Source organism: Erigeron canadensis, chromosome 8 (genome assembly GCF_010389155.1).
Source record: "Erigeron canadensis isolate Cc75 chromosome 8, C_canadensis_v1, whole genome shotgun sequence".
NCBI lineage: Eukaryota > Viridiplantae > Streptophyta > Magnoliopsida > Asterales > Asteraceae > Erigeron > Erigeron canadensis.
This window is the reverse complement of record NC_057768.1, coordinates 19656805-19800983: the sequence shown is the minus strand read 5'-3', so window position 1 is coordinate 19800983 and position 144179 is coordinate 19656805. Positions and strand designations below refer to the sequence as shown.

Here is a 144179-nt window from a genome sequence, read left to right as displayed (position 1 = left end):
TGAACAAAATAGAGAGGTTCTTACATCAATTTAACACTTTCGTAGGTCACTACATTACATAACCATTCACTCATAGGTGGTTACACTCTGGTGCCTTAATCCCTATTTTTTTTTACGTCCAACATGACATTACCGGTTACAAATACAATGTTACCCGGTAGGATGCATTAAAAAAACAAAAATAGAAGATACTTACCTCAGATAGCCAGTTTGAAAGGTAACTACACTACATAACCATTGAGTCATAGTTGGTTACACTCCAGTGCCATAATTTCTTATATATATCCTAATAGTATGTTCTATAGTTCTATCTTATAAATATAAAATTAGATAATTAAAAATAAATAAAATTTTATGTAAATATATTAAGATTAAAAAAGAATTATCAAATTAAAATTTAATGTTGATAATGTCGTAAGCTCTCGTGCATCGAACAATGACCTAAAATCTAGTTTCAACACTAAACAAGATAAAACCTATTCACGATTTGAACAATAATGAAGTTGTCTATAGACTTAAATATGATTAACTTATGTTGTAATGTAAAAAATAAAAAATTAAAAAGAAAAAAAATGTTGTAATGTAAATGTAAATCATATTGAAACAAAGATTTTACATATTTAAATTTTGTATAGTCCTTAATATAAGATATTACCAAAGGGTTTTACCTGTTTAAATAGTTTTTGATTAACTTTATTAATCATCTTTGTATAATATTATACAATAATAATATCTATGTATAAAATTTGAAAGTTTGATGGGTTATAATATTTAAATGGGATAAAGGCTATGTAATGTACTTATCTACTCGACTTGCTATCTAGTGTAACCAACAATGTTTTTTTGGGTTATGCAATGTAAGCACCCTGTTAGTCATCAAGTTACTGGTTAACACTTTAATTTTTATTTCTTTTTTATTAAAAAATCTGCCACTTTCATTTTTATTTTCTTTTTGGTTGTTAAGCTATGCAACAGGTATGTGACACCAAATCAACACAAGCAAACAACACCAGCTATCTAAATGTAAACACCAATTATCTAAAACTTGAAAGGTCAAACATTCTCCATTGGTCCACAGTTAACTTGGAAATTCGTGAGCGATTTCCTTTTATTCGTACCCGAACAATAATGATGATATTTAAGAATATCCCGAACAGAGAAAACATAAAACGAAGACAGATTACACCATTGGCATTTTTTCCGGCGAGTGTTGGAATCGAAAACTTTTGGTTAGGGTTTGTATGAGACCAATTTTTGAGTCGATTGGTGGTAGTTTCAATCAAGTCTTAATTCAAAGAAACAACAAAGTTATCGCGATTTTAATTTTTCCGGCAAATCACTATTTTTTCCGGTGAGTGTTGGATTTGAAAACTTTTAGTCAGGGGTTGTGCGGGATCAATTTTTGAATCGATTAGTGATAGTTTTAAGTCTTAATTTGAAGAAACAACAAAGTTATCACGATTTTAATTTTTCCGGAGAGTGTTGAACTAGTAAGGATGATGATGATGATGATGAAAACCGGATGGAAACCTTTTGTAGCAAGTTGCTTATATTGCATAACTCAAAAAATATAGTTGGTTACACTAGATAGCAAGTCGAGTGAATGGGTACATTACATAGTCTTTTGGTCATAGTTGGTTACACTCTCATGCTTTTATCCCTATTTAAATATTTGATGGGTATATAGGGTAATAAAATAAATTTCGTGATGTAACCGTAGATATCTATAATACCTTATAAGGCAAAAGACTCTTTTTCAAAGGTTGGATGATGGGATGTTGATGATGGTGTTGTAGTTTGGATTTAGTTGGTTTTGATTTTGGATTATAATTTGATTTTCATTTTAAAAGAATTTAGTTTTGATGTTAGATACATGTCGATAATGATAAACATCTAGGCAAAAAACTATAATAATAAGAGTTATTTACACTTTTGGGCCTTTGAAAAGGAAATGACCCATATGCCCTTGACGTGCAGGATATGTGACCACATTTTTAACGTCCGTTAGTAGCTTGGATCAAAAGCGTTGACGGAGTTCCAAAGCTAGGGATTAAAAACGTAGTTTCATGAACCCAAGGATGAAACATGAAGTTTGGTAAAAACCACTTGGACGAAAATTATAATTTACCCTTTTACCAAATTTTCACTCAAACCAAAATGAAATTCAATTCGAATTTCAAACTAACACAAATTGAGACACGCATTCCTGACCGCGCACTCAAAACCCAAAACTTTCCCGCGAATAGAAAAACCAAAAATATCCCAGTGCCACGCTGGCAATCCGTGTGAACCTTACTCCACCAATCAAAACCAAACCCCTTTCCCCTATAAATACAAACCCACCCACCCACCAAATTCATTCATTTCTCAAATCAAAACACATCACATTTCTCATCTCCAATTCAGATTAGGGTTAGGTTTCGTTTTTAAATCTTTTTTATTAAAAGAATCAAATAATGGCACCAAAAGCAGCAGCAACAGCAACAGCAGAAGGTGATGCGAAGAAAGGGGGTAGAGGAAAAGCAAAGAACACGAAGTCTGTTTCCAGATCTTCAAAAGCTGGTCTTCAGTTTCCGGTGGGTAGAATCGCTAGGTTTCTTAAGGCCGGAAAGTACGCTCAGCGTGTCGGCGGCGGCGCTCCTGTTTACCTTGCCGCTGTTCTTGAGTATCTTGCCGCTGAGGTATTTTCCATTTTCATTTTCATTATAATATATATATATATATATATATATATATATATATATTATTGTGTTTGAGGTAAAATTATTAAATTAATTGATTGTGTATGTATATATTGATATAGTATGTATGTGTTTCTATTTTCATTATTATATATTGAGATAACTATATACAATAATTGATTTGTTGTATGTATATGTAAATTTGGATTTTGGGGTTTTTGTGTGAAATTGATTGGTAATGGATGAATTTGCAGGTATTGGAGTTGGCTGGAAATGCAGCAAGGGATAACAAAAAGACAAGGATAGTACCAAGGCATATACAGTTGGCAGTAAGGAATGATGAAGAGCTAAGTAAGCTACTGGGGTCAGTGACAATTGCAAATGGAGGTGTTTTGCCAAATATTCATTCCACTTTGTTGCCAAAGAAGGGTGGAAGTGGTAAGGAAAAGGGTGAAATTGGATCTGCTTCTCAAGAGTTTTAAGAAGCACCTCAAGGATAGTTTTTATGGAGATTCTTGTATTATAGAATATGTTTCTTACTTGAAATCAGTTCTCTATGTAGTGGTATTATTGGCTTTATTATCAATGCATATTATCTTATCTTTTGTTTAATTAGATTTCTTCCACCTTTTTTCTTCAAATATGATTAGTTTGCTGTTTTAGTCTAATTTATTTGTTTTTTCACTTTGATAGTTGATTTGATGCGACTGATTAGAAGTGGTTTTAATACTATGGATTATAAGCTTTAGTGCCCAATATTTGGTGTGATGACTCTAGTACCATGTTAAGATCTAAATCGTCTTTTGTTTCACTTAACTCATCAAAACAAGGAGTCTCTATTAGATAGACATTTAGTTTGTTTACTAAGAGATGGATTGATTTGATGTTTGACTTCTAGTTGATGCTACAATGTTCTATGGATTTAATGTATGCATAATGTCCCTGCTGCAATGCATTACACTTTCAGTTTTTGATCAACTGTTTGTTTCATCAACTTTATATCATGGTGCTTAATTTTTGTTTAAATTCTGTTGATTCATGTCGATTGTTTTGGTATATGTTTTAAAGGAGTATATGGTCTCTTAGGATTATCAAGTATGTTTCATCTGTTTTCATAGCAAGGTTGTAGTAACTTAATAGCACAAAATGAATCAATTTTCTAATGAGTTCAAGTACATACAATTGCAATCAAGAGATACAACAAACTGAAAGATTCTTTAAATGTGCTGCGCTGCACTTTGAAACATAACTAAGTCTGTAATCTATATATCCCTGCACTGCAGTGGGATGAATGTTGATGATAAGGAGATTACATTGTGAAATTTCCAAGTAGCTGTGTATGGTTTTTACAGCATCAGATGATGTACAATATGAAACTTACAAGTATGTAAGTTCCAATGACTGACTGCAAAGTGTTCTTGAAGCAAACTAACGGCATGATGCCCAATATTTGAGAAGGTTAGATTTTGTGATCATTTATTGTACTTTCTATCATATCAATACACTTTCCAATCGATCTTCCATCAACCATGGCCTCCACTAATGTTGATCTAGCTTCATCATGACGATTTAATATTAGGAGGGTGTTCAGTACAGCCCATCTCATCAGAGTGTTTGCTTCATCTTCCGTGAAATGCATCCATTTAAGAACTCTGTCCAACTGTTGGATCAAGATGACATGAGCAATCTCATAGGCATATGTTAAGGAAAACACCAAATGAAGCGTCTACCAGGTTTGGGGTTGGGCAACGGGGCAAAGCAGATAAACTTTTAGAAACTGGTCAGGTTTGGTTTAACTGCACATAGTATTTGTCCTAAGTATAACAATCTGATTACAGAACCGATCTTATGGTGATAATAATGTATCTTGATCAAAATGAGTCGTGACATTCTATGCGCCAGTGCTTTTCTAATCTATCCAACCCATTAGGCTTTTTAAAAAAAATTAAATTCAAACTTTTTAAAATAAAATGCAACCCGTATCAACAAGTTGAAATTGACACCTCTAGAAAACAAAGATGAAACATGAAGATTGAAGAACATACTTTTTCAACATCTGCATGATGCCCTTTTGAGTATCCAAAGACCAGATGCTCTGCTACCAAGCCTCCGACAATCACACAGGCGAACTTGCATAAAACCTGTGGAAACCAACCAAATAAGGCAATACAGAAGATAAGTAGTGGATAATCGTGGTGCTTTGTGCTTAATCCATGTATGGTTAGTCTGGCCGGCCGACTGGCCCTCTTTCCCTATCCTCTTTGTTAAATAACTTTAATGTATGATGTAGTTGTACTTGTATTGTTCTTTAAAGTTCTCAATACACAATGGGAAAAGAAGATATTGATGGAAATTAAATATTGCAACCTAAATAAATTCAAGAGAATACGATTACTGACCGTGGAAGATAGCTTGTTCTTATTAGCCTGCATGCATTATGAAACAGAGCATGTTAGACGTGTCTATGATGCTAAAGTCAACTAAAAACGAATTAATATGTTTCTGCTACAGAGAGGAAATCAAGAAGTGATCAAAAGATTAGTTCTGACAACTACGGATGTGGATATTAAAATAGCTGCCATGTGTCTAAAATTTGAAATGTTACTTACCCATACGTTATAATGAATTGTTACAGCCTTTAATGAACTTGGTAACAGTGATTTCATCACTCTACTTGTCCTTATGTCTATTACACCACCAATTTATACGACAAAAGAACTTACCTTGCAAGTTCCCTTGTTTAGGAAGTTCTAGAACGACTCATACAAACTCTCATAGTCTCATGCTTTATAATCGAGCTACTTTCTTGAAACTTCTAATATTTTCCAAAAAGAGGCACACTATAGAAAAGATAGGCAGGTGGCATAATGGGATCAAGTAGGGATGAGGTCAAAACTTGAAACTAATAACGATGTGTCAAAATGGATCGAATCAGGGTTGACCCCCTACAAACTCTATCCTTTTTTTAAACATAAAGATATTAAAAAATGATTATTATAAAATTTATACTACAAACTGATATTCAACTGGTTTGAATACACCTTTCTCTGAGGCTACAAGCATTTGAATAATACCCTGGTCAGCTTCAATCCATTTGACCCGCTTGGCCCATTCCATTTTTAAGCAAGGCTGTTAACCAGTTATAATGAAATCTTGCCCAAATCAACCCATTCCCACGTAAATGGATCAAAACTGCCGCCTCATTGAAAGAAAATCCAGTCTACCCATCCAGAATTAAAGGTATAGCAAGAGCGCAATAGTATAGGAAATAACAGGCTTACCCGATGACCTGGCTTTGCTTCATGTGATTTTTTCTTCAATTGCACTTTATCTTCTAACTGCATAATAAAACATAGCCTTTTTTTTAATAAATGGAGAAGCAGATTTTACATAACCTAATGACATTACGAACAGACTTCATAGGAAGAATGTTCAGATGTAATGACAACAAACTATATCTAGAAAAATGGAGGAAAAACTACAACCAATATATTTTTAACCTATGACCTATCCTGGAGTTGCCCAGCAAGCAGACCATTTAGCTATCATTTTGGAGAAAATAATAGCTAACTTATGAAGAAGTAGATATACAGATCTAACTATTCAATGGAGGCTGTAAATAATGGTCATATATCATATGTGTTGCTTTTAAATGGAGTGAAAAGTAAAGAAGTTCTTGCAATTACCTCTGCCAAAAATTCAAAGCCTATAAATTTTACACTTGCAACAGCAACTTTGTCTTGCTTCACATCTTCCAAGCTGGAAAAGCTGTACTCTTTTGGTAAAATTCCTAGCAAGTAGCCAACTAAAAAGTGACCCGCTTCATGCTGCACAACTTGCCTTCAACTTTCAAAACATATCATTAGAAAACGATACTGATTGTCTTATAAAACAAGGAAAGTAAAGTTGATGCATGTTAGAAGAATGAACTAAATTTGCATAAAAATAGGAGTATGTAACCTCCACAGTCCACAGTGAATGCCTAATAAGTTAGGTTGGACAGTAAACCAAGACAATGTCATATTGTCATGTAACTAACTAACTACTAGTTTTTCAATATTGAGAACTGCTGAACTGTATCTGACTAACTGTATCTGCCATTCTACCAATTGTGCCTCCAAGACTAAATTTTATCAGTTGTTTATAATTTGGTTGACTTAGTTAAAGTTTCATCAATAGTTACAATTGACTTGTTTCCCAACAATTTGGCCGACCTCTAAATTTGGAACCCTTTTGATGGAACTAGATATCAAACTGAGAGCCCTAAGTGGATGACATTAAACTATTAAAGCTCTCAAAAGGGAGAAAGTTGCAAAACAGAAAGTACGAGGGCATGAGCCACAAAGATTGGGGACTCAAATGAAAATTTGAGAAGTCAAAGTTGAGATGCTTACTCAAAAGAGATTTGTAACATCACAAGCTAATAAGCGTAACCTCTTTGCAATAAGCTTACAGAAGCACCCCCTATCAACAACAAAATAGGTCCAACTAATTGGAATTCCTGAATAATTTGTGATGATGGGTTACTAGCTTTATTTTGTGTCTTTACAACACAGATATACAGAGGATCATGTCATTTATGATCTTTTTAAGCATGAGTTGAGAGTCGTCTAAAATTCACACTTGTGTAAAGACAACTGACTTTGAAAACGAAAGATGCATACACATCCAATAAAATATTAAGAGGTATAGTTTGGCACTTTTCAAAATAGAAGAATACCTTACTTGTTGTCAATTATATCATCATCTTCAAGGTACAAGTTACCGTCTTCACCGGTTAGTGTCTGCAGTCCAAACAAAGAGATCTGATGTATAAGAATTTAACAACTCCTTTCCTATTCAATCTAACAAATTACTCAGCTGAACCAATAATTAAGTTAAAATAGACGATAAAAGATGAGGAGCAAGTAGTCAAAACATAGACGACTTAACATAGCGAGCAGTTCTACTAAAACAGAACAACTTCAGGCCCTTAGTTTAAGTGGGGTGACGTAAAAGGGTTCGACTTATATAAGAATCTTGCAGATTCATTAATTAAGATTGGGTCATTTTCTACCTACTCTCATCCGAAGGAAAACAAAATTACCTCATCCAATGGTGAAGATTCAAGGCTACTCTTGATTGAACCGAGAATGGAGTCAAATAATGGTTGCAGAGTAGATGTCTCAGTCATGCTTAGATTTAATTCCTCTACTGATGAGACTCTTTTGGGAACCTATACAGCAGAACCTCTATGTATCAATACTCGATAAATTAATAACCTCGATAAAATTAATAATTTGTCAAGTACCTAACATTCAGAATACATAAATAAAATGAAAAAGAAAAAGAAAGAACATAGGAATAGGAATAGAAAATGTACTTGTTTGGAAGAAGAAGAACAAGAAGAGAAGGCAGAGAGATGCAATTGTTTGAGTAGAGAAAGAGCCATTTTAAAGTTGCCCTTTGATAGCTGTCTGTCCACCATTTTTAATACACCTGCACGCCGTTGACCGTCCCCTTTGACTTTACTTGCCGCTGTTATTTTCTGCCGGGATATCTCTACCCGCCCAATCCCAACGTCAAGGCCAACAGACATTTTATTTTCCTTATCCTCTCTCTTCTTTGTTACTTCAATGTTTGGCTTTAAATGTGGTCTCATACTCCACATCAGCCAGTTAAAATCAAGGACACGATTTTTTTTTTTTTTTTTTGGTTGAACTAGGCTATCATACAGAACAAATTGTAAAACTCAGGAGTTAAATGAGCCAATTAGGTGTTTGTAAAATGGAAAAATAATTAATCCTTTCTAAATACAGTTTTAAAACTATTAAAATATGACACGTGACTTTATTAATTTTCGTTCTTGATTTTATGTTTTTCCACTCATCCACCTCTTCCACACTCACCTACAATAACACATCTTCCACAACTTTTATTTATTTTATTTTTTATATACCTAAAATTAAATAAAACTATTTTTTTAATAAAAAATAAGAGAGCAAGTACCCGCGCTTTGCGGCGGTGAAACGGTGGTGGTGATTCCTAGGTCATAGAGTATGATAGTCAAATGTCTTAACCGTATGGGCTCCGTCATCGGATTTAAAAATTTGTTGAAAGTATATCGAATGACATCTCTAATGAAATAGCATAAAATTTTAAGAACACCCATACAATTTTTATAATTTATCGACGTACGGTTTTTGAGATAAAAGATTTTGAATAAATTGGAGGAATAAATGATTTAGGGATAAGAGAGAAAAAAGATGATTTGTTGAGATTTGAGAAGAGATAAATAGTATTATAGTTATTTTAAGTAATTATAAAATAGATAATAGGGTCATTTTAAGGAAATACTTAAAATCAATATTGAAAATTTCAAGTTTAATGTTGAAAATTTAAGAGAAATCTGCTTTATAATATATCATAGATTATATAAATTTGAAACATTATATGAATTTAAATAAAAAGATATATAAGGTTTAAAGAATAATCCTTTTTATATATACCACTACAAGTTAGGGGCTAAAAAGAAAATATATTAAATATAATGTTTTAGTTGTCAATGTCTTCTTGTTCATTGAAATCCCTACAAACCCAAATATATACATATAAACCAAAAACAAAAAAAAAAACAATAAAGTAAGTAAAGCCTGATCCACCTCTCCTCTCTTTTCTCATCAAACCATGTCGATGGGTCGATGGTGAGCGAAGAATGGAGCCGTCGACAAGGTGCTCACAATAGAGCCATAGTGGACGAGCCCATCGAAGCTCGGTCATGTCTCTATTGTGAGAAGCCTTAGTAGGATATATCATTTCCCTTGTAAAATTAGTAAGTGAGTTTTTGAACGGATTTTTCAAGAGTAGAAATGATCCGGGTTATGACTCATATATTATGCCATTTATAAAAGTCAAATTTTTTATGGGTCGCCCAATACTAAAAATTAGTCCTTAAAAAAACTAGTCTCAGTCTCAGTCAACGCTACATCAGCAAAACACTATCGATAGACTAATCTTGCTATACAAACCCATTACTAAAGAATAGTTTTGGACCCACCTTTTATTTTATTACACTTAAAAATTTTCAAAAAGAAAAAAAAAGATAATAAAACTCGTTCTCATGGAAACGAATAACACAAAGATGAACCAAAGACGAGTCGAACCCAGAGGTATTCGCTCATCCGTAAATGACTGACGATGAAAGGTCAAAGAGAACAAGTCATATTGGGTTGTTTCTTACAACACTATCTAATAAGATTTCAAAGTTTAGGGTACACTCAAACCACTGTCTTCGTTCCTCAACATCCTTCCAATAAAATCTATTACAAGTTGCATCAATCTGTAATTTCCTAAAAAATACCATTTAATCACATTACTTTATTTTCATTTATTAGTTTAAACTTACATATTAACAACCATATGTTATTAAAAAAATAAACAAATGTTCAGGACTTGTAAACTAAATGGAATTGCACACATTGTATATAAGGTTTTGATACCAAAGGAATTCCTACAAAGTATTTACATAAACACTCCCTTTCTTTTTCCTATATCACTTTTTTTTCAACACCTTTTTATATCAAGGGGTTCATTTGAGGATCCTTTAAACTTCTACATAGGCTACATAGACATTTTAGAAATTTTTTTTTTTTAAAGAGTAGTCAAGTGACCCCCCTATCACCACTTAGATGGAGTTGGAAAGACTCTTGCCTCTTATAATATAGACCAAGTATCTATCCTTAACAATGATATAATAAATCATTATATGATATAATTTAATAGTGTATTATATTTGTCATTTAAAATAAAAAATAACCTTCTACCATCAACTATGGCGGTGTGATTTTTTACTCAATTTTGCAACTTGTTTGTAAAAGATAACCCAGTGCAATAAAAAATTCTAATGAACAATAAGGTTAACCGAATTATATATATTACATTTAAAATCTTTAACAATTCTTTACACTTTATAACAATACGGAAAGTATATCTCTGAAAAAATTGTATATGGTTAATCTTAAATATTGATTAACGTATTTACAATTCTCGTCCCTCAAATAGTCCTTCACTTTGCATCTTTTAAGATTGTCTGGACAAAAGTGCCCTCACATTTAGGTATGTGTGTTGAACTCACGGCCAAAAACCAATGTCGTTAGTCACAAGGACGATAACTAGAATGGAGGGTTTGCCAACATTAGGCATTGAAAGTGTCAATGTTAACAACTTGAAGGACAAAAAAATATAACTTTTTCTAACTTGAAAAAATTTAATTTGTATGAAGGGAATACAAGTGGTGGAGAAATGATGGGTTCAGGGCTGAAAAGGAACACAAATATTGCTCCAAATTTCTAATAAATCACAGTTTAAAAATATAGTTAGGTGCTTTTCATCATCGTTAAAGGGTATGAATGGTGGTTTGGTTTTGTCCTCCACCACAGTGCCACAATCACAATGGATGAGTTTCAAGTGGAGATTATTAGGTGGTGGTGGTTCAAATTCAATACCATATAATAGTTGTAGGATTTTTGTAAATCATAATTATGTAAAGTGCCTTTCTTCATCATCATCATCAGAAGCAGAAACAATAATAAATGGTGAATTGCGAAAAGGGTTATTGGAACAAGTAGATAAGGAGCTCAGTAAAGGTGATGACAGAGCTGCACTCTCTCTTGTTAAACAAGATTTACAATCTAATTTAGGTGGTCTCAAATGCTTTGGTACAGCCCAGCAGGTACAGCCACTAACATATAAATCATATAATATATATTTATATTAATTGTCAGGGTATCGTATAGGTATTAAGACCAATACATTAATATTAAGGGATATTTTGTTACAAAATAGCATTAGTAGACTTATTTGTGAGGTGGGTCTAGGTATTTATAAGTTTTTATGTTTTGGGTGATTTTAACTTAATTTTTACCATTTTAGTCTTGTTATTACCAGGATTAACCATTTTAGACTTATTTGGGATGTGGGTCTAGGTAATGGTAAATGTGCGCCAACTATAAATGTGAAATTTGAGAACCATTTGTTCGTACGCATATATGGAGTCGAGTGAATACGAGGGTCAATAAGGTTATATGTTTCTGGCTGATTTCTCATGGCAGTGCAATATTTGGTTATAGAAAGTGATGAATTTTTTAAGTGGGTGAGGGAGGAGGGAATGCTCTATGGTCCCAAAAGACCAAAAGATAACTGTGAGTTTGCTTGTCAAAAAAAGTTAGTATTCAAATTCACACAACAAACTATATAGTATGTTTTTATTTTTTTTGTGATCTGGTTTTAATCATGCGGGTACTTTTTGTACACAAGCAAGTGAAACCTGGTAGGTTGTGGTTATTTGTTAGGTATGTTGCAGATACTTATAACCTTCAATAACAGTACACTTTTCACCGTGTTCAGTTTAAAATTGTCATGACTGAATAAGAGGATTTAATACAGGTACCTCAAAGGCTATACACCTTAAGCGAACTAAAACTGAACGGCATAGAGGCATCGTCACTTCTATCCCCAAAGGACAACACCCTGGGTGCTATAGAAAGAAATTTGTTGATTGCAGCTTTGTTGGGCATTGTTTCTGCCTGGAATGTATTTGATTTTGGCCCTGAAGAGCTCTTATATATTTCATTGCCAGTCTTTTTCCTATGGACATTGGACTTGGTATGTATTCCATATATTTTTTCCTGTATCTGTTGTAATCTGGTATATGATCCACATTTATACCAGCAAGCACTCAAATATCAACCTATTGCTTTGGTGTTTGTGTCTAAGCATACTTGATATTCTTAAGTTTTCAAGATCCACCAATTGAATTTCTTGCAGAGAAAGTGGTCATTTTTGAATTTGAGATCTGCATTTTTCTATCTTGGCCTTGGGCTGTGATTTGATATGATGAGGTTTTCACAATGGTTAGTGATATCGTGTTTCTAAGGTTGAAAGATTATATGATAATCATCTATGAGTGTTGTACAGCTTTCCCTTGAGAGTTTCCATGTCTTGATGAACTTTAGCCTTTACAAAGCAAGAGGTTAACAAAAAAGGTTTTCAACATGTCAATAAGAATAAACCCTGCCCAAAGGTTAAAGGAAACTAGTATCACTCGGCCATGCAAAACCAAAACTGATACAAATAGAGCACTGTTTCTAAATTAAATCTGTCTTCTCATAGAATGAGATTCTATAAGCTGAGATTTGTTGAACACTGTACACATGTAGTTCTGTATGTCTTAATAGCAGACTAATGAAGTTGATTGATCACAGGTCGCTTTTGCTGGAGGACTCAGCAACCTTTTTCTTGATACCATTGGCCATAACATCAGTCAAAAGTATCACAACCGAGTTATTCAAGTTATACATCTCTGTTTCTCAATTAACATTTTTAGTGCCATGTGTTATCTAGAAAAACAGTTGAATATTTTTCTTCCTGCAGCATGAAGCTGGACATTTCTTGATTGCGTATTTGCTGGGAATTCTTCCCAAGGCATATAGTCTGTCAAGTTTGGAAGCTTTTCAGAGGGAAGGATCACTTAATGTTCAAGCAGGGACTGTTTTTGTGGATTTTGAGTTTACTGAACAAGTAAGCCTTTTTCTTTTGTCATTCTTTTCAGAGTTAAATAGTAGATCAGATATTCAAGTTGGAATGGGTAATTTTTTAAATGGGTCAAAATGGCTTAAATTATGTTGAGCTGACCTGCATGTCCCTTTAAATTGTGTCAAAATGGCTCAATCTGGGTTCAGCACCATTACAATTTACAATAGTATTCTGAATTTTTGGATATAAAAATTTAGGAGAGTGTACACTAAAAAACTTCCACTTCACGAGTGCAGGGTCAATATTGTCGTCTCCTCGTTTCTAATTCTACTTCCCAAGTTTAAGTTTGTAAATTTACTTCATCTCCAAATTGTCATTGCTTTTCCTACGAGTTGTAGTGATTCTATAAATTTCCCCACTCAGACCCTTGTAAATTTTGAAGATAATATATTTTAGCATAGGGTTATTTTGAACATAAACCCTATGTTAAAATAAAACTTGTATGAAAATAAATTATTGTGTATTTGTATATTGTTCTAGAACGGGTTCTGCGCAAACTACAGATGAACTTCTAAATATAACAAATTGTGTCATTTTTTCTCTTCAAACTTAAATGATATTATAACATGAAACAATTAGTTTTATTATAATTATTTTAGTTTTTGGGGACAAAATGAAAGGAAATTTATTACATAATCTGGTATATGATCCACATTTATACACACATCTTGGTAAAGTAATCTCTAAAATGAAAGTTGAGAATGAAGATGAATTGATCTAAGTTCTTGTTGGAGTTTGTGTATGTAGACTTTGCCTAAAGTGCGCAAGTTTATTTGCAGATAAGCGCAGGAAGAGTAACAGCCACGGTATGTCTCATCTTTATCTACAAAATCCTTTAAAAACTGTATTTTTCATGAGAAAAGAAATTAATGGTGTGGATTAAGTATACTCCTACTGTTTTACGAGTATAAACTGCAAGTGGTCTTCTAAGTCTGTGAAAGCTATTTTTCAATCTAGTGAGTTGACTTTGGGATGGACTTGTACTAATAATTGGGATACTTCAATACCACTAACCAATATTACCTAAATGCATTGAGAGATGCCCAAAATAAGTTACTAATGAGGGTACATGTTCAGATGTTGAACAAGTTTTCATGTATAGCATTAGCAGGAGTTGCAACCGAATATCTTCTTTATGGTTATGCTGAAGGAGGTCTTTCGGATGTTAACACGGTAAACTTTCTTGCATTTTATTAGACTTCTTTAAACATCATTTTCTGTGGAACGGACCAACACATAATTTGAATTTCAATTCTTTCAGAAGAAGTGAATGTGAAATAGAGAATCTGGGGTTTTATACTGATTATGTCCATTTTAGCATTATACTAAATGGTCCAGTGGTTGGGTATGTGTCTCTAAAAAGGTGAAACTCCTTAGGTTCAAATCTTGGTTTCCTTAAAAAAAGATATCTTAGTGGCCACATAGGTTCACCTGCTCTAAATCCGGGCTTTTAAAGCGAGTCAGCTCTTGGGATTCGCCTGCTGACAAAGCGAGTGAGATACCCAAGGTTAACAAAAAAAAAGCATTAGTTGCATGTATCTGAAATCATATTTGGTAAGAAATATGTCCCAATTGGTTTGTATACTAAATATGTCTAAATTGGTTTTTCTTTTCTAATATGGATCAAATTGATACATGAAATTGTAGTCTCTTATACTTGGGCATAAATCATAATGATGACATAGCAGGCTCTCGTGAATTCAAAAGTTGATGGATCTTTGTAACACGAATAGAAGATAGTCTATATCAAAATTAATACCATCAGTACTTCATAACGATCTAGTCTATTTTAAAAGTAATATCCGTTTTGTGAAATAGTTGGATGGGTTGCTGAAAAGCTTAGGATTCACTCAGAAGAAAGCAGATTCTCAAGTCCGATGGGCTTTACTCAACACTATCCAAATCCTGCGCCGGCATGAAAGAGCGAGGGCTCATCTTGCCAAGGCCATGTCCGAGGGGAAATCTGTGGGATGTTGCATTGATGTTATAGAGAAAAACATTGATGAAACCGATATATAGTGTAGTCGTCCTTCAGATTTTCATATACTCCGAGTTTTGTTCCCTTTCTTTAAAAAAACTGCTGCTGGAGCAAAGCTACTGCTCAATCACACTTGTATAGTTGTACACGTTAACAGCAGACAAAGGTGACAATGTAACGGTGGGAAAACGGTGCATAAAAAAGGGCTGGCCCGTCAAAAGTCCGGTGCCTTCGCGAATGAGGTGACAATGTAACGGGTAATTATACGTAATTAATGTCTCGTGTAATACACGGTGATATTACTCAATGATATATTAATGTTTCATTAGACAAATACACATAATATTAATCTACCTTAGACAGTAACGCCTACATTTTTCTTATAATAATATTATCTGTCCTAACACTTCCAAACAATTTCCAATATTTAAAAATAATATATTACCTCTCTGTACTTATCTTCATCGTTTTTTTCTTCTACCAAACACCTGCAGACCATTTCATATTTTTTAGAGCTAATTGCATTTTGGGTCCCTGTGTTATTACACTTTTCGCACGTTTGGTCCAAACTTTTTATTTGTTGCATTTTTGGTACCAAAAGTATGTATATTTTGCAAGAATGGTCCAATTTAATGATTCCGTCAGTTATCAACCGTTAAATGGATCATGTGCACCTTATGTGAGGAGCAATATCGTTTATTTACAAAATGGAGGACCATTCTTGCAATTTTTATATAAAGTTAATTACATTTTCGTCCCTAAGGTTTGTACCAACATTATTTCTATTTGATTAGACACACACAAACACTCTCTATCTCCCCCTCTTATTCATCTCCTTCCTCCTCCTTTATTCATCTCCTTCTAAAAATCCATAATCAAAAATCAAAGAACTCCAAAACCATATGCATATAAACACACAAACCCAAATAGGTATATCTATATTTCGGTCAGATCCAAAATCATATACATACAAAATTACAAATACATATAAATCTGAACTAGATATACCCGTTTGATCTTGATCTGGCCGGATTTGAACCATCTTACCATTATCCCCGACCACAACCGCGCAACTTCACCATCTAAACGATATTCCATCACCGTCGCCATCACAAAGACCACGATTAATCTCACCAAACAAGAGTCAAAGTGGAGGCCTGGCAGGTGGTACCGGGTGAAGACATCAATTGGGAAAGTAAAATTTTGGTTTCTTTTTGCAACTAATCTTCCAACCTTAAAACACATGTAAAAAGTAAAATTTCATGTGTTCATTTTTTTTTTATTATTTATAATATTATATATATGTATAGATATATGTAAATGATTTGTTATGTGCTAGTGAGGTTATTTTTATTGTTATTGGATATTTGATTTTATAGATTTTTAAAGTTTGGATCAAGGTTGTTTGTTTATTGTATGGCTATAGAGTTGATTATGAATGTCATTAAGATTAATGTTGTAAATATTATTGTTAGAGATTGGTTTAGATTTAAAATTTCATGTTAATTGTTGATGATCTGGTGGTATTATCAATTTTGATCTTAATTTTAATTGGTTATTGGAAACAGAGAAAAAAAAAAGACAAAAATATAGTGTAATTTATTGCAGATAGATTAATGTGATCTAATGGTGTTCCCAGTATTTTACAGATCTGGTGTTGTTGGTGATAAATGACGATGATGTAGAAAAATTGCAAGAATGGTCCCTTTTATGTAAATAGACGATACTGCTCCTCACATGAAGTGCATATGATTCACTTAACGGTTGATAACTGACGGAATCGTTAAATTGAACCATTCTTGCGAAAAATGCACACTTTTGGCACCAAAAATGCAACAAATGAAAAGTTTGAACCAAACATGCGAAAAGTGTGATAACACAGGGACCAAAAATGCAATTAGTTATATTTTTTAACTAGGTTGGATCAGTGGTTGAAGCTCATGCCTCTGGAAACAGAGGTCATGGGTTCGATCCTCATGCCCAGCAAGGCTGGAGGTCATTTTCTACCTATGGTAGAACCTGGAAGCAGCCTCTCTACCTTTGGTAGGGGTAAGGCTGTCTACATATCAACCTCCCCATACACTGTCGAAGACGGTATTGGGACCAAAAACCCGAGGAAGACGGGATTGGAGTTACTTTACACTATCACTTGTATATGTACCGACTCTCTCATCCTTTTTTCTTCTTCTATCTGACCCCTGCAAACAAATCCTAACCAATAACAGAAAATAGTATCCATCTCATTCACTTATAACAACCTCTAACTGAAAGAAAAAAAAAATACAAACATAATCCTTTTCACAAACATACAACACCAAACTTTAACAAACACACTGGCTGTGAAGTAGGCACCTATTTTGACTGCTCTACGCCTCTGCCTGCCGTCGTTGCCAGCAACTCTATCTGTAAATCTTCTCCACAAACCACAGGGACAACCCGTACTCTGTTTTAAAGTTAGATACTCACGAAAACCCAGGTTGACACATACTCTAGATTTTTTGCTATAGTTTGATATATTTCCAACTTTGAATGATAGAAACGGCACGTAATCCATGTACGACCACGTGTCAACCATATTGCTATTTTTGTAAGTTAAATGAGAGATGTTTTTTTTTTTTTTTTATTAATGGTATTTTGGTAGATCATTTCTCTGACTAGGAATTCGACCAAAGTCGTTTCTGTTCAATGCATCCATCCATCTTGTTATGTTTTTTAAGAGCTCCTCATTAATTTTTGTGTCTCAAACAAATCTTATGAAGGTCAAGCTCTTATTACTATTGGATGCAAATATCTTGTTTTTTTTTTTTTCTTTTGACACTTCCTGATTATTAGGCTTTGGGTTGGACCGTTTGTAGTTTGTGACTGAGTTGGTTCATTTGAAGTAGCTTTAAAGTTGTCGAGAAGGAACTGCCACTGCCGTCTTCTATGGGTTTTGGACTTTTGGGCCTTAATACCTCGACGGTGTATGAGGAGATTAAGATGTAAACATGGCTTACCTCTACCTAGGCAGAGAGGCTAATTTCAGGTTGTACCTACGTCCTTTTCATGGGATGAGGATCGAACCTCTAACCTTTGTATCTAGAAGCCAGGATGTTTACCACTGATCCAAGCCATGTTGCTTTAAAGCTGTCGAGGTCGTGTATGACATATATAGGGTCACTTGTCATTGAAGTAACTACATGCCTGCCTTGGATGTTCTTCTTCTGCTTGCCTGATCGAACCTTCTCTTCCACTTCCTTACCTTTTTCCAATCTCCCTCCTTTTAATTTAGCATCAGCCACATCTTTAGTCTTATTCTGATCAACGCCAACATCATGTCTTCGTCTTCCCAAAACATAGATTTTTCATCTTTAGTTGATTATGCTTGTAGCTTAGAATTCCCAATGGAAGAGATAGCATCAGCCACCGACAACTTTGCTGATGAAAATCTCATCTCACAAGATACTTATGCAAAGGCCTACAAAGGACAACTCTTGCATTTTGGAGAGCTGATCAATGTTGTAGTACAAGAATGCCTGCAAGTAAACGGTGCGATCAACGAGCTGCTAATGTCCAAAATACTAAAGCACAAAAATATCGTATCTATTTTTAAGGTTAATGACAGTCCAGATGAAGCATTTCACGTAACCATGTATGAGGCCAATGAAAGTCTAGACAAACATCTAAGTGGGTCAACCCTCACATGGATTCAAAGATTGAAGATATGTGTTGGCGTTGCACATGCGTTGCGTTACATTCATTACGATGCTGATGTCAATCATAGTGTCATACATGGTAATATCAAGAGCTCCAAAATACTTTTAGATCACAACTGGGAACCCAAGTTATGTGGTTTTGGATTCGCTATGAGAGCTAAAAGGCATCAACTTCATCTTACTAGTAAATATAATGGCACATTACATTACATGGACCCAGCATATGAAAAAACCGGAGGTCTGACCACTAAGTCAGATGTGTTCTCCTTTGGAGTTGTTTTATTTGAAGTCCTATTTGGAAGAAAAGCAGCTGATTTTCAAGGCAAAGATAACCGGTATTTTACTCGATTGGCCAGAGCACATTATGAAGACAGAACACTGAATGATATGATTGATCATGATCTATTTAAACAAATGGATTTGGATTCATTAAACATCTTCTCGGAAACAGCATATTGTTGCTTGAAGGAGTTACGAGCACAACGTCCAAGTACGGATCAGATTGTCAAAACACTTGAGAGAGCGTTTGAACTTCAACAAAGACATGATAAAATTCATGTAAGCTTGTCATTCCTTTGATTTTTTTTGTCCACCTTTTATTTAATATATTTATTGTTGTTGAAATTACAATTTAAGGAACATTCCACATCTGCAATGGAAGCTACATCCTACAACCGCTTGAAGGTAATTAACTGATACCTTCAACATTAAAATGATTGTGGTAAATAAAATAATACTCACGAAACATATGTGGTGGTGTAAAGTATGAGTTGAAGGCACGGGTTGCTTAATTTTCGTGTAGTATTCGTCCTTTATTTAGTTTATCCATATTAGAGTTTTATCTTATACAACAAATTAACTCAAATGAATTAAGGAATCGTTTTGACATGTTGTCTCTTAAAACTTTTGGTTTCTGGATGGTATATTTTGTTTTACAAAGGCTCATTTATTTCATTATTGAATACTCATCCTTTACTAGCATGGGTTGCAATACTCTCCTTTCCTTTTGACACAATGTGTTTCAGGGGAAAAACTTGGATCATTTAAAAATACAGTTGAGTGATATAGAGTTTGCAACCAATAAGTTTTCTGCTAAACACTGCATTGGGTCAGGCGGATATGGTATGGTATACAAAGCAAAACTTGACCATTTTGATGGAAACAATTTATCGGCGGTTGAAGAAAAGAATAACAGTGAATTGACTAAGAGAAATAGCATTGTAGCTATTAAACGCATCTCTAGTAGAGTAGACGGGCAAGGAGAACAAGGGTTCTTTGCAGAAATTGAAATGCTTAGTAATTGTAGGCATCGGAATATTGTCTCTCTTCTTGGATTTTGCGTTGAGGGTCCTGAAATGATACTTGTATACGAGTATGTTTCTAATGGAAGCCTTGATGACTATTTTGGGAACCATGATAAGATGACTAATCTTACTTGGGCTGAACGTTTGCAAATATGCCTTGATATTGCGCATGGACTTCATTACCTCCACTCTAGTACAAAGGACAAGGAAATGATAGTACACCGTGATATTAAGAGCGCTAACATTCTATTGGACGATAACTGGGTGGCAAAGATTGGTGATTTTGGGCTCTCCAAGTTACACCATGCAAATCAACAAGGTAGCACCCTCATTACCTCTAATATTGCCGGTACAGAAGTGTATTTGGACCCGGAATATATGAGTACAGGTAAGCTGAAAAAGGAATCAGATATATACTCTTTTGGAGTAGTGTTATTTGAAATCATGTGTGGGAGGTTGGCATATGACAGTATTTACAACGTCAACAATGAGAAAGGGCTTCCATCAATAGCAAGAAGATGCTTCCATGAGGGAACATTAGAGGAAATTATAGATCCTAAATTGAGGGAAGCTGATGAGAACACCTTTAGGCTCAATGGAGGGCTCAATCAAGATTCTTTGGACACATTTTCGAACATTGCGTATCAATGTTTGGCGGAAACTCAAGCAAAGCGTCCAACAATTGAAATCATCCTCAAAGAACTAGAGAAAGCTTTTTATTTTCAAGTAAGTAACTATTTTGAATGTAACTTTTTTTTTTTTTTTATAATGTCCTTCAATCCTTTATCGTTGCTAGCCACTACTACGATATATCATCTATACCATTTTAAAAGAAAATTAGTATTTATGTCCATGCTATTGTAATATGTACAAAAGTAGGATTTGTATGTAAAATTATACGGAGTATATAATAAGTAAGTCATAACTCATACATAGGTTTGTTGAGTTATTGACATATAATAATAAGTATAGAGTTGATGGTATTACAAAAAGTCCGTCTAAAGTAACTTGTTTGAAATTTTACATGTATACGATGTATTAGTGTGTTCCCATATAAAAAATTAATCATGTAATTGGTATTACAAGTCTGGTCCAGTTTGTATATCTATATCCATACTAGTAACTTTTTCTCATATTACAACTTTGAACTACCCAAAATACTCTTCTTTTTATTCATTAATTTAAACATCTTTACCTAATATATCTATAATACCCTTAATGAAATAATTTACAACACAAATCCCTCAATCCTTAAAATAACTACACTACCTCCTTTAACATCAATTACTTTTATATTCACCACCATTGCCGCCCCCATCACCTGTCACAGCCACCTGTTACCGTCGCCGCCACCACCCCGCGCATCTACCATCATTGTCGCCGCATTGTGTGGGAATATGACTCGTAAGTTATAGGTGTGTACAGGCCATTTCAATGTTTAGCTTCTAACGGGGTTCAATAGAATATACTTAGGGATGCTTTTTGCAGCAGGTAGTATGGCTCCATTTCAACCCAAAGCTAAGTTGTGTCGTATTTTTAGTGCAATTGAGTTTTCCAAAAAAATTTGGCATGGATTGAGGACTGGTATTGTTGAAGTAATTGGAGATTCCAATCTAATAAATGTGAAACAAGAACTTAACAGTATTTTGAATTACAAAGTTGTGAGTGTCATAATTTACAGAAAAATAGCAAGGACAACCTCCAAGTTTCACTTGAAGACATAATGTTATCGACACAAAACTTCAGTGCTACCAGGTGCATTGAAGAAGGAAGATATTGGAAGCAATATGAAGGGAAACTTCCAAATGCTAATGGATGTACCGCTATTGTTGCAAAGCGTTTTGATAGCAAGTCTGATAAAGGAAATCATCAATTTGTTGTAGAGCTCAAAGTTCTTTTTGAACATACTAACGAGAATGTTGTTAGTCTCGTAGGCTATTGTAATGAAATGGGTGAAAAAATCATTCTTTACGAGCATGCATCTAATGGAAGACTTGATGAGCATTTAGGCAATACTAATCTTACATGGATGAAACGCCTCAAGATATGCGTTGATATTGCAAGAGGATTGGAATCTCTTCATGGAGGTGGTTTAACAAAAGGGACTCAGATGATACATAGAGACATCAAAAGTTCTAACATTATGCTAGATGGCGATTGGCATGCTAAAATTTCTAATTTGGAGTTGTGTTCAAAATTGTGGGAGCGAGAGGAAATCGATCATGTCAATGATAATGCTTATAGATCATTGTGCTACGTTGACCCAAATTACAAAAAAAATGGTTACTTGGAAGAGGCGTCAGATATATATTCATTAGGGGTGGTTTTGATTGAGATGCTGTGTGGAGTTTTAGCTTGGACTGAGGGTGGTGAGGGTTATGAGTCTTTAGGCCTTTTGGCTACAAAGTGCTATAAAGAAAATAACCTCGATGAGATGGTGTTTGAGGGCATAAAGAAACAAATTGATAGTCAATCACTCTCTATATTCCAAGAAATTGCCTATAGATGCTTACACTACTATCACAAGACAAAAGTGAGTGAGGTGGCAAAACGACTACAGCAGGCACTTGAATTCCAAGTAAGTATTTTTCAAACTAGATTTGGTATCCTTTCATTGCGTATCTACGGAAACTCCTTCGTAAACCAAAAGCTACCACAAGTACGAAGATTTTGTAGAAAATCGTCTGAAATATTAAATCTTGTTTCTTAAGATTTCTGTCTTGTTGTTTTGTTTTCAAAGACATAATAAATTTCTTACATATAAAATGAAACTGACTTTATTAAATGTTGAAATACTTAACAAGATTTCTTTAATTAAAAATAGGAGGATTGTGAGATATGGGAGCCAAAATTGCCAGAAGACTACAAAGAAATAACCCAGATGTCAAAAACTCCAGAGATCTACTTTACTTGGAGGAAAAAGGATATCTACGACGTTCTCACCAAAGGAATCCTCCTTCAAGAAGGCAAACTGGTAATCACCTTGTTTTAATCACTTTTATTTTGTATATTTTGCATGAAATATGTTCGCTTTCCTCTTTTAAAAAGACTAAATTCAAAATCCACTGTTTTAGTTCATCGGTTCATGCCATTTAATTTCACATAATTATTTCTTTTGAATCGTTATTCATTTATGAATAATACGGACTAATCACCTTCTCTAAAATTGAGGTTAGGTTAAATAAATTTACACCAGAACTAGTAAGGTATGCTTGATCTTACAAAGTTAATGTCCCTTAATTTGTGTCAAATTCTCAATTATCTTAATCTTGCACTAAATTAAATCTATTTAAATATAGGTAGTATGAAATCTGATGTTTAAGTGTTTGTGTGATCATTTTCTCAATTATGTTGATCTAAAACTTAAACTTAGGTAGTAATTTTCATATGAATTTATGAATCCTGCCCAAAAGATTTACTAAACCTCATGCATTTACAAATGATAAAGTTGGGTTTTATTTGTTTATTTTACAGTGGTTTTTACTCAGGAGTGATGGAGAAAGAAGTGAAATGATATCTGCAAAGCAATTCGTTTACAAAAACAAACGGGCACATACATGGCGATCTATTCCGCAGTCAAGGTTCTCCTCTTTTTATCGCCCTTCTCTTGCACACACACATCATTGAACGGTATGTTCTGAGTTTGCTTTCTTTTCTGTTTCAAGCATGACATCACTCACCTATCTAAATTTGGACTTGATTCATGCATCGTGCACAACTGCAATAGTTTCATGAACATTTTGAGCTGTAATGGCTCAGGTACTTCTGGATCATATTCTTCTTGATTTGATCTGCACAGAATGGTTATGCACAAATGTTTTCATTATAATCTGTGTTTTTTTGACCCTAAGAATGCTCTTTATGACTCTGATTGACCTATGTAATGCTCGTGCTCTGTGGCTATTAGTAACATGTATGACTTGTTTAAGATATGTGGGTCATCCAACAGAAGCTATACATTGAGTTCATGCCCATTTTTAGTGGCATCATAAATGTGATAAGGATAAATGAGTTCGATCTAGACTGATAAATAGTTTAACATTCTATGAGAAGTGCAGGTTTCAGAAAGTAGCAGAGATGTTGATTATTTCAAATTTGAATATCAAAATCAAGGTAAGGTCTCAGTTTCTAAATCCGGGTGTCAACTATGGAGTTCATTTAGTCTTCAAAATTTGTGGTCCGAGGAAATTTTCGAGTAAATTTATGTATGTGAACCTCACATACAAAATGGGGAGTGAAACCTTCCATGCATATTTTGCAACATGGAGAGATGAAGAGTGGATGACAATTGAATTGTACCGATTTTCGAACATGAAAGATATCAAGTTTGAGACTCTTCTAGAGAGCTTTTCACATTACTATTGTGGAAGCGGTTCCATCTATGTTGAAGGCCTTGAGTTTCGAGTCAGCCACGATGTAAATTTGAAAATACTCTTTACATTCCAATCTATTTAGTGATTTCTAATTGTGGATTATGCATGGATAACAATTACATGTTTTTTACATAACAAATCCTGTAATTTGAACAGGTGAAACATGAAAATTTTGAAACAACAGAGGGTGTTCAACAATCCCTGAAATCAAACTTAAACAAGGATCAGGTACAACAACCTCCAAGCAACTCCGATGAGATGCTTAACAGAGCTGAAGATGATGGCGAGGCTGAAAAGGTCAAATTCGTATTGTAGCTACTTTTTTCTTTCAAAGAATTTAGAATATACCTTGTGGTTTTGGTAACAAATTCTCTGAATCCTTCAATCAACAGTTTTTATCGCTTAACAAAGTGAACAGAAAGAACCATCTTATGCTTTCAGCAAAGGAAGTTTTATACGACTCTTCAAATATGAAGCTTTTTCATTTGAAAGCCTCATCCGACTCCAGGTTTGCTTTTTGTACAAACTTCATTACATCTTCATCATTTTATTTAGAGTTAAATGCAAGAACGGTCCTCGTGGTTTGTCGCTTTTTGCAACGGCCGTCTCTTTCTTGATTTTTTAGCAACGGTGGTCCCTGAAGATAGGTCTCAGTTGCAACGGCAGTCCCTCTCTAACGGATTTGTTAATTAATTCGTTTAAGTTTTCCATGTGAGTAACACTTGAGGGGTATTAATGTCCTTTTACCTACACAAACACAAGGTTTTCAAAAGTATCCATATCCGACCACGTAATATGAAAATCCGATCTGATTTTATCTGAGTTGGATATTCGAACTTCGGATATCCTAAATTTTGTATCCGGATAATGATTTTTGAATCTCGGGCATTCGAAAATATCCAAGAATATTCGAAAAGTTTGGATATTGAAATTCACTATGCAAAATTTCGAATAATTAAAAATCGGATAGCTGAAACTTGGAATCCCACCAAAACTTTGGATAAAGGATTTCAATATCCGAACATATTCAAAATTTTGGATATTTGAAGTTTTCAGATTTCAGAACTATCCGAATTTTTTTTAAAAAAATAACCTAGATATTTGCGTATTCAGACTAAGTTTCAGATATTTTCGTAAAGTTTAGAATATTTTCGGATATTGAAAATAATCTTTTTCGATATTTGTTTTGACATTTTTGGATTTAAGAAAAAAAATATTAAAAGTCTTAAACTTTTTCAAAAGTCATTATCTGAAATTAAGTTTGAAATATAAGGTATCCGACTTTTTGAAGAAAATAAGATCAAATTTTCGGATAACAGGTTCGGATATGCATGGATAATTTTGAACATCCCTACGTTTGTGTAGGTGGAAAGACGTAACTAATACTTATCACGTGCTACTCACATGGGAAATTTAACGACATTATTTAACAGTTCCATTAGAGAGGGACTGCCATTGCAACCGAAACATGTCTTTAGGGACCCTCGTTGCTAAAAATTCAAGAAAAGGATTGCCTTTGCGAAAACTGACAAACCACAGGGACCATTCTTGCATTTAACTCTTTTATTTAATAATATACCTAGGATTCATTAATTAATGGATGTTAAGAGCGATACTTTTTATATATATTCTGCATATTATACATCCAGATTTCAAGAAGTGGTTGAGCTTCAACCGCAACAAGTATTCCGTATCAAATGCAAGATTAAAACTCATATGTTGTCACGAGATACAAACTATTGCTGTTACCTTTTGTTCAAGCTTTCGGAAAAATGTAACGGATTGCATTGTCCAGTGAAAGTAAGAAATCTACTCCACAGAAAAAACAAAGAGGTTAAGAATGTTTATTTTAGATTCCCAAGCCCATGGAATTTGCATGATGTCGATTGTGTTCCAAAGCGAAGGGAAGATGGATGGATGGAGGTTAACTTGTGGAACTTTAGCTCAATGGATGAACTTAAAAATGATTGTATTCCTGTTAATATGAAATTGATATGTTATGAAGGAACTATGTCACATCTTATTGTATGTGGCCTTGAGTTTAGGCCAATGTAAGAATATTTATGTGATAAATTCTCTTGATTTGCAATTGTCAATCCCATAGATTAATCGTCAAGCTATCTCCTCATTTATAAATTTGATCATTTCTAATTTCATGTCCATGGTCTTTGTAGAAGCATTTTGCGTAAGGGTATATCCAAATAACCAGACGTAAAAAGATTTGGGTTAAGTCGAACCATGTAATGTTTTGCATGGTTCGGTATATGGGTTAAACGTATAAAGATTTGGGTGTCCTTAATAACCCAGTTATATGGTGATAGATAAAACTAAGCAGGTTATGTTTTGTGTCTTAGAGACTGTTAATAAAAAAGATAAATTCTTTTGTAGTTTTGTGTATGCTAGTAATAGTAGTGTTGAGAGAAGAGAGTTGTGGAGAGATTTGGAGAAACAAAAGATGTTTGTGAATCAACAGACTTGGGTTGTGTTGGGTGATTTTAATATCATTAAAGATGTGGCTGAACAGTCCTATGGTGGTTCTTGTAGAACTAATGAGATGCAAGAGTTTGCTGATGTAATAAATAAAATTGAAGTGGATGATATAAACAGCAGTGGTTTTAATTACATTTGGACAAAATCCCTGAAAAATAAGCAGTGCACTGTGATAAAGAAGTTAGATAGGATCTTGGTCAATGATGCTTTTTTAAGGAAGTTTAATAGAGCTCATGGGGTGTTTTTACCTTATAATATATCTGATCATAGCCCTGATGTTCTTGCTATCAAAAATGGTGTTGGTAATAAGAATAAATCATTTAGATTCTCTAATTTCATTGCTGAAAAGAGAGAGTTTTTGGATGTGGTCAAGAAAGAGTGGGATAATGAGATTCAGGAGTGCTATATGTACAAACTGGTGAAGAATTTGAAAGGTTTAAAGAAACCTTTAAAAAAGATAAGTTGGGAGAAAGGGAACATTTTTGATAGAGTAGAGGTTGCTAAGGAGGTTTTAAGCAAATATCAAAAAGATATGGATGAGAATCCTCATGATGAGCAAATTAGAAGATTGGTTAGTGAGTCTTTGAATGAATACATGAATAATGATGAGATAAAGCTCTTGCAACAGAAAGTGAATATTCAATGGTTGAAAGAAGGTGACAAAAATAATGCTTCTTTTCATAGTATGTTGAGAGCTAAAAGGAATAAGAATAGGGTTGAGAGTATTAATGATGAGAATGAAAATACTTTTGAAAGAGAAGAGGTAGCTAAGCAGTTTGTCAAGCATTTTGAAAAATTTTTGGGTAAGGTGGATAAGGTTGATAAAGTGATGGATGAGATGTTTAATAGGGTGCTTAGTGATGATGTAGCTGCTGATATGATTAAACCTGTTAGTGATAATGAGATTAAGGAGGTTATTTTTGCTATGGATAATAACAAAGCTCCTGGGCCAGATGGCTTTACTGCAGCTTTTTTCAAGAAAGCTTGGGATTTCTTAGGGCCTAAAGTGTGTTTGGCAGTGAAGGAATTTTTTATTAGTGGCAAGCTGCTTGGTGAAATTAATGCAACACTTATTGCCTTAATTCCTAAGATTAACACACCTAGTAAAGTCTCAGATTTCAGGCCCATAGCTTGTTGTAATGTAATATATAAGTGTATTAGCAAACTTTTGACTGATAGGATCCAAAAGGGGTTAGAGAAAATTGTGAGCATTAATCAAAGTGCATTTGTGCCTGGAAGACATATCCAGGACAATATTTTGATTGCTCGGGAGTTTTTAAGGGGTTATAATAGAAAGAATGGGCCCAAAAGGTGTGCTATGCAAATAGACATCCAAAAAGCTTATGACACTGTGAGCTGGGAGTTCTTAGAAGATGTTTTGAGGAAGTTTGGTTTTCACAGTAGCATGGTTAGCTGGATTATGGCTTGTGTAAAGTCTACTAAATTTTCTATTTGTTTAAATGGAAGGATTCATGGTTATTTCAAGGGAGGTAGAGGACTAAGGCAGGGTGATCCCATCTCTCCTTACCTTTTTACTCTGGTTATGGAGGTTTTCAACCTTATAATGTGCAAAAATATAAGAGAGTCAAGGGATTTTGGGTATCATTTTGGATGTAAAGAGTTGAAGCTATCACATTTATGTTTTGCTGATGATTTGTTGGTGTTCTGCAAAGGAAATGTTGAGTCTCTTAATGTGATTAAATCATCTTTGGAGGAGTTTGCTCATGTTTCTAGTTTGACACCTAATCTGGGGAAAAGTATCATATTTTTTGGAAGTGTGAAGGAGGAAGATAAAAGTGATTTATTGCAAGTATTATCATTTAAATGTGGAAAACTTTCTGTCAGATATTTAGGTGTGCCATTGTTGGCTAAGAAATTGGGAACTGTTGATTGTAAAGTATTAATTGATAGAGTTAAGTCTAAAATTGAGTGTTGGAAAAATAAGATGCTTTCATATGCAGGGAGAATTCAGTTGATTGCATCTGTGTTGTCTTCCATGCAACTTTATTGGGCTTCTGTGTATATGCTACCCAATTCTGTTATTAAGGAGATAAAAAAGCTTCTTGAAGGTTTTTTGTGGAATGGTGGTGGTTCTGCTAAGGGAAGGGCTAGAGTTGCTTGGAAAGTTGTATGTAGGCCTAAAGAACAAGGTGGTCTTGGTGTTAAGGATCTGAAAAGGTGGAATGAGGTTTTACTAATTAGACAGTTTTGGAAGATTTTGTTAAAGGAGAACTCACTTTGGGCTACTTGGGTGAATGTTGTCAAATTAAAAAGACAAATATTTGGAGGTGGTTGAAGATAAATGTGACAGTTGGGGTTGGAAAACCATGCTGCATATCAGGGATTTGATTAAGCAACATGTATGGTATAAGATAGGAGATGGGAAGAATGTATCAATGTGGTATGAAAAATGGTGTTCAGGGGGTCCATTGAGTAATTTCATTAATAAAAGAATACTATATGATGCCAGAATGGATGCTGGTACTAGAGTTTGTGATATGATTAACAATAACAATTGGTTATGGCCTGAAGGATGGGAGGAGAGGTTTAATATTCTTAAGAATATTAAAATCCCTAGTCTGTAGATGGGCAAAAAGGATGAATTAATGTGGGTTACTAGAGATAATTTGCAAGTGAAATTTAATACTAAGCAGGCATGGCAGGATATAAGGAATAATTGGCCAAGAGTTGAGTGGAATGATGCTATTTGGTTTAAACAATTTAACCCAAGACATGCATTTATTTTATGGCTTGCAGTGTAGGGAAGACTGATGACTTTGGATAGAATTGATAAATGGAAACAGAATGGTGTTGTGCAGTGTGGTTTATGCAAGTCTGGAGATGAAACCCATGAGCATTTATTTTTTAAGTGTAATTTCACTGAGCAAATATGGAGGAGTCTTAGGTCCTTCAGTTGGAATTTGAGAAATGTGAATTCTATGCAGGAGATGGTATAGGAGATTGCTAAGAATAAAGGACACAATAATATTGGAAGTATGGTTAATAAACTAATAATTGCAGCTGTAGTGTACTATACTTGGCAAGAGAGGAATAATAGAATCTTTAAAATGAAGAAGAGGAATGAGGAAGCAGTGTGCAACATTATCAAAGAAAGTGTTAGAGTTAAATTGCTTTCTCTGAAAATTAAGAATACTGAGAATGTGAGCAGGATTGGTGAGCAGTGGAGTTTGAGGTGAGATAATTTCTGTTTTGTGGTTGTTTGATGGATTGGGGTTGTTGTTGATACAACTTGAAGTATGTGTGCGAATTGGAATAGTGAGTTGTGAAAGATAAACCACTTGGTCCTTTTCTAGCATGCTTCGAGTTTGTATCTAGTTTGATTTTGGTTTTGGGTTTTTGGTTTGTTTCTGGTCATAATGTGTTGTAAGTGTAGTATTACAGTAGGTTGGATTTTAGTTGTTGCATGTATTTTAGGTAGTTTGGGACTTGGGTATGTCCAAGTGTTTGGGTATGTCCAAGTGTTTGATTGGTTTATTTGTACATATTTTTTGAATATCAATACAATTCACAGGTTTAATTAAAAAAAATAAAAATAACCCAGTTGTACATTATTGATATATTCATATGGAATTGTGTTCTTGTTTATTTAGTGTTGAGCTTACAACTTTTTTATAATAAGTTATTAGTATTATCAAAAGCTTGTAAAATAAAATTCTATCTAAGATGTCAGTTTTCTACATATTTTAAATTATATGCATATAAGTTGAGCTGACAGGCTAAAGTTAAGTTGTAAAAGTAAGGGAATGCTACTGACTTTAACTTTGAAGTTTGACTATAAATTCAAAGAAATGTAATGTAATTCGTCATGAAGTTTGACTACAAAATTTAAAGAAATGTAATGTAATTTGCAGGACTAGCAAGTTAAACATGAGTTTCATGATTTGGCTTACTCACAGAATACGAATCAACTTATCTAGGCCATGTAACACTAGTGGTTTAAGATAATTACCAGGCAGGGAATGATACATCTTGAATGGATACTTATTCGGTGCCATGCGCTACATTTTTTTACGTTACATCTGAATACCCGAAACTTGACCCAACTCGAATGACCCGAATTCTTATTCAGTTTGGGTAACGGGTTAAAGTATAATTCGTAAAACCTATATAACCGGACCTAATTAAATCGAAAACCAATTAACCCAGAGGCTTAAAAAATGATTGTCACAAAGATGCAGGGTATATATACACGAAATGATTCAAGAATACCCATTCCTGTTAGCGACAAACTACCAGTCCAAACCTCCTGACAAACAAAAGAATTCACTTTTAGTTTGATTATTCATATGGTTTTACATTTTCAAGTGTTTCACTCTTTTGGTATATAATGTTAAATATTTACCGGTTTATTCCAGGTTCTTACACGTCGACAACATTTTAATACAACTAGTACTAACTATTAACAATACTTTAAATCAAATATAACTGTAATAAAACAAAAAATAGAAAATACAGATATCATCGACGATAAATAAAATGTACTTTACAATTATATTAGAAAATGATGAGGCCTCAACTTGAACTCAGTCTTATCATAGACCGGGCCTTCACCGGATCAGCTACTGCTTCTTTGAGAGACCCATAAGATTAACCGAGCATTTTGGACAGTAGATCCTAGAGCTATGGTATCTGTCACTTGGTTAAAACTTCATACGGTATGTGACTCCTCGGTGAATGAACACATTTGATTCAAGTGAAACTGTAATCACATAAAAGAATGTCTAGATTTCTTCACTTTAAAAAAACAAAGTAATGTTACACAAATAATTCTTAATGGTACTACTATACATCATGTACACAAGAATTAAAACAGAGAAAACCAAGTATTGCTGCTCGAGCTTAACCACAAGCACCAAGAAACAACACAGTTCAGCTCTCAAATCAATCAGTTAGTTTGCACTTCCATATGAAACAGGTTCCCCATCAAACGCATTATACGACTTTACAAACCTCCTGCAATTACATGACACAGATGCAAGCATCAGATCATTATTGTTTCTATTCAAGCTGGTTAGAAAACAAAACAAGAAGCTACAATCTTGACCAAATTACTTAAGATTAGGCTGATTCAGATTATGGTAGATAAAGATAATCTTTAAACAAGTCAAAAGTTGCCCAAACTGTATTTCTAATCTATATAAACCCCTAAGACTGCAAGTCATCTAAAATTTAATTAGACTGGTATTAAGTTTTGGAATTATCATAATCAAAGCTCTTAGGGGCTAGGGCTAAGGGCTACGTTAACATGTATAAACGTATTGTACAAAAAAATAACCAATCCGTAAAATTAAAGATCAGCCATCATCTACAACACTTTTCCATATGTTAACCATAGCCCTAACAGCATGCTTGGCAAAATTCAAAGATTTATTGTCCTACTAGACACACTATTAGCAATTAGTAATTAGTTAAAGATTTTGGATAACAGATAATTTTCGGATCGGGACAACTCGACTCATCTCGGTCTATTACAAAAAAAAAATGCATCATTGCACCCTGATATGTTGCCTGAACCACCCTTTTGCCACATAGAAAGAAAGAAAGAAACTGCCGAGTGCCGCCTTCCGCGGTGTATGGGGGAGGTTAAGATGTAGGCATACCTTATCTCTACCTAAGTAGAGAGGCTGCTTCCATTTTCTACCTAAATAGTAGAACAGGCCCTCCAACCTTTGCATGGGATGACGATCGAACCCATGACCTCTGTCTCCAGAGGCCAGAGTGTTTACCACTGATCCAACCCTTTTACCACATCTAAACAATAACTATGCATTTTTTTATTTTACTTATAGCATGAATGGGAGAAAATAAGGTCTGATAAACATAAGTTGTAAATCATGTTTCATTTGATTAAAGGACGTTATGAAATACTCACATTCTTCAGAGAACGCGAACACCCCTCCAAGCATATCGTCACTGTCACCATCATCCTCGGACTTGTTCCTCTGATGGCGGCTATTATTACCATCAGCATCAGTCATTTCTCCATGTTTAAAACTTTCCTTCTCAGTTGATGGTTTGCGGTACTCTTCATTAAAATCATGTCCAAACTCTAACATGTCTTTATGCATCTGAACTTCATCAACAATATTCATACTCAAGTCAGAACGATTAGAACCTGGATTTGAAGTGTCGCTAGTCACAACGCTTTCTGAAGATTGAATCCCTCTATCAACAGTTGCACCAGGAGCAATTGCGTTGTCAACAGGGGATGGAGAATTCATGATTTCATCAAGACCAGATGGTAGCACATCATTAACTCCATTAAAAGAACTTAGCCTATTCTCGCCATCATTTTTATTTACAGTTAAAGCAAGAATAGGATAAGATATCTGTCGTTCCATCTGTTCTGAGTTTTGTAACTCTGCATGCGCCGGTGATCCTGATAGATAAGAATGCTACATGAGAAATACATCCACAAAAAGCAACCAGAGGTGGCCATAAATATAGTTTCTCTAATCACTGTTTCAATAATATGCTTTTTCTAATCAAGACTAACATATTTTAAATTGACATAAAATGAACTAATAAGTGATGCAGATCAACACAATCTCAGCAGGCCCGTATAATGTTTTGACTTGTTACACAACTTATTCAACATGTCAATGAACAGCCTCTAAAAGCACTAACTCACATAACCGGAAAATCTTACCACGGGATACACTGGAATCTTGAAAAAACTTTTCGTCACTGCTACCAATGTTGGAAGATGAAGCAGAATATCTACCAGCAGCAAAGACTCTACAAAAAAAATACATAATCTATTAAAGCCTCCGTCAAATAGTAATTAAGATTTAGAAGCGGAGATTATTTAGTAGCCAATGACTGCTATCACAATAGCTAGTAAAAAGGTGCACAGTTATTATCTTATAAGACTAGCAAAAACCAGTAAAAATACATATTAGAAAAAGTAAAAATATTAACCCATGGCTGTTATTCACAAGAGCAAGTATTAACTTCTATCCTGCTACTAAAACCACATTCTTGCTCCAAACGTATATGGCCTTGCAATCGAGAGGCTAATTATGCATGCATCTAAACTTCAAAGGCTAGCTACAAATACAAAGGATAATAATTCTGAAGAGAAAATTAAGCAAAATGAATAGAATAAAGGTTAGGTGAAATTACCGGGCATCACTCCAACCAGGATAAACTGCACCAGAGCTGTCGAAAACGGGAAGCAAGTCTTTCTGCCTTACTTCAACTTCATTCACTGGGATCGTTTCAATATCAACCTCTCCACCATCATTTAGCTTTCCACAAAATTGTGGGTCCATCACATAGAAATATATCTGCATAACATTATATAAGCATAAGCACTTCTGTAAAATGCCAACATAGAATATCTTAGATATTAAAAGTACCTTGGACTTTTGCCAAACGGGCACCCTCACGGACCTCATTTGCACTTCAGCATGAGAAAGATACCAACGGGATCGTTCTTGGCGTTTACTGTCTTCATCATCAGAATTAGTCATGACAGTTTCTAGAGAGTTGTGTCTACCAGGAGTAGCCCCACCAATAAACTCCTCTTTTTCTGGCCAATCACTTCTTCGGCAAACATCCCACCACTGAATGGGTTCAACTTTAACACGCAAGTCTTCATCTTGGGTCTGTACATGTGAGGCTGACCCCATACTCAAAGATGATTCACCTTCCTCTCTCCCTGTAGAAGGCAACAACTCATATTGTATAACATAGCCCGATGGAGTATACACCAAGAGGTGCTCTAAGGTTTCCCCAGTTGAGACAGCAGATTCCGAATTTCGACAAACAGAGCTATGGAACATGGCAGCAATAACGCCAGGTGGCACAGATGTTTTTCCAGATGCAGCACTGCTTACCGTATTAATCCACCCAAGATTAACATTTTTTATTCTGCTAACCACAGACAGAGTGATGGCTGCTGGAGGTGGTTGTGATAGTGATTGATCTTTCATGAAAGATGAAGTCGACCACCAAGGTACTGCTACAAAAGCTGAGAGTGCTTGACCTTTTATTTTGGATTTTTGCAATTGAATACCAGTCTCGCCACCAAAAGGAGATAATAAGAAAATATGGCATGTACCCCTAGATGAAACTATGGCTATCCATTGACTATATTGACTAAAACAAATGTCTTGTATCACCTGTCAAAGAAACAAAAAAAGGTATGATCACAACATAATATAACAAGAATGAATATTAGAAAGAAAGAGAAACGTACAGCAGAAGTCATGCCACGATGGAGCTTGTAAAGATGAACATGAGCAGAATTCCAATTAAAACTTTGGCTGCCTGATTCATTTTGTGTTGAGGTAGGAAGAATACGGAAAACGTTGATATTATTCCCATGTACTGATGCAGTGACCAAAAGAGTCCCACTTGGATCAAAACATAGTGCAGATATGGGACTTGCATGTGCCCTAAATTGTGAAACAACGGCCCGAGATACGAAATCTTTAATCACAACCTGCACAGAAACGATTCAAAAAAGAGCTGTTATTGCATGAAGTATTCTAAACCTGTAGAAGTAATTTAATTAATAGACACAACTATATCTACAGATAATGGCACACACAACCCTAAACCAGATTCAACATGTTTTAAAATGATCAATCCATGCACCCAATAATAAACATATGCTATATTCCTTCTTAACAATATGCTTAAAGCAGCAAAAGGTAATCTCGTGTCCTAAGATTCAAAAGTACTGCTGAGAAATTAATTACAACTCTCATTGCATTGATAGTCAACCACTTAGATACCAGATTTGGAGACCGCTTCAGTACAGGGAACGCGTGTTGGGATCGTGGTTATGAGGTGCCATGAATCCGGTACCAGTGGTTTGTTGGGGGGGGGGGGGGGGGGGGGGGGGCGGGGTTAGGTTCATTTGGGTTCACTCTGGTATAATGAATTGGATAGTTTGGCCGTATAAGTAATAATATAACCTTTGTATATGTATTGTAAAATTCATTCGCTAAAAGATCAAATTAATATTGATAGTCTCGTATATAATAGTCTCACGAAAAAATGATATTAATTGATACTTAATCAGGATTTATTTTTCAGTATGAAAAGATTTGAGTAACTTAAATTAATCGATATTGCAGATTATATCAAAATACTAGTTTAGACTTTAGATTAAAATGAATCTATATGAAACTGGTGATCTTATAATTCGAGAATAGCGGTCTTATACATTCAAACACGTGAACCCGCAATTACTTGGAACATAATAGAAAAAAAATTGAGAACGTCACTTCGCAACACGAATTCGTGATCCCGAACGTTCCCAATATGGTACCATACTGCCATTCGGTACACCTGAACCCGATTCGCGGCTATTGTCACTGATCTGATAACCATGTTTGTAGTTCATCCTAAAGCTAACAGGAAACATGAAAATATCTTGCTTTTTAGTGCATTCAAAATTAAATATATCTTAAATAACTATTATATTACCAAAGCATATACTTATAGAAGTCTTACCATTCCAGCATTGGCATTATCAGTGGAATGAGATACTGCCCTACCAGCTTTCCGGCTGACGTTTAATGAAACTGAAGAGCTGGAACTATCAGGGAGGTATTCATGACAATACTTTGACAAGGTTCGGTAGCTCATGTCTCCCAGATTTATAAGGCCACTAGCCAACTGCTTGCTGGACTCCATGGCATATCGAGCCATTAAACTTCCACTACTAGGTGAGGTTGAAGGACTTACACCTGGAGAAGGGCTCAAATTTTGAGGACTTAAGCGTCCTGTGTTTGACAACAATGGATTATTGGAAGCATAAGCCAACCATCTAGGCCCCACAGCCATTGGCCCAAAGCCAATGTTAATCCCGGATAGTCCTTGTCCTCCCAGTTGTGATATTGGATATGTGAGCACACTAAACTTGTTTTCAAGGGTAAGTGCATCGAAACAATATATCTGCCATGAAAGAAAACAGAAAACAAACACGAGAAATGAATTACAAATTAATATCTTACTCTACATATCTTATAATCATGTAAACACCATTACCAGTTCCATAACAATCCCGATTAAACTTTTTGATCTTATCCATGCATTTCCTAGAGATCTTTAATTTGGTTGTTTCAGGATCAGGATATGTTTAATCTATAAATGGTAAACTAAAAACACACATTAAAGGGAAATGGGTCGAAAGTTGTACGAAGTGGTAATGGTATGATATTGGATATGTGAGCACACTAAACTTGTTTCAAGGGTAAGTGCATCAAAACAATATATCTGCCATGAAATAAAACAGAAAACAAACACGAGAAATGAATTACAAATTAATATCTTACTCTACATATATTATAATCATGTAAACACTATTACCAGTTCCACAATAATCCCGTTCAAATTTTTTGATCTTATCCATGCATTTCCTAGAGATCTTTTATTGGTTGTTTCAGGATCAGGATATGTTTGATCTATAAATGGTAAACTAGAAACATGGATTAAAGGGAAATGGGTCGAAAGTTGTACGAAGTGTGCTATTAATGCATAAAACCTCTTAAATGATTTTAATCAAAACATCATATTACTATTAAGATATTATAACTTTCTTAATTATAGTTGACACACTAAGAATCACTAAAAACCTAAAAAATTGAACAAAAAGTTTTCTGGGTACCCGATCTGGACCAAATAACTACCCTTGTTGACCCATTACCCTCTGCCCATTTTACGACCTCTACTTTATTGCACCAATACAAGCTCATAGTTGAGAAAAAGTAAAGATGAACAATAGCTATACTCAGCACAACTACATTCTCAAACCAATCAAAAACTGAATTAGGCATAAAATGATAGTAAGGTTTTATAGGTGGAATGAAGGAAACAATCATAAACCTAAAAATGAAAAATAAGGAAGACAGATGCTTACTTGGGAAGCAAGACCTACGGCCACTATTCGTGGGCTGCATCTAACCATGTACACAGTTGACCGGAACCGCAAGACGTGAACATAACTGTGTGACCTCATTGAGTAAAACCGAACAGCCCTGGGAGAATACATGGAATCTTCCATCTGAGATTCGTCTCTCTCATTGTGTGATGGACCCGAAAGATTCGTCGTTTCACTAGCCACAACCAATAGCAAAGGGTGTGACATTTTAAATCCCTCAATACCCTCAGTCTCTTCAGGTGTAGGCTGTATTTGTAGAAATGTGACGGGATCGTCACGAGTTGAAACCAGTTCACTAAACTTAGAACCATCGTCAACATCAAGGACTTGAAAACCATTTGTGTACCCAAGTAGGAGTACATTCTTGATAATTGATGGACTAAGCTCTAGTCTATCAAAGCAAGAATACAAAACCTGTTCAAATCAAAATATTCAGTGTTTATAAGCGTGACATAACAGACAAACGGTACTTATTAATGGAAAAAGATTCACCATAAAAACAGTATACAGCACATAGATAAAATTATGTGATTTCTAAAACAGATTCAAAGTTTCTTCTGATATAAGTGTGATCATAAAATACAGTTACAGAAAACGTGCCAAGAAAGAAAAAAATCTAGTCTTTAAAACTAAAACCTGTCATGTAAGAATAAGTTCTCTCCACATATTCTGACAACACAGGGAAAACAGAGTACATGATAGCCAAACAATCCATTTGTATAATATGACCAAAAAAAAACTTAAATTGACAGAAAGCATCCAAACAACTTTGAAGTATCTTGGCAATTAAATAGTTCAGGGAAAAACAGACACATTGAGAAAATTCCCGAACCGACACATTGAGAAAATGTGAAAAACAGAATCCAAGCATATCGAAGTGATTTATTATATGTGTATGTGTTAGTCTATTAGACTCATCAGAAATACCAGTATATTAACAATAATACTTTTGGAAATCAAAAAGCGGTCAAATGTGAAGACTTTTATATAAATTGTGTCAAGAAGACAAAAAGGAAAACCATGAATTGTGGTGTATTAGAAAGTGCAAAGTAATACATAGTATAGCATGTTTATATGGAAAGATATTCTGATATCAGAAGAGAGTAATGCGTCACCGACTAATGAAAAAATCTTTATGCAAATCGTGACGTTCTATATATTTAAAGAGAAACGCTTACAAAATCAACTAACTTCCACCCACACCTCGATTTGCTCTCCAATACCTCTGGTTGTAAATCCAAATTTTAACTCTAAAACTATTAATGCTATATTGACCCCTATCTTCTGTTTTTCGACATACAAGTCCAAAACGTCCCTTAACGTTAATCGTATCCATCGCTAAAAATTCAACCAATGATCAAAGTATCCCCAAAAACCTAAAAAGCTCAAAAATCTCAAATAAAACCCTCCTAACATTACTACGATTTCTTATCCAAATTTCTCATCCACTAGTTTCACTAAATTAAAATTTCACAAAAACAAAAATCTAAAAACATAATTAACAACTTCAAAAAAGCAATCATTATCATTATCATTACAACAGCAGAAACAATTATTACATATAAATAAATAATAAATAATTTAATGAAAAAAAAAACCTGATCTTTGCGAAGTTCATCGGAAGAATCGCCGGCAGACCTGACGTTAGAAGAAACAGTCTTAATATAAGAAGAAATAAATCTAAAAGAATTAGGGATTACGCCGCCATTATTATTACTGCTGATATCATGATGTTTATTATCAATAGGAAGATTGTTATTAGCTTTGTTTTGGTTTCTCCTCATAATAATATTGATGATCAACTAGTTGTACACCGGCGCCGCCGTGCGTCCTAAATGATTGGGCATCCAAGTTCGCCGGAAAACGTGGCCGAGATTTTTTTTTTTTTTTTGAAGTCTCAGATAATTCAAAGTGTTTGTTGGTTGGGTGTTGAGTTTGACTTTCTTCACAGGGACGGTTCCTCTCTTTTATTTTCTTCTCTCTCTCTCTCTCTGTATCTAATCTATCTATATCTATATACATTTTACAAGTTTGTTTCTTGATTGCCCCGTAAGCTCACGTTTCTGTTTTACATATCTAGTCCTTTTACATATCTTGTGGCAACAAAGATTTTAGTCATTTTACCAATAATTTGTTGTCGAAAATGAAACATCGAGACGATTCTGTTTACGTTTCCAATTTACATATATAGTGTCTTTACACATTTTGTTGCGACAAAACTTTTACCAATAATTTGTCGTCGAAAAGGAAACATCAAGGCGATTCTGTTTGTGGGCCATTTAAAAGAGTTTTTATTTTGTGCGTATTTATAGTTCAAATCACTGTATTAAATTACTTACTTTTGTCTTAATGGTAATGTAGGACTGTAGATGTACTATTGTTAGATAATCCTTTACGTGTCTGTTTTTTAACCCCAGCATAGTTTCCATTTGATGATAGTGTTATAGCGGTGTAAAAGATGATAAACGAAATTGGTAATTGAAGGACGCATAGGTTCCAAAAAACGAATTAAGCATCCAATTAATAAATGTTATATTATTTATATATGGTTTTTTATTTATAGATTATTTACACATTGAAACCTATGTGATGCACGAATTGGATATTTGTTTAAAAGAAATGTCTAGAAAGATAATAATCCATAAATCGAGTATGATGATAGAATGGAAAAGAATTCTGAATTGGTCACGAATGAAACGATTAAGTAGGATGTTCACCTGATATAAAACATGTACACCTGGAAAGTGAATAGAGATGGAAAGATGGATTTCCGTATACATATTGAAAATTAAAAAAGTATGAGACAAAGAAACCTAATTATGATGATCCAAGCCATTTAACAGTATTTAATTTAACTATATGTTGGATAAAAACTCTAACTACAAGGATGCATAAGACATAGCAAGCTATATTTAAGGCATATATGATATCCATTTTCGTCTACTACTATGAGAACATCTATAACCATGAAAATTCAATAATGTGTTAACGACATACCACCTAATTAAAAGAAGTTGAGGTATGTCTACCCAGATGGTTAGGAAAAAGAAGTCCTCAATTGTCAACCAAACTAATTAATACTTTATACCTTAAAAACGCAAAAGTACCCCCTCTTTTTATTTATCCTTTTCCCTTACAGATGTTATAAATATTGGTTAAAATTAGAAAAACAATATTGAGTATTAATATATTAACTATTAGAAAAGGGGTGTTGGTGGTGTAGTATACATTCATTCTTAAATCTCCAAAAGTTTGAAACCCATAAGGGATTATAGATGGTGTAAAGTTATCATATTAATGACATGGACGCTACCACTTGCAAAACATAAAAAATATAAATCGACAAGTTCTCTTGATAAAGTAAAATACCTTAATACAATTTAGAAGGATTTGCATACACACTATGGTGTCATGAAACTAAAAAGGTTTGCATGACACTATAAAAAAACAACTTGATCGATACCGTATACACAACAAGGATAAGTAAAAGGATGTTAAATGATGATTGTGGTGGCCGGGTTGAGCAAGTTCATACATATGTATTGATATTGAATTAAAGCTTGGTTAAGCTAGAAATACGATAACTAATATCATGGCCTTGTTTAGTAGCTATATTATGAAATTTGACTTTGAAAGTCAAATTGGTCAAAGTTTTGTTCAGTTAAAAATATGTTATTAGCTCCTTTTTAGGTTGCTATTATGATGTTTGATTAAGTGCCAAGAGTTTGGAAGTGATTGTGTGAAATGTGAATTTATAACCTCTTGCCGCAAAGGTGAATATATAATAACTTAAACAAGTAATTGGATCATATTGGAAACAAATTACATCTGGGTAATAACTTCTATATGATTGTGTTGTTAATGTACTATGACTACTATGTCTCATTGTCTGTGTGTTATGTGTTAAACTTGTTACGTTATCATATGTTGTGCAATTTTGCACTTAACTGTGTAAATATAACATATAAGTATATCATATTATTGTTGATATATATACATCATGATATTTTCATGTATTTTATATGTCGTCTAATATCTTTTATACACCATGGCAATTTGGTGTACAACACCCTTGTGTTTATACATCATGATGTTTTGATGTAGTTTTGCATCTAATGGCCATCATGGTAGTTTTGATGTACATTATAGTCATTTATGTGCTCCATGGTTGGTAAACTACGTATATCTAGTAGTTGGTTGTGTGTTTATTTTCTAGACATTCACTAAGTGTTGTGCGTACCTCATTCGGGAGTGTTGTTTTATACGGTAGGTCCCAGTAAACTTAGGCGAATGTTGAGCATGAGAATGATTATGGGGGTCAAAATGGACTACAATGGATTATATTTGCGAATGGGCTTGCAAGTGTCTCTTTTATAAAATCGTTTACTATTAGACTTGTTAATTGTGCCCAACTTCGTTGTATAAGTTAATTAGTTCATTTTTTTAAAAATGGTTAAACGGATTGATGTGTAGTTCTCATACATGATCATTTTGGAATTGTCGCAAAAGTTGTGGAATGACATCTTTTTTTTTTTTAAAATGGATCTCGAAATTGTATTATGCAAGTGCGTGCAGTAAAGGATTCAAATAAGTCACATACTTCTTGTGAGATAATGTAGCATATATAACGTAAATAAAGTTGAAATTTGACTAAGCAACATATTTTTTCCTAGTTTAGTACCAATGTTCAATGATAATAAAGGTAAGATATAATGTGGTTATATAACTCATACAAACAAAGCTAGTTTCTTCAAAAATAAGAGTAGAAAAATGCTACAAATAGATAACTTACATACATGGGTAAAATATACGTCACTATAATTATGGCATAGTTTTATCCAAGACCTCATAGTTTTTGAACCTACAAGACAATGAACCCCTTAATTAATTCCGGGCTTGTTATGCCATAATAATCAAATCAATAAGTACTTCGAAGTGACATATGTTCTTCACACTCGAGGCATATTATTAAGAGTCTTTGTTGAATTGTACTCTTGAGCATCCATAAGCTCTTCTGAATAAGTTCTTTGAAATGCTTGTTTTTTCTGTTGAGTTGTCGAACCTTTGGGATCATAATCGCGTCTTAATAGCATCACAACCTACATTATAAGAATTGCAATTCGTCTCAACTATGTTCAAGCTCATGTTTTTGAAGTTGCTATAGATAACTCATATTCTTTATAAAAACTGCATCATTGAACTTAGTGTGTGTGAATGACCAACAAAATAACCAAAAATGTGAAATCAACTTAGATCATATATATTAAAATTGTTCCCATTTTCATGGGACAAGGGCATGCATGACATGTTTATTTAGTGACATGACAATAACTTTTTCTTTCTAAATTCAAATAAAAATGAGTGGTAAGATTAATTATGACGCTGCAAAACTTGCCTGACTCATTCGAGGACGGAGAACAGGAGTGAGTTCGATACATAAGGAAGCTGCCAAAATTACACGTTCCATTTCCTCATGGTCATAATCATCGCCAAGAGAAGGATCAACTAGTTCTCTTATTTCATTAGCTTCCATTAATGGTTTGGCCTTCAAGACAACTTGTTTATATAGTTGTACAACATGATATCATCTAAAGCATGTTAACCATAAATGGACATTGTGACTTACCCAAAGTACAAGACTTCTTTGTGAATCATCTAAAGCTTGACGCCCGGTTATAAGTTCCAAAACTAGTACACCGTAAGAAAAGACATCGATTTTCTCGTCTACTATCCCATGCATAAAGTACTCTGGAGCAAAATATCTGTGTTGAATAGATGAGCAAACATGTTAACGTAATGCAAGCTATTCGGAAATAAATGTTTAGTATAATTAAGCAAATAAAATTAAAAAGATAACATATACCCAAATGTGCCTTCAAATTTTGATACATTATGATGACTCCACTCTTTTGGTAGCCATGTAGCAAGACCAAAATCACATATCTAAAGTTTAAGATGCGGAATACGTAGTTACCAAATTTGTAACATACAATTAAAGAATAAATGGATGTATAGACTAAGGCTCTCGTTCAACCCATAAATCACTAAGTAAAAACTGAGTACATAACTAAAATGGTTTACTTCATATCAATCAATAGTCCTAAGTTTAACATAATCTGATGATAATAAAACAAATCAAGTGATTTATAAGAAAGTAATTATAATGTACCAACTCTAGTTGAGTCTTAAGATGTACACAAAATTCGAGCCAGAAAGATACCTGTGGTTCGAAGTTCTCCATAAGAAGAATGTTATCTGCCTTAATATCCCTATGTATAATTCTCCTTTGACAATTCTCATGAAGATATAACAAGCCATTAGCTGTTCCATGTATAATCTTATATCTTGCCCCCCAATTTAGTTTCTCTTTTGCACCTGAAAGAACATATAATGATTATTTGTGTGTGAATCAAAGCACAAAATAACAAAATCAGTTTAGAGCATGTTAGGACGTACCTCGCAATAGAGATCCTAAATTTCCATGGGGAGATAACTCCATAACGAGATGTGTTCCCCCTTCTATTCCATACCCTATCAATGTAGCTGTATTAGGATGGTTTACGTGAGCTATGGTTCCAATCTCCGAAAGAAATCCTATTATTTGCTCTTCTGTGGTCCCTCTATTGAGTCGTTTTACTGCCACCAACCTTCCATCGTCCAAACAACCCTTGTAAACATTAGCAAAACCTCCCCTTCCGATCACTTTCTCTAGAATAAATGAAATAACAACCTCCTCATTCATTTTGTAGAAAATTTAACAGTATTTCGTAAGTCGTACAACTATTGTGAAAAAATGAATGTATAGATATGAAAATGTGAAATGTTGAGAAAGGATTGCAGACCCTCGCTAAAATTGTCTGTTGCATATTTAAGCTCTTCAAGTGTAAAGATTTTCCATGAAGATTCGAGATGACATAAATTTACATCTGGGTGTTGTGTAGAATTCAAGGTTTTTGTTCTTGATGACTTAGGTGCCGCAGGTGGCAAGGATGGTACCCTCTTGGTAAAACTTTTCTTCCATAATTTAAAAAACTTTAACCAACGTGACCGTGGTTGTGAAACCTTTTCATCTCTTGGTTCATCAACGTCACTCGAACTTGAGTCATCCACATTTCGTGAACAGGCTTCTGAAACATCTCTGGGAGAAATAGTATCATGTCTTTCCTTTTCCATCTCAAAGAATCTTAAATCTGGCTAAAATCCATTACTTATTAATACCATTGTCTGTAAAATACAATTGAAATAAATGCTACTACCTATGCGTAATCTTTCTTAGTAATAAATTAATACCTTGGGCAGAAACAGATGACCAGAGTGAACGACCGCCTGTCTTATGTTGTGCCTCAGAAGATTTACCTTCCAAAATTCTTTTTATGACATGAGATAGGTGATGATATTTTTTCCTACATAGTTATGTATAAAGGTAGTGAATCTTCAAAAGTTTAAAGAATATTATTTACACCATAGATGATCAATTTGACATTTTGAAAGTAATTAGAAATGAACTATAAACATAACAACACTTAGGACATGAATTTGATACTAAAGAATGTTAACTAGCATATACCATAATATGAAAAAAACATGTCAAACTTGATGTTGAGAATACAAGATTGTATTATATTAACACAACCATAACGTTACGGTATATCTTTGAAACAAAAATAACATAACATAATCAATCATAAAAGATGAAAGATTCAAACAAAATAGCATCTTTTAAAGCATGATTCAACATGGAATTTAGTGAAAGAAAACACAAAAACAAGCAAAAAAATTTCAAAACTTGGCCTCAAAGAGAATGCAGTCAATGGTTATTTAAATCGTTATCAAATTTAAAGTAAATAACTATCAAGACATGATAAAAAAGTTACATGATGAGCATATATTGACTCTGTAATAAACAACCTTCTAAATCAAATAACATATAATTTTACCGTGACATTGACAAAATCACTTATATATTATCAAGTATAATTGATCAAATATACCAAAACTTGTTATAAAATATATAAATTTATGTAACAAAATCATAAAAACTACATTATCAGACTACATGAAGGAAAAACGTCACATACGGTTCTTGATCGGTAGCCATGAAAAGAAGAAGACAATTTATACGACGGAGTTTCGTCCAATTGTTTTACACATTAACTATATGGGTTCAAAACCTGGCTTCTTTTCATCAATCACAATTGGGGCCGAAAATGTACATGACCTAACAATATTTGGAGGAATATTTTTTCTGAGTTGAGTTGATAATTTTATATTTATATATTCACATATAAGCATGAGTATTTCATATTAAATTCATTTGTTTACGATCTCCAGTTTTGGAAAATTTGTGCAATAACATTATACATTGAATCTATATAATCAATTGATGAAAGTCTTCCATTTGGCAAATTTGATACATTGTTACCGTCAGTAGTTCATTATCTTAAAATTTTATAACTCTCCTACTTTTATTCTTAGCCATAATCACAAGGATGGATACGTTCAATAAACTAGTTTTAATATATATCTATGCGTGGAATGTGTGACTTATATTAATGTATAATGTTTGTTGGATACGTAAATAGAAATTTCTATTTAATTCATTTTTTTATAAGTGTTTTGTATGTAATGTATTTTATACTTCAAAGTTTTAAAATGTAGTTTAGTATATTGACCTTTACATATATCTTTACACAATTATGGAGTTATGGTTCTTTACAGTAGATTGGTGTTCGCGCAATGCAGCGACGGTAACGGCGATGTTGCTGTTGTGGTTATTAACGTAAAAGTAATTTTATTGAGGTCGAAAATGTGATGGATTGTTTGGGATATGAAAGGTGGGAGGAGGGAGAAGAATTTTGAGTTAACGTTTTTGCTATGTGCCTTTGCGTGAGAGAGAGATAGATGTTGAATTTTTTATAAGGGCATTTTAATCACAATTTATAAAATAGAAATAAAGATATATTAAGATGAAGGGTATATGTGTCATTTCTCGTTCTTAAAATATAGGAGGCGGAGAGGGTGTTTGTTTTATAAAGGAGTATAGATATTGAAGAAACTAGTAAAAAGTATTATTGGTTAGTTAACTACATCAAAGTTTGGTGTTGGTGTAGGTAAAAATGGGGCTTTTCAAATCATTTTAAGCCGAGTGAAAGCCATAGATGATTATATTAACGACACTTATGTTCAGCCCTTAAATGAAATGTAAATGTAGTATTATGGAGTTATGGTTTTTCATTATTACTCTACATATTGAAGAAACTAGTAAAAAATAAAATTGGTTAGTTAACTACATCAAAGTTTGGTGTTGGTGTAGATAAACATCGGGCTTTTCAAATCATTTTAAGGCAGATGAAAGCCATAAATGATTATATTAACGACACTTATGTTAAGCCCTTAAATAAAATGTAAATGTAGTATTTTGCGTTGCCTCTCAAGGGCCATATGTTCACCAAAACACATGAATTGAGATAAGGCAGACACACCCGCTTGCAAGCTAAAAAAAGGACTAGGGGATAACGCATGGAACAATAGGACATCGGTCCTATGTCACGTACAACATTGTGTGAACGCCATGTATACTTTAGGTTACATTGTGAAAGATATCCATTTAGATTTTTTTTTTACAATATAGACATTCAAACTTGTCTACTATAGTAATTTTTCTACTAATTTTTTATGCGTTATTATGATAGGAAACGTAGATGACGATAAGTATTAAAACATAAAACAAGAGTTTATAGTAAGAAATGATGTCGTCGGTTTGCTTGTCGGTCTATCGATGTCGTAGGCAGCGCCTCGTCACTTTTCAAAATTGGTTTGCATCGCCGTTTAACCTATGAGCGTTCGACGAGATTATCTCGGTCACTGTTTTTTTTAATAAATATGTATGTTTTGTGTGATATTTGTTATTTGTGTGTATTCTTAGCTAAGGTCGGATCTTAAGGGCGTATCTTGTGGTCACTTAAAAGACGAGGCACTTCCATATGGGGTTTTTCCTTGTTGTGTGGTTGGATCTTTTGGGTTTACTATCTTTATATATGATTCGCCTTTTTATTTGTGTTGTCATTGGATTTATGCACCAAACAAGTTGTCGAATTTCTTTTTAATCAGATTCGTGTTTTTTTTTAAAGATGTGAATTATTTGCTCGGAGAGGGTTGTCTTAACCGGCCCGAGCTAGAGAGTCCCTTCAAGCTCAATACCGAGTAGGAGGAGAAACAACTAAATCGTCTAAAGGCACGACATTTAATTCGGATAAAACTATGGCCCCTTTGTAAGACTCAAACCTACTTCACTCGAGTACTTTATTTGTGAAACTCCTTCACATGTCTTCTCCATGTATCGAACTTGAGACCTTGAGCATGTAAAGCTTAGCAATTGTAATGAGTTAGATCCAATTTCTAGATGGATATCGACTAATCTTACAAATAATACGTACCTTCAGGTAACAAAATAATATAACTTTTGTTAGCTTTTGATAAATTGTAGTCATATGAGGTTATCTAAAAATTGCTTTTTAATTTTTTTTTCTTTACATATATATAACTAAGAGAGGATAGGTTTTTTCTCATATGACACTTCTCTTTTTGTGTCAACTAATCTTTTTGCTTAAGTGTCATTTTTTAATAATTTTAAGGTATTTTTTCATTATATGACATTTAAATTTATATAGATTATATTGATATTGATATTGATACTGATATTGATAAACACATCTAATATTTTATTAAACAATTATATTATCAATGTTAAATTAGATATTTACTTTTTCAATTTTACACATATATTTTTGGTATTTAAATCTATATTTATAACTTATCTTTATATAGTTAAGATTCCATATTTTGATAATATATAAGCGCAAAAATGTTTATATATGCTTTAGACCGCGTCTTTTTATTAATTCAATGATAATTATCTTTTTTTAAATGGGATTGTTATATATCTATACTATATTATAAAGTAAATAAGGTTTCAACTTTTAATTTTCAAATTCAACAATGTACACATGATAATGCATGATGTACCATACATCAATGCATACAACTTTCTCTCTCCTACATAAATCATTTTATTCCTCTAAATCTTTCAAAATCTTTTATCTCAAAAACCGTACATCGATAAATTATAAAACTTATATGGGTGTTCTTAAAATTTTAAGCTCTTTCATCAGAGACGTCATTCCGCATACTTTCGTCGAATTTTTAAATCCGAGGGCGGAGCCCGTACGGCTAAGGCATATCACCTCTTATGATCTATCACTTTCACCATCTCACTGTCGCAATGCGCGGGTACTTGCTCTCGTGTGTGTATATATATATATATAGTGAAAAGTTATTTTGAGAATTTTTTTTTTGCAAGAACCTTTGAGAACTTTTCAAATCAAGCCAAACCGATGATTATTCTTTATATGAAAATTGTTTTTTGATTGTTTTCTGAATAACTTATGTGTAATTTTGAAGTTTATAATTGTGTGAAAGCATGAATTATCATCCGTTATACAATAATGTGGAGATTTGGATTCTTAATTACATGTGGACGAATATTGCTACGATTACATGTGATCGACTTGCATACATGTGATCATAGCAATATTTGTGCACATGTGATCAAGAATCCAAATCTCCACATAATTGTATAACGGATGATAATCCATGCTCCACACAATTATAAACTTTAAAATTACACATAAGTTATTCAGAAAACAATCAAAAAACAATTTTCATGTAAAGAACATAAATCGGTTGGGCTTGATTTGAAAAATTCTCAAAGATTCTCGCAAAAAAAAGTTTCTCAAAATAACTTTACCCTATATATATCTATATATATATATATATAGATAATAGAAAAAGAATATGATTTATAAATATTTACGTTTCATTAGTTATACTTTAACATATTTGAGAGTATATGTTATATATTTGTAAATTTTAATTTTATTATTTGTATCAGTTGTAATGGACTATTTTTGATATTATCATAAACTGCAAATAATAATGTAATTATCGGTTAATTTTAGTTTACATTCTCAGTTAATCCCGCACTATGTGCGAGTTTAACCTACTTTTTTTTATATAAAAAACGCAGTTGTTTTCATATATTTTTGTGTTCAACTTAGGGAAGCTTGAAAATCAGTTAAATGCAATAAGTGAAGTTGATGTTACAAAATTGATAAAAAAAGAAAAGTAATTTGTAAGTTATAAAATGATAGTTAAATATAACCCATGGACTAAATTTGTAAGTTTTCTCACATAGGTGAATCTAGTTTTCTTTTTTAAAAAAAAAAAAAAAACCTTTTTGGCCTGAGTAGAGAAGAGAAGAGGAGTGAGTCAGATAGTGATGGAACCAGAAGATGGTCTGACCGACGAAGAAAGGTTACTTCTTACTACGACCACTGTCGTCTGCAGCAATGATTCATCAGCTTCTCCGGCGACACGTGTCGTTATATTAAGCACTTTGGTGGCAGTTTGTGGATCTTATGTTTTCGGCTCTGCTGTAAGTTGTTTTATTTTAGTATTACTCCATTTTTATTCGAATTGGAATTTTGATACATAAATATTAATAAGAATTTTGAAGTATAAACAAAAATATAATTGGCCATGAGACCTTAGAAATATGTCTAGAAATATTGACACATATATGCAAATACTTCAAACTGATTTTTGACCGAAATATTGACCAAGACGGATTCCGCTCAACTTGCCTCAGTCAGACGGTCACTGATCTCGTGTCAAGTAATCGCCAATCAGTTGGCGTTGTAATCCATATATATGACATTAGTTGTGCTCGACCGATAATAATTATTTGAGTTGCAGCTTGATCCGAGTAATTAATAAATGAGCCGAGCAAATTAAAGTTCCTGCTAGTCCGCTCGGTTCGACTAGTTTACACATTTGATTTTTAAGATAGAAAATGTATATGTTATATTTGTATCAGAAATTAATGCTTCCAAGTTCATGCTTCTAAAAGGATTAGTGCTTGGAAATTCTCAAAAATAGCTAAATACACAAAAAAGACAGCCTAAAACTATCGCCACCAGTGCATTGCGCGGATAACATGCTAGTAATATCATATGGGGACCTATGTTTCATTTACTTATTGGATAAAAGAAATTTGTTTTTTTTTCTCTCATTTTTGAAGTTTCTAATAATTATCAGTAAGTTTTAGTTTACCAATGTGTGTTATTGTTATAAGAGGTTGATGACTTATGGCAAGATTAGGAAATTATGGAAGACCATATAACAGAAGTATATCTGCCTAGTCATCGCAAAGCGTGATTCCCCTGCAATCTTGGTTGATACTAAGTCACCTCATAAAGTCATAAGTAACTTGTGTGGTAGAAGAATACATATTGGAGATAGGCTATATAAGAAATTATTAGACTCTGTGTAACACCCCGAGCTAGGCTCGAAATGCACCGAAAAGTTATAGCGTAAGCATGGGATTATCGTAGAACATGAACTATATGAAATAATGGGGATTCGGTGAATCCAACATCAAATACAAGTACATAATACATAATGCAAAGAAAATACGTGCAAATGAATCCTGGATCCATGTAAGTCCAAGCCCAAACTCTAGCACAACATCAGTCAACCGACACATCTTGGATCCTCTTGAATACCTGAAAAGTGTACTAAACAAAGCCAACACTAGGTTGGTGAGTTCGCAGGAGCAAATGACAAGGATCTAATGCCAAAGCCATTGCCATTCACAATATGAACAAAGATAATGAGCATGGAACACACTTACAGTAAGTCCTTAAAAGGCACAAGTACTCAATTTAGGTTGGCTCGTAGCGCAACCTAGACCCACATGTATCCATTGCACAATTATACCATAGCTAGAACACACATAATGCACAAGAACACAGAATGTCGACATCAACAAATATCCATCAAGTTCTAAAATGTCAAACATGTTCATCAATGTCCCTCAATTGTTCTCATGTCATCCAATTGTCATCAAGTACGTAAAGCACCCGTTTATTGCACATGCACACATTGTCCCTCTATTGTCATCGATATTGTCATCAAGTACATAAGTACCCGTTTAATGTCATCAAGTACATAAGTACCCGTTTAATGTCATCAAGTACATAAGTACCCGTCTAATGTCATCAAGTACATAAGTACCCGTCTAATGTCATCAAGTACATAAGTACCCGTTTAATGTCATCAAGTACATAAGTATCTGTTTAATGTCATCATGTCCATCAACTCGACCATGCACAATGCACATACATTTCATACGACTTTACATTTAAGGAATCTTAGATGTTTGTATACAGGGTCACCCGCAGCCTTCCCGCCACATCTGCAACTTATTAAATGTATCATCGTCTCCCATGTATGTACAACTATCCTAATCATAAATAAATCAATCATACTCAAACAAATCCATAATCAATGTCCATCAATGACCCTCACATATGTACTCACATAATGAACTACGCAAGGTATTTAGAATACGCATAGTAAACAAGAACAAGTAATAATGATATCAATAAGTATCTAACAAGTTCTATAATGCCCAACATGTCTATCAATGTCCCTCAATTGCACTCAATTGCACGTAATGTACCTCATTGTACTCAATTGCACGTAATGTACCTCATTGTACTCAATTGCACGTAATGTACTTCATTGTACTCACTTGCACGTAATGTACTTCATTGTACTCAATTGTACCATGACCATCAATGTCCACCCAGAAACAAACACCATGTGTATATACTTCGTATGATACTACTTTTGAAAGGCCTTTGATGCTTATATATAGGGTCACCCGCAACCTTCCCACCACATCTCCAACCTTTCGAAGGTATTACCTTTATTCATATATACACACCTAACCTAATAATCAACTAAAAATGCACATACAATAATCATATAACAACCACGCATTTACACGTCAACAAATCCATCAATCAAACAATGTCATCACTCAGGACACTCAAACATATGCACAATCAAGTCATGTCATCATCAAGGAAATCAAATGTATGCACAATTGAACTATGTCATCAATCAAGGCAAACACATAATTGCACAAACAAACAAGTTAACACACAAAGGTTGTACACTTTTCAGCCCGAATCTCAAACGAGTAGGGAGCTACGAACTTACCTTGGCTTCCAAGCAAAACGACAAGTTTATATCGAGTTATAAATGTCCAACAATCGCCACGCGTCCACAACCTATCAATATATAACATACCGTCATCAAAGACAACTCAAAACCTAGAACAAGACACTTTGACCCGACGTTCTTAGAAATGTACAAGGTTTCAGACCAAAAGGACTATACCATGAGAAAGTAGACACTCTCACGATTCCAACGATAGGTCATATGACTCGATTGGACTTACGGATCAAAAGTTATGTACGTTTGAAGTTGACATAGAAAACGTTCGGCTGAATGGGTTTCACTGCGCCGCAGTCGGACCTAACCCGCCCCACTACGCCGCAGTCAGCCAAAGACACTTTCCCGTGACTTCCCACTGCGCCGCAGTGGGGTCTAACACCTCCCACTGCGCCGCAGTCATCCAAGAATGCACCCAGCGAGCAGCAGCAACAGATTTCGAGCCAAAACACCCCAAAACCTCATTTTTGACCCAATGATCGATCTAGGAAGGTTCAAGACATGTTTTGAAGCACCAATTAACATCATTTGACATAAACAAACATAACCCACTTCATAAATCCATTTCATTTCATCAATTTCATGTCAAAAATCATTTTTAACCTAAAATGAACCACCAAAACCCTAATTCGCATTTTGACCCAATTTGTGACCCGAATTTACTTGGAATCAACTAGAAAAAAGTTAATAAACATAAAATGATGAATATAGATGAGTTTAGCTTACCAAAATCTTCTCCTAGTTTCCACAGCCAAATTTGACCCGAAAAGGTTAGAAATCTTGCACTTTGAAGCCCAAATTTTTGATATGTTGCTAAGATGAGGTTGATGATGAAAACCCCCAACAAAATCTTGTTTAATCTTCCATTATGAGATAGAAATCTAGAGGGAGAGAGATATATAAGTTTGTGTGTGTGTTTTGTTCTTGCAAGAAGAAAGAAAGAAGAGATAAAGGAAGGAATAAATGGATGGGTGGAAAAATAAGGAAGTTATTTGGGTGATGGGTCATGGGTTTGACCCATGGAGGATCCATTTCATGTTTCTAACTAGATTTAATGTCGTCTAGTACCGTAAAGCCAATTAGATCTAAATGTCATCTCAAGGTTTAGGTTCGATTAGCACCAACAATGATATCGACTAGCACATAAGTCCTAAATTAAACGATAAATTGATCTATTTGGACACATTGCACTTACATGAACTCCAAATTGCACTTGAACTATATTGGCCAACTCAATAATTATTCAAATGGTACGAGTGGTCAAACGGTCAAAGTCACAGCTGTTACACTCTGCCATAAAAGAAAAAAAAGAGCGCGTAGCCCTTATTTTTGCGGATCAAAGAGCGACTTTATTCCCCATTCATCCAAAATAGTATTTTAGTATAAAGAGGCATTTGGGCCGACTACCATGACTACTGATGCATCTAGTGCAGTGACCTAGAAGCAAGCTACCTTGACCATCTTCGAAGTTCTAAATAATCTATTGACCAAAGGCTGTAAGGGCGGGCTGCTCTACATATAGACACATCACAGTGACCCCTGAAGTGATTTCATTTTAGTCGCGGGACAAAATCCGACAGCCAAATGCTGGCTCTGAATAATCAGCTAGCAAGAACCTCAGTTCTTCTATAACATAGCGGGGCAGGGTTGTGCGCGAGCCAAGTGAGGTAGGTTCCCAATATTACTTTTTCATTAGATTTTAGTTTGATAAGAATCAGTAGGATTTCACGAATGTTAAACCACTTGATAAGCAACATGTAATTTGGAGCTACTACTTTGATATGTTAAATTATATATTTATAGTAGACAATTCTGATGGTTCAGAGTAGATCTCCAAGCCTTACTCGTCTTTGGTGTTCTGTTCAAACTTGAACCTTGTTTAAGTAGACCATATAGGTATGAGATATAGAACTCACAATTGTTTTGTACTTGCTGTTAGGAGCAGCAGTCTTTTGGTAGATATTAATAGGTTAACTTTCTCACAAACTCTAGCGTTTTGGTGGAAATACAGGTTGGCTTTTCGTCTCCAGCTCAGACTGGAATCATGAACGACCTTGGTCTGTCATTGGAAGAGGTAATGACAGACATAAATGATATAGTATTATTCTGTGTAAATGAGACTTATGATTATGATTTTCCTTCCTTTGTGCATCTAAGTTGTGCATTTTCGTCTAAAATATTGCATATCAATTTCACATCACATCAAAGACATACAAGTTTGTATAGCATTAAGTTTCTCAAAGATGAGGTCTATATAGCACTGATGCAATTCATTATCTAATATCCTTGTGTACACTTGCATATCTTTTTGTATCTAATCTATCATTCAAGAGACTAACAGAAACTGCATTGAAATAGTGCCTCAACTGTTAAAAAATGAATATCGAAACATTTCATTGTAAACTTTCATGATAAGTTTTGGATTGTAATAAATTTGCTCGATCTTCTTCACACCTGTACTTGCAGTACTCCGTTTTTGGGTCAATAATGACGATTGGAGCAATGGTAGGTGCAATTATGAGTGGGAAAATAGCTGATCATTTTGGGCGGAGAATGGTAAATTCTTCTGTTGCTGTGACTACTACCACTCACCTCAATTCTCTAAGCCAAATCTTGCAAATGGCAGATTTCATTTTCTTGCCATGTAGTTCTCTTACTGTTTAATTTGATTTTAAATGCAGACTATGGGGTTATCTCAAATGTTTTGTCTTTTGGGTTGGCTGTCAATTTTTTATTCAGAGGTAACTATTCTCTGTGCTATTAATTTTCATTTTTATCACATTTATGTTTAATCACTCATGATAATTGCTCTTGGCAACCGCACTATAAGCATCAACTGTAGAATTTATATCTCATTTTGTTCGGATTTTGCATTTTGTTCTTTCAGTTTATATAATATTTCATTCTCTGGCCAGCATTTTTACCAAAGTAATAGTTAGAGTTTTTAGGAAAAAGTTTAGAAAAAGTACTTAGGTTATGTAACTAAACAGAAAGAATCTGAATTATGCAAATTTTATGCCTGAAGATACCAGAAGATACCGAGAATTCCTGCTTTAAGAATTCCTACGTTTGTTATCATTGATGAATTTTAAATGGTGGTAACAGGTTTCTTGGTTGCTCGATGCTGGAAGACTGTCGTTAGGATATGGAATTGGTGTTCTCTCCTATGTGGTAGTTGGTTGACATTTTTCATTCAGTTACATCAATTTCCTTTCTTTTTGCTTTCTAAGAAGGTTTCTGCTTTGAATAAGTGAACAGGTTCCAGTTTATATAGCAGAAATAACACCTCGAAACCTTCGTGGAGCATTTACCACTGCTAACCAGGTAAAAACCAAGCTGTTATACGTTGAAATCAAATGTCGACTAATGGCTGACTGCATAAGCCCCATTTACAGCTGATGATATGTATTGGAATGTCCGTGATGTGGCTTATTGGAATTGTTATTCCCTGGCGCACTCTAGCTCTTATTGGTAAATGTCTAGTGAAGTTTAATGGTTTATCCAAATCTAGAAGACATGTTAATTAGAACAACAGTTTCGTCCTTTCAGGTACCATTCCATGTTTACTACAGATATTAGGCCTGTTCTTCATTCCCGAGTCTCCTAGATGGCTGGTGAGTTGCAAATTTCTTATTCTTCATATTCACCTCCTGATTTACTGATTGCAGACTCTATAAATATGAGAGTTGCTTTCTGTATGATTCCAGTTAACAATGAAAGAAAATTAAGCCAAAATATATCTTCATAATTAGTTTGTTGCAGGCAAAAATTGGTCAGTGGGAAGGCTGTGAGTCTGCTCTACAGCGACTCAGGGGAGAGAATGCAAACACATCCAAAGAATCAGTTGAAATCAGAGTAATGACTTTAGAATGTGATTGTAATGATAACTGAAGCTTTCCTTAAGCTATTATTACTTCATGAATTTTGATTAAAGGGTGATGTTTATTCCATGCTATAGGATTATACAAAATCACTTCATCAGCTGTCTGAAACTAGAGTTCTTGATTTGATCCAATTAAAATATGCCAAATCTCTCACTGTGAGTCTTCCCATTTGTGATATCCTGCAGCATCTCAATTTTTCATGGCCTCGACTCACATAGTGATAAATGTGCTCCAGGTTGGAGTTGGACTTATGATATTGCAACAATTTGGAGGTGTGAACGCCATTGCATTTTATGCTAATTCAATCTTTATATCTTCAGGTAAACATACCACTTTTGGGTAGTTTATACTATGTTGGACCATTTAAAGGTTCTATTTCATTTGTCTCAGTTCTATAGTGTGAGAATACATAGATGTGATTGTTGGCTATAAACTTTTAATTATATGATATGAGAAGAACTCAAGAAAGGAAGACAGGCCATAAATGTGAAATAGAATTAAGTTTTGTAGAGAATGAGACCTTGGATGTTTTAGAATTTTTGTTTTCTGAATTTGATCAGCATGTTTTTAGGTTTGAAGATACAAGTTTGGATAAAAAATTGTCGATGAAACTTTGCTGTTTATGTGCAGGATTTTCAAGTCGAATTGGAACAATAGCATTGGTTGTGGTTCAGGTTATTCTTGTTGCTAAGTAGGTCTACCTTTGTTTTCTGAAACTTTGTATGATCGTTTAGTGGTGTTATGCAGGTTCCACTTACCTTAATAGGTGTACTTTTGATGGACGTGTCAGGTAGACGAGCACTATTAATGGTACAGTATACATCATGTTTTTATGAATTATTTATGGTACTCTCAGATGTTTAAAGTTTTATTTTTCTTGTAGCCTTTAAAGCATTTAGTATTGGCCAGAAAAAGTAAAAGTAGAATGTTGTACTTGTTATTTTGCCATAAGTTTTCTGAACTATTTGATTTATATCGTTGTTTCTCCAAGTGTAAATCTTTCAAGGAAAGTCCTAGTGTAAGCATTGTATCTTAAAAGGCATCATTAACCCTTGCATGAACTAGATATGAAGAGTGCATTTAGGAATGCAGTTTTTGAGGGGGTGTATCTGCAATTTTGTGGAATAGGAGCAGTCACCTAAGGTGTCTTATCTACGGCTTTACCTCGATGGTTTGAAATACCTACTTGGCTACTTCTGATTTCTGAATAGTCCTTTTCTTTTTCTCGAGCCCTTGGAACCGTTGCGATGATTTGGAGTGCATAGAACAACTTTGTATTTTTCAGAAAAAGATAAGGAAACAGATAATACTAGTGTATTTGATGATATTGTTGTTACCATGTTGAAACAAAGGAATTGTAATTGTCAAGTCTTCCTTTCTTGAAGACTAATTCTGAAGAGCTTAGGAATCTGAAGTATTTTCTAGGTTTTGAAGTTACGATGAGGACATGTCCTTTAGGAGTGGAGCTACTTCACCAGTGGTCTATAACTTCGAAAATTTAGAATATGTGAAGAAGTATAGGATATCAGTCGAGATTTAAATTATCTCATATTCACAAGGTCAAATATTGATTTCTCTCCAAGTGGCAAGTGTTATCAGCTACTTCATGTCAGCTCCCGGACTAGTAATTGCAATGCTTAAATTCACATACTGAGATACCTTAGGAGGGCGTTGGGAGTCCAGTAAATTATTGTCTGTAGTTAATAATCAGAATTATAGCAAATAGTGGTGTCATCAGAGCTTTGGCACACATTGTCGTATATTTAGAAGAAAGCCATGTTTGATGTCCTCATTGTAGGCGATGTACTACAAAGTATTGTTTCAGTTGGGTGGATATGGCGTGTCATAGAAATGCAAGAAGCTGGATGTCGTCTCACTTTGGAGCGCCCAAGAGGAACAGTATGCAATGGTTCAAACTTCAAAGTTCAAATTGCTCGCGAACTAACCCGGACGGTGTCTGACACAAATTTGGAAGACTTGCGTTAAGTAGGTAACAGATGTATTGTTAAAACGAGACATCCTTTCATATCTTCAAAAATCATATTGTGCATTAGTGTTATCCTAATGAAAAGGTAGTAGGAACTTCTCGTAAAGCCCAAACTGTCGAGCCAGTGTATGCTCATTTCCTCATTGTGACGATTGATTTGGACATATGATACCATAACCGCTATGAGCAACTACCTTAAACCCTATCCTATCATATCTGCCATTCTTGATTAGGCTTTAATACGTGTTTTCATTGATCTCGACACATGTCCTACATATCTGGTCTCTAAGTGGAATGTTCCTATGTAACTGATCTTTGTCTATTGCATAGTTCTTTACAAGTGTAAAATGTTGACCCTCATGTAAATCCAGAGAAAAAACAAGACTAACGTCCTAACCTTCCCTGCTGTATTTTTTTTAATGTCAGAAAGCTCAGTAAGCCTTTGCTTAAATTTTTCTTTAATAGAGTTGATTCAGACAACCCAAACTTAAAATTGTGTATTTCTATAGATTTCTGCCGCTGGAACGTGCTTAGGTTGTTTCCTCACAGGGATGTCATTCTTGCTACAGGTTTGTTTAATGTGCAAATTGCATTTATGAATACTATAGTCTGGTCATACTTCTGTTTTGGAGAATCTAGTGTTTTTTTTATTTCCTTACAAAAATAGAAAGACAGTATTTTTCTCATTCCAAAAAAGGATTCAGCTTTTGATAAAACGGATTAAACTTTCATAAAATTTATTTATGGGTATCTACTATCTAACCGGATTACCTGCCAAATTTATGGCATGGCAGCTGACGTAGCGGTATCTGCATTTGCTGACCTTCTATGTTGATATGGTGTTGAGATGCACATAAAAACTGCTTAAGCTACAAATACCCTAAATGAAAGGTTTTCTATAGTTTGACTGGTTTTTTGGAGTGAAAAATACAATTTTCTCCTAAATAGAAGTATGATCAAGCTCCTAAATAGAAGTATGATCAAGGTAACTAGCCATATAACTTTTAATGTACCCTGTTTATTTATGTTAACTTTTATCCCACTTAAAAGTCTTATTTAACCGCTGACAAATAATGAGAAACTCATATTTTGCCACTGCAGGGCCTTCAAGAGTATAAGGTTATAAGCCCCATATTGGCACTTGTCGGGGTGATGGTAATCCAATTGTACATTGATCAACTTGTCATCTTCATTTTCTTTCTGATACTAAAAGATTTTGAGAAACCATTTATAGTTTGGCTTTCAACTTCTGTTACAAAAGCATGAGTCATGAATCATGTCCATCTTTCTGAAGATTTAGATTGCTTTTCCCATGAAACGTAGCTTCCACATGCCATTTTCTTACAGATGAACCAAAACTTATAAATTCAAAGTCTGATACATGCCCAACTATGGATCAACAAAGGTCACACCAACCCATTAATTTACATTGCCCAACATTTAATATGTTTATCAAATATTGTAGAGACCTATCTTTAGTATCATCTTGGCATGTTTCAGGACTGTTATAGGCCAATGTTGGTCTTAAAATGGGAGGGTATGAACAGTCCTCCTGGACCTGGCGCAAACTCAGTGAGTAGCTTTTGCAAGGACTCACAGGGGTCCATTTTTTGCATAATAGTAATTCCTTCTAGGTCTAGTCCAATGGTCCTCTTATGATCTCCTAGTTTAATAATATTAAACAACATCTCATTATATTTATTATTTATTTATTTTCTAATTTACAGAAGTGTAAATAATGAGATCCATTCTAAGCAGGTATTTAAGGGATCTTTTTCATTAGGCATGGGAGGGATTCCATGGGTGATTATGTCTGAGGTATGCCTTCATTGAATATAATACATGTTATATTTCTGATTATTGTAATCATAGACTCAAAGATACATGTCGATGGTTGTTGATATGGTTTGATAGTTTTTGCCTTCAGATCTTTCCTATGAATATCAAGAGTTCAGCTGGCAGCCTCGTGACAGTTGTTAACTGGTTCGGTTCTTGCCTAGTTACGTATTTTTTCAATATCCTGATGAAGTACAGCACCGCAGGTGCTCTCTCTCTCTCTCTCTCTCACACACACACACACACACACATTTGCACTAAACTTTTCACAATGTATGTGCTGAACAAAAGTATTTTCTGAAACTTGTAACATCACTCATTTTCCACACTTGTCAAGTGCATAAAAGATGTTTGCTGGCCATAAATAATCTTGTCCTATTAATTTTATGTGTTTGATTATTGAAACTCATTCCGAATAGGTTTGCTCATTACGCCGTGATGGTAACTGATTCAAAATCATTATCCGATATTGGTAATAGTAAAAAATTACCTTGGGGGGTTGCCTATATAAATTGGAGCCGATGTTTTAATATATATATATATTCTCTATTTCTCTCTAGAGAGCCATTGAGACACTCTCCGGCTTCTCTCTAGATCTGAGATTGAGAGTCTTGCTTCTCTTTCGGCTTTGATCCGACTAGCCGTTGAGACTATTTTTTCAAGGGTAATACCCTAGGCCGGAGGTCCTTAGGAAGCAGCCTCTCTACCATTGGGTAGGGGTAAGGCTGTCTACGTCACACCTCCCTCAAACCCCGGCACTTGCCGGGATTGAGTACCGTTGTTGTTGTTGTTGTTGTTGTTCTAGTGTGAAAAAAGAAATACTTTTTGAGTCTATAGTTTCCTGGTAAAGAGTGAAATTCGGTGAGGGGTTATAGATAATTGACTGCTGACACTGAGCTTCTCCATTCTTGTAATCCCACATTCGTAGTGATATTTGTGGTAGTGGATTATATTCGTGTTTGTATGTTGATTTCGTGTTTGTGGTGATCGACCCTGACAAACTGATATCAGAATTGAGGTTCGGGAGGGAGAGAGGAAATTGCACACTCGTGGGAAGTGAATACATGAAAAAAACAAGAAAGTTTGTTTTTTAGGTTTTTTTCCCTTTCTGCACAACAGTAGTAAAAGTGATAGATCTTGTTTTTTAGTCGTCGTGAAACTTGAGCTGTAGGTTAAAGACATTGATCTATGTTCTAACCGTTCAGAATTTGAATTAGAGGTTTCTATAGAGAGATATTGTTTTTAGAAGTTGGCTGCAGAAATCAAGTCGGTTTTTGCGCAGCTATGAGATACCGAGCATCATGGGTTCGTTAGATCATTGTGATTTTAGTTTCTTCTCAATGACATTTACTACCAACTTTATACTTAAGTATGCACGACAACGTTCTTGAAATACTTCATGGGGCATCTCCAATCACTTGTAACATGACAACTCAACACCCAAACCAGCTTATAATAGAAAGTCCATCAGAGCTCCAATAAGAAAAATCCAAGAAAACAGGAAGCTTCAAAATCCACGAACCACGTGCCACTAAAAGTACCACTGTGGTGTTTTGGAGATTGCTACCTTGAGCTGCCTTCTGTAACTTCACTAGCACACCTACATTAGGTTCAGGTAGATTGCCTTGAAGTGCCTAGCGTGTAGGTATGCTTTTTTAAACCAAGGTATCAAGTTAATTAGGGTAGCACTTATGTCATTTCTTATGTTTTTTGCTCTCCTAACTTGCCTTGATCATCCTACATTAAGATTTGTTACCATAATAATATAATAAGATAGCAGGGGTTGAAAGCTATGTTTGTACTCTATAATGCAGGAGATGCATGTCTATTTAGTTGAGTGTAATAGAGAAAAGTTCATCCCACTTTTGATGATTTTTTGTTTAGTTGAAAACTTTTACTCATGTTGTAGAGAGTTACTTTTTAAATGACTCAGTTCTTTTCCACTAAAGCATTACATCAATGTATGATTTAGGGTGAGGATCCTTTCAAGTTAAAATCCATCAAATTGTACCATATCCTACCATTGAACAGATTTTTTTACTGTTAAGTGCACGTTGATTTGCTTACAGACTTACGGACACATATTTCTTTGTCAGGGACATTTTTCTTGTTTTCAAGCATATCCGGCTTAACTATTTTGTTCGTTGCAAAGTTAGTACCAGAGACTAAGGGTCGGACACTAGAAGAAATACAAGCGTCCATGAACCCAATTAAAGAGAATTGATGTAGTTTTCTTTGTCTTACAAGGAAAGTCTACAGTTTGTATTTTGATGCGTCCTCACATTAAGACCAGAGCATAATACATTTCTTGTGTTATACTCAAATTGTCGCGGAACTAGAGATGCAATGTGGCATTTGCTTTATCTAGATATCAAAGAAATTCAAATTGGAAATACACACATTGTTTCTACCTAGCGGTTGATTAACCAATCATCTGATAACGACTTAATGAGTATGTAGCAGGTGGAAAACTTCTATGTTCAACTTGAAAGCCAATTTAACCAAACTCGAATCTAATTATGGTTGCACCTTTCATCATCATATAAATTTATCTTCTCTCCCAAACGAACAAAGAGATTAGGGACTTCAATCCCTAATATAACTAATTAAGTTTCTCTTAGCATGATATTTGCAAGCTTATGAATACTAAACTCACGAAATTTTTGCCCATGTTTCAACTGAATTCCCAGGAATCATTTTCTATAAACATACACATTTATGATAATGCAAGGCATAGTAGTCAAATATAATTTTAATTTATGATATACTCGTATTAAACTTATTGAGATTGTATTGGAATTTGGAAGTAAAATGAGTTCATTATGCTGGAACAATTTGGTGATTATAGTCAATATAATTTTAATTTATAATATAGGAAAATGCTAAAAGAAGCCCTTGTGGCTTCACTTAACGTGCATAAAAAGATAGTACATTTCTATATTAAATGTCGGCCCCTTGAATTTTATGTTAAGTGTACAATTAATTAATGCACCTTAATAAAAGCCCTTAGGGCTTTGTTTAGTAAAACCCTATAATATATTAAATTTATTGAGGTTTTATTGGAAGCAAAATGAGTTCAGTATGCTAGAGCAATTTGATGACTATAGTCAATACGAGTATAATTTTAATTTATAATATATTAAATTTATTGAGGTTTTATTGGAAGTAAAATGAGTTCTGAAACAATTTGGTGACTTAAATATTTACTGGCAGCAGAGGTTAAGTCAAAATGAGTTACGAGTATAAAACAATTTACAATTGAGTAGGTCAGTATGTTTGTGCAAATTGACTAGCATGGTACCCGCACAATGCAACGACGGTTTAGTGGTGTTGATGACAATTGGTGCCGAGTGGTGTAACCATGTAAGTTGATGTAATGGTGATAGTGAAAATATTTTAAAAGAAAAGAACTTAGAGTGTAAATTAGCAAGATAAAGTTCTAAATTGTAAATTAATTCATTAAAGACAAATTTGGTAATCTCAAATAACTCTTTTCATAGAGGGTATTTATTAAAGGTAATTTAATACATTTGCATCTAGCCATTTTTCGAACACTTTCCTAAAATTGGGTCGATGATTATTATAAATTAGTACAGATAACACCATTGAAAATGTCAACCATTTTAGCATTTTTCATGTGCTTATCCAGTCAACAACACAAAGACTGAGAGCGAAACCATTCTTAAATCATGGGGGACGAATCACGTAACTATAATTTAGTTCAAGGTTCAACATGTAAGTTATACCATTAGTAGTTAGTTTCGTTTTTCTTTCTTTCTCTCTTTGGTTGTTTTGTTTGAATTTTCAGATAGTCAGCGTGCCAATTCACAAATACAAAACAAAAAACAAAAACAAAAAATGGAAAGTAAAGATGCAGCGGTTGAAAGTTTATTGGTTAACCGGAGCTATGGGGGGTCAGGTTCACCGGCGACTGGCGTGGTTGTGTTGAGCACTTTGGTGGCTGTTTGTGGATCCTACGTTTATGGTTCTGCTGTAAGCTGTTGGTTTGTTACTACTATAATTATTTAAACTCTATTATCTTAAAAAAAAAAACTTGATTGTTCTACTATAATTGTTTTAAGGGAAAAGTGAGTATGAGGCTGTATGCACCCAACTGAAAAACCCCTCACACTCACATACTGATTGTTTAATATTTTAAATAAATATTGGGACTCCATGTTTTTTTCATGGTTTACAAAATGACATGCGAGGGTTTTTCACACAACTTAGATGCGTAACATCCTCATATTCCTTTTCCCTTGTTTTAAATTCTATGATTATTAAAAAAAAAAATAAAATTATTTGAGTTTTGAGTTTTCTACCCTTCACAATGGTCACAATCATTGGCATAGCCGCATAGGGTGCCGATTTCCCTTTCCTCGAAATGGGGCGGGTTTACTGCTTGCCGATAAAACCCTTCACCCTTAGCTACAAGGTTTTTTGTCTTACTTTAAGCCTGCCGACGGATTAAATTCAAGTTGGACTAAAATTGTAACTGGGTTTTGATTAACATTAGCTTTTAATTATGGATTTATTGTGTGTTTTTATAAAAAAGACTGGGTTTTTAAAGAAATTTTGCGATTTGGAAGCAAAAATCCATTTGGGTTACACTTACATCCATGACACCACCCAACCTGAGAATTTGAGAAAGTGCAGTATGTGAGATAGGAGGCTGCTCAAGGTCCACAAGTGGCCTTAAAATTTTCATATTGTTTGATAGGTGATTGTTATCCTATAATATCTCTTAAACATGGCATGCTCTGCTGTCTCTTAGACGGTGTTTGAAAATTATTGCATTTGAAAAACACACGTAATTAGAAACAAGTGTTTGGCTATAAATGTGATTGTTTGCATTTATATAGTGAGAAAACGCAGTTTTGAACAAGCAGGTAGGGACATGCCTTTTCAAACTGCAGTTTTGAAAATGCATACTTTAATTCGAAAACGCAATCCCCCTTAATGACTCAGAATCCTCCATGTTTGAATATTACGGAGATGTGAAAAACTAAATAACTTTATTTTGTCACTAATTGACCAAACTACCAACAAATTTTCAAGTCAATACAAAGTCTTGTTTCATGTTGGTAAGGGTTATATATCACTTGGATGATAATCAAAGCCATATAACGGCAAGGATGCAAAAACAAGAAACATATTAAAGGAAGTATTTTCCTTTTTAATTATGTGAAATTGTAATTTTCACAATCATCTTCCCGCTGATATCTTCTCGCCACATATAGCGACTAACAAAATGTACTGATGAATGATCTGTTCTAATGATATAGTAGACCACGTAAATATGTTAAATTTTCTGTTAGGATCTAAGCAATTGACGATCAATATAATGCATGAAATAGGTTAACTTCTCATGTAAATTTGTGGTGTATTTGATACACAGGTTGGCTTTTCATCTCCTGCCCAGTGTGGAATGATGGATGACCTTGGCCTATCCTTAGAAGAGGTACTATTTTTGTGCACAAAAAACAATAGCACATTGTTGTTTAAGTGAACCTTCGTATATGTTATAGTTTTTCAAAAGATTGCAATGTTGCATATCTAAGTTGTGCATTCTCATAGGTGAATTCTTTGATTTAAGCTCCAAAGTTGTTATGCAAACATAAAACATTAATAGCAGTAAGCAGTCTTGTTATGTTTAATTCATATGTGACATCTATTTTCATGTGGTCTGTCTTGCTAATCTTCAGTCAAATCAGCATTGAGTACATTATTCATACAGCATTATTGGTTGTGAAGGCTTATAAGCTTGTTTACTGAAAGATAATTTGATTCATGTCATTCTTCTGTACCACTGAATAGGTAAATAGTATGCAGTTCTAGTAATTAAATACTAAAAGTGACTCAAACTCAGAAATATGATTTTTTTCTTTCTTGAGTAATCTATATAAGAGAAATCCCTTTTTATACCCTAGTTTCGTCACATGGCCATCATTCAACTTTAAAAAGCATAATGATTTCTTTATAAAGGTAAGAATTACAAGATGCTACTCATGGATAAACTTTTCTCTGATATCAGTTAAAATACAAAAGTACGTTTGGGAAACTGGATGTTTCTAGGCATGCATTATTATGATTTGTATATCGAAAGGCATTTCTATATCGAATATACTGATGAACATTTGGTTATTTTCCGCTTGACTAGTAAATCAAAAGAAAAACTTAACACAGATTGATATAGAATAAGGATGCTCTCTAATATCTCCATCTTCTTTTCACTATTACTTACAGTACTCAGTTTTTGGATCAATATTGACGATTGGAGCAATGGTAGGTGCAGTTATGAGTGGGAAGATTGCTGATCGATTAGGAAGAAGAGGGGTAGGCTCTCTTTCCATTATTACAGGCACTACCAATTGCTCCATTTTTATTTAATTGTATCTTGCAGTAGCCGGGTTTCATTTTCTTGTAGAAGTCCTCTTATTGCTAAAACTTGATATGCAGAGCATGGCGCTGTCCCAAGTCTTCTGTTTCCTAGGGTGGATAGCAATTTTATATTCAGAGGTAATTCTTATTCCTTGCCTTTTTTTTTCTTTCTTTTTTTGGGTAAAGGTTACCCCAGTGAGCCTCATTTGTTTTTCTTTCATGTTGTTGTTGATCTTAATTTATACATTAATGATATTCTCTCTTGAGAACCACATTTTCAGCATTAGGCTATCATGTGAATTTTGTTTGAGAAGAATTCTGGACTTTTCCTTGAAAATTATTAATTGTTTGGTAACAGGTTTCTTGGTTACTTGATGCTGGAAGGTTGCTGATAGGATATGGAATCGGGGTTATCTCTTATGTGGTACTTGCAAGATTTTTCTCATTCTGTTTCGCTAATTTCCTGATTCTTGGACATCTGTAAGTTCTCAGCGTTAAACCTAAACAGGTACCAGTCTATATAGCAGAAATAACACCTAAAAACCTCCGTGGAGCATTTACCACTGTTAACCAGGTAATAACAAACTGTTAGAAGTTCGGATCGAATGCTGAGTAATGCCTCTGACTGCATTGAGCACCTTTTTACAGTTGATGATCGCTATCGGCATATCAGTTATGTGGCTTGTTGGAATTGTTATTCCTTGGCACACATTAGCTTTTATTGGTATGTTTTTTCATCAAAGCTCATTGGTTTTTTCATATCTTGATGACATTTTAATTAGAACTAGTTGTTATGCCTTCTCAGGGGCCATTCCATGTTTACTACAGCTTCTAGGCCTGTTCTTCATTCCCGAGTCCCCAAGATGGTTGGTGAGTTCTTATGCCTTTTTTTTTACGATATCTTCCAAAAGATATTTAGGAGTTTTCCTGAAATTGTCAAAGTATTTATAGAGAACAACATACGCAAATAATTTTTTACAAGTGCTAATTTTGTCATTCAGAGTTTACATACTAATATTTTACATTGATCAAATCGAACTTGTTCTAACCAATATTTAGCCCATCATGAGTAGCCCATAAACTTATACGCAAGCATTTGTTTGCACCCAATATAACTGTATAGATGCATGAAAACGCAGAAGTGCTAGTATTAACTATCTTAACCCCTCATTTTCATACTAAAAAATGTAAGACCAGATATTTTTTCCATGTGATAGATGATAAGTAGCTATTAACAGGCTAAAAAGGGTCGATGGAAAGATTGTGAGTATTCTCTACAACAACTGAGAGGAAAGTTTTCAGAGATCTCGGAAGAAGCTGCAGAAATTAGAGTAATATCTACACCTTGTTCCTTTGGACTTGAATTTCACATATAGGCTATAGCTATTTTTTTTTTTTTTTTTTTTTTTTTTTTTTTTTTTTTTGTGGTACAGGACAATATAGAAACACATAATCAGCTGTCAGAAGCCAGAGTTTTTGATATATTCCAACAGCAATATGCCAAATCTCTCATTGTGAGTCTATCTACTTATTATGTGATACGCCATTTGGTTTTTATTGCTTTCATTGCTTGTCATATCTGTGTTTTAGGTCGGAGTTGGACTTATGGTATTCCAACAATTTGGAGGTGTGAACGCTATTGCATTTTATGCGAATTCCATCTTTACTTCTGCTGGTAAGGATCTCACTTTTGTACTGGGTCTAGTTTTTCTTGAACAATAACTAGCAATGAACCAAAAAATACCACCTCCAGGAAATGGTGTAAATAATGAAACCTCGGGATTTTGTAGATCATAATACTGTCCAGGATTAATTGTAGATCCAACACAAAAATAGAATGATTTAAATTGTTTAGTTTTCAAGTTCTTATTCAAAACATATGTACTTTGGTTTAAGAAAAGTATTAATTCAACTAATGTGTTTTTACAGGATTTTCAAGTAGCATTGGATCGATAGCGTTGGTTATAGTTCAGGTTATTCAAGCTATAAGTAGTTCCTATCTTTGGTTTTGGCAACTTTTCATGATTATTGGATTGTGTCCTGCAGATTCCATGTACTATATTAGGTGTACTTTTGATGGATGTATCAGGTAGACGGCCACTACTGATGGTATGCACCAAATTTAATCACTGATGCATGCTATCATAGCTTAGTTCTATTTTGTATGTTATCTTTTGTGCATTTTGTTTTTTTTGCTTTTTTTTTTCTGCAAGACAAGCAAGAGTATAATTTATATATTTTTGAACGGCCAACAAATCTCATGGTATGAAACTTGGAACTCCGCCGAGGGTGACCCACAGCAAATAGTCCCGACCTATCCGGTCGGAGCACCAGTCCCAATGGTCCTCTTGCACCGTTCCAGAAAAAACCTCATGAGGTCCCAGCCGGGATTTGAACTGGACCTCATGAGTAAATCCTGGATGCTTCACCACTCCATCTGTGGGTCATTGGCCGAGTATAATTCTTATTAGTTACATGTCCTGTATACGTGAAGACTAATCTGCTTTTCCTTAAGATGTCTGCAGCTGGAACGTGCTTAGGTTGTTTGCTATTGGGGACTTCATTCTTGCTACAGGTTTGATAATTTACCTATATATAAAATTTAGTCTCTGCTTCAGTGTATTCTTCCTACAAATCTTCTGATGAAAGTCTATTATTTCGCTGCAGGACCTTCAGCTGTATGAAGGCTTAAGTCCTTTTTTGGCACTTGTTGGGGTACTGGTAAGGCAATTTGAAACTAATTAACTTTCATCTCTTTTATATATTGTATGTGCTTTTAAAAATGTTTAGTGGCTTCAGAATTCAGATTTCAAATATTGGTTATGAAGGAGTTTGAGTTTGAATTATGTCTATCTTTCTGAATACAATATATTTTTCATTTCTCACAAAATTTAGTTCAAGCATGTCATTTACTTGAAGTTGCATATAACGTCAAAGTGATTTGGCCCAGTCAACCGATGTACATCAGCCCCATTTGCCAATTTATGGTAACTGGTTTGAACTGGTTTATTTGCCAGTTTTAGGAATAAAGTTCATAATTAGATGACCTGTTAGACATGGAATGGTCCTTCTGGGCCTCATCCATAAGACTAGTTTTTTGCATGGTGTTTCAAAATATATATATTTTCATACCATTCAACTTCTTCAGTAGTCATATATAAGACCTATATTGGTCCATTTTCTAATTGGTAATTTTTGTCCTGTCCCAGTCTGCTTAATGCAAGGACTCGGTTCTTATCAATTATTGGTCCTTCGGTTACTCAGTTTTTATCATTTATTGATCTAGGTCTGAAAAGTCCTGTTATGCATGTTAAGATTTTGTATCTAGGCCTCAAATTCTTTTACCTTCATAAATTCAACTAATATATCATTGATCAAATTCTGTAAGCAGGTATTCAAGGGATTCTATTCTTTGGGCATGGGAGGGATCCCATGGGTCATCATGTCAGAGGTATGGATTTCATTGAGCCTAATACATGTTATGTTTTTCATAGATACAAATTAATATTAAAGGTCTCTATGCATTTTCGTTCAGATCTTTCCTATGAATATTAAGAGTTCTGCTGGAAGTCTTGTGACAGTAGTTAACTGGTTTGGTTCTTGGGTGGTTTCATATTCTTTCAACTTCCTGATGGTGTACAGCACTGAAGGTACCCCCCCCCCCCCCCCTCCTTCTCTCTCTCACACACACACACACACTTCACACTCGAGAAAATATTGGTTACAATGGTTGTATCATGTCATCTTGCTAATAGGTAGAACATATGGCTGTTCAAAAAAATAAAATAAAGGTAGAACAAATGATTTTTGGTGTTATGCACTAAATGATGAGAAATAGGTGAGTGTTAATTGTGCCATGTTATCCTTGAACCTATAATTTCTACAGACACACATGGACTTACGCTTACGGCTTACCTATGTTGACTAGCTTAATTATGACATGAGGATATCGAAATCTACTGGCAGGAACCTTTTTCATGTTTTCAAGCATTTGCTGCCTAACTGTTCTGTTCGTTGCGAAAGTAGTTCCAGAAACGAAGGGCCGGACTCTAGAAGAAATACACGCATCTATGAACTTGTTGACAGTGAGTACAAGGTAGTTCTGAGTGAGGACTAGACCCGTACCTTTTTATCTTAGTTGAAAGCAAATTGTATCAAGTGTTCAGTTTCAGTATATTATGTACATAGATAGATGGATACATATGTATTTATAAGCACAAGCTAGACTTCTATAAATGATAATCCAATATCCAAGAACACCCACGACACCATAAAGCATGAGTTCGTGGTGATACATGGACAACAGTGGTAGTATACATAGGTCACTTCATTATACTTTTGTGTTACAAAGGCAATCACTTCAATTACCATTTTGTAATTAACACTCAATAATCTCGTGTTGGTTATGGGGGAGTTTGGTATGAAAGAATAAAATGAACAAATTCTCTTGTTTGGTTGTATTAGAGAGGACAATGATCATGAAGAAATGAGGAGATTCTCATTCTTCCATTTTCTATAAATAGGTGAATAAATAAAATAAAATTTATGATGTTATATATTATATCATTATATATATATTAATTTTAGTTATGAATTAAAAGGTTATATTTCTTTTATATTCATTCTATGTTTGTACTAAAATTAGAATCTATTCTCTTTTTAAATATATATTCCTTTTCTAACCATTTTTAATCTTTCTTAAATTTATGTTATTTATGATTTTTAAGATGGAATTATAAATCATGAGAATGAAAATAACAAGAATTATTATAATAAATAATTAAAATTTATGCATAAAACTTCATTAAAATTATAAACAAATTTCCATTCTCACATAGTTTATTCAATTTATAAAGGGTATTTAATGAGGTTAGTGGTCTATGAGAGAAATAATAATTATTGGACTTTGTTCGTAAAGAGCTATTTATTTTTGTATAACTTTTAATTCTACTAAGAGAATTTTTTCTTTTAGGCGAAATACCTTTAACTCATCCATTATTCCTCCTTTTTAAAATTGAAATTAAATGTCTTTTTCTCTTTTCAAAGGTTCTTTCAATGCTATTTATAACAAAAATTGTTTGTCTCTCTTTAAAGTCGATATTAGGATATTAAATATTTCTATTTGAGTTGCCCCTTTCCTCTCTTTCCCTTTGATCACCGACCCTGACTTTCAATCTTGGCCCTGTGATCCTTCCCCCTCCCCCCTTCCCGTCATTGCTTATGTTATCTGAAAATCACGGGTTAAGGAATCAATTAGTACATTTTTTTGTCCCTTCAAGATGTTTACTTACAAAGGAATATCTTGAAAACCACATTTACCATCTGACAAGACGTCCTTGTTTATTATCTTCGGAAATTTTTGTTTTAAGGAAATAAGTAAAGTTTTTGTTATCCATTCTTACTAAAAATTAAACTGGAGTTAAATAAATAAAAAAATTTGAAATAATAATTTTTTTTTACCGCATGTAATTCTTTCTCGCTACTATGGTAATTTCTTTTGGCTTGTTTGAAGTTTCCTGAAGTATATTTGCATACTTCTTCTTTTTCTGCGGTTTTCATTTTTAAAATTTCACCTCAAAAATCATTAGAAGCATCTGTTTCTATAATAAGATAATCTTTTTTTTGTGGGAGATAAAGTTTTGGAAAACTAACTATATTTTTCTTTATCTTTATATAATCAGTATCAGATTGTTTTCATTCTCATACATAATCTTTTTTCAATTTTGTTTGTAAAGGTTTTCTAAGCTCAGCTAGCTTTGGAATATATCTCCAACATATGTTAATACGCCTAGAAATCTTTGAAGATGTTTTTTTTTGTCTTCAATAGTATCTGAAAATTTATGTAAATTTTCCAAGATGTGTTTTTGTGGACAATGAGTTCCTTGGTCAATTTCAAAGACCCAAAAAGTTTCTTTGTTTTAAAAAGATTTGCTTTCTTTTTTTAAAGAATGATCCAATATTTTTCAATTGTTTTTAAGACTAATAAAACTTGAAAATAATGTTTTTCTTCTGAATTTGAGAAAACTACAATATCGTCTACATAGACGGTGCAATAACTTTCTAATCCTCTTAAAGCATTTTACATATGTCTTTGAAATATGCTAGGTACTTGTTTTAATCCAAAAGGAACTACCTTCCATTGATAATGACCATCTGGACATGTGAATGCTGTCAATAACTGAGATTTTTCATCTAGCAATACCTGCCAAAATCCACTTTTGTAATCAAAAGTAGAAAATATGGTTTTTCCTCCTAAAGGGTTAGTAATTCTTGCATACAAGGAAGATTATGACTATCGCTAATAGTGACATTATTAACTGACTTATAGTTAACAACCATTCGTTTTTTACCCATTCTCTTTTCTGCTTCATTTTCAACTAAAAATGCAGGAGACATATGAGGAGATTTGCTTGATTTGATTAGTTTTAAATCAAGAAGTTCTTTGATTTGTTTACTAAATTCTTCTCCATCCTGAGGACTATATATCGTAGGTTTTACCCTAATGATAGTTTTCGGATCTATTAAATTAATAGAAGCTTTCATCCAATTTTTTGATTTCACTGTATCTATTGGATTTTAAGAACATACTTTTTCAAGTAGATTTTCAATCATGTGATATTTTTTTATGTCTAATAAATAAAAAAAATTTCTCCAGATTTTATTATTTCCTAAGCTATATTAGTTCCGGGTATTTGTTTGACTTTTGTATTCTTTTTCATAGATTCAAGAAATTCTGGTTTTCCTACTTGTAGAGCCTTTATTACTTTTTTGATTAAAATCATTTTTTGATTAAGATGAAAAGATATTCTATCAAACCATTAGGTGAACGACCCATATAGTTGACAAATTGTTTCTCAAGAGTAAATCTATTCTGGATTCCTGTTGGTCTATGAGAGAATCTACTTTGGTTCGGTTCTTACTTTTCACATTTGCATGGGTAGGTTAATAAAAGTCATGCATTTCATGCAGACATGTATATAATTTGGCAATACAAGTAAAATAGAATGAGTTATATACCTACTAATTAGCCTAACCATTAACATATTGACATGTGTACATATCACTATTTAATTAAAAAAATAAATAAGTCTCTTCCCACCTTACCCCTAATGCTGAGGTACGCCACTTTCTTTTCTTTCTTCTTATTATTAATTTATCCATTTAGTTAACAGTTTTTCGTATTGATTTAATGATTTATAAATTAAAAGATTGACAATATCATTAGATTAACAACGTTACATTAACATTCGGCCAGTAGGTAGAACACGATATCAAATTATTAATAACTATAATCAAACAAGTACAGTAATTAAAACAAACTCGTTATATATCAAAATTCAATAAGGAAAAGTAGATAAAAAATAAATTGTGTCCATGGTGCTCTCGAAATCTCGAATACAGATATGTATCATCTGTTTACAATGATCATATCACAATAAATGGCTTCAATTTAATAATTGTATTTACAACATAAAAAAACTTAAATATATACAATCAGAAAGAAATAAAATATAATAATTATTAATACAACCTTTTGAATGATCATTAGTGTAAGAAGAAGGTCGACTTACATGGAGGATTATATATTATAGTCGTATAATATAGATAGATATGTCGAAGGGCATTTAATATGGAAGCAAGATATCTGTATAGTATATGCAAATTATAGTCGAAGAAAAGATTTAGATGTTGAAGATAAGGGCATAGTAGGAATAACATTACTTTATTAATGGGCTTATTGTTAGGTTAATTTTTAGGTGTTATTTTTAGGCCTCCTAATTATTTCTGAAATAGAATTGTCGTTATTTTTAGGTGTTATTTCTGAAATTTTATAAAAAGTAAAAAGAATAAATATTTTCATTTCTCATATTCCACTTATTTTCATTCTCTTTCTCTCTTTAAATTCCACCTTACCAACCATCTCGTAAAACTACTCTATTCAAAAAATTAAGAAAGTTCCGAAGGTATCCAGATGGGCACATTTGAAAACATTATCGACTAGGATACGTGGTATGATCGAATATGGATGTGTAAAATGAGAACCAAATCTTTCACACAATTGTGTGATCATGGTGCCGACATATTGGGGGTTGGTATCTTGGTACATTAACTAACTGGGTTAAATCAGTGGTTGAAACCGTTGCCTCTAAAAATAGAGGTCATGGGTTCGATCCTCATGTCTAGCAAGGCTGGAGGTTCCCTTCTACCTTTGGTAGAACCTGGAACCAGTCTCTCTACTTTTAGTAGGTGTAAGACTGTCTACATTTTAACCTCCCCATACACCGTCAAAGACGGTAAGACCCAAAACCCGTGTATGTTGGACTGTTGGTACATTGACTATGTCAATGTAAACCCAACTTTTTACTTTGAATAAAAAAAAAAAATAAAAATAAAAATAAAAGTTGAGTAAAAATCTAGTTAATAGTACTGAAAGTTGGATGAAAATTAATGTGTTATTTATTTAATCATCTAATGATGAACTAAAGTTTAATTTTGTTACTTGAAGTTGTCAAAAAGATTTGAACAACAACATAAATACATTTTCTCCGTCTTACTTATATATGGTGTCGAAAACTTTAACTTTAATTTCAATAAGTTTGTAAAAGATAGTTTTTTTTATTAATTTTTTAAAATAAAGTTAAGAAAGAGATTAGAATTTACAATGTCAAAATCATTAGCAATGCACGATATTACACGATTTAGAGGGTATTTGATATTGCGATTACAACACAATCTTTGCGTTTTGAAAACATATTATGCGTTTTCAAAATTGCGTTTTGAAAAAGCATGTATGTACATGTTTCTTCAAAACTGCGTTTTCATAACAAATAATCACTTTTTCATACAAATATATATTGTTTTTGGATTATATGCGTTTTAAGAACGTAATAATTAAATAATGATTTTATAATATAATCTCAAATACCCTCGATCTTAGTTTTTTTTGGTTAGGGATCGTCATTTTTAGTATAATATTTTTAACTAATGTTTGGACGATAAATTTAAACTTTTGCTTCCAAAGAGTTACACGTTGTGTCTTTATTTGTTTCCTATTTTATATTTTATTTGTTTTATTAATTTAAGGGTGACAATATTAGAATTTTAACTTTTACATGCTTTATTAATTTAAAGTCTACTTTATATATTGAATCTAATAAAGTGCATAAAAAGAAAATTTTTATGTGTAATTATGACAGATAACTTAATATGCTGAATGGAAATAGTATTTCTAATATTTTAAATCAATTTTATATAAAAGAAATATTAATCAAGAACATAATATATAATAAAAAATAGTTTTGGTTGAGTTGTTAAAAATTTTGTTTAGTTGGGCCAGTTAGGTGGGTATAAAAAAGAAAAATTAATTTAATTTTTTAATAAATTATATCGTTTAGCTTAGTTGTGAATGAGAATGACTAAATGATGTAAACAGAATGAGAATGACTAAATGATGTACTTGTTCATATAAAAAGCTTCAAATTAAAAAGATTTTTTAAACTAAAGTTATGAACCACTTATGTATCATCAATCATTCACAAAAGAAAGTTAACGGATTGATAATATATCATTTGAGAACAAGTTACCGTTCCAAACTGGTAAACTGACGATAACATTTTAGTCAACTTTGTTACATCTAACAAAGTTAAAAAAATAAATAAATAAACTTGATAAAATATGTCATAATTTTACTAATCAAGCCATGATAAGCCTTCCCTCCTAAATAACTTTGACTCACCTGCGGAAACCATCCAATAATTTGAGTGGTAAATATTTGAAATATAGTTTTTGACTTGTTTTTTTTTTTCCTGGTGATACCATCAACTATTTACAGCGCGCTATCTCTATCATCATATCAATTTCAATACCTTGGCCTAAACTTGTCTCCTTCCTTCCTTCCTTCCTTTATCTCATATCTCAATTTTATTTTTTTGTATATTTATATATATATATATATATATATCAAACACACACACACTGACACACACGCATAGTGACAAAGTGAGATATGGAAGATGGTAGTCCGAGTACTGCGAAAAGCCTATTGCTTACCCCAATGGACAGTAGTGACCCGCCTTCTTCATCTTCGACTACTACGGTTGTGGTCGTGTTTAGCACTTTGGTTGCTGTCTGTGGATCTTTCGTATTCGGTTCTGCTGTCTGTATCCTTCTCCCTTTCTATCTCTCTGTCTCTTTATCATATTGTTAATATAGCAATTTACATTCCAAAATAAAACTTAATCTAGCTTATTAACACTTGTTTTAGATTTTTGTTAGCTCTCAAATCATTTGTTATTTATGTCAACTGTCATATGTAAACAAAACATATTCAAATATAAGAAAAACAAACATGGAATTGAGTCTTTTATATATATGGTATTTGGAGAGTTTATGTCTTTTAATTTTGAAGATGGTTATTAACTAGCCAGGCTTTAACATACTCGATCCGTATATTAGTATTCGATCATGACTTGTTTTACCACTTGGTTTTAGTATAATTAAGAGCATTTTTTTGTGTATATAGACTACTCATACTTTTTGTGTACCTTCAATTAGGGAATTGGCATCCTCCATGGTCATAATAATGCAAAATAACAAACAAGCTTAATTTCCCGTGAACGCTAATCTATATAAGGTGTGCACGTTGTTAATACACAGGTTGGGTTTTCATCTCCAGCTGAGACCGGAATTATGGATGATCTTGGCCTATCGTTAGAAGAGGTAGTCCCATATTTGTGCACCAACTCCTTTTGGCCCACATTCATTAATAAAGCAAAAACGATTCAAATGGAGGAGGTTTTCTATGTTTTAATTGGTTACCCTGGAAGGATGATGAGTCTTTGGCTCAAATGTATGCATCCTAACTGCACCACGTGATCTTTTTCAAACCCATTACCCGGCCACCTAGAGATTGGTAAATGGGTTGGGTATGAGGCAAAGTAAGTAACTTTTTGTAAGTGCGGGCTTGGGGTTGACCAGAAACATAACAGATATAAGTCTTTTTTTTTTCCCTTAAAATACAACAGATGAAGTATTAATGTAAAAAAGTATAACCTTTTAAACACAGTTCAAACTGCCGGGTTATAGAGCTTTTAATAAATCGTTTGGTTTGTGCTTCAATTTATCCATCTTATTTACATCATTACTTGCAGTACTCAGTTTTTGGTTCAATATTGACGATTGGAGCAATGATAGGTGCGGTATTGAGTGGAAAAATAGCTGATAAACTGGGACGAAGGATGGTAAACCATCCTGCCACTATTACTACTACTCATTCCATTTTTCTTCACATGTAACTTGTTGTAGTCAGGTTTTAATTTCTTGTTATTAAGTTGGCTCACCCTTGCGTTTAATGTAATATGCAGACCATGGGACTTTCTGAAATGTTCTGTCTGTTTGGGTGGTTAGCAGTTATATATTCAAAGGCAACTCTCTAACCCTGTAAAAAATTTTAAGACTTTGAGAACATTTTCTATGTTTGCTGATTTGTATAGATTATATGATGGCTTTTTCCGAAGTTCGTCACATCCTTTTGGTTTTGTAACTGCATTTAATAGGTTTCATGGTTGCTTGATGCTGGGAGACTTTCGTTAGGATACGGAATTGGGGTTCTCTCCTATGTGGTAGTTGCAAGATATTCTTCATTATGTTACGCTAGTTCTTAGGAAACTTGGCCAGTATTTGAAATTATTAGATCACTAATAAGGAAATGTAGCATAGAACCACATTTGATTTATCTCTAGCCAATCTTCTGAAACTTTATGTATGGTTAGCCTACACTTGAACACCCGTAACAAAATTTTTCCTATTCTTTCACATCAGAAAGGTCTCAGTTTTAAACCCCCACACAGGTACCAGTTTACATAGCAGAAATAACACCTCAAAACCTTCGTGGAGCATTTACCACTGTCAATCAGGTAGTAGCAAACTTTACAGCTTTTCTGGGTGTTTGAGATAATCTCCATGTGGTAAATCTTTAACTTTTGTAGTTCAAATAAATCTCAGAATGCCTGACTGTATTGAGTACCATTTACAGTTGATGATATGCATTGGAGTTTCTGTAATGTGGCTTATTGGCATTGTTATTCCTTGGCGCACACTAGCTCTAATTGGTAAAAAAAATTATGAAGCTCAATGATTTCTACATTTAAATTTTTTTTTATTCTAATCAAATTGATATTTTGTAGAGGTGGAAAACCGGTGGGTTGAGTATGAGTCAAAACTAGTATTTATTTGGAATGGTGCCAAGATTGGTTGAGCTGAAACAGATTTTGACCATATTCTGTACATTTTTGCAGGAACCATTCCATGTCTACTACAGGCTATAGGCTTGTTCTTCATTCCTGAATCTCCTAGATGGCTGGTGAGTTATTCACTTGTATGAGAGTACTATGGATTATAACAATACTTTCTATGTATATGCTTGAGTTTTATTGTTGATATGATTTCAAAGTATAATAAATTGAAACACAATTTTTAAATGCTTATAAGCTTTTTGTCTCTTTCATACATGGCATACTGAAAGAAATTGAAGGCAATGAAATCTAACACAAAGAATATAATTATCTTTTTTTAGGCAAAACTTGGCATGTGGAAAGACTGTGAATCTGCTCTACATCGACTTAGGGGAGAGAACGTAGATATCTCTGTAGAAGCAGCAGAAATCAGAGTAACGTCTTCATTAAATCATTTGAATTCTTTTTAATGATAAGTTATTCTAATTTGGGAAAGATAATGGAATAGAAGTTTAGTTTATACTTGAAGAATTATGATGAAAATGGGGCACTCATCTTATGATACAGGATTATACAGAAACACTTCATCTGTCGGAAGCTAGAGTATTTGATTTATTCCAACCCGAATATGCCAAGTCACTCATTGTGAGTCTTCCATAGCTAGTGTTATATCATGCCCCTATCTGTCAAATTTTCATGGTTTCAATCTTCAATTCATTCAGTGATAGTTCTGTTTTAGGTTGGAGTTGGACTTATGGTATTGCAGCAATTCGGAGGTGTGAATGCTATTGCGTTTTATGCGAGTTCTATCTTTATATCTGCTGGTAAAGACCTCAATTGGATATTGTCTTTCCAAAGAAACAAATGATTTAGGAGATTTTATTCATTAAAATACACTTTGGGCTACCTTCAACTTGTTTGATCTGTTTGAGCCATTTGACCCTTTTGTTTTTTACATTGATTACCCATTTAAAAAGTTGTTGATTAAACCATAACCTTAATCAACCAGGTGATAACTAAATTGATTGAAAATGCCCAGTTTAATATTGGGTCAAGAAAAGATGCTGACACAGTTGTTTCTTACAGGTTATTCAAGTAGCACCGGATCAATAGCAATGGTTATCATTCAGGTTGCTCATACTCCCAATTATTTGTCATGTTTAGTTTTTGCAGTTTTTTATGATTATTGGATTGTGTCTGCAGGTTCCATCTACCTTATTGGGTGTCCTCTTGATGGATGTTTCAGGAAGACGGCCACTGCTAATGGTACAAGTTATATACTTCTTTCACAAATCACTATTATGTATCTGCATAGATTAATTTATGTTTAGGTGTAGTCAATTTTGTAAAACAAGAAAACTAGTTCTTCAATAGTAGAAACTAAACTGGATGCATCATATATTTTCTTTGTTTATCATACCATTTACAGTTAAATCTGTTAATAATTTGACAGATATAATATATTTTTGTTAAGGTTTCTGCTGCTGGTACTTGTTTAGGCTGTCTCCTCTTGGGCATATCGTTCTTGATACAGGTTTGTTTGTCCATTTGAAATTTTGTTTACACTTTATATATCTTGGTGTAAATCAAAATAAATAAAAAAGTTCTAATTTGTGGCTGCAGGACCTTCAACAGAATATAGGGATAAGCCCCATTCTGGCACTGGTTGGAATATTGGTGATGCATTCTAACATCGGTCAATTTTATTTCTAAATAGCATGTGCTTAAGAAGCCTTTTGTTGCTTCTTAAATCAGTTATCAACTCTTTAGACAAAACAATAGTCACTACAATCTTCTCAATCAACTTTTCTTAATTCATCGGTGTTTATCTTCTCATTAACATTATGTATCTCGAGATTTTATACTGTTGTGCATCAACTTTGTGATCATGTTCTATTGTCTTTATTAGTACCAAGTACCAACTGAATTATTTAACATAATACCATTGAACCAGGTATTTTCTGGATCTTTTTCGTTGGGCATGGGAGGGATTCCATGGGTCATTATGTCCGAGGTATGGTTTTCACCGAGCTTAATATTTGTAATAAAGATTCACATGAGTAAACCTAATGCAGATGATAGTAGCTGTAGCTCTTTATATAGTATCTCAGCGAAGCATCTTGTTTATTTATTTCAGATTTTTCCAATAAATATTAAGGGTTCAGCTGGTAGCTTGGTGACGGTAATTAACTGGTTTGGTTCTTGGGTCGTTTCATATTCTTTTAACTTCCTGATGGAGTTCAGTACTGAAGGTTCTCTCTCTCTCTCTCTCTCTCTGACACACACACGCACACGCAACTGGTTTGAACTGACAAGTAGAGTCAACTATTACATTGGTTATTTGTTAAATACTAAAAAAGGGACAAAAATGGTATCTATAGATCAATCCAACTCATAATATATACACCAGTGGCGGAGGGAGAGGGGGGTGCTTGGTCCCCCTAATGACTCATATGGGTGCAAATGAAATTCTCTCTTTTAAGTCTGATATGCGTTTGTTTTCTTTTTCTTTTTGAAATGGAGATGTATTTGTTAATGGAAGAAAGTAACTCAGTGAGGAAAAAGACATCTTTTTATTCCTTATTAGTAAGACCCTTAAGTATTGATAAAAATACAGTTTAAACCTTATATTTTATATTACACCACTTTAGCCTCAACTTTAAGCAGCCAAAAGCATCTGAAACTGTACATATTACTCGTATATTAAACTATGTTTAGATATCACTAGTATTTGTTTTCGGAGAAAAAAAAAACCAAGAATTATATTCGTTTAGCTTTATAAATATAATAATTAAGAAAATATATTATGTTAAGAAATAAATACTTTCTCAAATAAAAATTATTGTTCTTATTAGAGTTATTAATAACAAGTTAGATAGTTTTTAATAACAAAAAGAAATAAATCAAGTAATACTTCTAAAACATGCATTTAGCTGTTTCTTTTCTTTTTATTTTTTTTTACTAAAAGTTTTTCATTAAAACATTATATGTTTTTGTCATGGAATTTTATTTATAAAACTTTTACGATATTACGATACTAGTGTAGATTAAAAAATTTACAAAATGATTTAACATATAAGTCACAACTAACAACTATTCTCACAACTATAACGATATATGCACCCGGGCATGTAGATGTGTAAATTGAAAAGACAAAATAATGCCACATTCTTCAACTACAAACCAACTTCGTTAAAAATATTAGGAGTTTATATCATCACTCGGTCCCCGCCAACTCAAAGTCCTGGCTCCGCCCCTGATATATACCAACCCATTTCACTTGATTTTTTGCATCCGCTACCCAACCCACCCATTTTGCCACCGGTATAACACAAGTCTCCCACTCACAGACATTTACGAACTAAATGCAGCTTAGATATTTGATTGCCCTTATATTTAGTTTGTCACTCTAATATGGCTTAGATATTGATTGGCCTTATATTAAGTTGTCACTTTCATATTATAACGGTTTAGTCATTGTAAAATGTGACTAACGCACCAATCAACTATTTAAGTTGGTTTCTTGATCCTACAGAAGTTTGGGATTAAAGGGTTGAGATGTTGAACATCTATCCTCCAACTAATTTTCTCACACATTTAACCTTAATTAACATTAAGAAATGTACTTCAGTATTTGCCATCACGATTAGTAATTCTGTAATTAGGTTGCACGAGACAAAAGATATCTTATCTGCTAGTCTGCTACATATCTGCTACAATATATAGGAGTTAGCAAGCTATCTTATTTTACTTGTATACGACTGTTGTTGTATCTGAATTCTCGTAGGCTACTCATTGTCTTGATATAGTTATCTATTTCCATCCCAGGAACCTTTTTCATGTTTGCAGCTATATGCTGCTTGACGGTTATATTCGTTGCTAAGTTAGTACCAGAGACCAAGGGCCGGACACTAGAAGATATACAAGCATCCATGAACCCAGTTACGTTGAACTAAGGTAGTCTTCTAGTTTACAAATATTGCTTGTACATACTAGACAAAATCTCATATATATATGCTCGAATTATGTCCAATCTGGAGCTATAATTTTAATGTTAACATATCAATTTTACTATGCTAAGACTGATCGATCATTCATGTGAACCAAGTAATTAAGCTTTTATCTTCTAAACAGTCAGATAAATATTGCTATTATTCATTTAATACGTACAGTTCTTGTGTTACGTTTTGTATGTTATATTCATTGTAAATTGTTTTATTATCAATGAAAACTACTTGTGTAAAAAAACAAAGATAACCCAAGTACCAACAGTCGAAGATGTAATATTTGTACAATTCTTAGACCACTGTCAATGGTCTTATCGGTTAGTTCATTAGTCTCTTCACTTTGGAAAAGAAAGGCACGGATTTAGCCTCTTCGGTTTGGAAAAGTAATTTAGGAGATTTGCTCACACGCGCAGCTATACTGACTGTTACCGATTTGCTCACAGGCTTTTATGCTTCAACCGTTCAAGTTGGGCAGTCGTGTTGTATTATCTAGTTCAGTGTTGCTTTAATCGTGTGTGTGTATTATCTAGTTCAGTGTTGGGGCCGTGTGAATTTAGTTCAGTCTTGAGCCCGGTGATATAAGCTGGTTTTGAGCTGCAAACACAAAAAATGAAACTCTATTGCTAGATGGTTGGGGCCCTGACAAAGTTTCGACTTCCGACTAATAAAAGACAAATGACATAATAGCTTATTAACCAATCATAAGGTTCGATTCTATCAAATAAAAGTTTGATGATGTTATAATTTTAATTTATATCATATAATAACAATTTAACAAATAGATCATCAAATTATCGCATTATTAAATAAGACACAGAGTAACACCACCAGGTCAACGGTCAACCCCACCAGACTATTAGCGGCGATGTCGCCGCAAATAGTGGGTCCCCTGGCACCTGCAACATTGACTGACAAAAGGTCGCCACGTCAGAGGTATTAGCGGCGACGTCGCCGCTAATAGTGGGGCCTCTTTGACAATTCACAGTTATTCTCCATTGATAGGATAAGAGTATGGCAACCCTTTCTGAAATAATTCGGTAGTTGGCCAGAGTATGTTAGCCCATCTTGATTCTGCAGTATAAATTGTATATTTCGTAGCGGTCCATACGCATAACTTTCGTTTTCAATCTTTTAGTTTTCATACGCATAACTTTCGTTTTCAGTCGTTTTCATTTACAAATTTCGTTTTCAAAGCCATCTTCCAATTATATTTAGCACATATATATTGACGTATACGTCTGTATATAAATATTATGAATATAAATATAGATATTATACATATGTGTATATTATGAATAGTTAATGAACTAGATGTTTACTTGAATTGTTTCAGATAGATAGTTTGGAGGATATTTGGGTAGACCCAGAAAACGTACGTATTGAAGTGCCGGATAATGTGTTTGAGCAACATGATGCAGACGGTGAATTTGAATGCGAAGCTGGGGACTTAGAAACCGATGAGGTGTTCGGTTCCGTTGAAGAATTGACGGAGTGGACTCAAAGAACAACAATGGAGTTGGGTTATGCTCTAGTCATAAGTTATACACAACTTATAAAATAATAAAAACAATCATAAATGTAAAAAAATAGGCGTAAATTAAATTAACATATTTTGGACACAAAATTGTTTTTCAAACTTATTATACCTAAAATGACCACATTTTTGCAACTTATTTTTCAAACCTTCTTTTCTAACATTAATATTAACCTACTAACAACTATATTAACAATTACAATCATACTAACAAGTGTTTTCTAACATAATACTAACAATCATATTAACAATAACCATAAATTTTCTAACAATCATATGATTTTTAACTATAATAATATAACATTTTAAACAATAATTCTAACTACCAATAATTCCTAAAAATCAATTAATTTCTAAGAATCATATCATTTCTAACTATAATAACATAACCTTTCTAACAATCATTTCTACAAAGTTCTTACAATCAAACTAACAAAAATATATTTCCTAACTATAATACTATAACATTTCTTTAACTAATATTTTCTAACATATATTTTCTAACACTTATTTTCTAACATATATTTTCTATAACAAACATATATTTTATAACATTAAACTATAACATTTCTATAACTAATATTTTCTAACATTTTTTTTCAACATATATTTTCTAACAAACATATATTTTCTAGCATTTATTTTCTATAACTAATAATTTTTATAACAAATATATATATTATAACATTTTTATATATTAAAATAAAAACAACAATTTAAAAGGTAAATGAGTGTTATCTCGTCTGAAAACTGGTTCATCGGAAAAATGGGTAGTCGGAAAACCGGAAAAACTGGGTCGCCAGAAAACTGGTTCGCCGGATATCGTCGGAAAAATCGTTCGCCGTAAAACTGGTTCGCCGGATAACTTATTCGCCGGAAAACAGTCGCCGCTAATACCGCGTCTGAATGGAGGTCGGGATGCCGGAAAACGTGGGACAAACAAATAGGATTGTTGATAAGGAGGATGAGGGGATAGATGGCTGGATTATGCAAATAAAAAGGATATATTGCCTCAAAAATAGCCGGAGATGGAGCCCGGAAGCCAGGGTGGCCGGATTGTTGATATAGAAGGTGAGGGGATAGATGGCCCGGAGGAGGTGTGAAGAAGAAGAGATAGATGAAAGGAAGAGATCTGCGCGTTTAAATCTATGTAGTCTGTCAGTGGGGTCCACTATTAGTGGCGACGTCACCGCAAATAGTGGGGTCCATGGCATGTGAAACGGTCGCGTTGAAGCTCTGCAGTTTGTCAGTGGGACCCACTAATTGCGGCGATGTCGCCGCTAATAGTGGGTGGTGGGGGTACCCTGTTTGACCTGGTCATGTTACGCGTTTCGTTAAATAAATATAATGTATAGGTAAGTCAATTACCTAGCTACTATGATTACTACCTACAATTAATAAATTACTAGATTTTAGACCCGTGTCCAACACTGGACACGAGACTTACGACATTATTAATATTAAATATTACTACATCTAACTCATAAAAACTTATAAGTTCAAAGTTGAAGATATAAGTAGATACTAAGTATTCAATTCAAATGTCAAGAATGTTAATCTAATAGAAAGAAAACTAATGTAATAGAAGAAAAATGGAAACATATACCCTCCTTCATCATTTGAAAGACTTCTATCATGAACGGAATTTGTTGTAGTGTTTTTTGTTTTCTCATCTTTGTCACATATTAATAGCTTAAAGCCCCTTCTCGACTTAACTCGAGATACTGCAATGTACAATTATTCGTGTGTGAAACTGGACTTTGTAGATAGAAACCAATTTTAATAACATTGTAAAAATAATTATTTTAGTTAATTGTTTTGTATTAATTACATAAAATGATATAAACAACTAAACGATGACATCAGCGAGAGTCAATTTGATGAAATCGAGCGATATGATTGGTCAATAAGTCATTAGTTCAATTGTTTTTACTATTAAAATCTTAATATATTTACATTAAGTTTAATTTATTTTTAATTAATTAAATATATATATATATGATATAACATATTATTGGATATATATTACTTATTATTTTATTAGATAAATATTAGATATTATTCTATTGGATATATATAATTATTTTTATTTATTTATTATATTAAAGTTATCGGGTAAAAAGTGTAAATTTGTGATGGGGTAAAAAGTGTAAATTTGTGATGGAAAACAAAAAAAGTGTAAATTAAAGTCAAAATTGAAAACAATAGTCAACATCAAGAAATCGAGAGCTATGATTGGTCGATAAGTTATTAGAGCAACTGTGCTTTAGTATAATCAAAGATATTTAAAATTGATAAAGAAGATAAATTAATACCTACATGGATAAATACGTACAATTGATAAATTAACAATCTATATCTAATTTGGTAAAAAAAGGTAAATAACTAATTAAATAAACAAAAATATATTATAAATATAAATCGATTAGTATCTATAAAATGAAGAGTTGTGATCATTAAAAAACTAAAATTTTCGTGAAAAATAGAAACTAACCAAAACACACTCTGATTTGAATGTAACACAATGTGTTTATATTTTATTTTTTTTGAAAAAACACACCGTGTTAAGTTCACATCACAGTGTGTTTGAACAAATTTCTTATTTTCACACGATATCTGTTAGGTCCAGTTTTGGCTATAAACTGGAGCTCTCCAGCTGCATCTGGAGAGCATGAAGAATTGTCCGAAATATTAGAAGTCCAGTTGCATTGTACAGTTTAAGCAACTGATGACTTCCTCCAGTTGAGATCTGAAAACTTAAATCTGAAGACTTAAATCTAAAGACCTTCCAGTTGAAGTCGAAGACAACAAGTGGAAGAAAGGAAATGACAATGGAAGCGAAGCCCAGTTGACATTTCACCAGATCAATCAACTGGAGATCCTTCAGTGTAAATGCCTTTACAAAGCTTTACACTGATCACGAGGAGGACCTTTTACACTACATCCTTTTAACCGGACAATAATCTTGTCTGTGGATAAAAGTGCAAAGATGTAGAGTGGTTGAATAAAGTAACCTTTTGTCCTACTTTATTTAGCACACACAAAGGATTATTTACTAATACTTTTGTGTGCTGTCAACCATATTTGTACTTCGAAGTTGAGATCCCAATGCTCATACTTCGACTATAAATAGAGGTCCTTGCCCAAGCATTTCAACAACTTTGCAAACACATACATTCTGCAATATTGGTGAACTTGTGCAATATTCTCTCAATCGCAAAAAGGAACATTTCACAACTTTAAGTGTTTCGATTGTTAAGAGAATTTCCAAGTATAGATCAATTGTATTTACATCTTTGTATTATCTTGGTTCCGCAACAACCTTGTATTTTATTTAACAATCAATAAATAAAATACACTTGAAAAATACACTCACCATTGACATAGAGGTGTCTTCAGCACCCATCTAGAAATAGTTGGGACTTACAAGTGGTATCAGAGCAGGCATGTTGAATTGTTTCAATTCTATAACCTAGGTCTGCTTCGACGGCTGCTGAAGGTGAGAATGGTTCTGGTCCAAATGAATCTAATCCTAATGTTACTACTCCTTTAAATACTAATCCTCCTCCTACTCCTGGAGCAAGCCACGTCCATGTACATTACTCCAACACTCCAGTTCCCAAATTCGATGGGAATGGTGAGACCTTTGGTACATGGAAAGCTAGAATGCTCTTGCATTTTGGTGGGATAGAGAGGTATATGTTGAAAATCCTTAAAGATGGACCATATATACCCATGTCCAGTGGTGTTAGCCCTCTTCTTGACCCTACTGGGAGAAGAGGTACCAGGGAAAAGTCTGAGAAACATTGGTCAAACGAGGATCGCAGACTGGTTGATCTTGATACCAGACTGAAAAACATGATCCTTGCTGCTGTTCCCGAGGAACTAATTCCAACACTTGTGCTGTTTCCCAGTGCTAAATCCATGTGGGATGAATTAGTTCTCCAGTTTGAAGGAGGAAATGACACCATTGTCACCAGAAAGGTTGCTCTTAACAAGAAGTATGAATCCTTCTTTGCTCTTCCCAATGAAAGTTTAACTGGTACTTACACCAGATTTACTGGTCTAATTAATCAACTTAGAGGCTTGGAAGTGGAGAAGGATAAGGATATTCTTCTTGAGAAATTCTGTGATGTCTTGCCATCCAAATAGGCACACATGGTTCTTGTCTTAAGACAAGGTAAGACCTTGCACAACCATACTCTTGCTTCCCTTTATGTAGCCTTCAGATTCACTAAAGATAATGATGCTGCAAGAATATTGGCTGAGCAAGATGCTTTAAACCATGCTCAGAGTTCCAAGGTTGCCAACCTTACTGGGCAACCTTATGCTGCTTTAATGTCTGCTGAGAATGTCCAGTTACATTCTATGAAGGAGATGTTAAACAACTTACTGAACTCTGGCCTAACCACAAATCTAAGTAATGGTTGTGAGGAAACTGACGATGATGATCTGGTAGCCATGATTGCTAAAACCTTTAATAGGTTCAAGCATAAATCTAATCGATTCAATGGGTCCAATAATGCTTCCGGTTCAAATTCTCTGGATGAGGCCAATCTTATCTGCTACAAATGTGGTAAGAAAGGTCATTTCATGAAGGAATGTATATCTAGTCAGATGAACAACCAAACTGGTCCTGTTGTCCCAAATTTTGTTAAAACTGATGATTATAAGGCCAAATACAAGAAACTTAAGGCCCAAATCGCTCTCATGTCTCTTGAACAAAAAAAAGAGAAAGAAAAGAACAAGTGCATGATGGCTCAAACTGAAGGGAAGTGGGAACTCTCTGATAATTCATCTGATGATGAAGAAGAGATTAGAGATGTGTGTTTCATGGCATTAGAAAATCAACAACCAGTGGTAAAAGATGATGTTGTTTCTGGAAGATGGGTAGACATCATTTTAAAGAAGGTAAGAGATTATGATGTTGAATTGGATACAGAATTAAAACTTGATATTGTTGAATCATTAAATGACGACCTGTTATTTGTTGAAACTATGAGAACTGACTGTGAAAGATACTTGGAAACTGTTTTAATTGAGTTTAACAACATGAAAGGTCAAATTAATGATTTGCAAAGTGTCCAGTTGACTCTCAAGGAGTCAGATTTGAAAAATGAGGCATTGGAAAGAGATAACCAAAAACTAAAATTTGATCTTGAAAAAGAACACATGGTTATCAATTCTTGGGTACAAGCATCTGGTAAAAATTATGACGCTTTTTCAAAAACCATTGATGCTCAAAAAACTTCCTGGAAATCTGGTGATCTTCAGATGGCAACTGTTTTGCCCACAATTCACCAGATGCCAGAATCCGTTAGAGTTGAGACTCCTTATGACTCCTCTAACATTGCCAAATCTGAATCCATTGAGACCACCCTTGTTAAGGTCAAAACTGGAGCCAAGAAGGTTAAAGCTCCAGTTAAAAGGGAAACTGGTGATAATCCTTTACCTCAAAAGTCCAAAGAGCCCAAAACTCCAAAGACTCAAAATTTTGCTGAACCCAAGTCCAAGGTCCAGCAGCCTGAAGAAAACAACTTTTTGTTGAAACTGGAGAGTCAAATCCAAAATTTGTCCAGGCAAGTATAAAGTTGTACTGCCAGAATAAAAAATCTGGAAGGAGCTTCGTCTTCTTCAGTTGAAAAACAAGTTGTTAAAACTCCTCCATTAAAGCAAAAGCAAAAACAAAATCAATCTTCTCAAAAAGGAGCAAAATCTGGAATAAAAAAGGAAGATGTTGTTGTTCCCGTCAAACCAATTGTTTTTACTCCTGAAGCTGGAAATAATCCTCCATTTCCAACCAAAGTAAATCTGCTGAGACTTCTCAAGAGAAGTCTGGTGGACCCATCAAGAAAAGATGGGTTCACAAAAATAACTAATTATCTACTTGGGTGTAGGCGATCGAAAGAAGAATATCTGGTATCTAGACAGCGCTGCTGGCCGGACTATGACCGGATGTAAGCCCCTACTTGAAGAGTTCACTATCCAAGATGGACCGGCAGTGACATTTGGTAATGATGGAAGTGAGAAAACTGAAGGATATGGTGTAGTTGACAATGGGCAGGTCCAGTTCACAAAAGTTGCATTTGTTAATGGTTTGAAATATAACCTGATAAGTGTCAGTCAGCTTTGTGATGATGGATATAAGGTTTTGTTCGATATTGCTCAAGGCACCATATTTAACAAGGATTGGAAAGTGGTAATGATTGCACCAAGGAAAGGGAATGTGTACATAATGGACATGAAACCAGCTCCAAAAGAGCATTGTTTCTATGCTAAGGCAGATGAGGACACCAACTGGCTATGGCATAAAAGGTTATCCCACCTCAATTTCAAAAATATCAACAAGTTGTCAAGAAAACAACTGGTGGATGGGATACCTTTAATTTCCTTTAAAAAGGAGAAGCCATGTCCAGGGTGTGAGATGGGCAAGAAGAAAAGAGCCAGTTTCAAGACCAGACAAAACTTCAGTATCACTGAACCTCTTCACATGCTTCATATGGATCTTTTTGGTCTAGTGAATGTTCAAACTAAAGCTGGTAAAAGATACACTTTAGTTGTTGTTGATGAATACACCAGGTATTGTTGGGTGGTATTTATCAGATCAAAAAGTGATGCACCTGGTGAAATTATCTCTCTCATCAAGAAAATTGAGCTCAAGTATACCAAGAAAGTTTGTCAGTTGCGAAGTGATAATGGAACTGAATTCATCAACAAAGAATTGGAATCATTTTGCACTGACACTGGCATTTCTCAAAACTTCTCATTAGTTCGTTCTCCAGAGCAAAATGGTGTGGTTGAAGGGAAAAATCGCACATTAATTGAAGCTGCCAGAAGTATGTTATCTGAATCGGGTCTTCCCACATGTTTTTGGGCTGAAGTTGTGGCAACTGCTTGCGATACCCAAAATCGGTCAGTATATGTCAAGAGACATAGGAAGACTGCCTATGAAGTCCTCAGGAATCGCAAACCAAATATTGGATATTTTCATGTATTTGGTTGTCCAGTTTTTATCTTAAATGATTCTAGTCAGTTAGGAAAGTTTGATGCAAAGGCTAACGAGGGTGTTTTCGTGGGGTATTCAGATATTAGAAAAGCCTATAGAGTTTATAATTATAGACTCCGAAAGGTACATGAGACAATTCATGTCACATTCGATGAATCTAATGAAGCAATCAATAAAAGACCAAGCCTTGATTTATCTCCAGTTGTCCCAGTTGATTTTGGTGTATCTGATCAAGTTCATCAATCAGTCAATACACCAAGAGATGTTTCCAGTCATCAGGACTTGGAACCAGTTTTACTAAGGAAAAGCTCCAGTGACACTTCATTCTATCCCTCCATCAGTTTCAATGTACCATAGAAACTGGTGATTGGATCAGATGTTCGTGCCACAACAACGTCAGAACCAGTTCAGACTTCTCCTTGGTGGATACTTGTGACACGTGATGTTACTCGAGTGTTTATCTCGCACTCACAAACGTCACCTGACATGTCTTACGTGTCAAGACTTTTTGCTAATATTACTACACTTTTTATGGGAATTGTTGAAGTTAATGGGTGAGTGGGAATACCAGCCGTCATAGCATTAAATGCTTGATGGGAGGTATTAAATGTTTTTGAATTCTCAAAATTACTGAAAATCAATTTTTACAAACTATTTCAAAATTTGGGGATTAAAATATCTTTTCGTATATATTTTGGTAATGTTTTATTACCTATATATACCCCTACTAAATACTTTTCTCATTTACTTCACTCTAAATTCCTTTCATTTACTCTTCCAATCATTCACAATTCGAGATCCCTTTCTCTCTTTCTTCTTTAAATCCAAAACCCTAAATCCAATATCTCAAATGGCTCCTAAATCATCATCTTCTTCATCTCGTTCCCATGATGTGAATCTACTCACTGTCGAGTATACTCCATCAGAAAATGTTTCTCGTGCTGTTGGTGCCCCCATTAGTTCTAAATTGATAAAATTAAATCCAAATAATCCCATGGCATCTCTCCAAGGGCATCAGGCCGCTGACTCTCTCATTGGGAAAATCCAATCCTTTCTTCGGATTTCTCCCCTCAGCGATGCCTTTTCTCTGAACCCAAACAAGTTGTTTCATGACTACTTGTGCGAGTTCTGGTACACAGCTTCCAATTCTGATGACTGCTCATCTATCTCCTTCTCTTTAAAGGATGGGTCAGTCCCGTATACCATCACCACTGAGACATTGAGGGACACCAGTGGTGATTTCCCCTAATATCAACTTCCGTCAGGTCTTCCTTGACATGGGGAATAAAGAAGTTTTGGAGGGAGATGCACTGAAGACCAAAGGATCAATCACTATGAGAGGGCTTTCACCATCCTGGAAGTACTTCATGGTCCATTTGGTGGAAAGTTTAGGTGGGAGTTCTGGTGGTTTGGACCAGATAAACTCTTTCCAGGCAGAGATGGCATACTGCCTATGGAATGGACTGAGGGTAGATTTCGCAAACATCCTGTTTAGAAGCCTGGTGTTTAAGTTGAAAGGCAACAGGGGTCTTTGTATCCCATTCTTGTGATTTCTATCCCTTTGTTTCATACTAATTCTGGGCAGAGAAGAGTACAACAACACGCAATCCTTATATTATGTGCCAGAATTATTAAGAAATCTGGATAACCTTGTGTCCACTTCTGATGAAGTCCAGATTTCCCCAAGAATGCTACTGGCATTCTCTAGAACTGATGCACCACCACCAGGTGAGTCAGAAAGACAACTGGGCGGGCCTCAAAATAATGAGGGACCCACTAGGTCGTCTGCAGATGCTGTGACTGTTGCAGAAACTGGTGATCTCCCCTCAGGTATCCAGGCGGTTCCAAAGGCAAGAAGATCTACCAAAAATAGAAGAAGATCTAGATCAGGACTTGCTATATCTGACCAGTCACAACCCGTGATTATGGTCCCTGGATCACTAGCCCATGATACTGCAACTTAGGAAAGAGCAGTTGTAGTTGAGGCTCCAGTTGCCTTTTTTTAGGGAAAAGATGCTTCGGCAACGGATCTTATAACTGATGAAACCATTGAGGAAACTCAAACTGGTCATCAGGAGTCTGAACAACCTGTTCAGCCACCCCTAACATTTATGGATCTTGGCATAAATGAGGGTGAGTTTCAGCTTGAATCTTCGGATTCATCTGAGACTGAATCTAACCAGGAGATGGCTGATGCAACTGTACTTGATCAGCTCCCTTCTCTCCTTGGTCAACTCCAAGAACCAAAAGTTTCAATTTCACCTCTTGACTTCTCCACCTTACAAGAAATTCCAACATTCGCATCTCGTCAACTACTTTCCTCCATGAATGTGCCTAGAAATAGACACATTCTCACACCACCGTCGCCGACGTTCACACCTGAGCATTCTCAGCATGAACGTCACATTGAATCTCTTCCCCTTCCTTCTTCAACAACTTCTATTCCTTCAGCTGGTGCAACAACAACTGGGGAACCTTCACTTTATGTACCTCCTCCAGTTGTATCTGTTGCATTCCGAGCAGGTCCAGTGGCACCTTCCCCTCCTTCACTAGACAGCCAGTTCGTGTCTTTCCAAACTGATATCTCAAACCTTTTAACAAGGATGGAGGAGATTCAGAAGACACTGGACAAGAATAACAAGTCCCTCTCCAAATACCACAAGGATCACATCACAAACGTAAGGGTGGTTGATTTGGGGATTAACAAGTTCTCTGGCAATGAGGACTTGGTATTCAGGAAGCTCAACGAGTTGGTCATCAGCTGCAATTCACTGGCTACTTCTTTAAAAGAAGCTTTTGACCTAACTCAATCAAAGGTACACACATCCATCACCAACCTGCTGAATAACACTGTCAGATCATCAGAGGTTGAGTTGAACGAATTGGAAAGACAGGTCAAACTACTTGTTGAAAAACCTGGTCTGGATGTTGTTGAGCTTGGCAACCAGTTGGCCACTTCAGTTGGTTAGAGGATTGAAAATACCTTAGCTGAAAGGGAGAACAATTTGATAGAAAGGGTGATATTTGAGATCACCAAGACTGCAGCGCCCTAGGTTGATCTCATCCCCATAACATCTGAGATCAATCAGTTGAGCTGCAGTCTGGATACATTAGTCAGCAAGGTATCTGATCACACAATTGCTATTGAAAAACTGACCACTGAAGCTGGCAAAGACAAGGAAGAAGTTGGCAAGGAAGCACCAGCAACTGGGCTCTCCCAGATGATTACTTCAAGCAATTCAAAAGAGTCAAGACACCACTTGTGGAAATGTCATGACTCAATCTCAAGAGATTAATCATCTGTGGAGGACAGTTCGCATGTTATGTGGAGTCTTCAAAGAGTGCAAGAACATGCAATCGTGGCAGCCTCTAGATCGCTTGCCCTCCAGTCATGCCGATTTTGAAGCTATTAGGCAAGGACTAGATGCTGCCAGGGGGGAAAGGTCTGTTCGTGCCCCTCGCACTCTTGTTGAAGCTTCAGGTGCAGGGAAGGAGATGGTTGTTGCTACCAGTACTGAGGCTGGTGAGCAGGTAATTGAATCTTTTGATGATGTGGTTAGGGGGAATGTGGATAAAGGAAAGGCCATTGCAACTGATGACTCTAAGGAACCTGCCACCGATGCACCCATGTTGGAAACTGGCAATGTTGATCAATTGCCTCCAGTTACTGAAAGCGAAAGTCAGAAATTAGCAAGGGTTGGGTATCTGGTCAAGGAGAGGAAGAAACAAATGAAGGCAAATCAATTTGAATCAGGAAAAAATCTTCCAACCCCTCTTGTTGATGTAACTGACGCACAACTCCTTGGCTTGACAATGTTGGAATACAAGAAAATAAAAGAAGATCCAAGGATTGTCAATGCCCTGAAGGAAATGCTTGAAGTAGAACTGGACAAACACTACCAAGATGATGAAGCTGGTCTTGACGCCAAGTGTTTGAATGTATCGGTGGAAAAGGCCAAAGAGATAAGGTCAGAAGGGATTCTCAAAAGGATTGAACAGGTGAAGAAGGTGGTCAGCAAAGTATTAACTCCACCCAAGTCCAAAGGAAGAAAACAGAAAGCCCTATCAAGAGATGCAAATCTGAGGACTTGGGTAGAACCATCTGAACCCACAACTGATGATATTCGAGCTGCTACTCAAACACCGAGCACGAGCAAGATCAAACTCACCAATGAATCAGAGGCTCGCACATATTTATCTGATGTACAGCGTCGAAGGCACAATAAAGGTAAGATCACTGATGTAAAAGTATCGATCAAGCCTGGTGCCAAACATTTTGTTGTTGAGGTTCAATACTTTAGTGGACCCAAAAGAACAACTGAGAACCCTGATGTTCATCAATATGGTCATTCAGAGCATGTGGAGATGTTGAGTTTGCTGGAAGGTAGGCAGCGGAAGAACAAGGTTGAAAAAGGCTGGGAATATGTATTGCAAAATCTGATCAAGTTCAAGGAAAACATTGAAGAAAGATTAGGCCTTGATCTTGAAGAGAAACAGCAAATTTCATCAGTTGCCAAAAGAAGGAAAACTGGCGAAGGGCCATCTGTTTAAGTTTTCCTTCTATCTATCTGCTTGTAATTTTATTTACTTTCTTGTAACTTCATTGTAAAATTGTGTATATACAAGTTGCCAGATTGTAATTCACAAGTTAGATAACTGATAAGATCTACAAACATTTAAAACTAAACCCAAGGCATTTGATGATCTATAAAAATGTCTTGGAAACTTAATAGGTTTTATCAAACTCAAGTATTTCAAACTTATACTTGTATAGAAACAAGTTTGAAAATGCTTGGCAATATTTCAGGACAATTAGGGGGAATTTGTTAGGTCCAGTTTTGGCTATAAACTGGAGCTCTCCAACAGTTTTGGCTATAAACTGGAGCTCTCCAGCTGCATCTGGAGAGCATGAAGAATTGTCCGAAATATTAGAAGTCCAGTTGCATTGTACAGTTTAAGCAACTGATGACTTCCTCCAGTTGAGATCTGAAGACTTAAATCTGAAGACCTTCCAGTTGAAGTCGAAGACAACAAGTGGAAGAAAGGAAATGACAATGGAAGCGAAGCCCAGTTGACATTTCACCAGATCAATCAACTGGAGATCCTTCAGTGTAAATGCCTTTACAAAGCTTTACACTGATCACGAGGAGGACCTTTTACACTACATCCTTTTAACCGGACAATAATCTTGTCTGTGGATAAAAGTGCAAAGATGTAGAGTGGTTGAATAAAGTAACTTTTTGTCCTACTTTATTTAGCACACACAAAGGATTATTTACTAATACTTTTGTGTGCTGTCAACCATATTTGTACTTCGAAGTTGAGATCCCAATGCTCATACTTCGACTATAAATAGAGGTCCTTGCCCAAGCATTTCAACAACTTTGCAAACACATACATTCTGCAATATTGGTGAACTTGTGCAATATTCTCTCAATCGCAAAAAGGAACATTTCACAACTTTAAGTGTTTCGATTGTTAGGAGAATTTCCAAGTATAGATCAATTGTATTTACATCTTTGTATTATTTTGGTTCCGCAACAACCTTGTATTTTATTTAACAATCAATAAATAAAATACACTTGAAAAATACATATTGTCTCATCGATATAAATACTTGTCAATTATATCTATTGAATTGTATTTACTTATTTACGTTGTCACCTTAATAAGTAAACCTCCAGATTACCTGGTACACAATTACTCTAAACTGGTCACGTCTAGATTAAGTGATTGTGTTGCAAAGTACACTCACCATTGACATAGAGGTGTCTTCAGCACCCATCTAGAATTAGTTGGGACTTACAATATCAAAAACATACTGTGATTTAAAACTTAACACAATGTGTTTTCAGATTACACAATAAAAACACATTGTATTGTTAGAATCACAATTAAAACATATTGTGTTAGACTCAGATGACAGTGTGTTTTTGCTAGTTTTCTAGTTTTCGCAAAAAATTTAGTTTTCAAATAAATATTTCACATAAAATGATACATAAAATTAACATACCGAGAAGTTTCAAAACAAGTCCTAACCCAAAAATAAATTTATTTAAACTATAAAAAATTGATTTATTGCAACATTTAAAAAAAACAAAACTTTTATAGAATATTACATCTTAATCTTAACCTAACTTCAATTGACCAATCACAACCCTTATTCTCAAAATATTAAATCTAACACATGTCTAAATTAATTTACACTTTTTGATTTTCCATCACTAATTTACACTTTTAACCAAATTCAAAAACAAGTAATATAATTACAATATTTTGTTTTCCATCACTAATTTACACTTTAACCCAATTTAAAAATAATTAATACTTTATTGCATAATGTCGTTCTAATAACAAAATATAGTTATAAGTTTATTGCATAATGTCGTTCTAATAACAAAATATAGTTATAAGTTAGAGAAGTTAAAAAATATGGATTAATACGAATTAAAATTTATAGCAATATTTTATTTTATATTGTGAATTTTAATCAAACTAATTGTAATATTGTTGTTATAATATATAATTGTAATCAAACTAATTGTAATATTTTTGTTATAATATATAATTGTAATCAAACTATAATTAAGATAATCATTGTTGTTATTAGTAATTGAAATCTACGATACAAAATCTTCTATTTAACATTCAATATTATATTTTAACGTATAAGTATTTTTTTCCATATATTAATTCTTATATTAATAATGTTGTAAAATTCGTATATTTGACACGGGTCTAAAACCTAGTTCCTTGTAAATCTTACAAAATTTTAATAAAAGTGAGTTTTATAATAAAATAAATAAATTAATAACAATAATAACAATAATCTATACCATTTTATAAAAAAAATAACTACTTTATTTTTATAAGTGTTGAAAAAATACGAGTATATGTAATTTTCAGTAATCACCCTTAAAACATTTTCACATACATTATTTCTTTAACATTAATAATTAAAGTACAATATATCTTTTAAAATATCTACATTACTTTTTAAATCAATAACTTTTACATTAATTATTTATACGACTTCGTTTCCACCATTCGCCATGACCCACCAGCGTCGTATTGTGCGGGTACGTCTGCTAGTTATTAATATAAATATAATAATAATAGTAAAATATATAAAAGTCTAGTCGGATTATAAACAGCGATATTACAGAAGGTTCTCCTCCGGTCAAAAACAACAAGTAGTGTTTCCATCACCCTCCTCCTTTTGACATTCCTAATTATTTATTCACACGTATCTCCCTCCCTCCCTCCTTATCTGTCTTCTTTCATTCCCTCCCCTCCTTTATTGAATTATATATATATGTACACACACAATATATATATATATACACACGCAAACATTCATTTGATTACAATTCAATTCATTTGAATCCCACCCATCACGACCAAAGAAAGAATAGAAAAGATGCTGGTAAATCATCAAAACGTCCCAGAAACCCAACAAAAATTCCTACCAAAAAGAATAATATTAGTCCGCCACGGCGAAAGTGCCGGAAACTTAGACGGATCCGCATACGCGACCACACCCGATTACAAAATCCCTTTAACCGAAGACGGTATCCAGCAAGCCAAACTAGCGGGTACCCAGATCCGAAATGTTGTGTCGGATTCGGGCAAGTTAAAAAACTGGAAGGTTTGTTTCTATGTATCTCCTTATGAAAGAACAAGGTCTACTTTAAGAGAAATTGGTAGATCTTTTGGTAGAAATAGAGTTATTGGTGTTAAAGAAGAATGTAGGATTAGAGAACAAGATTTTGGAAATTTCCAGATTGCTGAAAGAATGAATATTATTAAGCAGACTCGGGAACGATTTGGTAGGTTCTTTTATCGCTTTCCCGAAGGCGAGTCTGCTGCCGATGTCTTTGATCGCGTTTCCAGTAAGCATTCCTTGTCTTTGTTGTGTCTGAAAATGTTACTATTATTTTGTGTATCTTGTATGGAAATAGATGATATGTTAGGAATTGAAAGCTCAGACGATGAAAGTAGTTTATATTGGACTAGCAGGTTACCCGTTGATATATAGATGAATTAAATCAGCTTTAGGAAATAGGTGACAGAGATCAATTGTTAACATTTTAAAGTGGATGTGAATATATATGTATTATACTATATTATACATACATTTACTTGAGTTTTGATTAAATTCCAACACTTAGCCCTTGATGTGTTTTGATTAAAAGTTATGTTTGAAAGAAATAGGTCCATGGTTTTGGCCTTTATGCCATATACTACTAGGTGATCAGTAACATACTTCTTATGTGTACTAAATAAGAGACGGTGGATATAAATTGTCTGTATTTATGGTATGTTTAATCTTGAGAAGGTATATGCATGATTCACAAGTATGAATGTATTATTACACCAATGCCATGGACCAATACTTTTTTATGTTTGGCTGTATTTGTGAATTACTCGTATCTTACAAGTCCAGAGAAGGCTATTTATGGGTTTTCAATGGTTAAAATATCATTATTGGTTAAAAGTGTGATAGCGGTTTAAGTAATGTTGGGATGATCAGGCTAAAGGTAAGATTTATGATAGTTTTGTTGGGGTGTGGTGGGGAGACTATGCCACCATAAGATGACATGTACACTAAATGAATGTAGAGAAGTACTAATGTTGAGGTGGATATGTGGTCACACATTGGAGGGCACTGGTCAAGATATGGTTTTCTGGCTACCTTGCATTTGTGGCTCGCTGTTGGGTACAAACCAAGGCAATATGAGGTGTTTGATTAGAGTTAGCAATCCTACCTGTTAATTTTATAAATAGATTTAGGTTATCTTTAAACTTTCGCATGTAAATCAATAGTTTTAACTAAAAAGTGAACGGAACAAAGATGTGTCAAAAGGGTCGAATTTTCAGAATGTATTTTAATGCATACAACCGCTTAATTGCTTTAAAAAAGGATCGAATTCTCAGAGTATATTAAAGTTTTATTCTCACTTTTAGCTTATTAAGTAGTTGTACAAAAATTAACTAGAAGTATCACCCCAACCTGTAGTGGAGAATAACAGTTATTCAATAACCTATTACCCATCCACCTGACCCACTCATCTTGCTGCATAATGGAGATTGTATAATCTTATATATAAATTAATTCATGATTTACATTTGAACGTTACAAGTTTAATATGTCTTGACATATAGGTCATGTCACTGCAAGTTTCTGAATTTGCATCAACCTCAACTGTTATGTTTCAAAGTTCCCTAATTGGACATAATAACTTCCTAGTAACTTGTGAACTACAAGAACATGTTCATTCAATAATAAATGCATTGAAATTCATCTTTATGTCATTAATCATACATTCTTTCCTTTTTTATGAACGGCCGGGAACCATCCCGATTAGGTTCTTGCATGACCTATTTGTTCCTAGTTAAACAGCAACTTCTTGTGCCATGGTTTTATTTTTTCAACAGTCTGATCATTTATCATGGTTTCCAGTGGTTGGCAATAGAATATGATGAGTGACCTTCCAACATTTGATTACCTAAACAGGTTTTGGTGGATGCTTTAGTCTTTAGTGTAAACATAAACAATTCATTTTTTACTCTACGTAAACACAACACGTTGCAGTCAAAATTTATAGCTATATTACTTTGATGCAGTTACTTTTTCAAAAGGATAATGATAAATCAACCTGACTCATATGCCTAAAAATCAATCTAATCATGATTTATAGTTGATAATGTTTGCTAGATTCTCTCTGAGTTTAGAAAAGCCAATGTAATCCATGAGTAACTTTAAATTTTTATTAGTAATCACTGACAGGGACTTTTGGAAACTCAATTTAATCAAGGATAGTGATAGCACTGTTAAAACCAAGATGTTCGTATTTTGTGTCTACAGTTTCAGTCTCTTAATAATTATATTATCAGTTAGTCTAAATACTCTGTTAAATTTTCAGGCTTTCTAGAATCTTTATGGAGGGATATTGACACACGGCTTCATTATGAACCCTCTGAGGATTTAAATATTATCATAGTTTCACATGGACTAGCTTCACGTGTCTTTTTAATGAAGTGGTTCAAATGGACAGTTGAACAATTTGAGTACCTAAACAATTTTAACAACTGTGAGTTTCGAGTAATGCAATTAGGAGATAGTGGTGAATACAGTTTGGCTGTTCATCATTCTGATGAAGAAATGCTAGAGTGGGGACTATCAGCAGAGATGATACATGACCAAAAATGTCGAGCCAGTGGTGTGATTGAGAAATCTCAATGGTACATGGATAGTTTCTTTGACCATCTAGACAGTGATTCTGAGGATGGCGATAAAGAATATCGTGCCACTGAAAATACAAATTCTTGAATTAGCGGCTACATGAAAAAAGTTTGAATTCTGGGAGCCCAATTAATGTAAACATGTGCTGGCAAGTTTTAGTTACTAATTTCATTACGAAATAATTATAATTTTGTATCACTCTCCAAAGAAAGTTGGTGATTTGGTTACGGAATTTAGTGATGCAACTCATTGATAGATGACTATGTTGATATTGGTACTGGTACTGTATCTATTCTAAACAAAAGAGAGTACAAAGTTATAAGGCTCTGGCTCTTTAAAGATAAGTGTGCGAAGAGAATCTGTTTATATGATAATGTCAACTTTTTGGTTATTTTTATATCACTCGAGAACAAATATTCATATAAACGTAGACAGAACTGAGCCAGGAAAAAAACCCGCCCGGGGGCAAATTAAATTTAGCGTAAATGCGTAATCATCACAAATTATGTCAGTTTGTTTTTAACTATTAATGGACTGATTGAATAAATAAGATAATGTCAGTATAGATTAAATCAGTATGGTTTTTTGTTTATGGTGTTAACCAACTCGCAATAATACAAATATTAAATATTCTAAACTAGGTAGTTCTGGAAGCCCGTACAAAGTTAAACATAAAATCTACAAAAAAACTCATACAAAATACGAGTAAATAAATAAAGAGTTTAGGGGGAAAAAAAAGAAAAAGATTCGATATGTGTTCACGGTGATTAAGTGAATGTTCAACCTCGCAATAGCAATGGGTATCCATTTTCATTTAAAGGCAATACTACAACTATAACATCATATTTATGTTTATTCTTAAAAATCATAAAGGGAAAAAATATTTTAAAACAAAATCTAAAAACCAACCCAAGGGAAAAAATTCAAAAAAAGTATAAAAATGTTTTAAAAGATATATGTAAAAAATGTTAAGAAAAAAAATGCAAAGTTGTAAAAAGCTAAAAACTTACAAAAAAAAAATATAAATCAATAAACAGAAAAAAAATCTTAAAAAGAGAATACAATAAAAGTTATAAAGAAAACAAAAACATTAAAAAAAAACAAAAAAATGTTAAAAAACCAAAAACGGCAAAACATATGTCATTCTATAAAGTATTAAAATGTTTAAAAAGATATATGTAAAAAATGTTAAGAAAAAAAATGCAAAGTTGTAAAAAGCTAAAAACTTACAAAAAAAATTTAGATAAATAAACATAAGAGAGAATTAACCATTCCACCAAATCTTTAGTAGTCTTTTGATTCTTTTTCCCTTCCCTTTTTCTAATTACCTTAACCAATCGTACCCTAAAAACCATCCATGTGATGTAAAAATCCAGCAGCCGACTTTAACGAACATTATTGGTGTTGGATGGTGATGAAGAATCTGGCAATAGAATCAGTGAGACATCAATTTTTTAATTCTTTTTTATGTTTAGTTTTGAGGTGGGTATTTTAGTAAAAGTAAATGAATTCCTATGGAATGTTAAACATTCCATCTAGTTGGTGAAGGAATTGTAAATTCTGAGTTTTAATGAATTTGATGGAAAGTTTTGAAATTCCATTTCATCACTTTTCCAATCAAACATCTTCTTGAATGGAATCTAACATTCCAATTCCAATGAAATCCTTAGAATTCCATGAATCAAACACCACCTTAAAATTTTAAATATATAACACTCATATGCTTTACAAAATCTATAAATTACCACTGGTTTACATGGATGATTTTTAGGGTACGATTGGTTATGGTAATTAGAAAAGGGAAGGGAAAAAGAATCAAAAGACTACCAAAGAATATTAGATACTTTAATAAAGTAATAGCATGTGAATACTTTAACAACGAACATATCTATCTATCTATCTATCTATCTATCTATTTTATTATTATTATTATTATTATTATTATTATTATTATTATTATTATTGATACCGGAGAAACAGTAGCAAGCAGCCACCACAGCCGATAGTTACCAGAGTATCAACCACAGCCACCGCCGATTAACAGCCACCAATGATGATGCTTACCAGAGTAACAGCCGCCGCCACCCACTGTTTTTTGTGTAAGTATATTAGATCTTGATAAATAAAGTCCTTGGAGAGATTAATAAGGGGGTTTCGAATATGGTGGTATGCGTGGTGTGGTGCTGAACAAAACCATCAAAGTTGTAGGAGAAGATAAATAGTGGCAGATCTTGTTTTTGGTGAATATATGGTTCTTTGTGTCTGCATGGTGCATATCTATCATCGATCTATATTATTGTTATTTTTATTTATTTATATTATAATTTTTTTTGTTATTATTATTATTATTATTATTATTATTATTATTATTATTATTATTATTATTATTGAAATATAAAAACATAAAAATGCAATAAAGAGCAATTGTGTCATTTGACACAATTTATATTAGAATTCTTTTTACTGAATTCCAATGCATTCTGTCAACCAAACATTAGAGAAATATTAAAACTTTCAGATTCCAATTCTCTCAAATTCCAATTCCTTCAACAAATTACAATTACATCAAAAACATTCTGCGAACTAAACTGCCCATAAATTTCCAAGTGCTTGTCAATTGTCATTTTAATTTTATAATTAACATTTTAACAAAACTCAACGCAATGATTACATTTCTGTTTAATATGAAATCATTTTGTTATTAGAAACTTAAATTTAATTTATTGCTAAAGATTATATAATTTAAAATGAATAATAACTTTTGTAGCAATACCCCTGTAACTCACTCTCTTCAAAAATCATTAAAGACACTGTTATACAAAGTTGATGATCGGCAAAAACCTTTTAACCCTAAATTCTTGCTAAATAACTTAAAACATTCGATTCACGTGTTACACATGTGTAATAGCTGTGACTTTGACCGTTTGACCACTCGTACCATTTGAATATATATTGAGTTGGCCAATATAGTTCTAGTGCAATTTGGAGTTAGTGTAAGTGCAATGTGTCCAAATAGATCAATTTATCGTTTAATTTAGGACTTATGTGCTAGTCGATATGATTGTTGGTGCTAATCGAACCTAAACCTTGAGATGACATTTAGATCTAATTGGCTTTACGGTACTAGACGACATTAAATCTAGTTAGAAACATGAAATGGATCCTTCATGGGTCAAACCCATGACCCATTACCCAACTAACTTCCTTATTTTTCCACCCATCCATTCATTCCTTCCCTTATCTTTTCTTTCTTTCTTCTTGCAAGAACAAAACACACACAAAAACTTATATATCTCTCTCCATCTAGATTTCTATATCATAATGGAAGATTAAGCAAGATTTTGTTGGGGGTTTTCATCATCAACCTCATCTTAGCAACATATCAAAAATTTGGGCTTCAAAGTGCAAGATTTCTAACCTTTTCGGGTCAAATTCGGGTCTGGAAACTAGGAGAAAATTTTGGTAAGCTAAACTCATTTATATTCATCATTTTATGTTTATTAACTTTTTTCTAGTTGATTCTAAGTAAATTCGGGTCACAAATTGGGTCAAAATGCGAAGTAGGGTTTTGGTGGTTCATTTTAGGTTAAAAAAATGATTTTTGACATAAAATTGATGAAATGATGAAGTAGGCTATGTTTGTTTATGTCAAATGATGTTAATTGGTGCTTCAAAATATGTCTTGAACCTTCCTAGATCGATCATTGGGTCGAAAATGAGGTTTTGGGGTGTTTTGGCTCGAAATCTGCTGCTGCTGCTCGCTGGGTGCATTCTTGGATGACTGCGGCGCAGTAGGAGGTGTTAGACCCCACTGCGGCGCAGTGGGAAGTCACGGGAAAGTGTCTTTGGCTGACTGCGGCGTAGTGGGGCGGGTTAGGTCCAACTGCGGCGCAGTGAAACCCATTCAGCCGAACTTTTTTCTATGTCAACTTCAAACGTACATAACTTTTGATCCGTAAGTCCAATCGAGTCATATGACCTATCGTTGGAATTGTGAGAGAGTCTACTTTCTTATGGTATAGTTCTTTTGGTCTGAAACCTTGTACATTTCTAAGAACGTCGAGTCAAAGTGTCTTGTTCTAGGTTTTGAGTTGTCTTTGATGACGATATGTTATATATTGATAGGTTGTGGACGCATGGCGATTGTTGGACATTCATAACTCGATATAAACTTGTCGTTTTGCTTGGAATCCAATGTGAGTTCGTAGCTCCCTACTCGTTTGAGATTCGGGCTGAAAATATGGCTCGAAAGTCGTCAATACTGAACCCTTTACGCTCAACATCTTCATCCACAACCCTTGAACTGCAACTTGCACATCAATCTTTGCGAAGTCCATCTAACCTTCAACACCATAGATTACTTCACCTTCTTCCCTCACAGTTTCGGTTGTCTTGGAAGACCCTACCATATCAACTGCAATCACAGTCAATGACTCTATTGCCTTGGTCAAATCTTCTCGATTAGCATTACCCCTATCCTTTGCTGCATCCGGGTCTTGATTTGAATCATCATCTTTCTTCTTCAAGAGCTCATCACCCTTACAGCCTAGATTCGGTAGTAACTGCTTCTCAACCAGAAACTTCTCAACCAACTTATTCAAATCTGATTGCATCACACTATCTAGGTGGATTGAAGTTTATACCCATAAGGGCTCCAAACAAGGGTACATCTTGAGCACCAGGATCACCAGAAAAACGATTCCTGAACTCATCATATGCCCTTCCTACCATGGATGTCACTTTCAGAACTATCTTAGTAGCCGGTAGATTAGGAATATGATGATTGATAATCATCATAACGAATCTAGGATAGATCATAAATCTATGCCCTTGTCTGGCAGTTGTTTGCTTCCTTAATTCGTTGAAAAAATACTTAGAAAAACTATACGGTTTGTTGTATACTAGACCAACCGTCTGAGCTTGAGATTCTTGATTCAGCGTATCCCATTCGGTTCTTCTGTTACACAAACTAATCAACAATACATGCGCTAAGTATCTCCACCTTCCATAGAATCCGCGTTTCTTCAAAGTTGCTTCAGGATATCGATAAGATCACGAGCTGAGAACGTGATAGTCTTGCCAGCAGCCACTGTCTCAATCAACTCCTGAGTAGCAGTTTTCTTATGTATTGCATTATCCCAAAACTCTACCAGGTATGATTCATACAGAACCGGTGAATGAGTCAGAATGTGATTAATTCTTGATCGCTTCAGAAATCTGAAAATCTCATGATAATATTCAGACCCGTCTTGATTCTCGTCTAGGTTAATCACAAAATTATGACCTGCAATAACAAACAATTAATTACCCAAATAGACATAAAAATTCACATGCATAACATACACAACTAAGATTATCTCTGTAATTAAGTTAAACACATATAAATAACATAAATTATCCCGGTAATTTAGTTATATAAAAATTAACTCATTTTCAAATCCTTATTATCATAAACTTTTGAAAATCTGTTAAGTTAACTTAAATTATCCCTGTAACTAAGTTAAAATGATAATTAACCAATTTTCAAATATTTTATAAAAATAAAACTTTTGAAAATCTGTTAAGATAAAATACAAAGTCGTAACCCTGTACGAGGTCGTATTTCATGGTCAAAATACGATCAACCAAACTCGAAAATATGAGGTCGTATTTTCCAATTTGGCCACGTATTTGGTCTAGGTCGTAAATCGGTATCGTATTCCAAAAGTCAAACCAGTCAAAATAAATTGACATTTGCGAGGTCGTATTTCTGGGCTAGCAAACCCCTAAATACGAGGTCGTCGCACTGTTCATCTTTCCCAACGTGAAATCGTGATTTACCCAACCAAAACTTGTAAAAATTGTATCTGTACGTTTGTATTCAAGCGATTAACATACCCCAAACCATTATTTTTAACCCAAAAACATCAAAATCGAAGAAACTTAGAAAATCCAATTCGAAAATTTCGAGTTCTATTTTCTTGATTTTCTTGTTGCATGGTTAACTATAGTACGATCAGATAGTATACCTAGATTCAGTATTTCACGTAGATCACAAATATATCAACGAAAAACTCTGAAAATCTCTATATATATCGAATCAATATCGGGGTAGCAAAGGTATTTTTTGGGGTCGTATTGCTCTAAAATTGATTTTTAATGTGTGAGGTCGTGATTAGGGTTATTTGGTATATATACCCACTTGACCCGAATGGGTCTGGGTCAACCCGTCCCACCAATTACGAGGTCGTATCTGCATAAGGCCCAATAGACCATTTACGAGGTCGTATTCTGCCTCTTGCCAATTACGAGGTCGTGATTCTACCTGCACACTTTAAACTTCAATTTTCGTCAAAGTTTCTGAATAATTGATCAAAATTTATCACGAACTTCCTGGAAATATGAAAATTAACATGACCAAACCTGTAGGCATCCTAATTCCTCTTTTCTCTGATCTTCGTCTTAAACCTGAAAAGTTAATAAACTTACACAAAATTCTTTAACTTTTCCACGATCTATCTTTCTTAAACAATCTCGAAATGAGCTTTCCCGATCTGTACCACTTGAAAACTTTAAACGTATTCATACAATTTCACAAAATAATACATTCATAGTTATAAAACTGATTCTTCATTCTTACACTCCCCCTCAATTTTATGACTAGGAAGTATAACTATGATCAATCAATATAACTACCATCATTCTTATGTACTCCCCTCAATTCATGACTGGGATACATAACTATGACGTTGTATCAAGGTAATTAATCATTCTCATGTACTCCCCCTCAATTAATGACTGAAATACATAACTATGATTAATTATCAGAGCACATAAATATACATTATGAAATGTGACAGTAAGATACACATTTCACAATCATTTAGAAATTCTTATAATTTAAAATCTCTTTATATTATAAAAATCTTAAACAATATTGATTAACTACGTCATATTCTTATGAAAACATAACTATATGATCTAGATAATCAATACAAACATCTTTCACATATATAATTATGTTTCGATATCCAAAGTTTTAAAATCTTATTTAAAAAACTTTTCATATTCAAACATAATACTTATGTCCAAGATGTTTTAACCTTTCACATTTATATATCCGTTTCTACTTCTAAGGTTTATACATATAAAAACCTTTCAAATCAGACGATATATCTATGTCTAAGGTATAACGAATAAACATCCAGCCTTTCACATTTAAACATCACATTTCTATGTCTAAGGATGTATTAATAATGTAATTCCTTTCATATTCACCTAATGTCAATGTTAAAAGTTTCCTATAGCTTTCTACATTTTCATTAAGTCTATATCTAAGGTTTTACATAACCTCTACATTCACATTATGTCTATGTCAAAGGTTTTACCTAACCTTCTTTATTTACATTATGTCTATGTTAAGGATTTTAACATAATCTTTTATATTTACAGTAAGTCTATGTCTAAGATATTAAAGAATCTTCTACATTCACGAACTGTCTATATCTAAGGATAGCATTTAATTACTTGTGAAATTCCATTATATCTATGTCTAAGATTTAATAGTCTTCTACATTCACGAAATGTCAATGTTCACGAAATTATCTAACGTAGTTGATAATCTTTTATATTCAAATCAAGATTTCTATATCTAAGATCTTCAACTAGTATAAAAATTAAACATTGCTATAATCATCTTGTTAAAAACTGTATCAAAGCATCATACTTTTAATAACCTGATGATCTTAGCCTTGTTTTTTTTTTTTTTTAAATCTTCAGTCTTTTGCTCAAAACTCCTTCCTTTGGATTGAATTTTCTGCAAATACACTGAACAACAAAAATTTCGAGGCAACAAAGTTAATTGCCATACCCGAAACTTGATATCCTGAAACTTTAGATTTAAACAGCAAACTTCAAACTCTCTGTATCGTCATACCAATCAACTAATGCATCAAAGCTTGTTGTAGTCCTCCCCCTCAACGATAAATCTCTCTAAATTTAGCATATCTTGAGTCCCTGCTCGCCTTGCATAACTAGCATGTGATAGAGAGGTTGAATTTCCAACAATCAATCATGAACTAGTTGACTACCATGAAAACCAGAAACTTTGAAACTTGAAGCTCAAACTTCAGGAACATGGAACATCCTGTTTCAAAACAATTATTTGTCTCTAATATCCAAAATATTAAGCTTCAATGTGCTAACACCTGCACAACCAAGCTCAAAAACACAAAGACGAGATAAAAATAAAAATGTTATTCTTCATTATTTCATCACTATATTTGCGATGACTTAATCTAGAACTACATTTTTCATTTTATCCTCCTAATTTTGTTATTCTTCACTATTATAAGTCATAAATCCCATATGACCTTATCTTAGTCTAAGAACTACAATATATTTAAATACACCTTATAATCGAAATCTTGAGAAATTATGACCTATAGATATCTAATCTATTTGTCAACCCATCAATAAAATAAGAATCTTAAGATCTCGGTCTTATCATTCTAAGGATATTTATCAACAATCATGAATCCTAAGAATTCTGTCTTACTATTCTATTGATACTTATCACAGAGTTAGAATCTTAAAAACTCTGGCTTATTATCCTATGTTAACAATGAATAACCTATCCTGAGATCTTTCACTTATATCTATGGACAACCTACCCTGAGGTCTTCCATTTACATGCAAATCTATATTGATTTAACTTCAAAAGGTTACTTGATTTTAACTAAGTAAAATCATCTAACAAAAAACTAATCACTTATACTTTTACATAAAGAAAATCATAATTTTTGCCTCCAAAATATGTTCTCATGAAACTTTAAATTTCATGTAAACTTTGGATATCATGATCATAAGAAAACTTTGATGATTCCTAAAACTTTTCGCCAAATCTGCATTGACCTAAAATTTTCGAATGCTACCAAATTTCAAATCTTCATTTATTCATCCCATTTTAAGATCTTGGGCAAAAATCACAAACCATAAGAATTTTACATATGGTTGAACAAAATAACAATTAGAAATACCTCTATGATTGTCTCATCATACTAGTATTTATCTTTGTTTTGCATAAATTGACTAATACATCCCTGTGTATTCGTCTTTCTTGCTTCCATGCTGAGAACTTGCTTGACAACCTACAAAGTTAAACATTTGTTTGTTGTCCTGCACATCTCAACAAACAATCATCATATCTTCTCAAAGTAGTAACATATAATCTGAAGAAATGAATAATTCAGCAAGATAAAATAAATGAATCTGCTTAACAATCTATTATTAACCTAGGTCATTTTAAGGTCTAAATTCACTGTCAAGCACGTTCAGATTTTGCACAAGTTTGAAAGTGCTTACAAAATCATTTGGAATCTCAGTTCCAAATCTTTTTGATTCTACAAAAAAGTCTTTTCAAGGATAAGTCTCAAACTTTGAATCATCTCCTCGTTCATTCTTTGAGAATCTTCTTTCTAAAGATCAAACCAATTCTTTTAAAGATCAAATTCAAAACTATGAACAACTCTGTGTTCATTCTTAAATAAATCTTCTTTCTAAGAAATTTACATTAACTTAATATTTGTTTATTGAAATTAACAGCTCTGTGTTCTTTTCCTTAAACCGATATTAACACAAACTTTCTTTTAGCTTTTGATCCTTTCACTATCGCTTAACTACCCTACTCGTTTATTCGTTGTCCCATAAGAACGTAGTTGAGTCCTTTTGGAAACTTGAACCTCAACTGACCCTGTCTCTCGTGCAATAGGAACTTTTATTTTTTACAACAACATAAATAAATAAAGATACACACATTTTACGAGACACATAACACACACACACACGAACATAAACGAATAACATAGTTACAAGAGCTAAAGTACTACATTGATTAGATCAGCTTAGCATGTTACATAAGCCCACATGAGAAATAATTCTCTTATTATTAATTATGAACAGTGATCCAAGACGATTACCAATATATGTGTTCTCTTAAACACTCGGTACTTCCAGTTTTCTTTTAATTTGTAACACTTTTGACATACTCTGGCCAAGGACAGTCACCATGTAACCCGGGTAGCCTAATATGCCACTTAATCAAGTTTGCGAACTTAAGTGACCCACATTCAGATATACTCCCACAATCGACACAAGCACTAAGATTAAGATATTTGGCAACTAAAGGGAGACGGTCTTTAAGAATCAAGTTAACGGTGACCGGTCGGTGATTCCTCACACGCAGAGTGACATAACTTGACTCACGTACGAAAATATACCCAACATTGCATAATGCTAAGTACTTGCATATTTGTGACATCATTTTAAAGCGCTTATGGAAACCCGTGACTTTCGATGAGACCCGTGTAGCGAACTTTCTGACAACCTATCCCAAGTTGGAAGCTTTAGGTAAGCTAGGTATACAAAGACACCCCAAGGACTTACTTGTCCGAATCTCAAAGGCCACATTAGTTCCATAATTTTCAAAAAATTAATGAGATATTTGCATATCTTGTCACAAATATACATCCGAGAAAGCAATACATACACATGTATGTACCTGAGACCTTCTATATAACAACCAAATATACAAAATTGCAATGCAAGATCTTTCGCAAGATTTAAGGACCATACTCTACATACAGAGTAGACATTCTCAACCATAAATCTGAATATGTTTCTCATAAGATCATTGTATACATTTAAGTTCAGATTATAAGGAAACCTTGGTACTTTGTGCCTATCGATACATCATATAATGGAGTCACTGAACAAAGCAATGTTAAAGTATAATTAAGTAGGCTTAAAAGCTAACGTATCGTCACGTCTAATCATCTTCACACAGTGACCTTACTCTTTTTATTATTTTCTTTTTCTTTTCTGATTTTTCTGATTTTTATTTTGTTTTTATGACTCTATATGACTCACAATACGACACGACATATTTTACAAAGTTCCTATTGAGAGACATTATCACTATAGATTTCTCATTCCAACCAATTGGACTAGCAACTCGAAACGAGTTCGGTCGAAAGCATTAGTGAACAGATCAGCTAAATTAAAATCAAGTGACGAGTGCCTTTAAATTACATTAAGCATAATCTTTTAATAAAATAACATCTTATATATCTGTGTGCTTAGTCCTATTGTGCTTAACAGGAATAGATATGGTGGATAAAGTGTCCTTCTTTACGAGAGTATAAAGGAATTTCTAACCGTAATCCTTTGAGCCTGTGAACAAGCATTCACTTGCTGTAATGTATTCCAAAATCTCTCCTAAGATTGACATCCACTTATGTCTCTTTCCTCAATAACACCAGTATCTTCATCCTTTTGATTAAACTAATGCAATTCTGGAACAAACATAAAACATATCTAATAACATAAAATAAATAAAAACATACTATAGATCATCATCTTGTAATTAACACGATTTCATTTCCGAATTCACAGATTCAACGGTGGATTTGTGTGTGTGTGTTCTTGGTGTTTTAGTGTGTGTTTCTAGAGAGAGAGAGAGAGAAAGGAAAGATTAGGATTAAGTGTGTGTAAAATTACAGGAATGAAATGAAAATGAGGAAAAAGGCTTATGATTTCTAAGGTGTTGAGGGGTATTTATAGTCTAACTATACAATTATCCTAATTATCACATCTACACCCTCAACCTTAGAAATCATTTCACTATGACTTAACAACAAGTAAGTCCACTAACTTAAATTACAATTTATCACTATTTTTGGATTTCTAACATTCTCCCCCTTAATGATATATTGTAATAAATGAAGTACGTGTTAATCTTGTCTTGTAGGAATAGATTTGATGAGCCCGTTGGTGAAGACAATTGGTTTGTTGAAACAAGTATTTGGAGAACTTGATTCAATCTTGGTCTTGGACTTCTTGAAGTTAAATCATGAAGAGATTCTCAATGTTCTTTTTGAACAGAGAATAAGTGTGTGTTCTTTCTTGATTCTTTGAAGATTGTTGAACCATGAATCAGAGTTGTCTTTTGAGATGCGGAAGGTATAAACCTGGCTTTGATTCTTCAATCTTCGATTCTTGAGTGAAATTCGAAAAAAAAACTTCTTAGAATGAATTATCATGAACTTATACTCTCCCTCTTGATGTATGCATTGGAGCTTCTTGAACAAGTGTTATTGTATGACTTTGAAAATCTTGAATGAAATATGTTGATGAAGATTCTTTTGAAGCTTTACATCTTTGTCTTGAATCTTCCAATCAATCTTTCAATTTTTTGTAGCTTTGATCTTTGTCACATTAATTTGAACACTTTAAAGAGTAAACATTTGAATGAAGTTTGAATAAATTTCTTATGAAATAATCATGCTCCCCCTCAATCCATGAGTATAAACATTTTGGAGCATCTTTGTACATTTGTTCCATCTTGAGATAATATCCTCTCATCTTTGGTCTTATTCTTATCTTTGTAATCATTTCAGTTTTTTTTTCCAATCAATCATAATCTTTTTCTCCCCCTCATAATGACAAAGTTGGGAACCAATGTCATTATGCAAACATTGATTGAGAAAAGAAATATGACAAACTAAAACGAGTTTCACATGGAGAAATATCAACCATCAACGTATCAACCCAAACCATTAGCCCAACCCAAAGAATCCTAAGGGTAACTAAAATGTAAGGTTGAAGTTTTTGATACAAATGTTATAGAATGGTGTTGGTGGTTTTTGTGTTTGTGAGATGAGAAATGAAAACCGGATAAGAATGATCCGCTAACATATTCAAAAATCAAAAGGATTAATGAAATGACCGATATAAATGTGTTACATTTTTCGGATTTCCTATGTATCATTGAGACATGCACAAAGCAATATTCTAACATAGTTCGGTCTGTAGCTTTTCAACCACGAGATTGCTTCAAAGAATATAAATCATGGTTAGTACAGCCAAAGCGTTCGATAACCACAATCTATTATCCTTAAAGACTTTTAGGTAAAATCCGAGGTCACTGTTAGACTTCTCGTTCACTCAATAATCACATAACTGTAATTATGAGACCTACGTTCAACGTTGGAAAAGATGTTAGCATTGGTAGGATTTCCATTTGATCATCGTGGAATACCAATTAAGATATCACTACAAATGTTCCGGCTATATCACATAGATAAGCAATAATATCACAAAGATATGACTCGAATGTGTCTTAAAGAAATGAATAATAATCAAATTAATGATTGATTAAGATAGCTCTAGACACAACGTGAACAAGTGAAGTCGGGGACTGGAGCAGAATGTCGCCCTTTTTCAATATCAACATCTTCCAAATGAAGAGTCAATAGAAATGTAAAAATCTCCGTGAGAAATGAAACAAGTATTTGTTAAGAAACACTTGAGTGGTTAGGTAAAGATGTGCATCGCTTCACTAGGTCCATGAAGTCTTTATCAAGATATCAACTAATGACATCCGATAGAAATATGTTTCACCCAGCGATTTGAGAATTTAGGGAAGGGTATCATTTCTTTTAACCCTTTTCTCACAACATATCACCGTAACCTCTCACTTTTCGACTTTACTCCCTCCATCCTATTTGCACGAAACCATCATCACTCAAAATACCCTTACTATCTAATGAAAGAATAGAATACTCCGGGGGTAGAACTCATCACCGATGATAAAGTTCATGGAGTGAACGAATCGCTCAAGTGCAAACTAATCACCGAACTTTAATTGATGAAAAGTCATTTGAAAATCATCAAACGTGTGTATGAAAAGATTTAAAAACACATTTGAAGTTTTGAAATCACAAACTCCCCCTTAATCTATGCAAAGGTAGATCAAAACGTTTTTCATCAAAAGGTAGAGCAAAAATTTGTTTTTGTGAAATCAAAAAGAGTAATATCTTTGTTGTGATATATACAGAAAAATTTGAGAGTCTAACGTGAACAAAAGTTTAAGAAATATAAAGTTTTGGTCAACAACAATGTTCATAGTAAGACTGCTAGGGAGTACACAAAGGCGTTCGATCCTTCGCATCTTACATCAACAAGTTGGATGCAAATATACATTTTAAGAAAAATTTTTTTAACTCAATCAATTGTTCAAGATGAGACAACTAGGGAGTATACAAAGGCGTTCGATCCTTTGCTTCTCATATCAACAATTGAGAATTTTTGGAAAAAAAAATTTATTTAACAATAGAGAGTAACAAATTCTTTTGGCGGGAAAAATAATTCTTGCCTATGATCTTAAAAAGAAATCATGAAAGCCTCTTTTGGAAATAAATAAAACTATGAAGCACTGGTTATACACAGAGTATGTATAAGCCACTGTGATATAAATAAATCACTGAAGCACGGGTTACATAAATAGTATATGTAAACCACTTTTAAGAAGAAAAAAAATATTTTTGTTATTTTTCAAAATTTTATATTTTTGTATTTGATTTTGTCTTTTCAAATTTTTTTTTTTTTTTTTTTTAAGAATGTATCAAGAACAAAATAAGTTAAGGTTCAAGATTTAGCATGCCAGGCTTGGAGATAAGAAAGTTAAACCTCTTTTCGTCCAATGGTTTTGTGAACAAATCTGCAAGTTGATAGTCAGTTCCCACAAAGTAGAGTTCGATGTCACCTTTCTCAATATGATCCTTGAGAAAATGATATCTCACATCAATATGGTTTGATCGAGAGTGGTTTACTGAGTTGACTGCAATAGCAATGGCACTTTGAGAGTCACAATAGATAGGGATATGATCATATTTCAGACCATAATCAGTTAGCTGCGTCTTCATTCATAACACTTAAGCACAACAACTAGCCATAGTCACATATTCAGCTTCAGCTGTTGATAGTGACACACAATTCTGTTTCTTAGAAGACCAACTCACAATTTTATCACCTAAAAATTGTAAAGTACCGGAAGTGCTCTTGCGATCAAGCTTACAACCTGCATGATCTGCATTTGAATAGGCAGTTAGATTGAATCCAGTATCCCTTGGATACCAGAGACCTAAATTGGGTGTACCCTTCAGATAACGAAATATTCGTTTCATGACTTGAAAATGTAAATCAGTTGGAGCAGCTTGATACCTAGCACACATACATGTTGCAAACACTATATCTGGGCGAGATGCTGTGAGATACAACAATGAACCAATCATACTTAGATATCTCTTTTGGTCAAATGGTTTTCCATTTTTATCAGCATTTATGTTTGTTCGAACAGCCATTGGGGTAGAAATTGAAGAACATGAAGTCATATCAAACTTTTTCAACATATCATTTATGTATTTACCTTGTGATATATAAATACCATTTGGTAATTGTTTGATTTGAAGACCCAAAAAGTAGTTCATTTCCCCAATCATACTCATTTCAAAATGATTAACCATCAGAGATGAAAAGTTTTGACAAAATGTTTGACTGGTTGACCCAAACATAATGTCATCAACATATATTTGGACAAGAATAACATGTTTACCTTGTTTGCGAATGAACATGGTAGGGTCAATTCTGCCTTTGGTAAAGCCACCTCTTATCAAGAAGGTAGTTAAGGAATCATACCATGCGCGGGGTGCTTGCTTAAGACCATAGAGAGCCTTGTCTAACCTGTAGACATGGTTTGGCCTTTTAGGATCAACAAAACCTTCTGGTTGTTCAACGTAAACTTCTTCTTTGAGGTCACCATTCAAGAAAGCTGTCTTCACATCCATTTGAAATACAGTGAAGTTTCGGAATGCGACATAAGCTAAGAAAATCCGAATGGCTTCCATTTGTCTTGCCATCTCATCCCATATCTCCTTGGCTGTATCATAAGAATCAACAGAACCATAGATTTCATCTGGTAATGCTTTGTATAAGCATGATCTAGCTCTGTTATCTGCAGCTGTTCGATCAGATAAATCAGATTGCAAGTTCTTCATCAAAACTAAACTATGCGCAAGTTCTTCATCAGATAAATCAGATTGCACATAATTATCAGCTATAAATGTAGCAGCATTTTGACAAGTACACTCAAGAGAATCAGTCAAGGTCTGAGTGGAGGTATCGGTAGATGAAACACAAGTAGTCTGGGTAGAATGGTCTACTAAAGAACTTAGGTCAGTTTGAGTAGAAACATTCACACAAACTTTCTTAGTATCAACAACAATAAATTCATCCTCTGAATTCGGACTTTGAGACTTTAGGTGATTAATTACATTTTGTTGAGATTCCACCTTTTGTTGCAAACCTTCTATTTCTTTTTCCAAACTTGTGGTTGGAACATACATTTTAGTTGGTTTAGGTGAATTACCGACAGACTCTTGATTTTGAAAATTTGATGCTATTTCTTCCAAATTAAAAATTGAAGATTCTTTAGATTTGTATGAAGCATTTATAGCATCATAATTAATCAAAAATTCATCTTTAGGTATTTTCTCAACTTCATCAGTCTCAAATTCATTATCCAATGGACGAATAAATTGTTGTACCATACCAAGTCGAAGAAATTTTTCATCATACAAAGGTTCAATTTCTTCTTTGACTTTTTGTAATGGAGTGATATTCTCAAATCCCAACCCGTGAAGAAGATCCGATTTGTCAATTTTTGACTTGTTAAAATAGGCAGTGAAATCCAAGAGAGGGTTTTGTTCAACTTTATATAACTTTTCTTGATAGAAAAGTATATTCTTTTTAAATTCCTCAACTTGCTTTTCAAGATTTTCAATCTCAACGCCTTTTAGAAAACAAGTGTGATTTAAGTCAGAAATCTTTCTTTCGAGTTCAACACTGTTTGGTTTAGCTTCTTGGAGCTTTTTATTAAGAATATCAACATCCATTTATCTAGCATTTGCCCGAAGCCATTCATTGGTTTTTTGAATTTCAAGATATTGATTGGCTTTTTCAAGATCATGAATGGTCTTTTCAAGATTATGACATTTGTTTAATAACTTAGAATCAGGAGAGGCATTCAAAAGATCAAGAGTGAGTATTGCACCGGTAGTGGGATGGCGATGAACTGCAAGTCCATTAAGGATGTATTCTTTAAGTAGGTGACCATTTGGTTGACATTCAACATAGTCCATAAATCTTTTCTTCCATAGTCCATAGGAACCACGGTAGAGAACTGGAGGTCTTGTATCGGAACCCAATGCCAATGCTTCACGAGAAGCAATTTGAACTTGATTTGATTTGAAACTTGAAATGAAATGAGATTTGTAAAAATCAGGAAATGAAACGATCTTGGTGAAGATCGTTCTAGGTGAAGATCATTTTTGGAAGATCGTCCTAGATTTGAAGAAAGAAGTAAGATGATTTAATGAAAGATCGTCTTGGAAGAAATTCAGTGGAATTTGTCTAAGTATGAAATGAAATTGAAATTGAGATACGTTTTTGGATTTTTGAAAATGGAAATTGAAATTGAATTAAAAAAAATTGAAATGAAAATTGAAAGATGAGAGATTTGGAAGTAAAACGATCTTGAAGGAAGATCGTCTTTTAAGTTTGAAGGAAAATGAGACGGTCTTGATTTGAAGATCGTCTTAGGTTCTGAGTACTTGAAGAAATTCTCTAAGTAATTTTTGAAAAATTGGACAGAGTTCCAGTATGAAATGGAGTGAAAGAAATTTGAGCAAAACCAATCAATGAGATTAGTTACCCAAGAAGTGTGTGATTCCCAATCACAACGACTTCAAATGATCAATCAAACCACACCAACTTTCATTAGAGACACTGAGACGATCTTGGGCAATATCGTCCTAGGGTCAGTGAGCTGAGACGATCTTGGCAAGATCGTCTTAGCTTTCTGTTGTTCAAGTTACACTTTTCAAATACTTTTTAAGTATTTGAATTGACCAAACCGATCCTTTCGGATTAGTTAGCCACAACCAAACACTTCACACCACAACCACTTGCCAGAACGATCTTGTGAAGATCGTCCTACAAGCCACAACACACAAGAATGAAAATTGAAATCTCAGGCACTAAGACGATTCTGAAGAAGATCGTCCTAGTGAAGATCGTCTTGGCATTTGTCTTCTTCATCAGGAAACAAGTCATTTTCATGAACACCATTGATGACTTCTTAAAACTTCAATATCTTCTAAAATACTTGGAGTTAGAACTTGAAATCACTTGCAAAATGTTTGTTTTCACCTCCGCGACAAATCCTTGAACAAAATTCAGCTAAAAACACAACTGAATCAAATCCCAAATTTTAGCGCCAAAAACTCAAAATTCAATCTTGAGTTGTAGATCGAATTGAAACTTGAAACTTGACAGGAATGTGTTTCAAACTATTAGGAATCTAATTGTAAACAAAAATCTATGATTTTATGCGATTTTATCGATGAAAAATGAAGAACAAGTTATGGTTTGAAAAACGGTTTTGATTTTGAATTGTTGATGAAACTGTGATTGAATTCAGTAATGGATCGATATCAGAATGATGTTTTGCTCTGATACCAAATGTAATTAACACGATTTCATCTCCGAATTCACAGATTCAACGGTGGATTTGTGTGTGTGTGTTCTTGGTGTTTTAGTGTGTGTTTCTAGAGAGAGAGGAAAGATTGGGATTAAGTGTGTGTAAAATTTGTTGAAACACGTCGGACCGTTCAAATCGTGACAAATTCGACTATGAAAGTGCGGAATCTATTCATAATCGACTTTGAGGTTTCTGTATAATTAATGGACATATAAACACGAATTACATGAAGAATAAGAGATAAGAACAGATGTAAAACTCGTGAATATCATTAATCATATGGATATTACACCAAATCAGTATACATCTGACTGGCACGGGGTATAGATCTCTATCCCGTGCACTATGAACGAAATCTGTTGCAACTCAAATCGTTAAAACACAATTGTAACCTAATTCTAGTATATATGGGCTGTAGAAACGGGCTGGGCTTCTATCTTGTTCATGGGCTTCGACTTCCTTTACACGAACTAGATGCCTCGTGCTGACGTCATCACGAGGTGATGATGACGTCATCACGACCTTGATGATGCCTTTTCTTCATCATAAGCAGCCTTTAGAATTGCATTGCAACGGACAACAAAAGCCTATCAGAAATTGCTTCTACAAAATTACAGGAATGAAATAAAAATGGGGAAAAAGGCTTATGATTTCTAAGGTGTTGAGGGGTATTTATAGCCTAACTATACAATTATCCTAATTATCACATCTACACCCTCAACCTTAGAAATCATTTCACTATGACTTAACAACAAGTAAGTCCACTAACTTAAATTACAATTTATCACTATTTTTGGATTTCTAACACATCTAGAAATGATCTTCTATAGTAAATTATCTATCTCAAACTTTAGAAAATATAACAAATAATAAAACTAATTAGAGCATGTTTTCTTGGAACAATGATCATCAATTTCACGGAGTTTTCTTTTTCGTCCATCTAACCGATCTTCAAAGTCCTTCACAGTTTGTTCATGAGATCTGCAAATCTCTTATTGTTCAGGAGTCAACACAAGAGGCACTACTCTTGGATGAACTCGAGTGCGATCCTCTTGGCTAACTTCAACACTCCACACTTTGTTAATCAAAACCCGAGGAAAATAGTCTTTTGAAAATTCTCTCTCGGTAAAAACCCGATCACCACCCTTTAGTGTATAATGCGTAAGATAGAATTTTTCCTTTTCTAAGTCCTTCTCTGACATCTGTACACCCGGTAAAGAGTCTTGATCCTGTTTTTCAACAAAATTAACATGGTCAATTAAAATGCTTCCTTTTACAACTCTTCCAACCCCAGAAATTTTTCCGCCTTTGGAATCTACAAAACAGACATATGATCCTTTGACAGGAGTAAACTCTATCACTAAACCCTTGTCTTCCATAATGTGCCTGGAGCTTCCGCTATCGGCAAACCATAAACATGCGGTCTTCCTTAGCAGCTCCTGCACATTCACAAACATATTAGTTTCTCAAGGGACCCCTAGCCTTGTTGGCTTTGGGTCTTTCATTTTCCTCATCAGAAACCATATCAGCCCAGTAACCACTCGGAGAAACCCATGCTTTAGTTGGTTTAGCAGTTGAGCTGCCGGATGGTCCTTTTCTGGGTGAAGTCCGTAAACTTCTTCCTTCACTGGGTCGACGACATGGGGAACCACTAGGCCTCCTATCAGTAGGCAGCCTTTGGTTATTACCCTTTTAATCCTTTTGAAATCTAGACATTCTCTCAGGAGACGATGAAGATAATCTCCTAGGACTATGTCGCTAAAAACGATCAACAGGGTTAGATTACACATTAGAGATAATCCTATCATAATAAGCATGGTCTGGCTTTATCTTGTGTGGAGACTTTGATCTCCAGTTACTTGACTGACTCGATCCACTAGAACCTTCTCTAAAAGAGACACTTCTAGGCTTATTATCTTTAGTTTCACAGTCCTTTTCAAATTCTCTAAATCTTACATAGTTCTGAACTGCTAAACTATCAGCATTTCTCTTTGCATACTCTTCATAATATTTGTTTTTATAGTCTTTCACTGAAAAGCCTTTAGATGAACTGGTATTCTCACTTGACTCCATACTACCTCTAGATTTTTCAGGTGATATCCTAGACTTATTTTTCTTATAAGGACAGCAGCTTGACACGTGACCTATCTCACAAAAATTAAAACATGACCTTTTAGAAGTCTTCTTTGATATGTCACCATGAACTATCTCAGGTACAGGAGAACCCCATGACCCCTTAATTCATCAATATATTCAAGAGTAACATATGCTTCTTCCCAAGTAGTAGGTGCTTTAATAGGGTCGGCATATCTTTTTACAGTTTGAATTTCAGGACCACGACCAACATATAACATCTCTTTAAGTTTTCTTTCTGCAAACTGTTCTGGTGTTTCTGATTGTACACTTTGACCTTCTGCATCCATTGTGGAATTTGAACAAAACTTTTTTTGAAAATTTTATCTTTAAAATCCTTACATGGTTTTGACAAGTTATCAGATTTTACTGGTTCTTCTATACTCCAGATTTGATCAATGTTTTTCGGATATTTACCATTTAAATCTGACTCCTTTGTTGAAAACACTTTGCCATTACCTTTTAAAGTGTAATAAACAATAGTTTCATATTCAACTTCCTTTTCAACACCTTTAATTTGTTATCTGCTGTCGGTTTGGCTTCACTTGGGTCTGAGTGAGCCTTAGGTACACTAGTCTTGTTCTCAGATTCCTCTGACTTAGATGTCTCAGGAATAGGAACATCACTAGATTTAGTCTCAGAAGGGGTAATCTTGGGCACACTTTCGGATTCAGTTTTGTTTGATTCTTCTAAGGTCAGACTCCAAAAACTATCATAATTGTGACTAAATGGTGGAGGCACAGCATTATATTTCTGGACAAAACTAGGTTGTTCACCTTTAGACTTAGCATCTCTAAGGTGTCCCATCATTGTTCCTATGTCTCTCATTTGATTTAATTTCCCACTTAGTTCAACAATTTGTACCCTAGATCTGCTAATTCCTTGTCCTTATTAGCACTTTCTTTAACTACCCTTTCAAATTCTGTCCAGCACTTGCTTTCTGCCTAGTAACTGTGCATACTCAACTCTAAGGGACTCAAACCTATCTCCTTCAGATTTTATTCGATTAAGATATTCTTTAGCATGACCTTTAAATACCATTACATCAGTTTCTAGCTTAGTCTTATCACTAGTAGCATCATTTAAATAGGTCTTAGGTAATTCAATCTCCCTTTTAAGATCAGTTACTTTGCTTGATAAGCCTATGCCATGCTGACAGACAGAAATAAAAGCATGTAGAGAAAAACTTACCTGTTGTTCTGGACCTTCAAGATTAGCAACAAAGTTCATTAGCTCTTATGTGCTTAGATCATCAGGTATCTCAATCTTTACAACTTTGTCTTTATTTTGTGATTGTGAACTGGATTCAGCTTTCGTGGAAACCTCTATGACCTCGGCAGTTTCAGCTTCAGTAGAAGTTCTTTTAACTTCGGATCTTACTGGTATTGATGGTTCCAGTTACTCTTCTACCTTTTGATGAAAACTATCATGATCATCCATGCTGGCATACAATGTATAGTCGAATGAATTATCAACTAGATCGTTCATCCATCCATTAAAGTCTTGAATTTCTGCCATGAATGCATGATTTTGATCATTGGCACTAGCTGAACCCCAATTATATGTACCATCAGTCTGAACCACTTCTGCTCTTGAGTTGTCGATCTCTCCTGAACTACGGTTCCCAGTATTAGCATATTGACGCCCTCAATTCTGACAAGCAATAGAACCGCCCTGATTGAAGTTCTGACGACCTATAGCTGAATTGTTGTCCCGTCTCGGCCTCTGACACTCACGTGCAAAATGTCCAAAGCCATCACAGTTGAAACACTTCACCTTGGTTTTATCAAACCCTACTTTGTCGTGTATGACCTTCCTTCCAGTTCTATCAGTTCAGGATCAGTCAGTTTTCCTCCAATTAGCCTTTCATACCCGAGCTTGGAGAACTACTATTCGGATTACCATTATGAACCACAATCGCTGATTCCGGAGAGCTTACATACAACAAGTTGTTGTCAGAATCCATCGTCCTCTTCATTTTCTCATCATTTCCACTGTAGAAGGCAGTAATCCCTCCACTTGAAGATCTTGAGGAAGGAATGCTTGTCATGCTATGATAAAGTTCAGGACGCTGAACAAAATCACTGTTGCCTGCTTCCTTCGACTTTCTTTTCATATCTTGGCTTCTCAGTTTTTGAATAATCTGTTCTAGAGTCCATTTACTGAAGTCGGGATTTTGTTGGATAGAAGTAATAAATCCTTCCCATTTGATAGGAAGTGCCTCCAACAACTTCTCGATAACATCTTCTGGATCCGGATTATACGCAAAGTAAGCAAGCTCAACTAGCAAATGACTGTAACGAACTAGTGTCTCATCAAGAGATTCATCTTTGAAGCTAGTAAACACATAATACTGCTTCTTCAACAAGTCTTTCCTACTCTTCTTGAGATCGTCGTCACCTTCACAATGCTCTTTGAGTGCATCCCATAAGCCTTTAGTTGTATCATACTTTTCAAACAGATGCAGAACTTCCCTTTGGAGAGCCATTCGAAGCGAACCCAATGCCTTACTTTCAGCTTCATAGTCTTTCTTTTTATCGACGTCCATTTGCTCATATGAAGCAAGCCTAGCACTGCTCGAACCTGGAGTGTCACCTGGTATTGTAGGAGGTATATAACCATTTATAGTGCACATCCACATCCTCACATCCATCAGCCTGCAGTATGACTCGAATATGCCTTTCCAATTGAAGTATCTGTCTAGGCTTATCAACTTTCGTGGTGAATTGGCCTTTCCGGTTTCATCATCCATCAGAATTATTTGATTCAGCAAAGCCTGATAATTTGCGGGTAATTGAGACGTCATTTTCTCCGAGCTAGCAAAGTTCACGAACTATTTAAAATAAACGAGGTCGTAAAGTTCACGAGGTCCAAGAATACGAGGTTGCAATAAGAACTCGAGGTTGTATTTGAACTGTGAGGTCGTAATTGAGCTCACGAGGTCGTATATAAAATACGAGGTCGCAATTGAACTGGCGAGGTCGTAATTAGATACCTAAGTCAAAATACGAGTTGGATGAGGTAATACGAGCCCGCGAGGTCGCAAACGATGCTGGGTCGATGATTCTTTTGAATTCGAAACCCTAAACGCCAATAACACACTTTCGACGGCTGCAAACACCAAGATATACCACGAACAAGATTTCCGGTCATAAACTCGTGAAAGAATCACGGCTAAACGACCCTAAATCAAACGTTGTCTATCACCACAAACTATAACCTTCCGGTATGAAACCAAGAGGCTCTGATACCACTTGTAAGTCCTCTTGAATAGGATCGTTAATAGTTTGCTCCAGTTATCCAAAGGTGCCAAATCCCTGTCTATAACTTGGTGATTCACAACGAAAGCCCCTAGATCACCTGCTGCCTCGCAGATCTTCTTCGGGCTAGCGAAACAACCTTTGACCTATTAACCTGCACAAATATGCTTGAAAATTCGACAACTGTTCAACTCTAATCTCTGTTAGGGTTCGGTATTTATAGGAAACACCCGAATGGATTTCCAGCGAGTCGGCCTCACAAATCCAAGTCCAGCCTGTCACAATTACGAGGTCGTAATTGTTGATTGGCCTCGTATTTGACCCTGCAAATACGGGGTCGTATTCCTATGTCCACCTCGTAATTGACCCTGCAATTACGAGGTCGTATTTCCTCCTTAGCAGATTTATTACACATTCAATACTCAAACTTAATCTAGTATTCTATCCATAATACAAAAGTTCATTAATGACAATCACATGACAAAGACATATTACAATCTAAGCCCAAACAATCTAGACTGCTATTGACAAAGATGTGCACTTACAATACTTATTGATATCATTATTACTTGTTCTTGTTTACTATGCGTATTCTAAATACCTTGCGTAGTTCATTATGTGAGTACATATGTGAGGGTCATTGATGGACATTGATTGATTATGTATTGTTTAAGTATGATTGGTTTATTTATGATTAGGATAGTTGTACATACATGGGAGACGATGATACATTTAATGAGTTGCAGATGTGGTGAGAAGGCTACGGGTGACCCTGTATACAAACATCTAAGATTCCTTAAATGTAAAGTCGTATGAAATGTATGTGCATTGTGCATGGTCGAGTTGATGGACATATTGGACATGATGACATTAAACGGGTACTTATGTACTTGATGACAATATCAATGACAGTAGAGGGACAATGTGTGCATGTGCAATAAACGGGTTCTATACGTGCTTGATGACAATTGGATGACATGAGAACAATTGAGGGACATTGATGAACATGTTTGACATTTTAGAACTTGATAGATATTTGTTGATGTCGACATTCTGTGTTCTTGTGCATTATGTGTGTTCTAGCTATGGTATATTGGTGCAATGGATACATGTGGGTCTAGGTTGCGCTACGAGCCAACCTAAATTGAGTACTTGTGTCTTTTAAGGACTTACTGTAAGTGTGTTCCATGCTCATTATCTTTGTTCATATTGTGAATGGCTTTGGCATTAGATCCTTGTCATTTGCTCCTAGGAACTTACCAACCTAGTATTGACTTTGTTTAGTACACTTTTTAGGTATTCAAGAGAATCCAAGATGTGTCGGTCGATTGATGTTGTGCTAGAGTTTGGGCTTGGACTTACATGGATCCAGGATTCATTTGCTCGTATTTTCTTTGCATTATGTATTATGTACTTGTTGTTGATGTTGGATTCACCGAATCCCCTTTATTTCATATAGTTTATGTTATACGATAATCCCATGCTTACGCTATAACTTTTCAGTGCATTTCGAGCCTAGCTGGGGGTGTTACAGAATAGTGGCCCATGCGTGGTCATAGAGAATTAGGCGGTTTGACCTAGACTATGGCTTAAGTAAAAACTTTTCATATAGCATGCATGGTTAGGAATTTTGAACGCAATGTGAATTGTATGAACCTTGTAAATGTACACTAAGAGTTCGTAGCATGATCGTTGTACGTAATAATATGAGTACAATTGGACAATGTGTTGTTTTGAAATGGATACTACGTGTTCAATGTGTTGGTTGAGATGAGTACTATGTGATCAAGGTGTTGTTTTGTGATGAGTACAATGTGAACAATGTGTTATGTTGTGGCAAGTACAATGTGATGAATGTGATGACATAAGTACAATTGGCTTGGCATGATCAATGTGTTGTTGTGTGATGGTCAAGTGCATGAGGTCAATGTGGCTATTTGAAGTGAATGAGGTAATGTGGATATTGTTGGATTGTGATGATTGAATTGATATTGTTTGATGATTTAGGGCAAGATGACGTTATGGCATTAACATGATATAATATTGTGGCAACCCTAAAAGAGCCCGATCAACTGTTTTATGGTTACCCGGTATTATAACAAGTTAATGACATCACGGATTGCGCACGATTGGCTTGGATTATAATAAGGAACCGATATGCTTAATGGGAGTTGACTGGGTGGAGGGTTAGCCGCTGGTACACCCTGTATACATACCCGGTCAATAACTAGGGAGCATATATATAGGATTCGGATTATACTTTGGACCACTTGTTTTAGTTGTTCGGTTGTGTGTTGTATTGAACATGAGTATGTGGTTTGATGATGAACAATTATTGTGAACATGGTATGATGACATGATACATAACGATTCCCCTAGAACATTAGTACTTTTGTCTTAGTGTAAATATATGAATTAAGCATGACATGTAGGTAAGAGAGCATTGACTACTTGTGTGACTAACATGTAAGGACTTTGAGACTAACCTTCGGGTCATAAACTTTAAGATAATTAATATGGTGGATACAATTAACCATACCGGTAGGGTTGCCAAGCATTATGGTGAAGAGCGGGGTGTTGTGCAAGACGACAACCAGAGGAAAAAGGGGTTAGGTGGACTTCTGCGGCGGGTACTACTAAAGTTCGTAACGATCCTAATGTGGTGACGGGTACATTTACTCTTAACGATAATTATGCCACGGTGTTATCTGAATTCTGATGCTGAGCATAGCTTCGTTCCTTCGATAGTTATTCATCCTCGTGCCTTAAACTATGTGCTTGATATTGAAATGGTCAATGACGCCCTAACTAGACTTACTCAAGTACTCTGTGATTGTATCTTGACTTTAAACGACTTAGATTTATTCAGCGATCCTATGTCATTTGATATGGGAAGTTTGACATCATTACGGGCTTAGATTGGAAGTTGACGATTAATGCGGTTATTGACTGTGGTGGAAGAATGGTCAAGATAGTACTGTCTAACAGCAAGGTCTTAAGAGTTCAAGGTGAAATATCGGATCCTTCTAGTTCAAAGGTGATTAGTGCTATCGTTACAATAGTTGAGTTGAAGACCATTGATATTGTTCATGACCTCCCCAATGTGCTTCTGGGCGATTTATTTGGTTTACCGCATCTTGAAAACTTGATTTTGTAACAACACCAACTTAAAGAGCTTCCAGAAAAGAATTCATCCATCCTAGTCAATTGCCATGGGGAGCTCCTATTCCATTTCCGGAAAGAAGGATGGGTCTATTATGATGTGTATCGATTTCCGGGTATTGAATAAGCTCACGATGAAGAACCAGTATCCATTTTCGATAAATGAGAACTTATTTGATCAACTAGAAAGTGTTAAAACCTCCTCCAAGATTTACCTTCGTTTAGGTTAGAGCCAAATGTGCATCCATAAAGATGACATCTCTAAGACGACGTTTCATGCAAGGAATGTGCATTTAGAATACACTGTTGTGCCGTTTGGGTTGACTAATGCACCGACGGTGTTCATGGGCTTGGTGAAGCGGGTGTGACGACCCAACTTGGACAAGTTTGTCATTGCTCTTAGTAATGATATACTTGTTTAATCGAGGATGAAGGAAGATCTTTCCGAAACATTTACGCGAAGTGCTAGAATTGCTTAGAAAAGAGAAGTTGTATGCGAAATCCTCTCAAGGACAGGTTGTGATGCTTCGGGTCGAGGAGTGGGGTGTGTGATTATGCAATGGGGAAGGTCATTGCTTATGCCTCCCGTTAACTTAAGGTGCATGAGAAAAACTACCCCACTCATGATTTAGAATTGGGAGCGGTTGTGTTCGTTTAAAAGTGTTGAAGACATTACCTTTAAGGCACCAAATGTGCAAATTACCCCAATAATAGAAGTCTTCAACATAATTTCGATCAAGTGAGTTGAGTATAAGATAAGGTTAGATGGCATAGAGCAACAATTCGATGGAAAAGAAGACAGTGGGCTATACTTAGTTGAAAGGCCTTGGGTTCCTGTTTTTGACAATTTGAGGACATTTCTCATGAATAGAGCCCACAAGGCGGCATGTTCGGCCCATCCGGGCTTGGATAAGATGTACTTTGATTTCAAAGATTTCTATTAGTGGGCGGCATGAAACGTGATGTGGCTAAGTACGTGAGTGAGTTCCTTACTTGCTACAAGTGAAAGCCGATCATAAGAAGCTACCCGGTTTATGGGTGCAACCGGTAAACCAGAATGGAAATGGGAACGGATAGAAATGAACTTCATTCACGAAGTTACCGAAGACAAGAAGTGGTCGTGATACTATATGGGTGATTGTGGATCGGCTGAAGAAGTCGGCTCATTTCTTAGCCATTCGTGGGACCGACAAGTTGGACACCATGGCGCGCTTGTACATTAAAGAGGGGTGTCTAAGCATGGAGTTCCGGTTTCTATCATCTCCGATAAAGATATCCGGTATAAGTCAAATTCTTGGAAAGCCTTTCAACGAGCAATGGGCACACAACTTGACATGAGTACAGCGTTTCATTCTCAAACGGATGGACAAACCGAGAGAACCATTCAAACGCTGAGGGCATGTTGAGGGCTTGTGCAATTGATTTTGGGACTGGAAATCGTAGTTGAGACTACAAAAGTGATTTCTCAAAAATAAGGAGAGATTTCAATTGACCCGAGAGAGACAAAAGAATACGCCGGTGTGAGGCCTAGACCATTGGAGTTCAATGTTGATGATCATGTACTTTCGAAAGTCTCCCCGTGAAAAGAGGTTGTCCGTTTTGTAAGGAGAGGCAAGCTTGGACCACGATATATCGGACCTTTTAAGATCATTGAACGAGTCGGCAAAGTGGCTTACCAAATGAAGCCACCTCAAGAACATAATGGCATGCATGATGTGCTCCATATTTGTAACCTAGGGAAGTGCTTGGTGGGTCATACATTACATGTGCCTAAGAACGAGATTCAAGTAGGCAGGAAGCTCAATTTTGTTACAAAACCGGTAGAGATAATTGAGCTTGAGGTCAAGAAAGTGGAGAACAAACGTTATGATAGACAAGGTCTGAAGGCAAGCTAAACGTGGAACTGAATTCACTTGAGAGCGGGAAGACCATATGAGGTCCAATGTACCCGCATTTGTTGTGTGCTAGGGGTTCTATCGAATTTCGGGACGAAATTCCTTTAACAGGGGAATGATGTAACAGCTGTGACTTTGACCGTTGGACCACTCGTACCATTTGAATAACTATTGAGTTGGCCAATATAGTTCAAGTGCAATTTGGAGTTCATGTAAGTGCAATGTGTCCAAATAGATCAATTTATCGTTTAATTTAGGACTTATGTGCTAGTCGATATCATTGTTGGTGCTAATCGAACCTAAACCTTGAGATAACATTTAGATCTAGTTGGCTTTACGGTATTAGATAGCAAATCTAGTTAGAAACATGAAATGGATCCTCCATGGTTCAAACCCATGACCCATCACCCAACTAACTTCCTTATTTTTCCACCCATCCATTCATTCTTTCCATTGTCTCTTCTTTCTTTCTTCTTGCAAGAACAAAACACACACACAAACTTATATATCTCTCTCCCTTTAGATTTCTATCTCATAATGGAAGATTAAGCAAGATTTTGTTGGGGGTTTTCATCATCAACCTCATCTTAGCAACATATCAAAATTTTGGGCTTCAAAGTGCAACATATCTAACCTTTTCGGGTTAAATTTGGGTGTGGAAACTAGGAGAAGATTTTGGTAAGGTAAACTCATCTATATTCATCATTTTATGTTTGTTATCTTTTTTCTAGTTGATTCCAAGTAAATTCGGGTCACAAATTGGGTCAAAATGCGAATTAGGGTTTTAGTGGTTCATTTTAGGTTAAAAATGATTTTTGACATGAAATTAATGAAATGAAATGGATTTATGAAGTGGGTTATATTTGTTTATGTCAAATGATGTTAATTGGTGCTTCAAAACATGTCTTGAACCTTCCTAGATCGATCATTGGGTCGAAAATGAGGTTTTGGGGTGTTTTGGCTCGAAATCTGTTGCAGCTGCTCGCTGGGTGCATTCTTGGATGACTGCGGCGTAGTGGGAGGTGTTAGACCCCATTGCGGCGCAGTGGGAAGTCATGGGAAAGTGTCTTTGGCTGACTGCGGCGCAGTGCGGCGGGTTAGGTCCAACTGCGGCGCAGTGAAACCCATTCAGCCGAATGTTTTTCTATGTCAACTTCAAACGTACATAACTTTTGATCCGTAAGTCCAATCGAGTCATATGACCTATCGTTGGAATCGTGAGAGAGTCTACTATCTTATGGTATAGTTCTTTTGGTCTGAAACCTTGTACATTTCTAAGAACGTCGAGTCAAAGCGTCTTGTTCTAGGTTTTGAGTTATCATTGATGACGATATGTTATATATTGATAGGTTGTGGATGCGTGGCGATTGTTGGACATTTATAACTCGATATAAACTTTTCGTTTTGCTTGGAAGCCAATGTGAGTTCGTAGCTCCAGACTCGTTTGAGATTCGGGCTAAAAAGTGTACAACCTTTGTGTGTTAACTTGTTTGTTTGTGCAATTATGTGTTTGCGTTGATTGATGACATAGTTCAATTGTGCATACGTTTGATTTCCTTGATGATGACATGACTTGATTGTGCATATGTTTGAGTGTTTTGAGTGATGACATTGTTTGATTGATGGATTTGTTGACGTGTAAATGTGTAGTTGTTATATGATTATTGTATGTGCATGTTTGGTTTATTATTAGGTTAGTTGTGTATATATGGAAGACGGTAATACCTTCAAAAGGTTGGAGATGTGGTGGGAAGGCTGCGCTTGACCCTATCTATAAGTATTAAAGGCCTTTCAAAAGTAGTATCGTACGAAGTATATACACACGGTGTTTGTTTCTGGGTGGACATTGATGGTCATGGTGCAATTGAGTACAATGAAGTACATTACGTGCAATTGAGTACAATGAGGTACATTACGTGCAATTGAGTACAATGAAGTACATTACGTGCAATTGAGTACAATGAGGTACATTACGTGCAATTGAGTGCAATTGAGGGACATTGATAGACATGTTGGGCATTATAGAACTTGTTAGATACTTATTGATATCATTATTACTTGTTCTTGTTTACTATGCGTATTCTAAATACCTTGCGTAGTTCATTAGGTGAGTACATATGTGAGGGTCATTGATTGACATTGATTGATTATGTATTGTTTGAGTATTATTGATTTATTTATGATTAGGATAGTTGTACATACATGGAGACGATGATGCATTTAATGAGTTGCAGATGTGGTGGGAAGGCTGCGGGTGACCCTTTATACAAATATCTAAGATTCCTTAAATGTAAAGTCGTATGAAATGTATGTGCATTGTGCATGGTCGAGTTGATGGACATAATGGACATGATGACATTAAACGAGTACTTATGTACTTTATGACATTAAACGGGTACTTATGTACTTGATGACATTAAACGGGTACTTATGTACTTGATGACATTAAACGGGTACTTATGTACTTGATGACAATATCGATAACAATAGAGGGACAATGTGTGCATGTGCAATAAACGGGTGCTATACGTACTTGATGACAATTGGATGACTTTTAGAACTTGATGGATATTTGTTGATGTCGACATTCTGTGTTCTTGTGCATTATGTGTGTTCTAGCTATGGTATAATTGTGCAATGGATACATGTGGGTCTAGGTTGTGCTACGAGCCAACCTAAATTGAGTACTTGTGCCTTTTAAGGACTTACTGTAAGTGTGTTCCATGCTCATTATCTTTGTTCATATTGTGAATGGCTTTGGCATTAGATCCTTATCATTTTCTCCTACAAACTCACCAACCTAGTGTTGACTTTGTTTAGTACACTTTTCAGGTATTCAAGAGAATCCAAGATGTGTCGGTTAATTGATGTTATGCTAGAGTTTGGGCTTGGACTAACATGGATCCAAGATTTATTTGCCCGTATTTTCTTTGCATTATGTATTATGTACTTGTTGTTGATGTTGATTCACCGAATCCCCTTTATTTCATATAGTTCATGTTCTACGATGATCCCATGCTTACGCTATAACTTTTCGGTGCATTTCGAGCCTAGCTCGGGATGTTACAACATGTATTTGCACGGGTACATTTCTAGTTAATTTTTAGTAGAATGTTGCAAGGATACACAAGTATAGGGAAAAATTGAAATTAATTATTTACCAATGTGAACAATTACATTTTAAAAAGAAATCATAGATAGTGCAAGGATATTTTAGGAAAACAAGTATCATTTTGGTGTATGCCTCAAAATTAATGGTATATATATCACTTCTTAGTTAAAAATTAATTATAAGAAAAATAAAACAATTTTCTTTTTTTGATAAAAGAGATTCTCCCTAATCTCTAATATATATTAAAAGAGAAACTTTAAATATTAATATAAAGTAATCTCTACTCTCCATTAAATTTCCATCTATAATTTTCATCCTTAGATCAAATTGCTTACATCATCTTTGACTAAACTTTTAAAGAAAGATGATATTAGTCCTTCAACTTTAAATAATTTTCTTAAACTAAAAACAATATGAATTACACATATTTATCTATCTATCTTTTTGTTTATCAAAAAAAAATTAGAATAGTAATATCTATTTTTTGTATTCTTAATAATTCGATAGCTTGTTCTTTTTCTTGGGCCTTTTTAATCAAGAGCTTGTGTCACAAAAATATATTTTTGTGTGATGATTTGAAAGTTGTCACTAAAATCGTGATCTCGTGTTATATGCAAATTTCGTACATATGTTACTTGGTGTAATTTGCTCTAATGGTTGACTAATACATATTTACATTTTAATACTAAAATACAAGATATTTACAAAGAAAAATTATAAATAGGTTATATATAGTTGAAAGTGATCAAAGAAAAAATATTTATTCAAAGCAAATGAAGATGTAAAAATGTATTCATGTTTTCATTGTTAGTTTGTGTAATTGTTTTTATTTTATTTTTTATTCTTTCAGTATTTTATACCTTTAATATTTTCTCCATTATTTAAGTACTTTTATATGTATAAATGTATTTTTTTTATATGGTTCCCTCATGTTTCACGCTGGTTATAATCCGGTTAGAACCCTATATGAAAACATATTATAAATCAAGCGATACAATTGATATGTTAAGTCATGCTCTCTTTGGCTCCTACTCCTAACATTATGAAGAGAGCCAAAGTGTAATGTTTGTTGTAGGATAACGGAATTTGGAAAATTTGAAAACCCACTATGAAGATTTTAGATACGGTCTGAAGATGTACTACACGGTGACATTTTTTTTTTTTTTGAACAGTATGCAATATGCACGATGACATTGTTTTACATAAACTAACCAAGTAGTAATACTAAAACCTCATTTCCTATTTAAAAAAAGACACAGCAGCAATTTACATATACTACACACCATCCTTTGAGCTCAACCTTATCTTGCAAGATAACATATATTGGTAAAATTACAAATGTTAAAGCCTATGAAGGTGTCACCAGAAAAGAAAGGGGGCTCACGGCTCACTAACACGTCATTTGATGTTAGCTGAATATACCTTTCAATGTAACATTTGATCAATGTTGCTCCTGACAATATGGTGGTGTTGCTTGGACACAGGGTTCTGAATCCTCTCCATCATCATCATCATCTGCATCAACCCAGTTACTATGATGGCGTTGGGAGACGGTACCCTGACCATTAATTTCGGCTCCATCTGAACATAGAAAAAAATTGACAGTTGCTATATGGATATAGAAAAGTTAAATTAAGCTATACATGAATCTCACTTACCTTGACGTTGTTCGACATCCTCCATTTGCCTCGGGCGGTTGCTAATATGGTCAAGAAATGCCCACCGATATTCAGATGTAACTTTTCTAATATACCAAATAACTCATTTAAAGCTTAAGAAAATTTGAACTGTATTGCTTTACAATGTCGTGAGTATGGCTATTTTGTTGTTCCAACTCGTTAAGCAGAAAAAAGAAAATACAATTATACTTTTAGCTATGACTGCTTTTGGACAATAGGCGTCATGTAAGATATTATTATGCTTCTTTCCTACAATTTGTGGTGGTAAGGCATTCTCTTCCCTGCTAGGTTAACATTTTCAGGGAGGCCAGGAAAATTATCAGAACTAGTCATGGGGGTATCTCAATCAGGCCGTACACATTTAAGTCAACAAGACTCGCTATCCCCGGGTAATTTGAACAATGAAAACCGAGCCCTTTGGACGCGTACTAAGTATAGACCCATAATGGAAACCACCTGACCAACCTGTTTATAAAATACTTTGCTTATGAACTATTTATTGGTAATTTTGAGAACACACAAAAAGTGTATGTGGGTCAACCACTTTGGACGATACTAAAAAAAAACATCACTGAAACCACCTGCCCAACCCGTTCTGCCACCTCTACTCATAACCATTCAAGCGAAAACCATTCAAGCAAAGATTTTAGGATACATGTTGGCTGTGACATTTCCTGCGTCTGGTCCAGCTCTAGAAATGTGCATCGTGCTAATCCTCTGAATATTCCCAGGATCATTTATATTCAGACCCCTGTCACCTTCAATGCCGCCACTATGCCTATTAGCACTTCTTTGGGCACTTGCTGTACTTTTATTTATTTTAACAGTTAGAACATATCAAAGTCATAAATTCATATTGTTTGGAGAAAATTTTAGTAATGAAAGCAGCAAACCTGAAAGTTCTGACCAAATTCTAGTGTGATCAGATGGATGCTCAGACACATTCCCTTTTTCAGGCTGGTCCTCTGTTCCAGCAGCTGCGTGTATAGGTTCTTCTGTAGTTCTATCTTGTAGCTGAGACACCAGCATGGTTGCAAGTACTAAAGTGGCATCAAGGTTTGAAACAGAGATATCCTCCACACCAAATTTTGGTGCCATCAGAATGGGCCTAATTTATTGTCAAAAACACAAGGGTTGTCAAATCCATATACAAATTGGTAACCTAAAAATAGATTCTTAAGATAACCTTATATGTTTCACCTTTCAAAGATTCAAAATGACATCACATACAAAAATGTGCATATAAATGTCCATATCCTTGTTCTTCATGATGATGCCCTTTTCTAAAGAGTTTCCGACTTTAGATGTAGAAATTCGAATTAATAGTAGAAACGAATTTGATATATTTATACACAAGTGGTAATTTCATAATCTGTTGCACCAATTTTGAGTAATTATCACGAATTGGTGTTGTAAAAAAAAAAAAAGAAAAACAGCAGGTGAGAAAATGAAGGACCAGACCACATGAACAATTCTTGATAATTACTCAAAAACTAAGATAAATATTATAGCCTTTGTAATATATTTGAGAAACCAACTTTTTGAAATAAGAAAGTTATAATAATACTCAAGTGGTTTGATGTCAACTAAGTCCTTATCACATCAACTTATATCTAGTATTTACTGTATAGGCTAATCCTAAAAAGAACCGCATATATAAGCAAGACACCATACGTAAATATAAGGGAAAACTTCCTTACTCGCCAGCCTTCTCAAAATACAAGTGTATGTCCACTTCACATCCCTCACAAAATGAAAGAAACGCCTGTCAAAAGAGTCCATCTAAGTTTTGTAAGTGGATCTTAATATATTAATGAGTGATTGAATATAACCAATACAATAAGTCACATCATAGCAAATATGTCTAGTCACAAAATACGGATAAAAGGAACATAATTACTGATAAAGAGGAAAGCAGACCACAAAGAAAATTTGAACTATATGCTAGTATATCCAAAACTAAATTTAAGTAGATAAATCAGTTAAAAGAATAAAATTACACGTGAAAAGAACGTTAATATGTTACATTTGTTATGCAATGCAATGTCTGTTGGGAGAAACATACTTATAAAAAGTTCAATGGGTTGTTGTAACAGTAAAAACTTATAAAACCATGATCCAACAAAAAGAAACCATAAGATAAAGAAGTATACCTGAAGGACTATGTTGGTGAACAAGTCCTGTAACCAGAAGAGCGAAAAAGCCCTTATGATTTCTTTAAGGAGTCTACTGTCATTTGAAACTGATTGTTCTTATTTAATATAAGTAGGTTTAGTGTCTGCTAACCTTTTTTCCTTTTTGGGCTTTTTATTACTTGGCTATTCTCAGGTGCAATATTTGCAAAAAAAAATTGCACTTTGTATATCATTTTTTGTCAAATACGATGACGAACATTATAGTATTTCACAAATTAGTGAAGATTGTAAATTAAATTAAGCAATTTGTACATTAGAAAAACATTTAAGGAGACTTTTAACCCTTCAACATATTCGTCCAATTTCCTGTTTAGCTTATTCTTTCTTTCTTCTTTATTTAGCTGCTGGAAATAAACAAAAGTCGCTAGTAAACCCATTGATATGTAGAATAAATGAGTCAGTCATCACACCTAGACACTTATGTGTAAATGTTTTGATGCAGTGTATACCATGATGCTTACGTAACGATTACCATTCAAGATAGTAGAATTATATCTCGAGTAGTACCTTTAATTCCTTCACTCCAAAGGTAACATCCACAGGATCTCCAGTGTGTGTATACTGCACAAACTCCTCACAAGGGTCTATCCACAACTGAGTGTGTAACGACGAATCATTATCTACAACATAAGATGCTGAAGCTTAAGATGAAATATTAGAGGTGACAATATCTACCCATTTACTGGAGAAAGGGTCTATTCTGTTTACATTTTATCTCTAAATAATAAGAATTAGCTTAAAGATATCGGTAGAAAGGGTACTTTTGATGCACAAATCTCCTCTCTCATTTATCCAAATAATTAGATTATTATCGGAAAATAAATAAATTTGTAATTACGTAGACGCACTGACAGCTGCATTTTAACACCTCCATATAATAGCTAAGAGAAAGAAGAAACTTTGTAGACTAGGTTACCTTTGCTGGGATCTATATAGCTTCTAAGTTCAACAGCTTTCCCTCCAACTTCATCAGCTGCTTCATCAGATGGTAAAGATGTGGGCTCTGTTGCTATGATGGTAATTTCCTGAAGGGAGGACTGAAAATTAGCAAGTAATCTGTTCAGATCACGAGGTCTCACTACGAAGCTGCTTGGAAGCCTTCTTCTATCAAGAGAAAGCTGTTGTACATCTGCTTCAATATTGCATGTAATCCAGTATGACTTTTTCATACCTGAACAAATCAGAATCAACATAAATTACAAGGTACTGGATAATGTATCCACATAAAAAACCAATCTACCAAAATACATACATGTTGATCAATAGACATAGAAAGATGGGTGAGGCAGGATACATAGTAAAACAAGTTTTTGGTGGATGTTGCAACAGGTTGGGTTGACTTTAAACACTTCTAGCCTAATCGTTGGAACTTTTTATAACTATTTTGAAGTGTCAAGTATAATTAAAGAACGTAGATTATATTATTAGTAATCTTAATTTTTGAAATAAATGCATTAAAGGGTTCGTATATATTCAACCAATTTACTCATAATATGGTGTCCATAGAATCTAGTAATTTCTCAAGTCTTAGTTTCCGTAGCTCGAGGAAGTCCAAGTAATTTGTACACAGTACTAGACCTTAACTTCTTGTTCCTAAAAAGGGTTATGTTTCGGTTGACCTTCTGCGGATAATCACAAGTCATTAAGGTAATAAGGGCTAAGGGTTATCCAATGTAAAGACCTTGAAAGGCATGAAAACACTATAGGACCAGAGAAATGTATATTATCTCACTTAGCTATGCACCTGTAGATCGAAAAACTTTTATCATGTCAATTTTAGCATTAATATTTTGGTTTTAAGTGTCATTTAAGAATGCTGGGTACTAGCAACTTGTTCCCATGTAGTAAGTAGCAATAGTTATCTTAGAGGTGGCAATTACACCAGCTTGCTTATGACTAATTCATTTTAAGTTATTGAGAATCCCCAGCAGTTAAACTACATTTTACGAAGATAGAAGAAAATAAATAACATCTTAAGAGAAAACCGGTGGAACAAGTTTTTGATGCATATATTATTCAAAAGATTAGATCATTAAAGATATAATATTTCTTTTGTAATCATTTTTGACAATAAACATATTTGGGAGATTCAAGCTAGATCCGTTTATACATTAGAGCTGCAAAAAGGCTATTTGACCCAACAGACAACCCACACATTTACCATTAAGTAATAACTTATTCTCCTGCAGCGATAAGTGCAAACGTAAGACTATCATCGATAGCTTTTAAATAATAGAATCTGAAAAAATAAAGACTGAATACAGAAAAGGAATGGACGGACCATTGTAGCAGTCCAAAGTCCACTGCACTTTTGATGAATCAGAAGAAGGCAATGTGACGGTTAAGTGGTCAATACTTGTCAATGGCGTCCTAAAAACAGCACAGACGGCCTGCAAGTGAATCGTTAACAAATAATCGAGTATAGTATATTCAAATTGACAAAAGTAAAAGCAAAGAAAGACGGAAACATGTATACCTTGAGAAGGACACTGCATTGGACTTGGGGTAATCCAGTAATTGAATAGATATCAAAGAAGGACGGCTTTAGTATGATAGACTGGTACGCAGACCTCGAAGAGTTCAGGGTGTGCAAAGCTAACTGGTGAAAAAAATAAAATTAATCCTTAATTAAGTGGTGTTTGTTTAGAACTTAATGAGTAATTGCCTTGTTACAATAGGTTTCTCATAGGTTAGTTTGTTTAACGATCGGGCACCGGTTATTTTCCTTGGAACCATCGGGCACTAGAAATTCATAGTTAATCCCTTATATGTAGGCTTGTCTGCTACTTTTCCCCCTACTATTAATGTTGCTGGGTGTACTCAGCTGACAATAGAGGACTAGGTGTATAGGTTTACTTTAGTGGTTTTTGAGCATTTTGTGAGAAGACTAGGATTAGTTTAGCTAGGCGGCCTAAGGTACTTTGCTCCGTAAGTTCTTTAGAAATCGTAAACCCCCTTAGGGTTTAGTCAATTCCTAATTATATGTATGGTTGTCTTGGCTGTTTCTGTTTCATTTGTTTGAGTTTCTGGCAGAAGACTTTGTTTATTATGTTCCTACATTTTTATGTTGTTATATACGTTCTATGGTTGCTAGCGTCTATGTACTGTTGAACCTGTGCTAAGGTTTTGTTAGGTCGTATGTTTGCTACTCTTCCCTACTCTTAAGGTAGCCGTACCCAACGGATCCAGCAGACAGGTATATCTTCTCATCATGTTCTCGGCCGACGGGTGTGGTATTTCTAAACACTTTACTCTTTACGCTTTTTACATATTGGTGGCCGGAGGTCCTTATGGAAGCAGTCTCTCTACCTCTGGGTAGAGGTAAGACTGTCTACAGCTCACTTCCCCCATACCCCGCTCAGGGATTGGGTACGGTTGTCGTTGTTGTTGTTGCCTTGTTACAATAGGAGGGTTTGATTGTTTTGACCTTAATCCGTATAAATATGAGGTTAATATTCAATAATTTTCTTTAACTAATCTCGATTCAGCACATAAAACAAACAACAATGCTGCTTAATATATACAGACAGTATATATATAAAGTGAAAAGTTATATAGTGTGTGTATATATATATTCAAAGAGACATATTTGTTCAGAAAAATAAAAACAAATGCCATAGCTATACCCTAAACACCACCACCGGTTTGACAGTGGGGAAAAAACAGTTTCAAATTGTGTCTTTTTTTCATTTTAGAGAAAGGTAGCAACCAAAAATAGAATAGAAAATGAAATGAAAAAGGAAACATAAAGTAAGGGGACCTGAGAAGGGGAAGCTTGGATGGTGAGTTCATTGCCAATGCGTGCGAGACACGTGATTGATCGACCAAATGTCTTCAGAGCGTTTCCACTCACCCTCCACTCCATCCTCCCTCTGCTTTGTTCTGTTTCTTTCTTTTTTTATGGAGGGGGTTGAGAGAGAAGACAAGTTTCGTAAACAAATGAAAAGGATAGTAGTGAGAGAGTAAACGTGTTTAAAAAAAAGAAATAGAGACAAATTGTTTGTATATTTTGATGGTTTTTATCCCTATGGATTTCCTTCTAAATTTTTATTTTTTTTCCTTCATCTTTTTAAGAGAAATAAGGTGCTAAAAAAATTTAAACATTTTTCGTGTTTTTAAAATTAAAGAAAAGAAATGCCCAAATGACGTTTTTTACGAGTGTTGAGCCGCAATACATCGATGATATAAGGGAAGGTTAAGATGTATACACACATTACCTTACCTAGATAGAAAAGTTACTTCTAAGTTCTTCCTAAATGGTAAAAAAAAAAAAAAAAATAGACATCCGATCTTTGCATAAGATGGATAATGAACCTCTGACCACCGAAGGCCAGAATGTTTGCCACTAATTCAAAGCATGTTGTTTACACTTTTCGTGTTTCTTATCCCTCAAAAGAATATAAAGTGCTAAAAAATTAGATTTTGGACAAAATTAAAAACGATTTGAGTTATGAAAACCATGAAAATGTGCAAATCACAAAAGATGATTTTTGCAATTAACTAAAAGAAAAAATAAGTGAGAGCAAACGAAAAAGAAATGAACTATCTTGCTAATGACATGTCGTCTTAAACGTAAATAAATAATTATATTTAAATTTTAGTCGGTGAGTTATTGATATAAAAAGTATAATTTTTATATATGTGGTGTATAACAGTTCCTAAGGCTTAAAGATGTAGTTAATATTTTTATTTTTAGTCATATAAAAATTAAATGAAAAAAAAAAGTTTAATTTATTCATGTATTTAAATTAAAAATATAATTGAAAAAATAAAAAAGGCAATGTTACCCTTTTTTTTAATGCATGTTTTTCATTATTTCTCTTTACTTTTCAGTTTCTTGTTTTGGGTTTTAAATCGGATTGATTCATTCTTGCTCCTACTTATAATTGATATGTAATGTATTTGTGCGTCTATGATTATCTTATTAATAATCAGTTGAATACATTTTATAATATAATCAGGATATTAAAATAGTTATTGACATAAAAACATCATTGTACATAAAATTTGGTTGTTATTTTTCTTAATCACCTTGACTTTGGCCTATAAATAATGAAACAAAAAGCTAACATTTTATATTCATCCTTTCAAAAACATAAAAGGGCATTTTTTTTTTTATTATTTTACTTAAATTTTTTTTTTCACTGTTAGAAAAAAAAGAAACAAAAACTAAAGAATGAAAGTTGAAAAGGCACAATTTCGATTTATAGTTAAAAAAAAAGGCACAATTTTGATTTATAGTTAAAACCTATGTTGTTACACCATTTGCATACCTTCAATGAGACACTAAGAGTCAAATAAACTTAATCCGACTCGAATAACTTAAAACTAAATCATTATGAATATCTGACTCTAATAACTCAAACCTGAATCACCCGATGAGTTGACACCCTTGCTAAAGGCCTTAACCAATTCAAACTATTTTTTCACATGGTACACACATTAAACACCAGAAGGGTTGAATGTGTAAATACTAAAGGGTTGAATGTGTAATTACTCTCATTATAAATAGAGGGTAATTAACCCTAAGTTAAGGTTAATCCCAACACATAATAAACCCTAATTTTCGTGTGTGTATTCCTCTCTAATTCGTGCATCATGTTCCAGCAGAATTTATCATCCCATTATTACTCAATCACCTTGTTATGGGAACCCGAAATCAATAGCAATTATGCTTTAATGTTCTTACAGGTTCCACAGGACGATTGGGGATGTTTTATCACTCGAATCGAATCATGTTTATTTCAACATGTGGTATCAGAGCCGTGTTACGAACAATCAGTCATGATTTGGTTCGAATTCTAAGTTTTTCGCGAACTAAAAAAACTGCAGAAGCACAAACTTCGTGCTGACATCACACGAACTTCGTGCTGATGTCATCATGGACTTAAGATCTCTTCGTGCTGACATCATCTTCGTGCTGACATCATCCGACTTCTGCTCTTCGCGCTTACGTCATCTTCGTGCTTACGTCACCTCCACGCTTACGTGATCACACGAACTTCAGCTTATCTCTATACACGAATTAACTACAAGCTCGTGCTTACGTCATCACGAGTGTA

At 34.3% G+C, this 144179-nt stretch overlaps 11 protein-coding genes across 24 annotated transcripts; 7 read left to right on the top strand and 4 right to left on the bottom strand.

Annotated features, from left to right (window-relative positions):
• The first annotated feature begins 2376 nt into the window (after positions 1–2376).
• LOC122578132 (histone H2AX) lies at positions 2377–3293 on the top strand. The gene is made up of 2 exons (XM_043750023.1): positions 2377–2681; positions 2936–3293. Exons 1-2 carry the CDS (start codon positions 2457–2459, stop codon positions 3161–3163), a joined length of 453 nt encoding a protein of 150 aa, XP_043605958.1. The 5' UTR covers positions 2377–2456; the 3' UTR covers positions 3164–3293.
• A 497-nt stretch (positions 3294–3790) lies between these two features.
• LOC122579149 lies at positions 3791–8289 on the bottom strand. Its single transcript, XM_043751261.1, has 8 exons — positions 8044–8289; positions 7768–7896; positions 7407–7465; positions 6368–6521; positions 5963–6019; positions 5081–5107; positions 4727–4822; positions 3791–4341 (listed from the first exon to the last, which is right to left on the bottom strand). The coding sequence occupies exons 1-8, from the start codon at positions 8257–8259 to the stop codon at positions 4141–4143; spliced, it is 939 nt and encodes a 312-aa protein (XP_043607196.1). The 5' UTR covers positions 8260–8289; the 3' UTR covers positions 3791–4140.
• A 2672-nt stretch (positions 8290–10961) lies between these two features.
• LOC122579522 lies at positions 10962–15565 on the top strand. The gene is made up of 7 exons (XM_043751705.1): positions 10962–11391; positions 12105–12323; positions 12923–13009; positions 13092–13238; positions 14033–14059; positions 14331–14426; positions 15072–15565. Exons 1-7 carry the CDS (start codon positions 11065–11067, stop codon positions 15270–15272), a joined length of 1104 nt encoding a protein of 367 aa, XP_043607640.1. The 5' UTR covers positions 10962–11064; the 3' UTR covers positions 15273–15565.
• A 2735-nt stretch (positions 15566–18300) lies between these two features.
• Positions 18301–26719, top strand: LOC122580338. The gene is made up of 10 exons (XM_043752610.1): positions 18301–19484; positions 19563–19610; positions 19952–20956; positions 21912–22808; positions 23055–23204; positions 23705–23811; positions 24289–24646; positions 24760–24900; positions 24996–25111; positions 26253–26719. The coding sequence occupies exons 1-10, from the start codon at positions 18546–18548 to the stop codon at positions 26656–26658; spliced, it is 4167 nt and encodes a 1388-aa protein (XP_043608545.1). The 5' UTR covers positions 18301–18545; the 3' UTR covers positions 26659–26719.
• Positions 26720–31819: 5100 nt separating this feature from the next.
• LOC122578203 (autophagy-related protein 18h) lies at positions 31820–40006 on the bottom strand. Its single transcript, XM_043750111.1, has 9 exons — positions 39610–40006; positions 37991–38425; positions 36583–37026; positions 35318–35563; positions 34476–35240; positions 34240–34403; positions 33764–33852; positions 32987–33493; positions 31820–32067 (listed from the first exon to the last, which is right to left on the bottom strand). Coding segments are annotated over exons 1-9 (2838 nt in total). The 5' UTR covers positions 39796–40006; the 3' UTR covers positions 31820–32065.
• A 2954-nt stretch (positions 40007–42960) lies between these two features.
• On the bottom strand, positions 42961–45184 carry LOC122580305 (receptor-like cytosolic serine/threonine-protein kinase RBK2). Its single transcript, XM_043752581.1, has 7 exons — positions 44854–45184; positions 44468–44719; positions 44232–44386; positions 43875–43954; positions 43638–43773; positions 43407–43556; positions 42961–43110 (listed from the first exon to the last, which is right to left on the bottom strand). The coding sequence occupies exons 1-7, from the start codon at positions 45182–45184 to the stop codon at positions 42961–42963; spliced, it is 1254 nt and encodes a 417-aa protein (XP_043608516.1).
• A 5092-nt stretch (positions 45185–50276) lies between these two features.
• LOC122579834 (sugar transporter ERD6-like 5) lies at positions 50277–63254 on the top strand. 8 transcript variants are annotated; one of them, XR_006320705.1, is made up of 18 exons: positions 50277–50504; positions 55164–55226; positions 55619–55708; positions 55834–55893; positions 56258–56323; positions 56411–56476; positions 56548–56623; positions 56702–56766; positions 56915–57007; positions 57111–57191; positions 57272–57356; positions 57667–57710; positions 57784–57846; positions 59533–59592; positions 60125–60178; positions 60782–60841; positions 60938–61065; positions 62956–63042. XR_006320705.1 is itself a non-coding variant. In XM_043752076.1 (18 exons), exons 1-18 carry the CDS (start codon positions 50349–50351, stop codon positions 63026–63028), a joined length of 1311 nt encoding a protein of 436 aa, XP_043608011.1. In that variant the 5' UTR covers positions 50277–50348; the 3' UTR covers positions 63029–63254. The 8 variants fall into 8 exon arrangements, 7 of the variants coding, with proteins under 7 accessions (XP_043608011.1, XP_043608012.1, XP_043608013.1 ...); XM_043752076.1 differs by having other exon boundaries at positions 60951–61006; positions 62956–63254; XM_043752077.1 differs by having other exon boundaries at positions 60938–61006; positions 62956–63043.
• A 1287-nt stretch (positions 63255–64541) lies between these two features.
• Positions 64542–71573, top strand: LOC122579836 (sugar transporter ERD6-like 5). Of its 4 annotated transcripts, none has more exons than XM_043752083.1 (18): positions 64607–64852; positions 66258–66320; positions 67106–67195; positions 67319–67378; positions 67599–67664; positions 67749–67814; positions 67889–67964; positions 68046–68110; positions 68479–68571; positions 68674–68754; positions 68831–68915; positions 69170–69213; positions 69287–69349; positions 69756–69815; positions 69908–69961; positions 70632–70691; positions 70776–70890; positions 71207–71573. In XM_043752083.1, exons 1-18 carry the CDS (start codon positions 64718–64720, stop codon positions 71338–71340), a joined length of 1410 nt encoding a protein of 469 aa, XP_043608018.1. In that variant the 5' UTR covers positions 64607–64717; the 3' UTR covers positions 71341–71573. The 4 variants fall into 4 exon arrangements, with proteins under 4 accessions (XP_043608021.1, XP_043608018.1, XP_043608019.1 ...); XM_043752084.1 differs by having other exon boundaries at positions 64798–64863; XM_043752085.1 differs by lacking the exon at positions 64607–64852 and adding an exon at positions 65380–65579.
• Positions 71574–77194: 5621 nt separating this feature from the next.
• On the top strand, positions 77195–83553 carry LOC122579833 (sugar transporter ERD6-like 5). 4 transcript variants are annotated; one of them, XM_043752071.1, is made up of 19 exons: positions 77195–77396; positions 77897–77959; positions 78391–78480; positions 78604–78663; positions 78796–78861; positions 79090–79155; positions 79275–79350; positions 79537–79601; positions 79815–79907; positions 80041–80118; positions 80213–80297; positions 80560–80603; positions 80677–80739; positions 80948–81007; positions 81097–81150; positions 81428–81487; positions 81611–81725; positions 83139–83199; positions 83282–83553. In XM_043752071.1, exons 1-19 carry the CDS (start codon positions 77247–77249, stop codon positions 83427–83429), a joined length of 1497 nt encoding a protein of 498 aa, XP_043608006.1. In that variant the 5' UTR covers positions 77195–77246; the 3' UTR covers positions 83430–83553. The 4 variants fall into 4 exon arrangements, with proteins under 4 accessions (XP_043608006.1, XP_043608007.1, XP_043608008.1 ...); XM_043752072.1 differs by lacking the exon at positions 79090–79155; XM_043752073.1 differs by lacking the exon at positions 83139–83199 and having other exon boundaries at positions 77198–77396; positions 83302–83553.
• A 15652-nt stretch (positions 83554–99205) lies between these two features.
• Positions 99206–102610, top strand: LOC122578747 (phosphoglycerate mutase-like protein AT74H). Its single transcript, XM_043750774.1, has 2 exons — positions 99206–99912; positions 101947–102610. The coding sequence occupies exons 1-2, from the start codon at positions 99441–99443 to the stop codon at positions 102351–102353; spliced, it is 879 nt and encodes a 292-aa protein (XP_043606709.1). The 5' UTR covers positions 99206–99440; the 3' UTR covers positions 102354–102610.
• A 32814-nt stretch (positions 102611–135424) lies between these two features.
• Positions 135425–142042, bottom strand: LOC122578868 (cell cycle checkpoint control protein RAD9A). The gene is made up of 10 exons (XM_043750916.1): positions 141878–142042; positions 140594–140716; positions 140399–140507; positions 139034–139288; positions 138625–138737; positions 137623–137687; positions 136816–137030; positions 136578–136725; positions 135902–135942; positions 135425–135824 (listed from the first exon to the last, which is right to left on the bottom strand). Exons 1-10 carry the CDS (start codon positions 141980–141982, stop codon positions 135685–135687), a joined length of 1314 nt encoding a protein of 437 aa, XP_043606851.1. The 5' UTR covers positions 141983–142042; the 3' UTR covers positions 135425–135684.
• Between the last annotated feature and the right edge of the window lie 2137 nt (positions 142043–144179).

Coding starts and splice junctions, on each gene's coding strand:
- LOC122580305 (XM_043752581.1), bottom strand. CDS start 45,184: ATGGAAAAGGAAAGACATGATACTATTTCTCCCAGAGATGTTTCAGAA. Junction 43,774..43,874: donor AAATTTGAAGGCACATTTGG/GTATATGTTATC, acceptor TATTCAACACAG/ATATTTTGCTCCAGAGTACT. Junction 43,557..43,637: donor AAAGAAGTCTTGTACTTTGG/GTAAGTCACAAT, acceptor GTTGTCTTGAAG/GCCAAACCATTAATGGAAGC.
- LOC122579522 (XM_043751705.1), top strand. CDS start 11,065: ATGAATGGTGGTTTGGTTTTGTCCTCCACCACAGTGCCACAATCACAA. Junction 14,060..14,330: donor CAGGAAGAGTAACAGCCACG/GTATGTCTCATC, acceptor GTACATGTTCAG/ATGTTGAACAAGTTTTCATG. Junction 14,427..15,071: donor GTCTTTCGGATGTTAACACG/GTAAACTTTCTT, acceptor TTTGTGAAATAG/TTGGATGGGTTGCTGAAAAG.
- LOC122578132 (XM_043750023.1), top strand. CDS start 2,457: ATGGCACCAAAAGCAGCAGCAACAGCAACAGCAGAAGGTGATGCGAAG. Junction 2,682..2,935: donor TTGAGTATCTTGCCGCTGAG/GTATTTTCCATT, acceptor ATGAATTTGCAG/GTATTGGAGTTGGCTGGAAA.
- LOC122580338 (XM_043752610.1), top strand. CDS start 18,546: ATGTCTTCGTCTTCCCAAAACATAGATTTTTCATCTTTAGTTGATTAT. Junction 23,205..23,704: donor TCCTTCAAGAAGGCAAACTG/GTAATCACCTTG, acceptor TTTATTTTACAG/TGGTTTTTACTCAGGAGTGA. Junction 25,112..26,252: donor AAAGCCTCATCCGACTCCAG/GTTTGCTTTTTG, acceptor TTATACATCCAG/ATTTCAAGAAGTGGTTGAGC.
- LOC122578203 (XM_043750111.1), bottom strand. CDS start 39,795: ATGAGGAGAAACCAAAACAAAGCTAATAACAATCTTCCTATTGATAAT. Junction 33,853..34,239: donor CCTGGTTGGAGTGATGCCCG/GTAATTTCACCT, acceptor TTTTTTTTGTAG/AGTCTTTGCTGCTGGTAGAT. Junction 33,494..33,763: donor AGATTCCAGTGTATCCCGTG/GTAAGATTTTCC, acceptor CTTATCTATCAG/GATCACCGGCGCATGCAGAG.
- LOC122579834 (XM_043752075.1), top strand. CDS start 50,349: ATGGAACCAGAAGATGGTCTGACCGACGAAGAAAGGTTACTTCTTACT. Junction 56,324..56,410: donor TTGGTGTTCTCTCCTATGTG/GTAGTTGGTTGA, acceptor ATAAGTGAACAG/GTTCCAGTTTATATAGCAGA. Junction 56,477..56,547: donor CATTTACCACTGCTAACCAG/GTAAAAACCAAG, acceptor CCCCATTTACAG/CTGATGATATGTATTGGAAT.
- LOC122578868 (XM_043750916.1), bottom strand. CDS start 141,982: ATGGAGTGGAGGGTGAGTGGAAACGCTCTGAAGACATTTGGTCGATCA. Junction 140,717..141,877: donor TCCAAGCTTCCCCTTCTCAG/GTCCCCTTACTT, acceptor TTTTTTCACCAG/TTAGCTTTGCACACCCTGAA. Junction 137,031..137,622: donor TATTTTGAGAAGGCTGGCGA/GTAAGGAAGTTT, acceptor ACAATAAATTAG/GCCCATTCTGATGGCACCAA.
- LOC122579149 (XM_043751261.1), bottom strand. CDS start 8,259: ATGTCTGTTGGCCTTGACGTTGGGATTGGGCGGGTAGAGATATCCCGG. Junction 7,897..8,043: donor GTTCTTCTTCTTCCAAACAA/GTACATTTTCTA, acceptor TCTGCTGTATAG/GTTCCCAAAAGAGTCTCATC. Junction 6,020..6,367: donor GCTTTGAATTTTTGGCAGAG/GTAATTGCAAGA, acceptor TTTATTATGCAG/TTAGAAGATAAAGTGCAATT.
- LOC122578747 (XM_043750774.1), top strand. CDS start 99,441: ATGCTGGTAAATCATCAAAACGTCCCAGAAACCCAACAAAAATTCCTA. Junction 99,913..101,946: donor TGTCTTTGATCGCGTTTCCA/GTAAGCATTCCT, acceptor TTAAATTTTCAG/GCTTTCTAGAATCTTTATGG.
- LOC122579833 (XM_043752071.1), top strand. CDS start 77,247: ATGGAAGATGGTAGTCCGAGTACTGCGAAAAGCCTATTGCTTACCCCA. Junction 78,481..78,603: donor ATAAACTGGGACGAAGGATG/GTAAACCATCCT, acceptor TGTAATATGCAG/ACCATGGGACTTTCTGAAAT. Junction 80,119..80,212: donor AATATGCCAAGTCACTCATT/GTGAGTCTTCCA, acceptor GTTCTGTTTTAG/GTTGGAGTTGGACTTATGGT.
- LOC122579836 (XM_043752083.1), top strand. CDS start 64,718: ATGGAAAGTAAAGATGCAGCGGTTGAAAGTTTATTGGTTAACCGGAGC. Junction 68,755..68,830: donor AATATGCCAAATCTCTCATT/GTGAGTCTATCT, acceptor TCTGTGTTTTAG/GTCGGAGTTGGACTTATGGT. Junction 69,962..70,631: donor TGGCACTTGTTGGGGTACTG/GTAAGGCAATTT, acceptor TTCTGTAAGCAG/GTATTCAAGGGATTCTATTC.